Source organism: Argopecten irradians, chromosome 3 (genome assembly GCF_041381155.1).
Source record: "Argopecten irradians isolate NY chromosome 3, Ai_NY, whole genome shotgun sequence".
NCBI lineage: Eukaryota > Metazoa > Mollusca > Bivalvia > Pectinida > Pectinidae > Argopecten > Argopecten irradians.
Window position 1 is genome coordinate 67,438,424 of NC_091136.1, and position 129,852 is coordinate 67,568,275.

The following is a 129,852-nucleotide window of genomic DNA, read 5'->3' on the forward strand; positions in this document are numbered from 1 at the left end:
TGGCGCGAAAACCCGACGTTATCGTGACGTCACAATAGAAGCATTGACTTTGCAGATTGCTTTGGGAAAATAATCCCATGGAAAACTAATAGAAATTGTACGTGTAAACGTATTTTATTTATCAAGTAGTCTGGAAAATTAATTATAAGCATTATGCGGATTCACAGTTTGCAAACAAAATTTCTGTCATACCCCGATAAAGTTAAAAAATAGTGACATCAATGCTTAAATAATTAGTTTTACTTTGTTTTCATACCAAATCTGGTTTTCTGATTTGCTAATTTTTTTTTTTTTTTTTTTTTTTTTTTTCGCATACCACTATGAAAAATAAACTGAGAATGGGACGAAACCCTGACGTTAATATAACGTTAAAAATAGAGAAATTAAGTTTGCGTATTGATTCGAGGGAAAGAAGCCCTTGAAAACATACTTAATTTCATAAAATAGATTATAAAATTAATCATAAGCATTGATGTTTCTATTTCTTTTTTTTATTTATTTTATCGGGTTATGAAATTTTGCTACGCGTATCACACAGTTTACAAACAAAATTTGCTTTACGTCATTGTTCTGTAATATTCAAATCGAGCGCACTTCTCCGTGAAGGAATGCTTTATTTAGATTTCTTTAAGAGTTACTCCTCTTTCAACAAACACGATTGTTCTTCAAATATAGTATATATAAACTTCAGAGAGGAGGCATTTCAATCATCAGAAACACTGAACAGAAGACTAGTAAGGAGTACAAATGCTCAACCATTTCCTAAATGTAGCATTTTTTCTTGAAATTAGTATTCCCACTACATGCAGATGACATTATAACATTGAATATATACATTTGTATCAATTAAAACGCCTTTATATATACCATATTTGCATGATATAATCTACAACCCCCATCTGTATGACAATGTTAAAAGCGAATCGTTGTTAATGCTTTAGTAAAGTCAAATCCGGTCAAAACACGTTCCTAGTAAACATAATAGCATGGTTATTTGGTTACAGAGATATGTACCAAACCCTGTGAAATTGCTAAACTGAAATGTGCAATTGTTTGCATGTTTTGTCAAAATTTACAAGCAGCACAACAATCTACGCCTTAACAGTAATACCCAAGGTTAGGCTCGATCGCATACACACTTTTTATCAACTTAGTTATGTTCATGTATACCTATGAAGTGATACATAGACATACACAATATCACTGCTTTAAACAGGGTCTAAAACTTTAATGCTGATAAATGAATTATTCTTAAATTGTCTGTGCAAACCTTTCACTGGCAGTAGTTGATCCTAATAAAAGTGCATGGTGATTAAAGAAATTATAAGCAAAAATCTCAAAACCAAAATTTCAAATAAATGCTGATATTACAATCCACAGTCATTCTCCAAATAACAAAAAGTACAAAAAGGACTAGGTATTAAGTTGATCTTCAATAAAAATGTGTTTGTCACCAAAATATCGTGAAAAATTCTTGCCTGAAACCACATAAGCTTATAATTTTTAGTAACCGAAAAAGGGAGTTAATGAACTTTTTTTTCCATTTATCTTCGTCAAAGTCAAACTTTCTATTCCATTTTGTAGTGCCAGTAGGCCTCGGTGGTATTACTAGAATACAATTATTAAAGTATTTACACCCTCTTTTACTCTTAATAACCAAATCTAAATTTAATGGTATATAAGGAAGTGGTAATTTTTCTGTGTTTTTAACAATATTTTTAGATATTGTTTGATTGTCATTATCATTCAATATCTAAGAAATAAGAAGACTTAGAAACCTAATGAAATAAGCTGCCAAGTAAATATTAATGAATGACTGACTAGCCAACTTCCTGTTTCTCTTGATCTGTTGGCCGTAATATGACGTGGAGCCGACGGCGTGTCAGAAATCACACAGGTACTCTGTCTGGAAAGGGACTATACCTAAAAGTAGTATCCTATATTTTAACATTTTGTCATGGGTTTTATCAATAAATTCCAATCAAGATTATTCTTGTCTGACCTCTTGATGAAAACAAATATTGCAATATCACCCATTATGGTGTAGACATCTATTTCGCGTTTGACTTGAGAATTATAGGATTTATAACATTGGCTTCTACTACATTACAACTCTTCTTTCCCTCCATTTTTTTCCTACGGTATGCTTCACTGAGATAGTGAGATACAAGAATAAACCAGATCCAGATTTACAATTACCTAGAATAACACAAAACTATACGCATTTTGTGTGACATGTACCATATGATCAGGTATTCGATCGACTTTGTATGAGTAAAACACAAGAATAGCAATCCCCTGTAGTTATTCGTTGTGTTGGTTCATATCCTCTTTTGGTCAATAGTTTGTTTCTATGAAATATATGTGACTTATTGTATTTTCTTACATCATAACCATTACATATTAAACAATGTTTTCTATTCGCGAATGAACAATTTTCCACTTCCCAGTCCAAGCTTACGAATCTAAATTCATTATGTGCGTTTTATCGCTCAAAATTAACTACTGTTTGCTATAAAACGTTAATGTTGGTTAAGCTAAGTCAACAATGGCATGTGAAGACAAAATACAATACATCAGTTACACTTTCTGTACCATATGTTAAAGACCACAAAACTCACAGGATACGTTCACATGTTATTTATTTTACACCGTCAAATATACAGACAAATACAGACCAACCGTTCATAGTTAATATAGCGCGATGTCTGAAAAGAAAAAAAAAACTCAAATAAGTTTGATGAAACAGCATTGATACTACCAAACATATAATGATGTATACCAAAACTTCTTAGCTGTCAAAACTTGTCAAAAATGTTAACTGAAACTTAAAAAGAGAAAGAGAGAGGGATTGATCTGATAATTAACACACAATATAAATGAGAGTTTATTTTACGACTGAATATCTTCATTTTAATCACTTTGGCTGTGTATAGCGATTTTTTATTGTTATTATAATACTTACATCACAGAGCTGCTTGTCCAGGTAGTCATGTCCACGTCAGAAGTTTAACCAGAATTGTTGGTGTTGAAAGTGGACAACGAGAGCAGGAGAAGAGGAAGTGCCAGAACTATAACACAAGTATAAAGTCTTCTATAGTGAATAGGACAAAACATCTTTTATTTGACATTTGGTAACTAAGACCACGGAGAGAACACAAATAAAGAGTAAGTGTGTAAGTAGGACACTTTGCTCTGACCCTTTGGTGTGCTTTATAGACAGGTTTGGCTGTACTCTAGATCACTGTTTACAACTCAACCTTTCAAAGTTGATGAGACATTGTTTCATATTGCTATCTATACAACATGAAAACATATTTTGAGTTAAATACTCTTAACTTTCATTGTACTCTTAACAAATCAAATATTAAATAATACAAAAAAGTATCAAAAGTAAACCATTAACAATGTATCGGTTCACTCTGTGTCTATTTGTTTGTAAACCATTAACAATGTATCGGTTCACTCTGTGTCTATTTGTTTGTAAAATTGTAAAGTAAACCATTAACAATGTATCGGTTCACTATGTGTCCATTTGTTTGTAAAATTTGATGACTTACTCAGAAGTTCGAAAACTCCGAGTCCAAAAATGCCATTATCAGTATCCAATGGCGGAGGGGCGGCCACAGCCTGCAGGTAGGGTTGTCTGATCACAGTCTCTGAGGAGACGTGGCCTTTTCCGTGTCCTTTTCCGTAACCGTAACCACTGTATCCTTTACCGACTCCCATGGTGTATCCGCCTCCCATAGTTCCATAGGTATTGTAGCTGTTATATCCGGATCCCCACGCGCATGACACGCCTAGACAGAGGCATATAGCCATGAGAGCCACGGAGTAAGTCTTCATTGTGACTGCAATAGGTAAATATAAAGTCACGTTAGATCTGTTTAACCTGTCTTACTGGACCTGCGTTTTATGCTCTGCCTTACGAATATCTAAAATAAATAATTTGGACAGTTGCTTAGATTTCCTAAAATATTTCGATATTGAATAATGAGTATTTTGATTCTGATATGAGCAGCATTGTGACTAAGATAATATAATATAAGACAAAAACAATGGATTAGTAGGAATAGGCATGAACATGAAAATCATAACTTCGGATAAGATATAGATAAAATGCACAAAATGGAAAATAGCTTCTATAATTCTATTAGTTAATAATAATGTGATATTCTAATTAATAATCTAATGTAAATATTCTAATAGTCAACTGTCTAAAATTTCCTCTCGTGTTATTAACTTTCCTGGCAGTCAGTACTCACCTGTTGGACTTCAACTTCAATCTTCCAAACACGGGTTTTGGTCTGGGACCTATATGTCAGTCCATCCTAACTTCCTGTTCCCCCGGTCCAGTCCACGTGCTACACCTGCCGTAACATGACGGAAAGCTCGGGGCGTTACACCACTGAAAACCGTCAGGATTACACGATACTGTCAACATGAAGTAGGAATAGCCGGCTTCATTGTTCTGCTTAGTACGAATATACTTACCCGGCCTACTATACCTTTCGGCCGGTTACGATATGGTGTCTATGTGCCGTAATGTAGCATTGCCTCAGAAAATCAATCGGTACTTTTTTGTAGGTTTCCAATTATTTTAAGAGTATACATGCATTTATATATTATTTTTGTCCAAAACAAACATCTTAACCATTCTGAATATCTACTTTACTACTCATAATTAGTGAAATTCATAAGTTGTAGACTTGCAATATACTTTTCCTTGAAAAAGGTCATCATATTTATATGTGAAAAATAATAATATCTCGCTGTGAATTTGATATTTTATACGGTTCAGTTTTATTGTCTAGTAGGTATGTGATATAAAAGAAATACGATAATATGCATACAAACGTTTTAATAATGATTCGCACAATCATCTCTTTGCTCCATTAGCAATAATAGACACCAATTGTAGCTCTAAAGACGACATCATTATCTGTCCAAAAGTCTTTTGAGCTTAAATATTACAGCTATGTTCTGCTGTGTAGGATTTTTTTCAGTTTTAGTTCTATTTTGCATGGCACTCTATCATTTCAAGAAAATTATAATAACATGGTTGTGTTTAAATGCTATGAGCTGTATGGTAATGGACAGTGTTATATTTTACACATTTATATTACTTTTGATAGAATACGTTTACGGAAGTCTAAAGGTTATAATCTAATTATAAAAGCAAATTGACTACGTGGGGGTATTACAACTTTATATTAAGATTGCGTTAAATATGAAAACTTGATAACTATATGTCCCAGTACGATATTTGTGCAAGCTGATAAATAGGACCATTTATCCGATACCTATGTTATGTTACAATAGTGATACAACTTATTTCTATGAATATTTTCTGATGGTTTATATCTCACATGTTTGATACAAGATCTGGTATCACCCTACTAGCCGGAACTACTTCCAAGGGAATTCACTTTTGACACGAAACACGCATTTTAGGGAATTCCCCTCTGCAGTCGAAGCATGAAATAAAAAATATCAAGAACACGACATCTGTATTTAAAATGCATTCTTAAAATACCAAGATAATATTTTATAAGACGGTAGCATGTGTGTATCACAATAGCTTAATATAGCATTTCCCGTGAATTCTGGATATATATCAAAAAGATATGAAAAAACATTAGTTTCAGTACTTTTATTGTATTGAATTATAGCTTGACCAGCATCACATAAATGTGAAATTGATGTTTAGATACACATATTATGTTTGCATAATATAGACTAAATGAAATGTTCTCGGGAAACTTTGTTAACAACTGACAAGTAAACCTAAAGCGAAGCGGTTATAACTAAACCTTACAAAGCTCTAAACATCATTAAAACCTCATAATAATAACGGTACCCGGTATGTGATAAATGCAAAACCATCCATATACGCACATTCGTGATATTATCCTCCGCACAACAAACTAATGCGATCCGACTCGTCAGATCAACACATAAGGGTGGTATTGGTTATTTATATTCATTAATTTCACTTATAGGATTTTGTAGGTATTAAAGTAGCCACTTCTAGAGGCGACATGGAATGGACATTAACTACTACTAAACAGTCTATAGAAGTTATAATGTTTTATTCAAAGTTACCGCAGACTAGCTTATGGAGTAATATCACCCAAGCCCTGATTGCAGTCGTATTCCTTATACTCGCCACAATATCGGGGAGGCTGTATATCGCTAAATACACATATTAAGTTGTCCAACTAATAAATCCTTAACTTATTTGAAATGAAATATTAATTAATAAATTTTTCAATCGTTTTATTGTTTGAGTATATAGTATTACAATAACCACAGAATCAGTTCCCTTTCTTTGTATAGAGCACACACTACAAGGCTACCAATTAGAGGTTTTAATAACGTCAGTAATTCCCCTCTTATAAAGCGGTTTCTAGATTTAAACACATAAAACAACTTAATCTTTTTATCTGTTATTTGAAGAAAGTTAGATTTTTGAGATATAAGAGCCATTCTAACTTAATTATTACGTTATTTTTGTTAATCCTAAACTGTGTTATGTATCAATAGATATACGTCGGCCTCGAGATATCAAAACGGCTGGTAAAGTAAAATTTATCCTCGATTAGGCCCTTTTTCTGTAATATTTGACGTGATTTTTGTGACGTAACAATCACCGGTAAATGTGACTAATCGACGGTAACTTTACCCACGTCATTTTGGTCATATTACTTCTAATGTTTTAAACGTCTCAAATAACATTCACCTTTAAGTGATAAACAACATGTTGGTTCACATTTTGATAGAGAGATTTGAAGCAAGGAGCTTGTGAATATTGCTAGCAAGCTATATAGATGACAACAATGCTATTAGACACTTTCTCTATTGAAATCCATTCCGATACGATAGAAATAAGTTAATTTTATAGGTATATTTTTTCCAAAGTTCTTAAAATTATGCATCTTTTGATAGAAGATGACGCCACTGAGAACAGCAGATATGTGATCGGCTCTCATGTTATTCAGTATACTTCTTAACCTTACACATGTATACCAATTTCCACTTAAATCTGACAATATCTCAATTTCAACAAATCATGGCCCTCCATTTTGTTACCATGGCAACCAATCTTTTTGAAAGTGATACCATGTTATTCAGCATACCTCATAACCCCTATATACCCTTTTTCGCTTAAATCTGGCATTAATCTAAATTTCAGCCAATCAGAGGTCTTTATTTTGTGACCATGGGAACTATTGTGTTACCAGTTTATTTAGCATCTAAAATTATTACAAACACTAATGTTCCAATCGGACTCGGAGAAACTGGAAATTTATCGCTAGTTATTTTAATAAAAAAGTGTTCTGTTGCTGCCAGCACTCGTTATTTTCAAGACACCCAAAACCTGATTTTCCGGATATTAACATTGAAACTTACATACATATTAATAGAAATCGCCAGAGATAACTTTTAATGGAGGGTAAACTTGTGGACACACTCTTTAACAGGGTGGAATGAGATGACAAAGAGATTTTGTAACAATTATTATTTCAAACATTTTTGTTTTGTAAAAAGAAATGACTTAGATATAAAGTATACGATTTACTCTACATTGCGGTTCTGACTTCATACATCAAGCATAACTACTAAATTTCACAACAAAAATGGTTGAAGCCTGACATATGAGACAATCATACAAGCCATTAGGGAAGAATTGCTTTGATTATGGTAAAAACGGCAAAATTCACATTGTATCAATGAATGGTTACATTCACAATAATGACATCATTTACACTTAAGTATGATCAACAGTGAACGGTAGATGTGTATAATGTAACCCGAGCATGGTCAGTATTCCCCATTAACACCCCGTGTACTCTAAGATAAATTATATAATCAATTTTAGCAATAAACATTTTTTTCGTGTCAAACAAATTTGATACACTAAAACTGTCAAATTTTATAATAATAATGATATTACAATTATCTACACTTAAAACTGTTACTGGATTATTTCTTCAAAATGTTTTATGAAAATGAAAACAAAATACAAATTCTTCTTAGAATTAATTGTTTTATCCGAACATCCTCCAAGAAAGTGTGATTACTGTAATGATATAAATTTTAAATGTTTATCATAACAAAATTGGTGTCCAGTGATACCGGCCTAAGACTGGGCACGGGTAGTGTAAAACGGTGTCTTCCCACTCAGCCAAAATATCCGATTTTAAAGGGACAATTCGCTCTAAGAGTACATTAAAACTTGCACATATTTCGGAAACAAACCAGTTCTAATGGAAATTAGATTAGTTGGTTTTACTGTGATATGTCAGAAAAGCTCACTACAGTCAAGTGTATGTGAAATGTTCAATCGCCATTACACATAGCCTTGTATGCCGAACCCTGACCCTTGCCTGTGTAGTAAAGCATTTTTTGTCTTGAACTACTCAAATCGCTCTTACAGTTGTGTTAACATTATTAGATGCATGTTCTTGTTTAAAAATAATTTCATCAACTCCTCAGTTGTTATATATTGCATTTGTTTAACGTGCGTGACTTTGACTCGGTAAGGGAACAGCGTACATGTTGTATCTGCTTATTCGTATTGATCAACGATCTGGAATTTAAATGGTATTAATCAAAATACTTAACAATGTTGTGGAATGTGTCACTATTTCTTGTCTTATGTTTCATAAGGAATGTAGATCAATACATTAATGTCATATTTTGCTTCGTGGTTATGTAACGAATTAGCCTTACTGAATTGTCCCTTTAACATTAGGAGGAGGAACAATAGAGAACAATGGGGCTAATTACAGGTAAGTTATAGTCTGTTTTAGAAAATGACTTACCTGTATTTACCTGTATTTACCTGTGCTACACTTGTACCATAAGGTCACAGTAAGTACATTTTTTACTTTATGTAAAACTAACATAGACAAAGAACGTGGGCTAGGGCTTACGACAACCTAGCCCAGGGCATGTCACCTGTGTCCGGGTACGTGTTATCATGTAGTCACCGGCTCGTTAATTATTTCTCTACACTTGTCGGCATTGAATCATATTAAATCATCACTAGTTTGACCAGTTGGTGAAGGACGTGTTGATCTGAGAGTTCAAGATATTCAGAAAAACAAGTTCCGGTGGAGACTTTTGTAATTTCAGATCCCACTTAATAGAAAAAAATGTTTATTTGCTCTTTGTTTTAGCTGTTGACAATCAAATGTATCGATTTGACGTGGTATATAAACCGTTTATGATTTTAAATGGCAAATATAAAACGAAATTGATAATTTTGTACAGTTTTGTAAATTCGTTCAAATATGTAATTTAGTGATCCAATTGTTGAGTTTTAGATATCGAGTCCATCCCTGATACAATGGATAAGATATATCACTGCTACAGTTGCAATAGTAGTCATCTGAAACATGCATTAATAATGCAAATGTAAAAAAAAATGTCAATGAGGGCAATCTTAATTTTCGTGTAGAAACCATCAACTCATTATTGAAAAAAACAATTTCCTAAAGATGTGCTGAGAGATATGGAATTCACTGCATTCTTTCTGAATAGATCAAATCATCAACACAAGTAACCTTTTAACAGTCAGTTGTTATTGAGAGAACCCCAAAGAGAGCATAATGACAACATGTATTTATTGTGTATCTGATCCGTAAAGCAACTTATCTTAACGATTCTAACAGGAACCAAATACATCATAGAAGTCTACATCGCCCAATCCAATCTTCGTAAACAAATCATAGACATGAAAACGCGACATTTTATTACCTTCAATATACATGTAAGTTGGTTTACAGTAATGTAGACATATTTTTCTCATCAATCATTTACTTCCTCATAGGTTCAGCTGGATTAATTTGCACATGATGTTTACACAATGATTTATTCTATACAAGCGTCTCTGGAAATATTGTGTCCAGTTGAAATTGTTATCAAAATTTTCTGCCATATTGTTTTCTCCTCAGCGTAGTCCGATTTTTCTTATTTGATTTAGTTAAATAACAAACACATTCAGTGATTCTCATCTAGGTGAGAGAATATCTAAAATAAAACATTCAGACTTCATTTTCAGACAAGTTTTTTAATAAACATAACGATATAACAGACATACAAATAATTCCACACGGACGAACTGGTTATTGTCAATATTGCGCGATGTCTGAAACGAAAAGAAATTACAGTGTTACAAGGTATGGCAACATCAGTGTTTTCGATGTGTGAAATTAGATAAGGACTATACTTTTTGAAGACACATTACCGTTATGATATTTGGAATAATTCAAATGTCACAAATATGTTCTTTTCCTAAACACTATGCTCAGAATCATTAATTTTTATACCTTATAGCAAAATTATATCATTATATTTGAGAACTAGAACAAAAGACATTTTCAACGAAAGGTAATGGATACACTAAAAATTGCTGTTTAATACAAAGTGTTAAATATTCATGAAATGAAAAAGCTTGTATAAAAATGTTCTTACCGCTATAGAATAAAAACAATATGATCACATGAAGATATGTATATACTTACATCACAGAGTTGCTTGTATAGTACTGAGTGTCATTGTCAGGAGTTTAACCAGAGTTGGAGTTCCTCAACAGAAGGAGAAGGGGAAGTCCGAGCACTGCAAGGGAAAGGATATTATTATGGAATCGCTGTACAAAATATGTACGACATGTAGATGATGGTAGTAGAACCCCAATTAAATTATTTCGTCAAAACAATCAACTATATTGAAAGGATTAAAAAAAACTAAAAAACGTAAAAAAGTTAATGCGATGACAGATAATTGATGAAGAAACCAAGAAAAACCCAAACATTCATATCCAATGTTCAATGATTATGAAACACAAATTAAGTTGATCTATCAAAATGAGATCACTCCAAAATAATTTTTTAGATCCCGTAAGCATATGTTTACATATGAGAAAACAGGCACTCCGGTTTTGAATTTCTGATTTGAAAGACAGCTACAAATATTTGTTCATTGAGATAACTTGGTAAGCTATTACGGAATATTTAAACTTAATACTTTAGTTAGTCCTTATTCATAGATTTTATATGTATAATTCCTTATTAAGAGATTTAATATATTTTTAACAGTTTTCTATGGCAGTGGTAACTGGTGGGGACAAACGTAATCCATCCTACTTGTGATTTCAAATCATCTACTACAATACAACATAGCTTATATGACAAAGACAAATTAACTGTTACTTACACAGAAGTCCAGATCCTCCGAGTCCGAAAAGTCCATCATCCTGATCGTTCATTGGTGGAACTGGGGGAGCCATGGGTACGTAGGGTTGTCTGATGATTGTCTCGGTGGACACGTATCCCTTTCCGTATCCCTTGGAGTGCCCGTATCCACTTCCGTATCCACTTCCGTATCCGCTTCCGTATCCACTTCCGTAGCCACTTTCGTATCCCATGTTGTATCCTCCTCCGATACTACCATAGGAATCGTAGTAGTCTGAACCGTATCCGGCTCCTAGAGCGCATGACACGCCGAGACAGAGGCAAATAGCGATGAGGGCGGCTGAGGAGGACTTCATGGTGACTGTAAAATAAGAAATCATTACTAAAACAACAGCTTTACACAATTATCAAACTTCATAACAAACACGTTTGTATTCAAATGTAGGTGACATTGATATTTTAGATTAAAAAAATCCTGACTGGTAATAAACCAATAGCTAGATAGCTAACGACACAAAGTTAATCGTAAGTGTCTAGAAGAGGACTTACCAGCTGTGTGTGAGGATCCAGTCAGACCCCGGACCTTATATAGCCCCTACCCTAACGTCTCGTGACTTCCTGATCCCTAGCTTCCACGCGGCATGTGTAAGGTGACGGAGAGCAGCCGGGGGCGTGTCCAGCCGTTGACAGGCGGTACTATTTGCTTACAAGGAACACATGGTATATATTTTGATATATTGTAAAAGTGAAAACATGAATGAAAGGGTATTACAGGCGGGGAGGAATTTGGACTAATAGGTAAAACAATACGGGAGAAGTAGCTATTTCATTTAACCACGCATCACATTTCAAAACATCAGATTATTTTAGAGACAACCACGGAAGTATCTTGTAAAGTGTTAACAAATATTACGATTTCCTAAATAGATCATACGTATATACCTAATCCAGGTGACTATAGGACATAGTTTTTCAATACATTGGGTAGATTTATCATATCTGATGGTACGACAAACGATAGTTTAATAGGTGATTTTAACTGTGTGTGCTGGATAAGTCAAAAGATAGCAACTCGAACCAAAAAAGGGAATATATGGTTATCAATGCTTTAATAAGATTGATCAGAAACTTTATATTACAACACATAGGGCGAATCCTAAAACAAGTCGATATACCGTGGGCCTTCAAAGTCACGTATTGACATGGCCCTTACACACGAGAATATATCCTCGTTATTAATTAAAGCCTTTTTTTACGCGCACACCCGTAGACGACATTTTTCTATGTTTCCACACGCGTAAGTAGCGTAGCCCGGTTTGTACGTTTAGCCCCGGTGACATTGGAGAAAGTTTTATAAAAAAAACTTTTTTAAGACAGAGGGATGGGGTAATGATTAATCTGAATACAAAATGTATAGAAAATTATTTAAGTGGAATCGATGATATACTCATTGAATAAAGTTATATAAAAAGCATTTTAAAACAGAGGGATGGGGTAATGATTAATCTGAATACAAAATGTATAGAAAATTATTTAAGTGGAATCGATGATATACTCATTGAATAAAGTTATATAAAAAGCATTTTAAGACAGAGGGATGGGGTAATGATTAATCTGAATACAAAATGTATAGAAAATTATTTAAGTGGAATCGATGATATACTCATTGAATAAAGTTATATAAAAAGCATTTTAAAACAGAGGGATGGGGTAATGATTAATCTGAATACAAAATGTATAGAAAATTATTTAAGTGGAATCGATGGTATACTCATTGAATAAAGTTATATAAAAAGCCTTTTAAGACAGAGGGATGGGATAATGATTAATCTGAATAAAAAAGGAATAGAAAATAGATTTATGAATGAAGAAATTAGACAGGACTTTTAAAGGGGTAATATTTTTTATATAGGTATATATTATTCTAATAAATTAAAAAAAAAAAACGTGCATACAGAAAAACATACATTGGCTTATTTTGAAATCACAAGATCAGTCCGTCAAAGCTTCCCAATCACACGACTACCTTATATATATTACAGGCACGGCCATTAGTATGTACTATCACATCCGATAAATACAGTTACCAGGAACCATTGAAATCAATTAAACATGTTTGCTGATTATACAAAACTTCTGAATAAAAAAAAGAAAAATCTATGAAATAAACATTTAGATTTCTGAAGCATATGGGCCAAAAACAAATCATACATATTATAATTAAACAGAGGGTATCTATATATGCTTAAAAAAAACAATATAAAAAATCGACAAAAAACTGCTGTTAAACATTAAAGACGCTCCACTGCTGACAAATGGTATTTTTTCTCTATCAAAAACAGCAGCAGACGATTTAGTATTTTTCTTCAGTTACAAAGGTTACTTACTTTACACCATTGCCACCATTGAAAAGTTTGAGCTTTTAATTTTACTTCAAGTTAAAAATATGAAAAATAATTATTTGCATCCCGAATATCATTTATGCTCTGTCGGCGGTGGAGTATCGTTAAGCATCATTCATGGACACGTGATAGATAAGAATAAGATATGGAAAGAAAAAATTCTAAAGAAAAAGAACTGTCTCAAAGTATAGAATCAAGAAATCTCACTTTTTAAGGGGAAACTATAGGAGATTTCAGAAAGGTACATCCGGGCGCTCAAAGGTACAACTCTGTGTATCTACACATAAACATAGTGGGAACACAGCCGCTTGCGATGATTGTTTTTATTGTAATAAATAGTGCGACAATCCGAGAACTATTGCGTTATTATTATTATAAAAAGGGTAAATAAATATATTTAACAAAAATATTTAGAAATAAACATCTGGTATTCATATATTTTACTCTGTTTATACTCCATTTTCGACCGCCACGAGTAAAAACACGGTCGACATTAGACAAACGTATAAACATTGACAGAAGTTACAAAATTAACAGAAACTACATATTAAATTCCATGTTTCCCCAAATAATATAATGACATTTTAATAAGCGACTGCTGTTTTCTAAGTTTAACTTGGTAAAACATCTTACGATGTGTGATTATGACCAAATTACAATTTGCCTTCGTAGATTACCCCAAGCGCACGGCAGCCATTACGTACAGTACTGCCGAGATCCCGAATTTCGTCATTTTTTCAGAGTCACAAAATTATATATTCTGGTTAACTTTTTCGTCAGAAATTTTGGAATTTAGTTTATGACATTCAAATGAGTCATTTTATAGTTTCTTTTTATCATATTTTAAAACAAAACTTCGAGTATTTTAGGATTCTCGAAGCCGTGCGCAATGTATCCTGGTCGGCATTTATAGTATTACGATCTAGCTATGTTGTAATTCATAAATCTAAATGTAGTCTATCTAACATGCATTCAAATTACTTAAAAGTATTATCACCTCAATTTGGCATTTCACATAACGGCACATGGAATAAAAGTGACTAAAAATTTAAAAATAAACTCATGAAAATTGAACGATTTCACTATTTTATTTTTCGAGATATCGGCAGCAATACTGTACGTGTACGTACACGTACATCTTCATTTATGTGTAACAGTGGTTTATACCATTTATTTAAAACCAGATATACATAGGAAATAACGAAATATATATCTTTTACAAGTACTTGTTGAGATATACGTTAGTAATTACGTATAAATATTATTAATTTCCCAACTAATGGCTGTCGACCGAGGTGATCTACCGGCGAAGCCATACACGAGCGGCCGTGGTCTGACCAGGTGGTTCACATTTCGTTATATTTATATTAAATAGTGTTATGAACAGATTTTCCGTGTATTACAGAAATATGATACATTGAAATCAATTATTTATTCATAACTTTTTCACAACATGGATTTCTACGTGTGAACAAAAAGCGGGTACATGTGACGGCCCGGCACCGCTTCGCAAGCTGGCCTCAACACTATATATAAATCTACACAACTATATTTAGCAATAAGAAATTGTAAATATAAATGTCTGTAACCTCTGAAACAATAAGAAACTATTTTAATGCCAGAATTTGCAAGTATGAAAGTGTATACTTTTGTCACAGTATCGATTTTGTAGCAGTGATGTACGTATCTGTTATTGTTTTTATTAGTCGCCATATTGTGTTTGTACCTTTGAGGACCCGGATGTAAACTTTCTGTGTCGTCAAGCCATCTTTTCTGAAATCTCCTATTATCATCAAATCTTTTAATATGTCCTTAATGGAATTTGAGATAGAAGCCAGAAGTATTCCTGTAAAATATGTACAGGGAATAAAGAACTCATATGGGACTATGCATGGGATGGGAAAGTCAATCAAATTGAAGCATCGAAATGATAAATCTGACAGACTTTGTAGAAAATACCAAATTAAAGACAATCTACAAAATTCTGCAAACCAAAACTCAGACATGGAATGCTGCTGGGAAATACTACTTATAATCTTGATAATACATATATTTAAACTAATTTCCTAACTGATTTGAATGGATTAAATAATAGCAATCAAATACAATGTACCTATTCAATTGCACTCTTATTAACATATGGTCAAATATGAAATAAAAAATAGTACCTAATGGGATATCACAATTCGGAAACAAATAGAGGACCATCATTTATACCTTCCCTTTCAAAAAGTGGAATCACTAAAGTATCAGACATATGGAGTGAGAACAGGAAAAACTGTATAAACTCTAAAGAAAACTTATCTTTAAACAAAATTGGATTGCAGAGATTTCCAAAATAACGAAAAATATACCCAGAAAATATATTGCAATTATACAAGGTCAAGAACCAGAAACATATATATATGTTTGAAACGCTGACAAAGAAGTTGATTTACTTTGATTTTTTTCTCTAATCTTCCAAAATAACACATTTAGTATTAATAAAGACTGTGTTGGAAATTGCATTTTAATAAATCATCGGTGGAGTCAACTAGCAAAATTTTCTCTTCAATAATCTATGTCACATTTACGGTGTTGCCATTATTGTAAATGTTATTATGTACATGTATTATGTTTAACTTGTGTGTTGCAAATGTATAGTTAAAAAGCAAATAGGAATATAATGGTACGTAGGGTTTTCAATTTTGCAATTTTAAAATAATTAACATTAAAAACACATATCTACGGTGGCTGATTTGTGCCATTTCGTCTTTTCGTCTGTTCGCCCCGAAAAGACGAAAATTAAGAAACCTTAAATTTCGTCTTTTCTCCCCGAAAAGACGAAATTTAACAAATTAAAATATCGTCTTTTCGGTCGTCTTTTCGTACCGAAAGACGAAAAGACGAAAAGTCAAACACGAAAAGACGAAAATGATATACGCTAATTAGCGGCATTGATTCTCGTCTTTTCGCCTTCAAAAATCTCGTCTTTTCGACCCGAAAAGACGAAAATTAACAAACCTTAATTTTCGTCTTTTCTGATTTGTGACAGAAAAAAATTTGCAGTTAAAAACAAAAAACGTTACTCTTTCTAAGACCAGCATAAAAATAAAGTGCCAGTGTGCTTGATAGTTTGTCCCATTAATACACATCGTATGAATAAAACAGTGAATAGAAAAAAAATCATGTAAACTGATGAAGCATCTGGGCCAAAAATCAATTATAAGAATTATAATAAAACAGAGGGTATCTATCTAGAACTGGAAAAAATCCCACAGAACCAATGGACACAAACTGAGTATGTTATCCCTATCCCCTAAATTTTCTGATTTCTGACAGATTTAACGCCTCACACCATAAAATTGTCTGATTTCTGACAGATTTAAGGCCTCACAGAAAACGTTCTGATGATTAACGCTTGCAGTTAAAGAGAAAGAAACGTTTCTACAGTCAGCATAAAAATAGGGGTCAGTGTACATGTGCTTCATATTTTGTCCCGTTACATAATTTGTTATTTCAACAATTTCTGCTAAAAATTCAAATTACGTTAGTATCACTAAAATGTAAAAATAAAAGGCTAATAGCTTATAATTTCACTCTTAAGTGCTTAAAAACTTGATATAGATAAAATTGTCGTCGTAGAGACAATTTTAGTGAACAATGTGAAATTTTACATCTCTTCAAAGTGTAAGAAAAGCACTGTTTCAAAATGGCCACCAAATTGGACATTTTAAAAAATTTGTATATAAACAATTCTACAAACAATAGAAGTCTACTTTTTAGACAAATTTTGTGTATGGTAACTTTCTATAAATAGAGACAATTATTCACAAAAATTCTTTGATTAATTGAAACGAGACTGCAACGAGAATGAAACCTCGCCAGAGCAGAATTTAAGTTTTTGTTTATTTTGATTAGCGTTGAAATAACACCTAGATCGTTGTACAAATGTTTAGATGTGTTACTGCAGCTATGTATACAAATTTTGAGCACAATGACTGTTCAAAATGCATTCTTTATACATGATTTATTGATTTTGTTTTGGAAAGATAGAAATCGGACTTAATGTTACATATTTACATTGCCACTGCACAGAGTCTATAATTTGCTACTTAACCCTACTAAATGTTAATTTCCAACATTAGCATTTTCAGTTAGGCTCTGGCCTACTAATACCTTCATTAGAGTTCAAGAAGGTCACTAAAAGACTGGGGTTAAGTCAGCGTGAGAATTCAATGAACGAATGTTAAAATAGTATTCAAATGGATGAATTTGAAAATGTATTTTAATTACAATATTTGGAATGGATTGAAGTGTCGTATTCATCTTTATATAACTGGTATATTGATGGGACTATTACATCAACTGTTACTGTTTAGTCGGTTGTTCATGAACACACACCGGAAGCCACTGGCAGCCACTATTTCCCGCCAAATCATAGCTGTTTCATCAACTGATATTTTTCTCTGAAGAGACTAAGAAATAAGTTTTATTTTCATGCTTTATTTTTTATCTTTTTTCTTTTCAAAGCTAGTTTCGCTAACGACTGCATTTGCTTGAGCATCCAATGTGTGTTATGCATCAATGCGTGTCAAAAATATAACAACCATTGTTTACATAAAACAGTTTAGCGTTTATGCAATGCTTTATTCTATATATACAAGTGTCTCTGGAAATATTGTGTCCAGTTGGAATTGTTGTCAACATTTCCTGATATATATTGTTTTCTCCTCAGCGTAGTCCGATTTTTCTTATTTGATTCAATTAAATCTCAAACACATTCAGTGATTCTCATCTAGGTGAGAGAATATGTAAAATAAAACATTCAGACTTCATTTTCAGACAAGTTTTTTAATAAACATAACAATATAACAGACATACAAATAATTCCACACGGACGAACTGGTTATTGTCAATATTGCGCGATGTCTGAAACGAAAAGAAATTACAGTGTTACAAGGTATGGCAACATTAATGTTCTCGATGTGTGAAATTAGATAAGGACTGTACATTTTGAATACATATTACCGTTAACATATTTGGAATAATTATCATGTCGCAAAAAAATGTATAACTTCTAAACACTTAGCCCAGAGTCATTTATTTATACGTAATAGCTAAATTGTATCATTATAGTTGAGAACAAACTAGAACAAAAGAAAATTAAAACTAAAGGTAATGGATACAAATTGATGTTTGATACAAAGTGTTAAATAAGGATACTTTAATGTTCTTACCGCTATGGAATAAAAACAATATGATCACAAGAAGATATGTATATACTTACATCACAGAGTTGCTTGTATAGTACTGAGTGTCATTGTCAGGAGTTTAACCAGAGTTGGAGTTCCTCAACAGAAGGAGAAGGGGAAGTCCGAGCACTGCAAGGGAAAGGATATTATTATGGAATCGTTTTACGAAATATACACGACATGTAGATGATGGTTGTAGAACAACAAAGAAATTATATCGTCAAAACAATCAACTGAATTTATAAGATAAAAAAATAATACTAAAACAGATAAAAAAGGTAATGCGATGACAGATAATTGATGAAGAAACCAAGAAAAACTCAAACTGACAAGAAAGAAGTTCTAATATAAACTGTTATACAACTGTTCATCTCCAATGTTCAATGATTATGAAACATACATTAAGTTGATCTATCAAATAATATCATTCTAAAACAAATGATTTAGATCGCGTAGGCATACTTTTCACATGTGACAGATCACGCACTTCCGGTTTTGAATTTTTGGTTTAAGCAGCAGCTAAGCTATTCATTGTTATACTGACAAAAGTAATGTTTAACACTTAGATCATTTGGCGAGCTATTACGGAATACTTAAACTGAACATTTATGGGGAAATAATCGACCAATATACGGTTTAGTAGGCCTCCGTGTTTGTAAGTCACTGATCACTAGAGATCATGTTGTAGCTTATAATTAGTCCCTAATTATGAATTAAATTTATAATTCCTTAATTAGAGATTTCATACATTAAAGCACATAATGGACCTTTCACTGACATAGAAGTCTACTCCTGACATAAGAAAGGGAGAACGGCCAAGGGACAATATTGGCTATGATAAGTGTACAAAGGTTGTCTATGGTAACTGGTAGGGGTGGTGGTAAGACAAACAAAATCCGTCCTATTTGTGATTTTATATAATATACTACGTAATGTACAATACAACATTGCTTATATGACAAATTAACTGTTACTTACACAGAAGTCCAGATCCTCCGAGTCCGAAAAGTCCATCATCCTGATCGTTCATTGGTGGAACTGGGGGAGCCATGGGTACGTAGGGTTGTCTGATAATTGTCTCGGTGGACACGTATCCCTTTCCGTATCCCTTGGAGTGCCCGTATCCACTTCCGTATCCACTTCCGTATCCGCTTCCGTATCCACTTCCGTAGCCACTTTCGTATCCCATGTTGTATCCTCCTCCGATACTACCATAGGAATCGTAGTAGTCTGAACCGTATCCGGCTCCTAGAGCGCATGACACGCCGAGACAGAGGCAAATAGCGATGAGGGCGGCTGAGGAGGACTTCATGGTGACTGTAAAATAAAAAAATCATTACTAAAACAACAGCTTTACACAATTATTAAACTTCATAACAAACACGTTTGTATTCAAATGTAGGTGACATTGATATTTTAGAATCCGAAATATTCTGACTAGTAATAAACCAATAGCTAGATAGCTAACGACACAAAGTTAATCGTAAGTGTCTAGAAGAGGACTTACCAGCTGTGTGTGAGGATCCAGTCAGACCCCGGACCTTATATAGCCCCTACCCTAACGTCTCGTGACTTCCTGATCCCTAGCTTCCACGCGGCATGTGTAAGGTGACGGAGAGCAGCCGGGGGCGTGTCCAGCTGTTGACAGGCCGGAAGTAGGGAGAGGTAATATTGTACCAACATACCACTTATTTGCTGTCGGGATGGTATAAACTTATTAAATATTATCGATTTGAAAACTTTCTTATCCTCAGTAGTGTTTCGGGAAATATTTATTGTGGTACTTTTTAATGCAATTTGTATTCACATTTAGATATTTACTCGAATTCCAACACAAAATTCCGCTATATTTATATATGTGTGATTGCATTTATCTTGATTTCTTTCGAAAACGAATATGAACTCAATAAAATTCAACAAAGAACATTGAACAGGCAAAACTTCAATATTTCATAAATATACAAATACAATGGGGACAACCTACGTCACCGGAAGTGATATCGGGCACACAAAAACAATGGAAAAACGCCCGCTTCAAGATGAAAATCGGCTGAAATTATGACAGCAATGCATCTTCTAAACCTATCGTGCGTCAAAGACAGTGTATTGTTAGAGACTCTGGGAAATTATTAGATATCGTCAAACTAGCTCAGATTATGCAAACACCTCTTCACAATATTTTTCGACAGCAGGGATATCGGTCACATTTTAATCACTAAAACGTTATAAATTGCAAATAAATAAATTTTGCTGCCACAAAACTGTTCCGTTTACTAATTTGTATTATATGACTGTTGAAAGAAAATATTTCATTCATTATATCTGATAGTGGAGAATCATATACGATGCTTAAGTAGAAATTATGAAAGTGATATCGGTCACACTTAGAACTTTAGAGGTAACAGTCAATAAAAACACTAATAGGTGCCGCGGTGGCCGTGTTGTGTTACTGATAGCGACTACTTTGGGAATTAACATCCAACAATCCACATATGTTTATCAATACAGGATGTGTGTTGTGTTACTTATAGCGACTACTTAGGGAATTTACATTCAACAATCCACATATGTTTATCAATACAGGATGTGTGTTGTGTTACTTATAGCGACTACTTAGGGAATTAGCATCCAACAATCCACATATGTTAATCAATACAGGATGTGTGTTGTGTTACTTATAGCGACTACTTAGAGAATTTACATCCAACAATCCACATATGTTTATCAATACAGGATGTGTGTTGTGTTACTTATAGCGACTACTTAGAGAATTTACATCCAACAATCCACATATGTTTATCAATACAGGATGTGTGTTGTGTTACTTATAGCGACTACTTTGGGAATTTAAATTCAACAATCCACATATGTTTATCAATACAGGATACATGTATGTGTTGTGTTACTTATAGCGACTACTTTGGGAATTTACATTCAACAATCCACATATGTTTATCAATACAGGATGTGTGTTGTGTTACTTATAGCGACTGCTTTGGGAATTTACATTCAACAATCCACATATGTTTATCAATACAGGATGTGTGTTGTGTTACTGATAGCGACTACTTTGGGAATTTACATTCAACAATCCACATATGTTTATCAATACAGGATGTGTGTTGTGTTACTTATAGCGACTACTTAGGGAATTAACATCCAACAATCCACATATGTTTATCAATACAGGATGTGTTTGTGTTACTATAGCGACTACTTGGGAATTTACATTCAACATCACATATGTTATCATACGATGTGTGTGTACTTTAGCGAATGTACATTCCACATATGTTATCAATACAGATGTGTTTGTGTTACTTATAGCGACTACTTAGGGAATTTACATTCAACAATTCACATATGTTAATCAATACAGGATGTGTGTTGTGTTACTTATAGCGACTACTTAGGGAATTAACATCCAACAATCCACATATGTTTATCAATACAGGATGTGTGTTGTGTTACTTATAGCGACTACTTAGGGAATTTACATCCAACAATCCACATACGTTTATCAATACAGGATGTGTGTTGTGTTACTTATAGCGACTACTTTGGGAATTTACATCCAACAATCCACATACGTTTATCAATACAGGATGTGTGTTGTGTTAGTGATAATGACTACTTTGGGAATTTACATTCAACAATCCACATATGTTTATCAATACAGGATGTGTGTTGTGTTACTTATAGCGACTACTTAGGGAATTTACATTCAACAATCCACATATGTTTATCAATACAGGATGTGTGTTGTGTTACTTATAGCGACTACTTTGGGAATTTACATCCAACAATCCACATATGTTTATCAATACAGGATGTGTGTTGTGTTACTTATAGCGACTACTTTGGGAATTTACATTCAACAATCCACATATGTTTATCAATACAGGATGTGTGTTGTGTTACTTATAGCGACTGCTTTGGGAATTTACATTCAACAATCCACATATGTTTATCAATACAGGATGTGTGTTGTGTTACTGATAGCGACTACTTTGGGAATTTACATTCAACAATCCACATATGTTTATCAATACAGGATGTGTGTTGTGTTACTTATAGCGACTACTTAGGGAATTAACATCCAACAATCCACATATGTTTATCAATACAGGATGTGTGTTGTGTTACTTATAGCGACTACTTAGGGAATTTACATTCAACAATCCACATATGTTAATCAATACAGGATGTGTGTTGTGTTACTTATAGCGACTACTTAGGGAATTAACATCCAACAATCCACATATGTTTATCAATACAGGATGTGTGTTGTGTTACTTATAGCGACTACTTAGGGAATTTACATCCAACAATCCACATACGTTTATCAATACAGGATGTGTGTTGTGTTACTTATAGCGACTACTTTGGGAATTTACATCCAACAATCCACATACGTTTATCAATACAGGATGTGTGTTGTGTTAGTGATAATGACTACTTTGGGAATTTACATTCAACAATCCACATATGTTTATCAATACAGGATGTGTGTTGTGTTACTTATAGCGACTACTTAGGGAATTTACATTCAACAATCCACATATGTTAATCAATACAGGATGTGTGTTGTGTTACTTATAGCGACTACTTAGGGAATTAGCATCCAACAATCCACATATGTTAATCAATACAGGATGTGTGTTGTGTTACTTATAGCGACTACTTAGGGAATTAACATCCAACAATCCACATATGTTTATCAATACAGGATGTGTGTTGTGTTACTTATAGCGACTACTTAGGGAATTTACATCCAACAATCCACATATGTTTATCAATACAGGATGTGTGTTGTGTTACTTATAGCGACTACTTAGGGAATTAACATCCAACAATCCACATATGTTTATCAATACAGGATGTGTGTTGTGTTACTTATAGCGACTACTTAGGGAATTTACATCCACCAATCCACATATGTTTATCAATACAGGATGTGTGTTGTGTTACTTATAGCGACTACTTAGGGAATTTACATCCAACAATCCACATATGTTTATCAATACAGGATGTGTGTTGTGTTACTTATAGCGACTACTTAGGGAATTAACATCCAACAATCCACATATGTTTATCAATACAGGATGTGTGTTGTGTTACTTATAGCGACTACTTAGGGAATTAACATCCAACAATCCACATATGTTAATCAATACAGGATGTGTGTTGTGTTACTTATAGCGACTACTTAGGTAATTTACATCCAACAATCCACATATGTTTATCAATACAGGATGTGTGTTGTGTTAATGACTACTTTGGGAATATGTCGTGATATATTACGCACAATCAGACCTAGTACGGTCTACCTACCAAAAGGAGGGTCTGGGTCTTCTGACTAATTAAAAAAACACTAAAATGGCGCTAACCATCGAGATAAATACATGTATATACAATAAATATATTTGTTTTATTCGATGTGATCAGATTATATCAATTCATTCTTAAATAAATATATGAAAGAATGTGTTATGCCTTAAACTTCCAAAGTGTAACAGAAGATGACAGCATACCTACGGAACAGTAACGGTTAAGCAGTATTGTTTGTGTGTTAGAAGGTGTATGTACATATAACTATCGGAAATATAATGATGTGGTAAAAATGAGGACCGTTTTGACTTTACCCAAGATCATCAGAAACATATCGATAGCTGTTTGTTAACACACATCCAACTCCAAATTAGAAATCTGTGTTGCATTTATTATCCCCCATCCCCAACATAATCAGTAATGATAATAATGAAAAGCTCTAGATGCAGGCTAGGGTATCAAAGGTTCGCCACTCTGGTCTTACCGTATGACACAATTCTTCAGATGTCTTCAAAATTTAATAGATCATCATTTTTATCTTAAATCAAATCACTTATGAAAATAGTTGATTTCCAGAACATAAATCGATGATGTGTATTCTTCATAAATGAGTTGGGTTTTTTTTAATTTAATTTTTTTATTATTATTATTATTACTATTTTGTAGCTTTAAATCAACTGGAAAGATTATCTCGAAAAAACTTTTATCATAAGAAAATGGAATGAATAAACTGGTGTCTATTTTCAATAAATGCAAATTGAATGAGTAAATTGGTGTTTTTTCAATAAATGCAAATGGAATGGATACATTGTTTTTGCTTATCTTTTAATAAAAGCAAATAGTTTATTCTATATTGTAACCACTGTAATTTTGTATTTTTAGTTTGCAAAAAGGGAACTGTATATATATATGTGTTTTCAGATTTCGTCATCTATTTCAAACATTTCGTTGACATCTTCCTATAATTTCTTATTGTAGACATCTTTTGGTCCTTTTTAAAAATGTTTCCATAACTATCAAATATTTGGATAGATTAATCCAGTATACGGAGTATCTTGTGATATCGTGTTTACAACTGTTACTATTCCTTAATAAGTAAGAAAACTGGGGTTGATACCATAGTTTTTACAACTGTTACTATTCCTTAATAAGTAAGAAAACTGGGTTTGACACTATAGTTTTTACAACTGTTACTATTCCTTAATAAGTAAGAAAACTGGGGTTGACACCATAGTTTTTACAACTGTTACTATTCCTTAATAAGTAAGAAAACTGGGGTTGACACCATAGTTTTTACAACTGTTACTATTCCTTAATAAGTAAAAAAACTGGGTTTGACACCATATTTTTACAACTGTTACTATTCCTTAATAAGTAAAGAAAACTGGGTTTGACACCATAGTTTTTACAACTGTTACTATTCCTTAATAAGTAAAAAAACTGGGTTTGACACCATAGTTTTTACAACTGTTACTATTCCTTAATAAGTAAAAAAACTGGGTTTGACACCATAGTTTTTACAACTGTTACTATTCCTTAATAAGTAAAAAAACTGGGTTTGACACCATAGTTTTTACAACTGTTACTATTCCTTAATAAGTAAGAAAACTGGGGTTGACACCATAGTTTTTACAACTGTTACTATTCCTTAATAAGTAAGAAAACTGGGTTGACACCATAGTTTTTACAACTGTTACTATTCCTTAATAAGTAAGAAAACTGGGGTTGACACCATAGTTTTTACAACTGTTACTATTCCTTAATAAGTAAAAAAACTGGGTTTGACACCATAGTTTTTACAACTGTTACTATTCCTTAATAAGTAAGAAAACTGGGGTTGACACCATAGGTTTTACAACTGTTACTATTCCTTAATAAGTAAGAAAACTGGGGTTGACACCATAGTTTTTACAACTGTTACTATTCCTTAATACAATGTAAGTAAGAAAACTGGGACTGACACCATAGTTTTTTTAAGTATACTTGTAGTATACATGGTACAGTTATGATGCTCATTAACTATCAAAAACCTTTATAGAACCATTCTTTGTAAAATTTGATATGTTATCACCTATTTGAAATCTTGAATTATACCAAATTGGAGATTTTAAATAATGAATATCTATTACATTGTATATTTTAGACATTTTGTTTGTTTACAATTCTGTAATGTAATATTTCAACAATTATTACCACAATTGTACAGAATGTTTTTGATTACAGGTTAAATAAGATTGACATTTGTTGTAACGTATGACAACAGTTTCATTGCACTGGTATATGATTTCCCCTTCCAGCAGTTGATTATAACATCTCTATTTTCTATCGACCTTTATACACCTATAGTTCAGTGATTTAACAAGATCGTGTTGGTACTACAGTGGTATGTTCTAAATCGTGCCGTTTTTTTCACATGTTTTCCCGTGCTATGTCCATGGAAGGAAATTCTTTAAAGTTATATGTGCCAAAACTGGGTCAAATATTGGTATTTTTATTTCAATAATCTATTGAAATCCATCAGGTATAGTGAATTAAGCAGTGAAAATAATTCAATGACCTGACAAACGTATGAGTACGATGCCTTATAAACTTTAGTTACCAGAAATAATTTATTCTTGTTTTTTTTGGCTTACGTAAGTTTGGATGAAAACTTAGCAGAAATAACTTAACAATTACTGATATCACTGTAAAAATGTGAAATTGTAGACCACAACTTGTCTTGATGATCTGACCTATGTATTCAGTTTACTGCACTGTAGATGTAAATATAATGATTTTCAGCTCTTACTTGCCAAATTAAAATATATATGCATTGTTAGCATTGTACACCTTAACCATTTTGGTGGTGAATAAATTATTTAAAGCCTTTAATAAGGGGCACATTACATTTGTTATTGATATCGAAGTTGACATCTATTTTTACGGTTTTATGAAAATATTCCAGGAAAACCTCCATTCAATATGGTTCTATCAATATTTGCAAACGTTTCTTGTTGATTCTTTTAAACATTTACAGCGGTTGTATCAAAAACTTTTAGAAACCTTTAATTTTTCGAACAATACGAAAGAATTATTGATATGGTATTTATTTGCAACTAATGGCATGAGCAGGACGATAGGAGGATAACATGTTTCTCTGTCAAAATGTAACTTCGAGGAAGTATTCATTTAGAATACATCGTTTAGTATTCACTGAAAACCGCTAGGTATTAAACCGAGATTATGATGTCGGGTTGTAATATGATTTAAGACAAGCCACATAAAGTACATTTACAAATACATTTTAATCAACAAAAACCACAAGTATACAAACAAATAGCACAGACGAACTGTTAACTGCCAATATTGCGCGATGTCTGAAACAAATAGAAATAACAAAATCAGTAAACGGCAATAGTTAACAAAGCAGAAAAGCTTTCACTTGTTCTTTAAGCAAGGTAAACAATCTTAAATTATTTCCGTAATATTTTCTTAAATAATGTGTGTCCAAATTCTAGTTCTTACGCCAATCTTTACAATTGCATAAAATGAGACATCGTGCGACCATAATCAAATTTGTACTGGATTCTGAAGATGATGACAATCTTGATCAAAGTTGGACGAGTATATGTCTCAACCGCAATCAAAAAGCATTTCTAGAAACGTTTTAATACAAAATGTTAACAGTTTGAACACAGGAAGATATGTATATACAACTGTACTTACATCACAGAGTTGCTTTTATAGTACTGAGTGTCATTGTCAGAAGTTTAACCAGAGTTGGAGTTCCTCAACAGAAGGAGAAGGGGAAGTCCGAGCACTGCAAAGGAAAAAAATCATTTAGATTTCTAGATTGACTTTAAATGTTAAACTATTTTTTTTATATATATATACATTTTTTTCATTTGGTTACTATTTTCATTTAGTGCGTCCATTATAAAAAGTTAAAATATCAAATATTGATGAATGGAAGTTAAATGATATCAGAAGTATAGAAAAAGTACGTCAATAGAATACTTTAAACACTCACACAGAAGTCCAGATCCACCGCCGAGTCCGAACAGACCATCATCATTTGCAGAGACTGGTGGTGGTGGTGGGAGGGCGATCTGAGAGGGGTACGGTTGACTGATCACTGTCTCCGTGGAGACGTATCCCTTTCCGTAACCCTTTCCGTATCCCTTTCCGTAGCCACTTCCGTAGCCACTTCCGTAGCCACTGTATCCCTTTCCGAATCCCATAGTATATCCGCCTCCCATAGTTCCATAGGTGTCATAGGAGTTATATCCGGATCCGTATCCGGCTCCCAGTGCGCATGACACGCCGAGACAGAGGCAAATAGCGATGAGGGCGGTAGAAGCGGACTTCATGGTGACTGGAAAAAAAGAGTCCATCGTTAACACACATCAACAGAATCTGAGAGTGGAACCAAACGTTTAAAGAGCAAGGTCTATTAAAAGAATATACATATTAGTGTTATGTTAAACACATTCCCCCTCCATTACCAATGATGACGTTATCACTATTATTACAAGAAAACACTATATTTCTCTAAATGAGCTATCCATTAATCTTCTTTGTTACTTTATCATGCACACTACATAATCATTTATTTAAACTAATTTGTAAAAAAACATAATATCACCGCTTTTATCGGAATCGCATCCAATATCAATTTTGAATTGTATAATGTTAGGGGTGTATGTACAGAGAGAAAACAATGACGACCCTTAAACTTTTTTTTGTTGTATTGAATATCAGCAAATATAATGTGTCCTATTTGTAACGTTAAAGATGCTCCACCGCTGACAAATGGTATTTTTTCACTATCAAAAACAGGAACAGACGATTAAGTATTTTTCTTCAGTTACAAAAGTTACTTATTTTACACCATTACCACCATTGAAAAGTTTGAGCTTCTAATTTTACTTCAAGTAAAAAATATGAAAAATAATTAATTGCATCCCGAAAAAAATCCGTGTCACTATATCCTATACGGAGGAAGTACTGATTGCGCATGCACCCAAGGCGAAATAAATTATTTTATATTATTTTTTGTGTTAATTAGACATATATATACGTGATCAAACACCAATTATTGTTCAACTAATGAATATCATTTATGCTTTGTCGGCGGTGGAGCATCTTTAAATGCGAAATTTTTAAGGCTGTTAGTAGCTGTGGCTAATAAAAGTAACGAATATGTTGCAAATGATTAAATGCATACAACATACAAATTCTGACCAAAAAGAAAGACAAAAATAAAAACTTGATAAAATCTACGTCCCGTGTAGAATTAGGCACTCACCTGTCTGACGTCAACTTGATGTGACGACCATGATTGGTTCTGGCCCTTATATACCCCTAATAGCGTGACTTCCTGTTATCGAGGTTACTTCCACGTGCCTACAGATCATGACCGGACGAAGGACCCCGGGCGAGCGGGTAGGTCCGACTACCTTTTAGGGTTCTGTCGCTCCGATCGTGTGTAATGTTATGTGTATAACGGATATTTGTCGGAACTTCACATGTATTACATTTCTGATAGATTAAACTTCATTATATGGCATAACACCTTCGAAATTTCGTCATCGTTAAAATGATAATTTTGATCTACTGTTTGGAATGACGAAATTTTGTTGAACAAGTATGTATATCTTCTGGAATGCTTTTGATGTGATTTAATCCAATTGGCATCAGTTGTTTTTAAACTTTTAAATATTGAGAAAAACGAAGCTCATCTTTGCTATTTTGTTTCGATTTTATCTCCCCAGAAGACAGTATAACAGTTTATTGTACAATTTCCAATTGGATTAAAACAAATACTAGAGAGTGAGAAGGTACGTATTCGTTTTACAGCACTCTCATTGGTACAATAACGATACGACAAAAAACACTCTGCAATACAATGCTGCATTTTTTTTATAGAATTACGAAAACAAAAGGTTAGCGTTGTTCTGTGTTAATATTTTACTTGTTTAGAAGACGAATATTCTATTGATAAAATTAATAAAAAAGTGATTCGTATGTAATGTACTTTATGTTATGTAATAACCGCTTAAAGATGTTTCTAAGTGTTTCGCAAACATAGTTCATATTTTGTATTTGCCTGGGTTGTATAACCTATAAATTAATTACCGAAACTATCAAGGAACTCCTTTTTTAGGATTTTACTTATATGATCAGAATTATCTCAAATCCATAAAAATAATTAGTTGATATTTAATTTCTCAGAAAATTAAAAACAATTTCAATAAATATGTGTCCAAAATATTACCTGATATTCAAAAAGTGCTATATCTATTGGTAACTTTTTTTTATCAATTGATAAAATGTTAAAAAAACATAATTATGATAAATTTAAAAAAAAAAACGTGGAATATGCAATGACACATTTAAAACTCATAAAAAGCTAGGTAATGTAAAAAATAAGATTTGTTTTCGATATTTGAAATATACATTCAATATCTTAAATATCTGCTCTGTGTGACAAAATGGAAGATGTCTGGGGAGAACAATAGTTGTGTTAATAAAAGAGTAGATATATTGCTTCGTGTGTCTGCCTCGTGTAATGTATGAATTGTCGATAAATGAATTAGCCATTGAGGTGGATAATTAGAATAAACATATACCGTCATTAATGATGCTGTTCTTACTGTATAAGATGTAAAACCATTGCTATCACTCCACCATGTTATAGTATATACCCCTCACAAAAACACACTTTTTCTATTCTTATCATAGCTGTCGTATTCAGAAAACGCTAAAATTGTTTCTGAAATATCTTAGATAGAACTTGCTGCGCTGTGTGATGTAGCTTCCTGTGCTGTCGTTATGTGTTAGGAGTAAATAAATACGCTCTAGATAATATAAACCCGTGTCATATCTATGTCATAAAGAACACGGTGTACTCATTGCTTATTGTTCTACACATGGTGCACAAATTTCGAGGAAAAATTCATAAGATTATCTGATGAAATACATTCATGCTAAAACAATTAAAAACAAAAAAAATATATAGGAAAGGTGCACATTTTATCATATTTAAATAAGTATGTGGATAGTTGGAACAATTTACCAGAAATAGTCGTGAACGCTGAAACCACAAAAGACTTCGAAATCCTCTTAGATAACCACTTAAAGGACAACATTTATAATAATTATTGATATATGTATATATATGAGCTAACAAATACCTGTACCATTGACATAATTGTAATGTATATTTTGATGTTTTATGATATGGACATAGAGGCTTCTAGCCTACGTCCATTAACTTCAATTAAATCAATTAAATCGATTAAAAGTATTCCCTTCACAACTATATTTTCACTGTAAATGTTGTGTTCTGGTTGGTTAAAAATGAGTGAAATATCAAAGGTGAAATTTTTACTCGAGTGAAAAATACACCACATATTTTTCACTATAAAACCACATTTTTTTCTCTGAAAAATGTGATAATAAAAGACTCTTTCATAAGTGGATATGAAGGATAGTGCTATTCTACTCAAGGGTCACAAAATGTTGTAAAACCCGAGGCTTGTCGAGGATTTTGCAACATTTTGCTGTGATTCCGATGTAGAATATCTCTATCCTTCGTATATATGAAAGAGTATTTCTCTCTCATACCTCGACGGTTTTATTACAATTTTACAATGATGATATCCCGCAATTTAAAAAATAGTTCGAAGAAAACCACAACTGCAAGTAAATTCTCCGTACATGAAAGTTGCGTGATATCTTTAACACAAATCTTGTTGTTTTTGTTCTTTATAGGAAAACTAGCATTGTTTCTGAAAATATGTTAAAATTTTACCAAGAAAATAGGATTTTTGTTGACGCAAGACAAAGGTTTTGTTCGATACAAGAGTAAAACGTAGACTATATTTTCTCACATGTTATAAAAATAGAAGAAAAAAACGTATCTTTAAATTAACAATTCATGTCCATATGTCATGAATTTGTACCGTTTTGTACTGTGTGTATTTGTGGTTTTTCACTTTTTTTCTTTTTTTCTTTTGGATCTGTTGATCTGCCACTCTGCCAAAAAAGTCCACCATTTTGAAGTATGACGTCACAATTCATTATAACGAAATGTCATCATAATAATGCGTTTTCGAGGAATTTCTGTGTCAAAATTTACCGCCATGTGGTGTTTCAGTTTGACCACAGTAACACTTTGACCGAAACCGCATAGAGATGGGCGTTACACCAAAAACGCATCAAAAGGAGATTTTTTTTTAAACCTCACGTAATTGAATAAATATATATTTTCTGTTTTTTCAATTTTTAAAAATCCAGATGACCTTTGGAAATTGCCCATTGACGTAGCAATGTGTAGAAAATGTATGTGAGTACACGTGGTAAAAAGGTCATCCGAACAAGACCCTGTATGAGATGTTCTCAGATCTTCTATTTAACGGAATGGTTGTAAGAATCTGTATTTTAATCAGATTGGATTTTTCGTCTCCTTAACTGCCTCCAGTTTTTTTATGGATATAGCGTCAGTGATAGTAACCCCACTATCAAAAGTAGGAGCAGGCGATTTAGTATTTTTCTTTAGTTACAAAAGTTACTTATTTTACACCATTACCACCATTGAAAAGTTTGAGCTTCTAATTTTACTTCAAGTTAAAAATATAAAAAAAAAATAATTGCATCCCGAAAAAATTCCGTGGCACTATATCCTATATGGAATGAAGCACTGATTGCGCATGCACAAAAGCAAAATAAAATATTTGATATTATTTTTGTGTCAATTAGACATGCATATATACGATAAAACACCACTTATTGTTCAAATGATGAGTATCATTTATGCTCTGTCGGCGATGGAGCATCTTTAATCAATATGAACTAATAAATATTTTCATATCAAAGCTTCACACATCTCGCGCGTCGTTTTGGTACGTCTGGGTATTTGTTTCAGCATTTAGACTATCCTTAATCTACGATAAATACATAAATCACAATTTATTTTCAGTATATTCATTAAATTATATTCTACTTTCATTATACATTTTTCTACACAATAGCTCTCATCGCGAGAGAAACTATATCGCTAAAAAAAGTTTAACTGCATACCGTCCATCCTCTGATGTAAAGATATTATTATTTCTTATTTTATTATTCCACGCAACCCTTCTGTGACTCCACGTGGAAGGTTATACCTGTCGGACACTATCCGGGCACGAACCATTAAATTATCAGTCAAAATGTGGTTCTTTGATATATTTTAGTTACTTATACATTGTATTTCGAAATACTTGGTATTTTTTGTATTAATACAGAGTTAATAAGTTTAGGCTTTGGGAAAAAAAATCGTATTCCTTTTCTAATAAGTGAATTTGAGAGCAACTTATGCGGAAACCAAAATTTACAAAATTTATTGTAAGTCTGCAATATATGAATATGTTAACGTTTTCCTTTGCATTTCGATTACCGTCGTTTCCGCACTTAAGAAGCTATGTATCAAAATTAGATTTCGCTGGCACATAGAAATATTCCTCTGAAATGCACAACTGTTTTACTAGCTGCAATATTGTAGCCCAAAAGACTTATAGACAGAAAATGTAGCCGAAAGGTATAGTAGGCCGGGTACGTATATTCGTTCTAAACTGTTACCGGTGACAACCAAACCACTTACATGTACAGCTGCAACGCTCAACCATAGATATTTAGCACACTAGTAAGTCAAAGACCCACTATAGGCTAATATATATATATATTCTATATATTAGTCTATAGTGGGTCTTTGACTTACCAGCGTGCTAAATACCTATTGTTCAATTCTTCATATAGTTGTGGAATTGCACAAAGCATTATGAGGACGAACAATAAATGTTTTTGACTATTTTTTCATGCGAAGCTAAGTATATCACAGACCTTATCAGGATATGGGTCTTGTCTATCAAAGATGTGACGATCTTGACCTTGAAATCTGGGCTTATCTCGATATGTACTTACAACTTAACAGATACATGATAAGCATGTGAAGCGCTAAATTTTATGATTTCTAGTTGTACACACAATTGAAAGCCCTTCTTGATAACGAGGTCTACAATTTGATATTCAAATGTGTTGTTTTTTGCTATTACATGTGTATCGTAAGACAGCTATGTTTAGTTTATGTTTGATTTAGATAAATTAACACAGTACATTTGGTTTTATATGTTCAGATAATCCATAATAAAGATATTTAATAAATAATATTAAACAAGAAGCCCAAGGGCCTTAACGATAATCTGACTTCCTTGGCAAAAATCATAAAAGAAATTAATTAGATATGATGTCATGGTAGCCATCTTCGATTTGGGATCAACCAGAGATGTAACAACAATTCGTCAAGATCACATAAGGATCATTTCAGGCAAGTTTCAGCCAAATTGCACCGGTAAAACTTAAGAAGAAATTTAAAATGTGTTTTTCAAGATGGCGGCGATGGCAGCCATCTGAAATTCGGATCAAACCGAAACATAACAACACTTATCGCGACCATGTCAGGATCATTTCATGCAAGTTTTAGCCAAATCGCACTGGTAGAACTACAGAAAAAAATCTATTCTTTTAAGATGGCGGCTGTGATTGCCATCTTAGATTTTGGATCAACCCGCAAAATAACAACACTTTGCCGTGACCATGTCAGATTGCACTGGAAGCATTTGAGAAAAAGTTCAAAATGGGTTTTAAAGATGGCGGCTGTGGCGGTCATCTTGGATTTTGTATCTGCCCGAAAAAATGACAACAGTTGGTGAAGACCATGTTGGGATCATTTCATGTTAGTTTCAGCCAAATCGCACATGAAGAACTTGAGAGGAAGTTCAAAATGTGTTTTCGATATGGCGGCAATCTTGGATTTCAGATCGACCTGAAAAATAACATCAATTGGTCGGGACCATGTCATAATCATTTCAGGCCAGTTTCAGCCAAATTGCACCGGTAGACCTTGAGAAGAAGTTCAAAAAGTGTTTTCAAGATGGCGGCTATGGCGTCCATCTTGGATTTCTGTAACCAAAAAAATAGCAACACTTGGTCAGTTTTTAGGCAAATGTCAGTCAAATCGCACTGGTAGAACTTGGGAAGAAGTTCAAAATGTGTCTTTAAGATGGCGGCTGTGGCGGCCATGTTGGATTTCAGATCGACCCGAAAAATAACAACACTTTGTCGCGACCATGTCAGGATCATTTTAGGTAAGCTTCAGCCAAATAGCACCTGTAGAACTTGAAAAGAAGTTCAAAATGTATTTTAAAGAGCAACCGTCTTGGATTTCTGATCGATCTGAATGATAACAACACTTGGTCGGGACCATTTCTGGTAGAACTTCAGAAGAAGTTCAAAATGTGTTTTCAAGATGGCAGCTGTTGCGGCCATCTTGGATTTCTGATCGACCCGAAAAATAACGACACTTGGTCGGGACCATGTCAGGATCATTTCAGGTAAGTTTCAGCTGAATCGAACTGGTAGCTCTTGAGAAGAAGTTCAAAATGTGAAAAGTCAATGCAACTGTGCATGTACTGATATCGCTTGAATTTGGGTTGTGTAATTTTTTTCTCCTATATTTCATAAGATATCTGCTTTAACACAATATTTACTTCTTTACTGACATTATAGCAACAACAATGATGTTGTGACAGATTACATGATATTTAGAAGGAAAACAAGCACACATCTTCAATTTTTCTATCTTTAATGCAATAGTTATTATCACAATTCGTTAATAGCTTACTACTCACAGGTAGTTTCAAAAATATTCCTCATCAACTTCACTTTTTAGATGTGATAATTCTAAAATACGTCAAACTATCGCCTTAAAACATCTCCAAACGTACATACATCAGTACAGCCTGGCGGTCCACAGCACTCACACTCCGTTTAGGGCTGTCGATCCTGTTCCATGAACGGATGTAAAATTATCGATATAAAAGCATCATAGATGTGAATGATATTTCAGACCTTCACAAAATGCTTTAACAATATTGGTCATTTATGAGACTACAACACTATAAATATCGTCGGTAATGTACATAATCACCATCTCTTAAAACACCAACCCAAGATACAGTGATATCATGTTGGCACACAAAAAACCATAAGTAAGATTTATTTCATTCTAAATGCAAAATCATCCTTATAAATACACATAACTTTACACACACCAAACCCCATTCGGACAACAAGCAGACACATACTGTTCACTCTTCATGTTCACAAAACATACAAATAAACAAATCCAAACACACGATTTAACTTCTCAGAATCAGTGTATATCATGATGTCATGTTTAAACAAGCAAATTATATCTAGAATGTAAATGAGCACCTTCTATTCCAGTATAAGGTACCAGTACTACATCAGTTGGCCACCTAGAGACGATAAACACTCCAAGTGTATGGCTCCTAAAATCACCCCAAATATCTACACCTGTACATCCAAAGTCATAATTACCTCAGATATCTACACCTGTACATCCAAAGTCATAATCACTTCAGATATCTGCATCTGTACATCTAAAGTCATAATAACCCCAGATATCTACACCTGTAAATCTTAAGTCATAATCACCCCAGATATCTACACCTGTACATCTAAAGTCATAATCACCCTAGATATCTACACCTGTACATCCAAAGTCATAATCACTTCAGATATCTGCATCTGTACATCTAAAGTCATAATAACCCCAGATATCTACACCTGTAAATCTAAAGTCATAATCACCCCAGATATCTACACCTGTACATCCAAAGTCATAATCACCTCAGATATCAACACCTGTACATCCAAAGTCATAATCACCCCAGATATCTACACCTGTACATCCAAAGTCATAATCACCCTAGATATCTACACCTGTACATCCAAAGTCATAATCACTCCAGATATCTACACCTGTACATCCAAAGTCATAATCACCCCAGATATCTACACCTGCACATCTAAAGTCATAATTACCCCATATATCTACACCTGTAGATCTAAAGTCATAATAAATTCAGATATCTACACCTGTAAATCTAAAGTCATAATCACCCCAGATATCTACACATATACATCTAAAGTCATAATAACCTTAGATATCTACACCTGTACATCCAAAGTCATAATCACCCCAGATATCTACACCTGTGCATTAACACCTGTACATCTAAAGTCATAATAACCTCAGATATCTACACCTGTACATCCAAAGTCATAATCACCCCAGTTATCAACACCTGTACATCCAAAGTCATAATCACCTTAGATATCTACACCTGTACATCTAAAGTCATAATCACCCCAGATATCAACATCTGTACATCTAAAGTCATAATCACCCCAGATATCTACACCTGTACATCCAAAGTCATAATCACCCCAGATATCTACACCTGTACATCCAAAGTCATAATCACCCCAAATATCTACACCTGTACATCTAAAGTCATAATCACCCCAGATATCTACACCTGTACATCTAAAGTCATAATCACCCCAGATATCTACACCTGTACATCTAAAGTCATAATCACCCCAGATATCTACAACTGTACATCCAAAGTCATAATCACCCCAAATATCTACACCTGTACATCTAAAGTCATAATCACCCCAGATATCTACACCTGTACATCTAAAGTCTTAATAACCTTAGATATCTACACATGTACATCTAAAGTCATAATCACCCCAGATATCTACACCTGTACATCTAAAGTCTTAATAACCTTAGATATCTACACCTGTACATCTAAAGTCATAATCACCCCAGATATCTACACCTGTACATCTAAAGTCATAATCACCCCAGATATCTACACCTGTACATCTAAAGTCATAATTCACCCCAGATATCTACAACTGTACATCCAAAGTCATAATCACCCCAAATATCTACACCTGTACATCTAAAGTCATAATCACCCCAGATATCTACACCTGTACATCTAAAGTCTTAATAACCTTAGATATCTACACCTGTACATCTAAAGTCATAATCACCCCAGATATCTACACCTGTACATCCAAAGTCATAATCACCCCAGATATCTACACCTGTACATCCAAAGTCATAATCACCCCAGATATCTACACCTGTACATCCAAAGTCATAATCACTCCAGATAACTACACCTGTACATCTAAAGTCATAATTACCCCAGATATCTACACCTGTACATCTAAAGTCATAATCACTCCAGATATCTACACCTGTACATCTAAAGTCATAATCACCCCAGATATCTACACCTGTACATCTAAAGTCATAATCACCCCAGATATCTACACCTGTACATCTAAAGTCATAATCACCCCAGATATCTACACCTGTACATCTAAAGTCATAATCACTCCAGATATCTACACCTGTACATCTAAAGTCAAAATCACTCCAGATATCTACACATGTACATCTAAAGTCATAATCACTCCTGATATCTAACCTGTACATCTGAAGTCATAATCACTCCAGATATCTACACCTGTACATCTAAAGTCATAATCACCCCAGATATCTACACCTGTACATCTAAAGTCTTAATAACCTTAGATATCTACACCTGTACATCCAAAGTCATAATCACCCCAGATATCTACACCTGTACATCTAAAGTCATAATCACCCCAGATATCTACACCTGTACATCTAAAGTCATAATCACTCCAGATATCTACACCTGTACATCCAAAGTCATAATCACCCCAGATATCTACACCTGTACATCTAAAGTCATAATCACCCCAGATATCTACACCTGTACATCTAAAGTCATAATCATCCCAGATATCTACACCTGTACATCCAAAGTCATAATCACTCCAGATATCTACACCTGTACATCTAAAGTCATAATCACCCCAGATATCTACACCTGTACATCTAAAGTCTTAATAACCTTAGATATCTACACCTGTACATCTAAAGTCATAATCACCCCAGATATCTACACCTGTACATCTAAAGTCATAATCATCCCCCAGATATCTACACCTGTACATCCAAAGTCATAATCACTCCAGATATCTACACCTGTACATCTAAAGTCATAATCACCCCAGATATCTACACCTGTACATCTAAAGTCTTAATAACCTTAGATATCTACACCTGTACATCTAAAGTCATAATCACCCCAGATATCTACACCTGTACATCTAAAGTCATAATCACCCCAGATATGTACACCTGTACATCTAAAGTCATAATCATCCCAGATATCTACACCTGTACATCCAAAGTCATAATCATCCCAGATATCTACACCTGTACATCCAAAGTCATAATCACCCCAGATATCTACACCTGTACATCTAAAGTCATAATCACCCCAGATATCTACACCTGTACATCTAAAGTCATAATCACCCCAGATATCTACACCTGTACATCTAAAGTCATAATCACCCCAGATATCTACACCTGTACATCTAAAGTCATAATCATCCCAGATATCTACACCTGTACATCCAAAGTCATAATCATCCCAGATATCTACACCTGTACATCCAAAGTCATAATCACCCCAGATATCTACACCTGTACATCCAAAGTCATAATCATCCCAGATATCTACACCTGTACATCTAAAGTCATAATCACCCCAGATATCTACACCTGTACATCTAAAGTCATAATCACCCCAGATATCTACACCTGTACATCTAAAGTCATAATCACCCCAGATATCTACACCTGTACATCCAAAGTCATAATCACCCCAGATATCTACACACCTGTACATCCAAAGTCATAATCACCCCAGATATCTACACCTGTACATCCAAAGTCATAATCACCCTAGATATCTACACCTGTACATCCAAAGTCATAATCACCCCAGATATCTACACCTGTACATCTAAAGTCTTATTGCTGCATACGTACATCTAAAGTCTTATTGCTGCATACTAATGAAACAACCTAACGTCTAGCCTCACTAAGCCCACACTAGCATACAACAATGACAAGTAATATAAGGTATTATATATTACAGAGTCTCCTAGTCGGGTAAAATAATAAACACATTGATATACTAAGTGCTGGAGCCTCTATTTATATATATATGTACAATAGACATTTCAATATATACTTGTTTCATATTTACAGACTCATGTTGTGGCTATAATGGTAACGTGCATCACATACATTAACATACAGGTAACGTACATCACATAATTAACATACAGGTATATTGTACATCACATACATTAACATACAGGTAACATACATCACATAATTAACATACAGGTAACGTACATCACATAATTAACATACAGGTAACGTACAACACATACATTAACATACAGGTAACGTACATCACATAATTAACATACAGGTAACATACATCACATAATTAACATATCGTAATGTACTTCACATAATTAACATACAGGTATATTGTACATCACATACATTAACATACAGGTAACGTACATCACATAATTAACATACAGGTAACATACATCACATAATTAACATACAGGTAACGTACATCACATAATTAACATACAGGTAACATACATCACATAATTAACATACAGGTAACATACATCACATAATTAACATACAGGTAACGTACATCACATACATTAACATACAGGTAACGTACATCACATACATTTATATACAGGCAATTATCAAACTGAGTAGATTGATAACATCGGACACAGAGAGACAGGTAGATTAGAGACCACAATCTACTGGAATGCATTCATTAAGGTGAGGGTCTATATTAGGTGATATTATAATGCATCGGTATATCATTTTACGGTGATGGGACTTATATCTATATAACAACTGAGATAGTCAATAAGTCAATGTGAGGATATGGAAACCAAATAAAGGCACACTCCATTAGGCTATAAATTAATGTGTAGGATGATCACTTGGGACATTGGTGTACCAGCAAATGAAAATTTGGGCTCAGAAAAAATGACAGAAAATAAAGGTATCAAAACATTTAAAGTTTTCAACTCAACGAGAACTTCATTAAGATGTAAAATAGATTTATCACACGTACAGGGAGATAACTCAATTAGAATTATATTGCAAAGGGAGATAAGAATGAACAAAGGGATAAGTCTGTAACAGGTACACAATTATGAATTTCATTCACATGTAACGGAAAATAATTTGCTTAGTCATGGGGTAAAATTCTGAACAATGGGAGATAAGTCTGCTTGTTAACCATATCACGACCAAAAATAACATTTAAACAAATCTCTGACTAATGCACTTCTGAAGTATGCCTGGTTATTCTATATTGTCTATTTAGCCCAGATCTTCCTTTGTATTCTCATAAGGTGATCTGCTGATTGTCTTACCTTTATAAAACAATATGATACATATTCACAATTATATTTCCAATCAGTGGAAATATCTTTTAAACACAAACCTGTTCATGTTATTTAAAAAAATCAAGAAAATAAAGAAAATTTTGAATTTGAATTATAATGCCATTTGCAAAAGCTAGTTGTCACAAATCATCAAGTACGACTGCCAGCTTGTCTTTGTTATTACTAAAAGGTGTTTCCTGTGAGAGATCCACAACAACTTCCCTTATGATAATGGGTTTGAACTTTTATTGGAATTAATTATGGCAGAAATTAACATGACAAAATAATTGAATTATTAAATCTAAACAATAATAAAACAATATTTTGACACAAACTGACAAATACAGTTCATAAGTCAGTATACCAATCAACCATTTTGATGTCTTCATTACAATTTGTGTAAACTGCTAGAAACAACATCAACTATTTTTACTGAGAAAAAAAAATATTCCTATGTTAAGCCGACTATGGTACAAACTATTAGTCAGCTACACCAGCTGATCCTTTGATGCCAAATATAGTTTTTATAAACATTCACACTAAATGTATGCTAATTGAGTATTTTCCTCGTCCTTCATATTCAAATTAAAACAATAATTATTCAAAATCTGAAAATGATGAAAAGGTTTTTTGTTGATTTTTTTATCTGTTTATCTATCTTCCTTGCTTTATCATTAAAGTTTGGCAAATAAATTTCCTGCTTGTACTGAAAATCTATAGAAAATATGGTTTTTAATAAAATCATATTTAATCATATACCAAAAACTCATTTCTTCATTTCACTTAAAAAGAGTGATTATTTAAATTTTGTCCTTTTTATCTCTTTTTCCCCCCTTTCTTGTTTTTTTCTTCTTTTGCTATGAATTCATGCAATAAACACTTGTGTGCATACTTTTTTTTCATGTAATGAGAAAATTTACATGAATGTTTATGTATACAGCAGTTATGTGCAAAAGTCAACAATTAATTAGAAAGATAATATTCATGATTTACATGGTGAGTGTTCTATCATCTTTTGGCCTGCCCATGAATGGTGACACTAAAAGCAAACAAGAAACTAAAACGAGCAATTCCTTGAGTATTGAATCTAGTGCCTTAAATGAATTCAAGCATTGTTGCTACCTTTTATATTTCTGTACTAAGAGGAAATTTCAAACACTGAATTGGTCCGCTGATCCCTTAACATAATATTTACAGAAACTATGTAAATTACAGCCCAACAACTTGTAAAGATTTACTTATAAACGCCTCGCAGGAGTTTTACCATTTAATATACATAGTAGCTTTATTTAAGTGATACATTATTTAGATTTTTAGAAAGATTTACTTATAAACGCCTAGCAGGAGTTTTAACATTTAATATACATAGTAGCTTTATTTAAGTGATACATTATTTAGATTTTTAGAAAGATTTACTTATAAACGCCTAGCAGGAGTTTTAACATTTAATATACATAGTAGCTTTATTTAAGTGATACATTATTTAGATTTTTAGAAAGATTTACTTATAAACGCCTAGCAGGAGTTTTAACATTTAATATACATAGTAGCTTTATTTAAGTGATACATTATTTAGATTTCCAGAAAGATTACTTATAAATACCTAGCAGAAGTTTTACCATTTAATATACATGTACATAGTAGTTTTTTTTAAGTGATACATCATAAAGATTTTCAGAAAGAGAACATGTTATGAGATTTAAAGATGATGTTTGGAATCCATTAGAACCAGACCAACAGTCCTAATGTTTATGACCAAAGGATAACAGCACTGGTATGACAGACCCAGACACTATAGCCACCAGGTCAATTGGCCGGAATCCTTTCTGTTCGTGAATCACCACAGTATTGTCTGCGTTGGTATGTTTGGTGTGTTGAGTAGTCACCTCTGGAAGAACATGAACTGTGGCTACATACAGAAATGTCCCAGCACTAAATAACATCGCGATTCCTGTCATCTGGAAATCATGAAGTTTTCCAAAACTTTCCTACAATAGGTAAAAATAATGAATAATCTCATCATAAACATACAATAAGCAAGTACTTTTCATAAATTGCAATGTTATATTGAATCAAAATTAGTTTCAGTTTTAAGTCATTGAGCAAACAAGCGTAGTCTAACCTTGAGCATGAGCAAATTTTATCTCAGTAAAATTCTTAAAATTAATTGCAATCAGACAAAACAAATGAAAACATACAGAAAGTCAAACATTACTTTGTAAATGATAAAGGGCAGTAATTACCAGCAATCTAATGGTGTCTGATATGTCAGTATCTGTACATGATAAAGTAAGCCTTTATGATGTCACAGTTTAAAGGTGTTTAAAAGATCTTACCTGACTGACTGATAACCCTACATAAGTAAAAATACACGCTACTGGAGCTGATGCTGAAAATATCAACAGATGTCTTCGTATCCTGGGCCGATCAAACCCGTCATGTAGTAGAAAAGTCACCAAACCAAATGCAGCAGGTGCCTGAAAAAAAATGTGATTTTAGTCAACACGTGGCTTAGAAAATTCAGGAAATTAATGAAACAAGAGGTCCATGGGTCTAAACGGTCATCTGACTATTGACAGAGTGCAGCACAGTTACAGTATAGAGAAGGGTAAAACAACTTTGCATCAATACAAAAGGAATCAAATAGACTGAAAATGTTCCTCTGTTCTTCAACTTAATATTGTATTTGTATCCTAGAAATTCTCCAGTAGTTGTAATTTTCTGATATATTTGACAGCTGTGAACTTCAATGAAGGTCAAAGACATTTGTTTGAACAAACTTGGTAGCCCTTCATCCCAGCATGTTACAGGCCCAATATCAGGTCTCTTGGCCACTTAGTTATTGATTAGAGTTATTGACAAGAAGTTGTTAAAAGATTTTAGCCATGTTGATCACTCTGACTGTGAATGAAGGTCAAGGCCATTCATCCCAGCATGCTACAGGCTCAATATCAGGTCTCTAGGCCTCTTAGTTATTGACAAAAAGTTGTTTTAGCCTTTTTGAAACCTGTGACTGTGAATGAAGGTCAAGGTCTTGGTAGCCCTTCAGCCCAGCATGCTACAGGCCAAATATTAGTACCCTGTGCCTTTTAGTTATTGAGAAGAAGTCGTTTGAATGTAAAGTTTATACACAGCACACACTGCACGACAAAGGATGGAACATGATGGCTATATGTCATACTGTGATATCAGTATGAGTGTTTGATCCCGATGACTTACCTTGTGTAACATAATGGCTATAAAAACTATTAGAGTCAGGTGAGAACGCTGCATCATAATGGCTGCTCCCATCGCAACACCATCAGCTGAAATTATATCCACACAAGAAATCAGATGATGAGGATTATGCGAAAATGAAATACATCTAATTTGATAATTTCTTTATAATTTTCTGATAAAACTATCATGCTTGTAACAGGAATTTTAACACTCCTTCCAAATATATTTTTTTATCATGTCCCAATCTGATTAAAAGACAGATCCTTATTATCACTACGTTTGATAAGAGGATCTGAGAAAATCCCATTAGGGGTCATGTCCAGGTGACCTTTGGAAATGGCCAATCAAATTGCTACTTGCAAAATTTTGACAGTGAATTTCAGGGACGAAATAGTTTGAAAAAAACTGTCAGAATTATTTTGGTTTACGTAGTCATCTCGCACAATAAAGCTAATTGTTTATGCATACGGGGACAAAATATCGTTTTCAATGGATGTGACAGGTGTAGAAAATGTATCCTATATGAAGACCACATGGTATAAAGGTCATCTGGACAAGACCTCCTATGGGATATTGTCAGATCCTTTATATAACGGAGTGGTTATAAGGATCTGTATTTTAATCAGATTGATCATGTCCCTATTTGTAGTAATAACATATAACTGCATTGACGGATCGCCAGCTGTCAATCAAACCACAAGTGACTTTGTATTTTGTATTGTGTGTGCTACGATGTTTGCTCCGACATTGAATAGAAACACCTGCGTTTGTGAGCACGAGGCGTGGCTATATTACACCTGGCGATCGGTCAATTCCTGGTTGGCTGAAAAGGAGACCCAGTGTGCAGTAATCTTGTGTTGGGGCTGGCGGTTTGGAAGGGGAGATAACTGTTAATACACTAACCTGCAGCATGTACAACAAGACCCAGTGTGGCAGTAATCTTGTGTTGGGGCTGGTAGTTTGGAAGGGGAGATAACTGTGTATAAACTAACCTGCAGCATGTACAACAAGACCCAGTGTGGCAGTAATCTTGTGTAGGGGCTGGTGGATTGGAAGGGGATATAACTGTGTATAAACTAACCTGCAGCATGTACAACAAGACCCAGTGTGGCAGTAATCTTATGTTAGGACTGGTGGATTGGAAGGGGAGATAACTGTGTATAAACTAACCTGCAGCATGTACAACAAGACCCAGTGTGGCAGTAATCTTGTGTCGGGACTGGTGGTTTGGAAGGGGAGATAACTGTGTATAAACTAACCTGCAGCATGTACAACAAGACCCAGTGTGGCAGTAATCTTGTGTTGGGACTGGTGGTTTGGAAGGGGAGATAACTGTTGTATAAACTAACCTGCAGCATGTACAACAAGACCCAGTGTGGCAGTAATCTTGGTGTTGGAAAGGGGAGATAACTGGTGGCATTGGACCCAGTGGGAGATAACTGGTATAACGTATAAACTAACCTGCAGCATGTACAACAAGACCCAGTGTGGCAGTAATCTTATGTTGGGACTGGTGGATTGGAAGGGGAGAGATAACTGTGTATAAACTAACCTACAGCATGTACAACAAGACCCAGTGTGGCAGTAATCTTGTGTCGGGGCTGGTGGATTGGAAAGGGAGATAACTGTTGTATAAACTAACCTACAGCATGTACAACAAGACCCAGTGTGGCAGTAATCTTGTGTCGGGGCTGGTGGGTTGGAAGGGGAGATAACTGTGTATAAACTAACCTGTTGCATGTACAACAAGACCCAGTGTGGCAGTAATCTTATGTTAGGACTGGTGGATTGGAAGGGGAGATAACTGTTGTATAAACTAACCTACAGCATGTACAACAAGACCCAGTGTGGCAGTAATCTTGTGTCGGGGCTGGTGGATTGGAAGGGGAGATAACTGTGTATAAACTAACCTACAGCATGTACACAACAAGACCCAGTGTGGCAGTTAATCTTGTGTCGGGGCTGGTGGATTGGAAGGGGAGATAACTGTTGTATAAACTAACCTACAGCATGTACAACAAGACCCAGTGTGGCAGTAATCTTGTGTCGGGGCTGGTGGGTTGGAAGGGGAGATAACTGTTGTATAAACTAACCTACAGCATGTACAACAAGACCCAGTGTGGCAGTAATCTTGTGTCGGGGCTGGTGGATTGGAAGGGGAGATAACTGTTGTATAAACTAACCTACAGCATGTACAACAAGACCCAGTGTGGCAGTAATCTTGTGTCGGGGCTGGTGGATTGGAAGGGGAGATAACTGTGTATAAACTAACCTACAGCATGTACAACAAGACCCAGTGTGGCAGTAATCTTGTGTCGGGGCTGGTGGATTGGAAGGGGAGATAACTGTGTATAAACTAACCTCAGCATGTACAACAAGACCCAGTGTGGCAGTAATCTTGTGTGGACTGGTGGATTGGAAGGGGAGATAACTGTGTATAAACTAACCTGCAGCATGTACAACAAGACCCAGTGTGGCAGTAATCTTGTGTCGGGGCTGGTGGATTGGAAGGGGAGATAACTGTGTATAAACTAACCTACAGCATGTACAACAAGACCCAGTGTGGCAGTAATCTTGTGTTAGGACTGGTGGATTGGAAGGGGAGATAACTGTTGTATAAACTAACCTACAGCATGTACAACAAGACCCAGTGTGGCAGTAATCTTGTGTTGGGGCTGGTGGATTGGAAGGGGAGATAACTGTGTATAAACTAACCTACAGCATGTACAACAAGACCCAGTGTGGCAGTAATCTTGTGTCGGGGCTGGTGGATTGGAAGGGGAGATAACTGTGTATAAACTAACCTACGCATGTACAACAAGACCCAGTGTCAATCAATGACCTGGTGGATTGGAAGGGAGATAAACTAATGCATGTACAACAAGACCCAGTGTGGCAGTAATCTTGTGTCGGGGCTGGTGGATTGGAAGGGGAGATAACTGTGTATAAACTAACCTACAGCATGTACAACAAGACCCAGTGTGGCAGTAATCTTGTGTCGGGCTGGTGGATTGGAAGGGAGATAACTGTGTATAAACTAACCTACAGCATGTACAACAAGACCCAGTGTGGCAGTAATCTTGTGTCGGGGCTGGTGGATTGGAAGGGGAGATAACTGTTGTATAAACTAACCTACAGCATTGTACAACAAGACCCAGTGTGGCAGTAATCTTGTGTCGGGGCTGGTGGATTGGAAGGGGAGATAACTGTGTATAAACTAACCTACAGCATGTACAACAAGACCCAGTGTGGCAGTAATCTTATGTTGGGACTGGTGGATTGGAAGGGGAGATAACTGTTGTATAAACTAACCTACAGCATGTACAACAAGACCCAGTGTGGCAGTAATCTTGTGTCGGGGCTGGTGGATTGGAAGGGGAGATAACTGTGTATAAACTAACCTACAGCATGTACAACAAGACCCAGTGTGGCAGTAATCTTGTGTCGGGGCTGGTGGATTGGAAAGGGAGATAACTGTTGTATAAACTAACCTACAGCATGTACAACAAGACCCAGTGTGGCAGTAATCTTGTGTTGGGGCTGGTGGATTGGAAGGGGAGATAACTGTGTATAAACTAACCTACAGCATGTACAACAAGACCCAGTGTGGCAGTAATCTTGTGTTGGGGCTGGTGGATTGGAAGGGGAGATAACTGTGTATAAACTAACCTGCAGCATGTACAACAAGACCCAGTGTGGCAGTAATCTTGTGTCGGGGCTGGTGGATTGGAAGGGGAGATAACTGTGTATAAACTAACCTACAGCATGTACAACAAGACCCAGTGTGGCAGTAATCTTGTGTCGGGGCTGGTGGATTGGAAAGGGAGATAACTGTTGTATAAACTAACCTACAGCATGTACAACAAGACCCAGTGTGGCAGTAATCTTGTGTCGGGGCTGGTGGATTGGAAGGGGAGATAACTGTGTATAAACTAACCTGCAGCATGTACAACAAGACCCAGTGTGGCAGTAATCTTGTGTTGGGACTGGTGGTTTGGAAGGGGAGATAACTGTGTATAAACTAACCTGCAGCATGTACAACAAGACCCAGTGTGGCAGTAATCTTATGTTAGGACTGGTGGATTGGAAGGGGAGATAACTGTGTATAAACTAACCTGCAGCATGTACAACAAGACCCAGTGTGGCAGTAATCTTGTGTCGGGGCTGGTGGTTTGGAAGGGGAGATAACTGTGTATAAACTAACCTGCAGCATGTAACAAGACCCAGTGTGGCAGTAATCTTGTGTTGGGCTGGCGGTTTGGAAGGGGAGATAACTGTGTATAAACTAACCTACAGCATGTACAACAAGACCCAGTGTGGCAGTAATCTTGTGTCAGGGCTGGCGGTATGGAAGGGGAGATAACTGTGTATAAACTAACCTGCAGCATGTACGACGAGACCCAGTGTGGCAGTAATCTTGTGTCGGTTTTGTTGGATGGTAGAACCAGAACCATTAGATTCAGCATCTACAAACAGAAAAGTTTTACTGGAGTAAATAAATCAAACAAAATGTAGGTATTGTGTATTTTTTATATTACAGAGTTATCTGGCCTGTGCAGATAGGTATCGATAATGTCATATTTTTAAAGGTGTAATTTTATAACTTTCATAGAAACTGGCACAAAATACACTGTAATATGCAAAGACAGAATATCAAATATAATGTTTCTTTTACAAACCGCAATTTCTGTGATTATATAGATATATAAACACCTCGCATTAAGAAATTTTGACAATACCTGACAGGACAGAGCAGAAATGACTTCTAGATAACACTAAATGCCCTAAATGAAATTAAGAGGAAAAGAAAGAGTTCTGCAAATGACTTGATATACAGTTAAAAAGAAATCATTGCTGAAAGTGACCTGCAGCCATCCAATCTGATTTCCACAAGCCATCACTTAATCATTCCAGTATGCATGAGGTACAGCAATATACAGAGCAATGGTATACAGAATTGTTCCCCCCCCCCTCTTTTTTCTTCAAATGCTTTTTACAATATATATGAATTGTATACATCTCCCTTCAGACTTACAGTTAAAAGGTTATTTTTGGTTCAATGTATAACATACTGGTATATTTCTCTATGTTTGAACAAAGTTGCTGACAACTGTCTCAGGGCTGGTATATATATATGAATATATATAATACATGTAGGAATCAATCAAGCAAAATCGTGTTAGTTGTGAATACAATGTCTGATTGAATTTCCACAGTCAAGATTATGTCACATTTATAGGTAAACTTTGTTAAGATGTGGGGCCTTAACAGTCATCTACCTTGGCAATAATCGTTTAGGAAATTAATTAGATGTAGTGTCATGATAGCCATGATCAATTTGGTATCAACCAGAGATGTAGCAACACTTTGTTGGGACCATGTCAGGAATCATTTCAGCCAAGTTTCAGCTAAATCGCACTGATAGAACTTGAGAAGAAGTTCAAAATATGAAAAGCTAACGGATGGCCCACAGCGGACGGCAGAAGTTGCACGGCAGACAGCGCACGGCGGACAACGACGGACGAAACATTATGACTATATATAGGTCATCCTGACCCTTTAGGTCAGATGACCTAAAAACTAGTTCAATTTCTAGAAACATGTTAATATTAAGCAGCACAGACAAAAACAACCATAATAAGAGTATATCTGATTATGTACCTATACATGGATTAAATGTTGTTACTAAATAATAAAATAAATATAATTAGTTTACCCACAAAATCCAAAGCACAGTATATAATTAATTATGATAAAATTTGATAAAGCAGAAAACATTATACTTAACCTTTTTCTGAGGAAAAAATAAATGAATATATTGTCAGTGCTAGGTTTACTATCCAAAACACTTTTCCTATATATTTCAAATAAAACAGACTGATTGATAAATATATTGTCAGTGCTAGATTTACTATCCAAAACACTTTTCCTGTACATCACAAATAAAACAGACTGATTGCCTTAAATCCTTTACACAACCATTCCACAGCTATTTACAATAATCAATTAACAAACATGACATGACCAAATTAATCCTTATTTGAAACTCGTCAGTCCAATATCTTGCTTATAGATCATCATAACTTTTAATCCATACGACAAACTAGAAATTGTCATCTAGAAAAGAATTCTGGTCAAGGGTCATTCACATTAACATATACAAATTTTTAGGCATTAATGTCAGCATGTTACATTAGGTCTCTAATTAAGCCTTCTAGATCTCAAGATCTCAAGATCACAAGAAGTCATTTGAAGATTTTAGGATATTTGGTCCAAGTGACCTTAAATGAAGGTCAAGGTCATTCATATTTTCAAACATGCTAGGCATTTATATCAACATTATGTCAATATGCTTCACGCTTAATATTAGGTCTCTGGGCCTTTCAGTAGTTGAAAAGAATATTTTTTTAATGACTTTGTCGAAAAATTGTACTTTTGAATTTTGACCCCCAACCAAAAGTTTACGTTTTACAGAAATGTGGGATTGAAGTTAATTGTTCCATTTTTGACTCTACATAACTTATCCAACAAGAGATCCCAGAGGAATCTAGGCGCCCACCAAAGAATGATCTACATCTGACAACTGAAAGACATACATATCTTTCCTCTGCTTTTCAAACTTTTACTACATATTACTACATACAAAATTTGAGAAAGATCTGAATATAGGATATGCACAACTAAACTCCAACGGGAACCTGCACATGAAATTTATAACATCTTGTTGACCGATCTGTTACAAATTGCAACATGAACAACTAGGGCCCTAGGGGAACCTAGATATGAAATTTGAGAAAGATCCCTTAAGCCCTTTCTGAGAAATAGCGGTTACAAGAAATGTTAACGGACAGACGGACGGACGGATGGACGGACGGACAGACGGACGGAAGGAAGGACGGACAGAAGGACAGTTAGACGACGAACCACGGATGAAAGGCGATTTGAATATGAAAATGAAGCCTGCAACCAGCGTGACACCACACTTACCTTTAGCTACATGTGTGTGTCCCCCGCCAATCTGGTCGACCAATAACATAAAGATGAAGCCTGCCACCGGCGTTACACCACACTTACCTGTAGCTACATGTGTGTGTCCCCCGCCAATCTGGTCGACTAATAACATAAAGATGAAGCCTGCCACCGGCGTTACACCACACTTACCTGTAGCTACATGTGTGTGTCCCCCGCCAATCTGGTCGACTAATAACATAAAGATGAAGCCTGCAACCAGCGTGACACCACACTTACCTGTAGCTACATGTGTGTGTCCCCCGCCAATCTGGTCGACCAATAACATAAAGATGAAGCCTGCAACCAGCGTGACACCACACTTACCTGTAGCTACATGTGTGTGTCCCCCGCCAATCTGGTCGACTAATAACATAAAGATGAAGCCTGCAACCAGCGTGACACCACACTTACCTGTAGCTACATGTGTGTGTCCCCCACCAATCTGGTCGACTAATAACATAAAGATGAAGCCTGCAACCAGCGTGACACCACACTTACCTGTAGCTACATGTGTGTGTCCCCGCCAATCTGGTCGACTAATAACATAAAGATGAAGCCTGCAACCAGCGTGACACCACACTTACCTGTAGCTACATGTGTGTGTCCCCCGCCAATCTGGTCGACTAATAACATAAAGATGAAGCCTGCCACCGGCGTTACACCACACTTACCTGTAGCTACATGTGTGTGTCCCCCGCCAATCTGGTCGACTAATAACATAAAGATGAAGCCTGCAACCAGCGTGACACCACACTTACCTGTAGCTACATGTGTGTGTCCCCCGCCAATCTGGTCGACCAATAACATAAAGATGAAGCCTGCAACCAGCGTGACACCACACTTACCTGTAGCTACATGTGTGTGTCCCCCACCAATCTGGTCGACTAATAACATAAAGATGAAGCCTGCAACCAGCGTGACACCACACTTACCTGTAGCTACATGTGTGTGTCCCCCGCCAATCTGGTCGACTAATAACATAAAGATGAAGCCTGCAACCAGCGTGACACCACACTTACCTGTAGCTACATGTGTGGCCCCCCGCCAATCTGGTCGGCTAATAACATAAAGATGGAGCCTGCCACCGGCATTACACCACACTTACCTGTAGCTACATGTGTGTGTCCCCGCCAATCTGGTCGACTAATAACATAAAGATGGAGCCTGCCACCGGCGTTACACCACACTTACCTGTAGCTACATGTGTGTGTCCCCCGCCAATCTGGTCGACCAATAACATAAAGATGAAGCCTGCCACCAGCGTGACACCAATGATGGTGTGGTTATCAGATACACTGTGGGAGTGGCCGTGGGCGTGGTCGTCTCCCGTGTGTGCAGCATCCACCTTGTCTGGTACCTCATTATGTACAGCTTCATGGCTGTGAGCCTCTGTGGAAAAATACAATACACAGGTACTAGAGATATATTTCTTTGTTAACTTTTGGTTACTGTATGTACAATACATAGAGGATTTTTAATGAGTGTTCATTCCATGAGAGCTTTTATTTTGGCAAGCTAAGCTTAACCAACACAAATCTAAAACTAACTACAATGTAGTAAGATTGGTTTTATTTTATGAATAACACAAAATTAATCTTTATATATTGTGGAGTGCTTAAGTACTTTTACAAAACTCTAGGAGGCAGCCAATGCAATGTATCATATCGTTCTTGATTTGACCCTGATACGCAGGCAAATTATTCTCATTCAAATCATGACATCACAAAGGAATCCTTGTGCAGAATTCGTTGTACATGATTTATTGTTGGTTTTTTTTTTTACTAATGTTTACCAGCGTTAGATTCACTCATGGCATGGATGCCCTCTGGGATGATAACGGCCAGAGCTGTCCCGACTAGGAGACCCGCCCCAAACACTGTGATTATCTTTAACTTTTCCTGTAACAAAAGAAAGGTAGTTACATACTAATACATTGTTATTAATAAACATATGAAAAATTAACAAGACATCTCAGAGGGATCTTGGCGCCCACCAAAGAATGATCTAAGTCTGAAAATGGGAAGAGGGATCTTTTCTCTGCTTTTCAAACTTTTACTACATACTTTATATTAATTTTGGGACAGACCGCTTTAGTACATTCTGAGATATATATATGGCGGTAAAAAACTTCAAGTATCAAAATCCAAGATAGCATTCTGTCAGCCATCTTCTTGACTGATCAGTCCCGAAACGCAATATGCACAACAAGGTCGCTTGGGGAACCTACATGTGAAATTTGAGACAGATGTCCCTTCAGTACTTTCTGAGAAATAGAGGTAACAAGAAATGTTAACGGGCGGAAGGACGGACCACAGACGAAAAGCGATTTGAATAGCCCACCATCGGCTTCCTGGTGGCCATAATTGTTTTTCTGATCAGTTTCAAAATCAGCATGACAATCCTAGTGTCCTAGGGGAACCTATAGCTACATATGAGATTTTGAGACAGATCTCTTCAGTACTTTCTGAGAAATAGCGGTAACAAACATCAAAAAGTTGCAAAAATCCAAGATGGCTGTCTGGCTGCCATATTGTTTTTCCGATCAGTCTGAAAATCAGCATGACACCCCTAGGGACTAAGCTATATAAGGGAACCATGCATGTAAAATTTGAGAAATATTTGTTCAGTACTTGTCAAGAAATAGCAGTAACATACATTGTTTACGGATGGACCATGGACCATGGACGAACGGCGATTTGATGATTTTGGTTTGGTTTGGTTTGATTAACGTCCTATTAACAGTTACGGTCATGTAAGGACAGCCTCCCATGTATAACGTCCTATTAACAGTTATGGCCATGTAAGGACAGCCTCCCATGTATAACGTCATATTAACAGCCAGGGTCATGTAATATAAGGACGACCTCCCATGTATGCTGTGTGTTTCATATATATTGTGGGTGGTGCATGTTTTGGGAAACTGCAGTATATTTATGTTGTGTCTTCTTGTATAGTGGAACTGTTGCCCTTTTTTATAGTGCTATATCACTGAAGCATGTCGCAGAAGACACCAAGCAACACACTCCACCTGGTCACATTAATGATTATACTGACAACAGGTGAACCAGTCGTCCCACTCCTTGTTGTGCTGTTCATGAGCACTAAGCAGGAGCAGAAACTACCACTTTTATAGACTTTGGTGTGCCTCAGCCAGGGGACAGAACCCAGAGTCTTCCTCACAGGGGCGAACGCTCAACTCAAGGCCAAAAGTGAGGTGGTGCCAAGAGAGGCATTAGGAAAGATAAAGTCAGTTAGGAAGAAGGAAAAGTTAGATTCTAAATTTAGTTGCCTTTTACGATCATGCAATAGGGGCAGCAGGTACAATTATAAAGCCCTAGTTGCAGGGCATCTATCTGATGATGGTTGGCTAAAAATTGCAAAAACATATATATCAAGCTTACTTTTTTAAGTTTTTAAATGACGATATATACATACAAGATCTACATATGACCTGTTCAAGTCTATATATGTGTGTTGTACAGGATACTATTTACATATTGGACAGTTACACTGATATAACCATCAACTTAAAAAACCTTGACACACATCTCGTCTTATGCCATTCATAGTTTGTTATCAAATGTAGATAAGAAGTTAACATTTTCTGATCAACTTGAGACTTAAAGGTCAAAACATGTAACAGTTATATATATCCCCCTATATAGCTAGTGACTGATTATCTGACTATATATAGTATACAAGCTACTGTGTCTACAGCATTTTACATTTAGATCATAAGATACTGTATTCAGTACTGCATTAGTCTAAAAGTTGTAGCGATTAGGATTTGTCAGAAAGAAATTTGCCAAAATTAAATCATCAATATCAGTTAACAACTTAACATTGTAGAGGTTCTGAATCAGTTCTATTGCTGACAAAATAAATATGACAACACTATTTTAGGTCACATATCAAATATACATAAATAGCATCTTTATTATATTTACAGTATATTTACACTTGTCAAAATTCAAAATTGTCAAATTTCAAAATACCCCACGGAATCTCCCACACTTGCTAAATCTCTCGGAATCTCCTGTTTTTTCCCCATAATAAGAAGAAAATCCAATATTCCGTTAAATAATTCCCTTTCAGATCCCCAGGTTATGCTATCAGACCATGGTCAGGACTATGCGATTAATTAGGCGAAATAAAAAAACCATTCTTGTTTCAGGTATCATCATTTAATAATTAAGGGTCGGTAGGTAGGGATTTTTTTTAAATACTTTTTTTCTTCATCCCACTTTCTTGCAGTGAAAAACTGAAATAGACTTTATTCAACCTTATATATATATACCATGGATTTGATTCCCAGGGGATTATTGGTGTCTTAATTTACAGAATTTGTACCAAAATTCCTGATTTTGTGCAAAACCAAACAAAATTTAGGTTGTGATTTGTTTGCTTGAATATAAAAATGATAAAAAAAATTGAGTAGGCATTGATTTTATAGGGTCGGAAACACAAATTTTTTTTATGGCCTTAGTGTCACCTCAGTCGATCATTATCGCAAGCGGCAACAGGGACTCGCCTAAAAATCACACATGTCTGTCTTACCTGTGTTATGGTCCAGGTGTTACCTGAGCCACTTTATCGTAACAAGAATTTCTACATATATATAATAAATTATGATATACTTGACAAAATTTATTTAAGAGCTAGACAACAGTTAGCATTAATTTTTCAAGTGGACAATGTTTGTCAATATGAAAAAAGATTTATACAAATGCTATTGGACTCACATTACCCAAATGGTTCATGAATACAGGTGGAAATCAGTCTACATGATATCTGATAAACATATATTTTCATGAAAAGGCTCTAGGCATATCATATTATTAAAATTTACAAATATTTTGCAACACCTAGACCTAGTGAAATACAATCCTAGCAGTTTTGTTGTTGAGTTAAAAGTTGTATTATGCTAGACAATTATTATATCCTATACTTCTATAGTTTAAATACGTCCTTTTATTTTTAAATTATGTCTTCTACTTGAAATGGAAAATAAAATAAAAAAAAAAGTAGTACTAGAGCTTCGCTCTTCCCATGCCGTGAATGATTCATATTATGCATGTTCTTTAATCTGCGGTGAACTTATGGTGAGGTTTTGTTTTAGGAAATCTAGTGTCCTGTTTGCATTTGCGGTGATGTTATTAATGTGTTTGTCCCACATTGAAGGTTGTTTTGTAATGTGAGGCCTAGGTACGTATAATTTAATGTATTTGACGAGTTCAAATGAGTGGTTATGGAGGGTGTAGTTACTGAAGGCTTCCATACAAAACATATATACTTAATGATATGTTTCTGAGAATACAGAACAATCGCAACAATGCTGGACTGATGGCATCATTAAGTCACACAGACTTTCAACATATTGTTTTGACAACTCGATATCACAGCTGGGAACAACTTACGACAAACAAACGACAACAAACGACAAGAAACGACAACAAACGACAACACGTTAAATATAAGGAAAAGTTAGTGACAACACAAGATATGTCATTCAGTACATTTAAAATGAATATTTCTACCAAGTTTTATGAAGATTGGAGCAAAAATGAAGGAATTAGAGCGATTTTAATATTCTGAAATCGGCCGCTGGTCAACGATAAATCGAGTGACAAGAGGTTTGCCGTGACGGTATTACCGACAACACGTTTGAAACATCGAAAATGTTTTAAAAACCTAACGACAACAGAAGATATTTTATTTGTCATACTATATTGCATATATGTACAAAATTTCATTAAGATTGGAAAAAAAAATGAAGACTTTATACCTGTTTTAATGTTACGAGATCGGCGACTGGTCAGGTTTACTACCGACAACAGATCGACGACTCACACACGCCTGTACACGCGTGTGTGTACGAGTGCATAGGGTCTCGATACTGTTTGTCTAAGCCATTATTGTGTAAACATCATTATAGTCGGTGTAGAACTCTAGGCCATACTCAATACACGAACACTTTTGAAGATAATTGTAAAAAAATTCTTACATGTGGTTGAATCCAGATTTTTTTTCTTAACATTCCACAAATAGATGCTTTTATTAATAATTTCATGATTTGTTTACTTGTCAGCCCTGTGTTTCAGCAGATTTGAGTACCCAAAATGGAACACCTCCTAAATAATTAAAGTTTGATTAATAAATGTCCAGGCATGAAAAAAATGTTTGAATTCATTTAAAGAAAGTTCAAAACATATTTTAGTTTATTCAGGGCACATGTCTTTCAAAAATATTCCATTCAGCATTTATTTTCTCATTTTAAAATATATGGTGTTTTTAGGGGTGTCGCACGACGTCGTTTCCCGGAGTTTTTCAAAATTTCATTATTTTTAAACACAGATAATAAGCAACTGGAAAGAAAATTGTCACAAAATAGTCAGCACCTTAGTTTTTGTTCAGGACTGTTATTGTTAGTTTAGATTGCAAACTGAAAATTCTGTATCACATATTTTAAAAGTGTTTCATATTGGGTAGCGTTCCAAATTGGGGTAGCGTCACGTTAGTTTTGTGTGTGTGTGTATTTTTAGCTGCGTAAATATTTTTATATTAATTCACTTTTTTTTATTAACGCGGTAACTTTTATTTAATACGTTTTATTTGAAAGATTAAGTTTAAATATCTTTAATCCCGTCTCGCGGGCACACAAGATTTCGCTTGCGTATCGTAAGTTTTAATAATTTCGGGAAGCTTACAAATATTACGTTTATTTAACACTTTTTATTACTGAACTTACACATTTTATTTATTGAATGATTTTTACTGACACATACATACGTGTAATTCATTTGAAAAGTATTAGAAGGTCAACGAATTTTAACTGTTACAACATCTTGAATCTCGTCTTGCGGGCACACAAGAGATATTTCGCAAACATATCGTAAAATGTCCAACTGATAATTTCGCAAACTTATCGTTTAATGTCTAACTGTTTAAGAGAAACACAATCCTTAAATATCTTGAACCCCGTCCTGCGGGCACACAAGATTTCGCTAAGACATTTTTTCTGTTTAGACGGACCGTGCGATTCTGTTCATTTCCACGTACACGTTTTCGTGTATCCGGTTTTTTCGCGATGGCTGATGTTTTTGTAATAGTTAGCATTCCATTAGTGGAAGATATAAGTTCCTTTTTCTGCTTCACAAGTTTCAAAAACTTGTGCACGTTCCGTTGTCGTTGTCTTTGTCTTTGGCAGTGTTCTCCAAAATACTGAACTTATTTTTAAATGTTGCGCATGCGGAGCTAATTCGTACTCTCCTATTCCGTGACGCGATCTGCGCACGTGGTTGTACTTCGTGTTTTGTATGTGCTCTAATCGTTTTTCGAAATTTTCCAGTCACCAACAAGCTTTATGATGTCATTCATTGATTCGCAATTGTTGTTTTTCCAGCCTTTGGGTATATGGGGGCATCGTACTCGGGCCTCAACCACCATGCGCCGGATAGTTGGTAAAGTTTTTTCAGACCAATATGTACCCATACGTTCACCATACATATTGTCGATTTTGCTTGATACTGAATCAAATTCTTTGATAGTATCCAAATTGATCAGTCCATCCTCGCCAAAGATAGACGACATTATCGGCGCTTTTTCTTTGTCGTTCATTCATGCTCCCGAAAATATACGCAAATATTTTATACAAAAATGTACAATAAAAAAAACACCATATAATAATGTATTTCTTAAGATAACATATGGGAAGTATATATACACACCATATGTTTACATAACAATAAATACAATCGCGAACTGTAATCACTCTGATAATGTATACCGTATGCAAGCCGTCGTATATAGACGTTTCAATGACCATTACTCATTCAAATCTTCATCAATAGTCATTACAATTGACATGAATTACTTTCTTTAGATATAGGTTACATATATTATTATTTGCTGCGGTAACATTACTGCGTAATTTCGTAAAATAATTTGTGTTGTCGGTCGGATCTAGATCTCTACATGTAAGCTTGGCTTACACACATGTATACACTCTGCGTCTCTTCATATTTGAAATCGTCATTACTCCGGTATTTTTACTCCAATCTTAATGAATTTTTGTACATAGATGCATTATAGTATGACAAATAACACATCTTCTGTTGTCGTTAGGTTTTTAAAACATTTTCGATGTTACAACGTGTTGTCGGTATACCGTCACGGCAAACCTCTTGTCACTCGATTTATCGTTGACCAGCGGCCGATTTCAGAATATTAAAATCGCTCTAATTCCTTCATTTTTGCACCAATCTTCATAAAACTTGGTAGAAATATTCATTTTAATGTACTGAATAACATATCTTGTGTTGTCACTAACTTTTCCTTGTATTTAACGTGTTGTCGTTTGTTGTCGTTTCTTGTCGCTTGTTGTCGTTTGTTGTCGTTATTAAGTGTGACCGGTTTTGACAACTCGATATCACAGCTGGGAACAACTTACCTCTGAAAAAGTTATCGCTATCGGGATCATACCGGCAAGGTAACATCCCACAAGCATGGCAAATGATAACAAGATGAGAGTAAACACGTCGTCCATTTTTGTTTGTCTTCTTTTTCTGGACTAGAATATAAAAACGAACCGTTCTTCAGCTGTTGCGAGTTTTGCCTACATGGCTATCGAATTTTGGAGTCACTGAAACGCTTAATTTGACGAGTATTTTGAAGCTCGTGAACGATCCTGATTTTTCGTTACTGCGAAGTGTTTGCTACTTTCTTTATTTACATAGGCAGGATAAATATATTTTATATGAATATTATCTTTTTATAAATAACAGCAAATATTACAGAAGGACAAAAATTATATACTTAGGCTGAAAAATATTTCGGAACATTTTGTTTTCTTTCGGAATATCTCGGAACTAAAAATCAATTTCTATGTAAATAGAATAGAGATCCGAAAGGCATATACCGCAGTAAATACGAAGAAATTTTCACGAAAATCCGTTTCAAGTTAAAAATGGTAAAAAATGCTGTTTTTCATCACAATATTCTCCTAGATCATTTGTAACGATTTAATCGATTTTATTTGTTTCTGAAGATAAACTCTATACAAGTGGTATAACCGAATTGTAAACTTTGTGTGCATGCTATTGAATCGCGTTTAGGATTAGGCCTACCATGCACGTTTTGCAGCCTTTGGCTTTGCCATGCATGTGGAGTAAACAATTGCTGGATGATGCTTCATCAGCGTAACGAGCCGGTTAAAGTTTCGCGCGCAGTGTCTTTAGGAAGTTGCGGCAAATCTTAACTTTCATCAATGATATCCGTTACTTAAAAGATCATCCCTTCAGCTATATTGTGTATTTGATATTATTAGCGTCCACGTGCACACTGTTAAAAAATCAATACACGATACTTCAATTTTCTAATGAGATTCATCATCTAGACGAATTGAGTGGCCATAATACAATACGAAAAGTCAACCATTAATTAAACTTATCTCAAAAGTGTAAATACCTTAAAGTGTTGCAACAACAAATTCAATTACATCTTCCAAAATTTCTAGCATTCATTTACTGTAACAAAATAACAACAATTTATGTTGAATTTTTAGGGTTATACCAAATGAAATTTCTGTTGCAAGATATGTTAGTTGGTTCAAGTGAAATAGAAAATGACATGAGTAATCGGTTTCCATATCAATGCGGTCATGATAATGATGTCTAGGACAATGGACTTCTGCCCCACTCAGATGCTTTATGATACGCTTCAATAAAGATCTGACAACTTTCTGTTCACCTCAGCATGACCCAATGGCTAGATAGCATGTCCCCTATGAAATTTTTAAATTTTTCTCTTGGTGAGGTGATCAGAACCCCAAACTTAACAGAAAGTTGTTAAATTTTGTATTGGAGAGTATCATAGTGGAGCGGAATTACAATTCTTACTCTAGATTGGGAATGTCATGTACCAGTAGCTTAAAATATATATATATATATATTTTTTAAATCAAATATTTCTCACATTGATAATTTCTTAAACTACCTTCATGTCTAAAGTATGCACATTTTACTTAGTTTTATTAGTTCTTAATATAACAATTCCAACAAATCCTGTTATATGAGGTAAACTGTTTTCTGTTAGAGATTAATCATGGAATGTCCTCAGAAGTAAGACATGAAAACAATTTGATTGAATCAGATAGCGAAATCTAAATTTGTATCATGGCCGCTTATTTACCAACATATATATATGATAAATTAAATTTGTATCAGATTATGACTAGTTTATTTTTTATCAACATTGTTTGATATTTATATTATTGATATAATCAATAATTTTCTGCAACATCGCAGCGCGTGGATCGATACATTGTTTAACAGTTGAATGGCTGTGTGAGGCATCAGAAGCATTAGTGAAGCAGATGACAATCAAAATGGTAAAGAACATTATTGCAAAGAAATTAAATTTGCTTATATACAAAAACAAGATTACTATTTTATCAAATGCAACAATTGTTACAGTAATGTTAATTGTGTGATAGAATTGAAATCACGGCTTATGTGTATTCAATACAAGAATCCTTATCAAATTTCTTAATGCATTGTAACATTTCAATATGTCCAATAAAAAGCATATCCAGGTTTTAAACTGCTTTTCAGTCCTGGTTACAGAGTTGTTTAATTTTTTTTCAGGCACACACTATACTGCTTGTACAGGCAACACGTAAACCAGAAACAAGGACATACTCTGATTATGAATCAGTGAATGACTGTATGGAAGGTACATATTATTGTATGTCAGTGGGACACCAGGTCCTCGTTAGATGTTTTTTATACTCTTTTTAGTTCAGATGAAACTAAATGTTGTTTTGCTTATGATTTTGATGTTACCTACTGAAAGAAAATTAAACAGCTATTAATAGCCTATCAAGTCAGAGGGTAAACTTATACAGAATTACACAAGGATGTCTCTTGATACAGTTCTGTTTAGGTACCCATTCTGTTTTCATTTAAAAGTTTTTCATAGCATGAGTCAAAGGTATTGTAGTTGAATGAAAAGGCTTTGAACTTTTGAAGTGTTTTTAATGTTACGAAAATCTCTCAGATTCACATATATCATACACACTATGTTTGCTTGTTTTCATAGGTATTTGTAAGATATTTGAAGAACATTTAAAGAAGATGAATTCAGATTGCCCTTCTATTACATATGACATCAGTCAATTATTTGACTTCATGGACCAGCTAGAAGATCTCAGCTGTCTCGTGTAAGTTACTTATCTATATTAATAAGGTCCTGTATGAGTTACTTATCTATATCATCTAATTAAGGTCCCATATGAGTTATTTATCGATTGAACTTTGGTCTCTTGTGAAATTAAATAGAAATCTTTCAACACATTATACACTTTGTTTACATGTTTGTTTAACTGATATGTTTCATTGGTTTGTAGATTCCAGAGACACTCCAAGTCGTACACACCACACAACAAAGATTGGGTGAAGGAAAAGATCTACATCATGCTGAGAAGACAAGCCTCAAAATGAGATCTAGACCAGTTAATAAGGACTATTCAAAAGTGATGTTTTGTTAAGATGTCGTTCTTTATGAAGTCTTTTTGTTGATACAACTTTGACAGTCTTCATCAAAACATTGAAATTAGAACTGTTAGTTCGTACTCATTCAGCATTGCCAAATTGGGAAAATGTTTCTAAAACTAGTACATAACCCTCGCCCTGTTATCTTGAACTGCAGATTCCAAAGACATATACAATATATGTGCTTAAGATATGGTAAATACCAAAACAACATGTTTCAAAACACTACGTTAACTCGGTGATTTTATTACATGTAAGCTCCTGAAGTTTTAACATTAAATGTCATACTCAGTGTAATCATCACAAGGTTCTTTGACTTGTTAAATACTACTAAAAATGATTTTGGTTGGTATATTACTGAGACATGATCAGGAACAGAGTGAGAGATTAGTAGGATCTATAATGTGTCTTATAAAATGTAATCTCTATCCATATACTTGTATGTAAACCTGTAAAACTCTTGATGGTTGTGACAGCCACATAAAATAAAGATAAGTAGTAATATATTTATCTCTATGTATTCATATAAAAGAATCATAATCGACTATAAATGACGATTCATTGTACTATACTATCAAATTGTTGCCAAGTACTATAAAACTTGCCTTCAGTGAGATTAAAAATACTTTTCTATTTTCACCTATTCCAATTGTCAAGAACTATGGTCAATGAAACTGATTCAAAATAAGATATATCGCCTTCTTATGTTTTATGTTATATGTATATCATTAACTAACAGCTCTGTAGATTATTTTGTGATTTTTTGTGTGGATGCTTGCGTTTTTTAATAGGATTGTCTGCCTTTAGCCAATACATAATTACATTTCACTCATTTTAGTTAAGACACTTAACTTGATTAAAAAAGACTTGAGTTTTTAGCCCACCATCATCAGATGGTGGGCTATTCAAATCGCCTTTTGTCTGTGTTTGTCAATTGTCAATTCTTGTTACCGCTATTCCTCAGAAAGTGCTGAAAGGATCTTTCTCAAATTTCATATGTAGGTTCCCCTAGGACCCTAGTTGTGCATATTGCATTTTGGGACCGATCGGTCAACAAGATGGCCGAGAGTCGGCCATCTTGGATTTTGATAGTTGAAGTTTGTTACCGCTATTTCTCAAAAAGTGCAGAAGGGATTTCTCTCAAATTCCATATACAGGTTCCCCTAGGACCCTAGTTGTGCATATTGCATTTTGGGACCAATCGGTGAACAAGATGGTCGACAGGCGGCCATCTTGGATTTTGATAGTTATAAGTTTGTTACCGCTATTTCTCAAAATGTGTAGAAGGGATCTTTCTCAAATTTCATATACAGGTTCCCCTAGGACCCTTGTTGTGCATATTGCATTTTGGGACCAATCGGTCAACAAGATGGCCGACAGGCAGCCATCTTGGATTTTGATAGTTGAAGTTTGTTACCGCTATTTCTCAAAAAGTGCTGAAGGGATCTTTCTCAAATTTCCTATACAGGTTCCCCTAGGACCCTAGTTGTGCATATTGCATTTTGGGACCGATCGGTGAACAAGATGGCCGACAGGCGGCCATCTTGGATTTTGATAGTTGAAGTTTGTTACCGCTATTTCTCAAAAAGTGCTGAAGGGATCTTTCTCAAATTTCATATACAGGTTCCCCTAGGACCCTTGTTGTGCATATTGCATTTTGGGACCAATCGGTGAACAAGATGGCCGACAGGAGGCCATCTTGGATTTTGATAGTTGAAGTTTGTTACCGCTATTTCTCAAAAAGTACTGAAGGGATCTTTCTCAAATTTCATATACAGGTTCCTTCTAGGACCCTTGTTGTGCATATTGCATTTTGGGACCGATCGGTGAACAAGATGGCCGATAGGTGGCCATCTTGGATTTTGATACTTAAAGTTTGTTATCGCTATTTCTTAGAAAGTACTATAGCGATCTGTCTCAAATTTTATATATAGTGTGTTTGAAAAAGTTTGAAAAGCAGGGAAAAGATCCCTCTTTCCATTGTCAGACCCAGATCATTCTTTGGTGGGCGCCAAGATCCTCCTGGGATCTCTTGTTATACATTGACCTTGTTTCATTTAAAAGACATTAGAAGAAAGACAATTAAGTTTATTGTTAAGCCTAGACATTAGAAGAAAGACAATTAAACATATAGTTAAGCCTTTAAAGGCCCACTACCTTTCTGAAACAAAAACAAAATCAAAAGTTTCTTAAAAACAAAGATAGCCTACAAATATTTATATTGATGGCCTAAGATGGTTAGAACACCAAACAAATGCAGTTTCTCTGCGTAATCTAAGACTGTTAACAGTGATGAAGATTCATTTCACTGTTTTGCCATCTGGTGCAGTGATGGTCAACTAATAACGCAGTAAAAAGGACGACAGCGGGAAACATAAAACGACCTGCATTATAAAAATTAACATTAAATTTATATTTTACTTTTCAATTAAATTATTCAGAAGGTGATGATAAGTGTGACGTTAAGGTAATAATTTGTATGACTACAAAATTATCAATCTGGTTTTAGAAAGGTAGTGGCCTTTAAAAGAGATCAAACATTCTAGAATTTTGTGTGTGGAATATGTCTTTCACAAGTAGAAGTAGAGAGAAATGTGGATTGTTTTTATAATGACAACCTTTGTTTGAAATTGCATGTTAAGAAATGTGTTTATTCCATATATATCATTTTCTTAATATTAAAGTCGGAAATTTTGTGTCAGATACAGGATATCTCTTTTATGCAGTAGAATTTATATGACGTGCACTAATAAGAAATGAACTTGTATGCATGGATATTTGTCATGCCAAGTTCATAAGCATATTATTTGTTCTTTATGTATCTTTTCATAAGACATTTTTCTAAACAAAGAAATACATATTTTTGTTAGAGTTAGATGATTTGTAAATGGTGTCTGTACAAGGATTATACGTTAGTCTAGGGTATATCATGTATAAGATGATAGATATGTACATTGTGTCTAGCGTCTATGTTAGTATAAGGTGATAGACATGTAGGCCTACATTGTGCTCTTCATTGTCAAAACATCTATTAAACAAATAAAACTTATCTAAAAAAAGGTTTGGTCTAGTTGTTTTTCTGCTGATGTATTATCAGCCGTACATAATTACATCCATATTTTATCATCAAAAATTAACTGTAGTAAAATTGTGACTTTGTAAGAATTTTGTATTTTGTGATTATTTGGCTTAAAGTATTATTTCGGATAATGTGTATCCACATAAGTTTACTTACTTACCCTAAGTATTTTAAAATACATGTAGTTATTGTATTTGGGTAATGTAGGCATTGAAATACCATCTAGAATTATAATCAATTTGTCTGACATTCCAAAATAATAATAATAATAGACATCCTATATAAGAGAATTGCTGTAAATAAGACCGGTTTTGTTGTGTTACAGGCTCACTCTATCCTCCTTGTCCAGGCCTCACAGAAACCAGAGACCAGAACATACTCAGACTTCGAATCAATCAATGAGTGTGCATGGAAGGTAGTGATTACAAATTATATCTCTGTGTTTGTTAACTATACTACTAAATACATGTCAGTGGCTGTTAACAAATTCATAATTGGATGACATTATGCGTTAGCCAAGGAAATTGCAGCTTGCCAAATTTATTAAGTGACATTAGTTTATGACGCTGTCTTGGCATCTAATGTCAATGACTAGTGTATTAGAGTAGTTTATGATGCTGTCCCTAATGACTAGTGTATGAGAGTAGTTTATGATGCTGTCCCTAATATACTAGTGTATGAGAGTAGTTTATGATGCTGTCCCTAATGTCAATGTCTAGTGTATGAGAGTAGTTTATGATGCTGTCCCTAATGACTAGTGTATGAGAGTACTTTATGATGCTGTCCCTAATGACTAGTGTATGAGAGTAGTATGAGTCCCTAATGTAGTTTATGAGAGATGCTGTCCCTAATGTCAATGTCTAGTGTATGAGAGTAGTTTATGATGCTGTCCCTAATGTCAATGTCTAGTGTATGAGAGTAGTTTATGATGCTGTCCCTAATGTCAATGTCTAGTGTATGAGAGTAGTTTATGATGCTGTCCCTAATGTCAATGACTATGTATGAGAGTAGTTTATGATGCTGATCCCTAATGTCAATGATGCTGTCCCTAAGCTGTCCCTAATGTCAATGACTAGTGTATGAGAGTAGTTTATGATGCTGTCCCTAATGTCAATGACTAGTGTATGAGAGTAGTTTATGATGCTGTCCCTAATGTCAATGACTAGTGTATGAGAGTAGTTTATGATGCTGTCCCTAATGTCAATGACTAGTGTATGAGAGTATTTTGATGCTATTATTTATGATGCTGTCCCTAATGTCAATGACTAGTGTATGAGAGTAGTTTATGATGCTGTCCCTAATGTCAATGACTAGTGTTTATGAGAGAGTAGTTTATGATGCTGTCCCTAATGTCAATGACTAGTGTATGAGAGTAGTTTATGATGCTGTCCCTAATGTCAATGACTAGTGTATGAGAGTAGTTTATGATGCTGTCCCTAATGTCAATGACTAGTGTATGAGAGTAGTTTATGATGCTGTCCCTAATGTCAATGACTAGTGTATGAGAGTAGTTTATGATGCTGTCCCTAATGTCAATGACTAGTGTATGAGAGTAGTTTATGATGCTGTCCCCTAATGACTAGTGTATGAGAGTAGTTTATGATGCTGTCCCTAATGTCAATGACTAGTGTATGAGAGTAGTTTATGATGCTGTCCCTCAATGACTAGTGTATGAGAGTAGTTTATGATGCTGTCCCTAATGTCAATGACTAGTGTATGAGAGTAGTTTATGATGCTGTCCCTAATGTCAATGACTAGTGTATGAGAGTAGTTTATGATGCTGTCCCTAATGTCAATGTCTAGTGTATGAGAGTAGTTTATGATGCTGTCCCTAATGTCAACTAGTGTATGAGAGTAGTTTATGATGCTGTCCCTAATGTCAATGTCTAGTGTATGAGAGTAGTTTTATGATGCTGTCCCTAATGACTAGTGTATGAGAGTAGTTTATGATGCTGTCCCTAATGTCAATGTCTAGTGTATGAGAGTAGTTTATGATGCTGTCCCTAATGTCAATGACTAGTGTATGAGAGTAGTTTATGATGCTGTCCCTAATGTCAATGTCTAGTGTATGAGAGTAGTTTATGATGCTGTCCCTAATGTCAATGACTAGTGTATGAGAGTAGTAGTTTATGATGCTGTCCCTAATGTCAATGACTAGTGTATGAGAGTAGTTTATGATGCTGTCCCTAATGTCAATGACTAGTGTATGAGAGTAGTTTATGATGCTGTCCCTAATGTCAATGTCTAGTGTATGAGAGTAGTTTATGATGCTGTCCCTAATGTCAATGACTAGTGTATGAGAGTAGTTTATGATGCTGTCCCTAATGTCAATGACTAGTGTATGAGAGTAGTTTATGATGCTGTCCCTAATGTCAATGACTAGTGTATGAGAGTAGTTTATGATGCTGTCCCTAATGTCAATGACTAGTGTATGAGAGTACTTTATGATGCTGTCCCTAATGTCAATGACTAGTGTATGAGAGTAGTTTATGATGCTGTCCCTAATGTCAATGACTAGTGTATGAGAGTAGTTTATGATGCTGTCCCTAATGTCAATGACTAGTGTATGAGAGTAGTTTATGATGCTGTCCCTAATGTCAATGACTAGTGTATGAGAGTAGTTTATGATGCTGTCCCTAATGTCAATGACTAGTGTATGAGAGTAGTTTATGATGCTGTCCCTAATGTCAATGACTAGTGTATGAGAGTAGTTTATGATGCTGTCCCTAATGTCAATGACTAGTGTATGAGAGTAGTTTATGATGCTGTCCCTAATGTCAATGACTAGTGTATGAGAGTAGTTTATGATGCTGTCCCTAATGTCAATGACTAGTGTATGAGAGTAGTTTATGATGCTGTCCCTAATGTCAATGTCTAGTGTATGAGAGTAGTTTATGATGCTGTCCCTAATGTCAATGACTAGTGTATGAGAGTAGTTTATGATGCTGTCCCTAATGTCAATGACTAGTGTATGAGAGTAGTTTATGATGCTGTCCCTAATGACTAGTGTATGAGAGTAGTTTATGATGCTGTCCCTAATGTCAATGACTAGTGTATGAGAGTAGTTTATGATGCTGTCCCTAATGACTAGTGTATGAGAGTAGTTTATGATGCTGTCCCTAATGTCAATGTCTAGTGTATGAGAGTAGTTTATGATGCTGTCCCTAATGTCAATGACTAGTGTATGAGAGTAGTTTATGATGCTGTCCCTAATGTCAATGACTAGTGTATGAGAGTAGTTTATGATGCTGTCCCTAATGTCAATGACTAGTGTATGAGAGTAGTTTATGATGCTGTCCCTAATGTCAATGACTAGTGTATGAGAGTAGTTTATGATGCTGTCCCTAATGACTAGTCCCTAATGACTAGTGTATGAGAGTAGTTTATGATGCTGTCCCTAATGTCAATGACTAGTGTATGAGAGTAGTTTATGATGCTGTCCCTAATGTCAATGACTAGTGTATGAGAGTAGTTTATGATGCTGTCCCTAATGTCAATGACTAGTGTATGAGAGTAGTTTATGATGATGCTGTCCCTAATGTCAATGACTAGTGTATGAGAGTAGTTTATGATGCTGTCCCTAATGTCAATGACTAGTGTATGAGAGTAGTTTATGATGCTGTCCCTAATGTCAATGACTAGTGTATGAGAGTAGTTTATGATGCTGTCCCTAATGTCAATGACTAGTGTATGAGAGTAGTTTATGATGCTGTCCCTACTGTCAATGACTAGTGTATGAGAGTAGTTTATGATGCTGTCCCTAATGTCAATGACTAGTGTATGAGAGTAGTTTATGATGCTGTCCCTAATGTCAATGACTAGTGTATGAGAGTAGTTTATGATGCTGTCCCTAATGACTAGTGTATGAGAGTAGTTTATGATGCTGTCCCTAATGTCAATGACTAGTGTATGAGAGTAGTTTATGATGCTGTCCCTAATGACTAGTGTATGAGAGTAGTTTATGATGCTGTCCCTAATGACTAGTGTATGAGAGTAGTTTATGATGCTGTCCCTAATGTCAATGTCTAGTGTATGAGAGTAGTTTATGATGCTGTCCCTAATGACTAGTGTATGAGAGTAGTTTATGATGCTGTCCCTAATGTCAATGTCTAGTGTATGAGAGTAGTTTATGATGCTGTCCCTAATGTCAATGACTAGTGTATGAGAGTAGTTTATGATGCTGTCCCTAATGTCAATGACTAGTGTATGAGAGTAGTTTATGATGCTGTCCCTAATGACTAGTGTATGAGAGTAGTTTATGATGCTGTCCCTAATGTCAATGACTAGTGTATGAGAGTAGTTTATGATGCTGTCCCTAATGTCAATGACTAGTGTATGAGAGTAGTTTATGATGCTGTCCCTAATGTCAATGACTAGTGTATGAGAGTAGTTTATGATGCTGTCCCTAATGTCAATGACTAGTGTATGAGAGTAGTTTATGATGCTGTCCCTAATGTCAATGACTAGTGTATGAGAGTAGTTTATGATGCTGTCCCTAATGTCAATGACTAGTGTATGAGAGTAGTTTATGATGCTGTCCCTAATGTCAATGACTAGTGTATGAGAGTAGTTTATGATGCTGTCCTAATGTCAATGACTAGTGTATGAGAGTAGTTTATGATGCTGTCCCTAATGTCAATGACTAGTGTATGAGAGTAGTTTATGATGCTGTCCCTAATGTCAATGTCTAGTGTATGAGAGTAGTTTATGATGCTGTCCCTAATGTCAATGACTAGTGTATGAGAGTAGTTTATGATGCTGTCCCTAATGTCAATGACTAGTGTATGAGAGTAGTTTATGATGCTGTCCCTAATGACTAGTGTATGAGAGTAGTTTATGATGCTGTCCCTAATGTCAATGACTAGTGTATGAGAGTAGTTTATGATGCTGTCCCTAATGTCAATGACTAGTGTATGAGAGTAGTTTATGATGCTGTCCCTAATGACTAGTGTATGAGAGTAGTTTATGATGCTGTCCCTAATGTCAATGACTAGTGTATGAGAGTAGTTTATGATGCTGTCCCTAATGTCAATGACTAGTGTATGAGAGTAGTTTATGATGCTGTCCCTAATGACTAGTGTATGAGAGTAGTTTATGATGCTGTCCCTAATGACTAGTGTATGAGAGTAGTTTATGATGCTGTCCCTAATGACTAGTGTATGAGAGTAGTTTATGATGCTGTCCCTAATGTCAATGACTAGTGTATGAGAGTAGTTTATGATGCTGTCCCTAATGTCAATGACTAGTGTATGAGAGTAGTTTATGATGCTGTCCCTAATGTCAATGACTAGTGTATGAGAGTAGTTTATGATGCTGTCCCTAATGTCAATGTCTAGTGTATGAGAGTAGTTTATGATGCTGTCCCTAATGTCAATGACTAGTGTATGAGAGTAGTTTATGATGCTGTCCCTAATGTCAATGTCTAGTGTATGAGAGTAGTTTATGATGCTGTCCCTAATGTCAATGTCTAGTGTATGAGAGTAGTTTATGATGCTGTCCCTAATGTCAATGTCTAGTGTATGAGAGTAGTTTATGATGCTGTCCCTAATGTCAATGACTAGTGTATGAGAGTAGTTTATGATGCTGTCCCTAATGTCAATGTCTAGTGTATGAGAGTAGTTTATGATGCTGTCCCTAATGTCAATGACTAGTGTATGAGAGTAGTTTATGATGCTGTCCCTAATGTCAATGACTAGTGTATGAGAGTAGTTTATGATGCTGTCCCTAATGTCAATGACTAGTGTATGAGAGTGTTATGTCCTATGCATGACTAGTGTATGAGAGTAGTTTATGATGCTGTCCCTAATGTCAATGACTAGTGTATGAGAGTAGTTTATGATGCTGTCCCTAATGTCAATGACTAGTGTATGAGAGTAGTTTATGATGCTGTCCCTAATGTCAATGACTAGTGTATGAGAGTAGTTTATGATGCTGTCCCTAATGTCAATGACTAGTGTATGAGAGTAGTTTATGATGCTGTCCCTAATGTCAATGTCTAGTGTATGAGAGTAGTTTATGATGCTGTCCCTAATGTCATGTCTAGTGTATGAGAGTAGTTTATGATGCTGTCCCTAATGTCAATGCTAGTGTATGAGAGTAGTTTATGATGCTGTCCCTAATGTCAATGACTAGTGTATGAGAGTAGTTTATGATGCTGTCCCTAATGTCAATGACTAGTGTATGAGAGTAGTTTATGATGCTGTCCCTAATGTCAATGTCTAGTGTATGAGAGTAGTTTATGATGCTGTCCCTAATGTCAATGACTAGTGTATGAGAGTAGTTTATGATGCTGTCCCTAATGTCAATGACTAGTGTATGAGAGTAGTTTATGATGCTGTCCCTAATGACTAGTGTATGAGAGTAGTTTATGATGCTGTCCCTAATGACTAGTGTATGAGAGTACTTTATGATGCTGTCCCTAATGACTAGTGTATAGTGTATGAGAGTAGTTTATGATGCTGTCCCTAATGTCAATGACTAGTGTATGTATGAGAGTAGTTTATGATGCTGTCCCTAATGTCAATGTCTAGTGTATGAGAGTAGTTTATGATGCTGTCCCTAATGTCAATGTCTAGTGTATGAGAGTAGTTTATGATGCTGTCCCTAATGTCAATGACTAGTGTATGAGAGTAGTTTATGATGCTGTCCCTAATGTCAATGACTAGTGTATGAGAGTAGTTTATGATGCTGTCCCTAATGTCAATGACTAGTGTATGAGAGTAGTTTATGATGCTGTCCCTAATGATGAGAGTACTTTATGATGCTGTCCCTAATGACTAGTGTATGAGAGTACTTTATGATGCTGTCCCTAATGTCTAGTGTATGAGAGTAGTTTATGATGCTGTCCCTAATGTCAATGACTAGTGTATGAGAGTAGTTTATGATGCTGTCCCTAATGTCAATGTCTAGTGTATGAGAGTAGTTTATGATGCTGTCCCTAATGTCAATGACTAGTGTATGAGAGTAGTTTATGATGCTGTCCCTAATGTCAATGACTAGTGTATGAGAGTAGTTTATGATGCTGTCCCTAATGTCAATGACTAGTGTATGAGTAGTTTATGATGCTGTCCCTAATACTGTATGAGAGTAGTTTATGATGCTGTCCCTAATGTCAATGTCTAGTGTATGAGAGTAGTTTATGATGCTGTCCCTAATGTCAATGTCTAGTGTATGAGAGTAGTTTATGATGCTGTCCCTAATGTCAATGACTAGTGTATGAGAGTAGTTTATGATGCTGTCCCTAATGTCAATGACTAGTGTATGAGAGTAGTTTATGATGCTGTCCCTAATGTCAATGACTAGTGTATGAGAGTAGTTTATGATGCTGTCCCTAATGTCAATGACTAGTGTATGAGAGTAGTTTATGATGCTGTCCCTAATGTCAATGACTAGTGTATGAGAGTAGTTTATGATGCTGTCCCTAATGTCAATGACTAGTGTATGAGAGTAGTTTATGATGCTGTCCCTAATGTCAATGACTAGTGTATGAGAGTAGTTTATGATGCTGTCCCTAATGTCAATGACTAGTGTATGAGAGTAGTTTATGATGCTGTCCCTAATGACTAGTGTATGAGAGTAGTTTATGATGCTGTCCCTAATGTCAATGACTAGTGTATGAGAGTAGTTTATGATGCTGTCCCTAATGTCAATGACTAGTGTATGAGAGTAGTTTATGATGCTGTCCCTAATGTCAATGACTAGTGTATGAGAGTAGTTTATGATGCTGTCCCTAATGTCAATGTCTAGTGTATGAGAGTAGTTTATGATGCTGTCCCTAATGTCAATGACTAGTGTATGAGAGTAGTTTATGATGCTGTCCCTAATGTCAATGACTAGTGTATGAGAGTAGTTTATGATGCTGTCCCTAATGTCAATGACTAGTGTATGAGAGTAGTTTATGATGCTGTCCCTAATGTCAATGACTAGTGTATGAGAGTAGTTTATGATGCTGTCCCTAATGTCAATGTCTAGTGTATGAGAGTAGTTTATGATGCTGTCCCTAATGTCAATGACTAGTGTATGAGAGTAGTTTATGATGCTGTCCCTAATGTCAATGACTAGTGTATGAGAGTAGTTTATGATGCTGTCCCTAATGTCAATGACTAGTGTATGATGAGAGTAGTTTATGATGCTGTCCCTAATGTCAATGACTAGTGTATGAGAGTAGTTTTATGATGCTGTCCCTAATGTCAATGACTAGTGTATGAGAGTAGTTTATGATGCTGTCCCTAATGTCAATGTCTAGTGTATGAGAGTAGTTTATGATGCTGTCCCTAATGTCAATGACTAGTGTATGAGAGTAGTTTATGATGCTGTCCCTAATGTCAATGACTAGTGTATGAGAGTAGTTTATGATGCTGTCCCTAATGTCAATGACTAGTGTATGAGAGTAGTTTATGATGCTGTCCCTAATGTCAATGACTAGTGTATGAGAGTAGTTTATGATGCTGTCCCTAATGTCAATGTCTAGTGTATGAGAGTAGTTTATGATGCTGTCCCTATGTCAATGTCCCTAATGTCTAGTGTATGAGAGTAGTTTATGATGCTGTCCCTAATGTCAATGTCTAGTGTATGAGAGTAGTTTATGATGCTGTCCCTAATGTCAATGACTAGTGTATGAGAGTAGTTTATGATGCTGTCCCTAATGTCAATGACTAGTGTATGAGAGTAGTTTATGATGCTGTCCCTAATGTCAATGACTAGTGTATAGTGTATGAGAGTAGTTTATGATGCTGTCCCTAATGTCTAGTGTATGAGAGTAGTTTATGATGCTGTCCCTAATGACTAGTGTATGAGAGTAGTTTATGATGCTGTCCCTAATGTCAATGTCTAGTGTATGAGAGTAGTTTATGATGCTGTCCCTAATGTCAATGACTAGTGTATGAGAGTAGTTTATGATGCTGTCCCTAATGTCAATGACTAGTGTATGAGAGTAGTTTATGATGCTGTCCCTAATGTCAATGTCTAGTGTATGAGAGTAGTTTATGATGCTGTCCCTAATGTCAATGACTAGTGTATGAGAGTAGTTTATGATGCTGTCCCTAATGTCAATGTCTAGTGTATGAGAGTAGTTTATGATGCTGTCCCTAATGTCAATGTCTAGTGTATGAGAGTAGTTTATGATGCTGTCCCTAATGTCAATGACTAGTGTATGAGAGTAGTTTATGATGCTGTCCCTAATGACTAGTGTATGATGAGAGTAGTTTATGATGCTGTCCCTAATGTCTAATGTCTAGTGTATGAGAGTAGTTTATGATGCTGTCCCTAATGTCAATGTCTAGTGTATGAGAGTAGTTTATGATGCTGTCCCTAATGTCAATGACTAGTGTATGAGAGTAGTTTATGATGCTGTCCCTAATGTCAATGTCTAGTGTAGTGAGAGTAGTTTATGATGCTGTCCCTAATGTCAATGACTAGTGTATGAGAGTAGTTTATGATGCTGTCCCTAATGTCAAAATGACTAGTGTATGAGAGTAGTTTATGATGCTGTCCCTAATGTCAATGTCTAGTGTATGAGAGTAGTTTATGATGCTGTATGTCCCTAATGTCAATGACTAGTGTATGAGAGTAGTTTATGATGCTGTCCCTAATGTCAATGTACTAGTGTATGAGAGTAGTTTATGATGCTAGTCTTATAATGTCAATGTCTAGTGTATGAGAGTAGTTTATGATGCTGTCCCTAATCGTCAATGACTAGTGTATGAGAGTAGTTTATGATGCTGTCCCTAATGTCAATGACTAGTGTATGAGAGTACTTTATGATGCTGTCCCTAATGTCAATGACTAGTGTATGAGAGTAGTTTATGATGCTGTCCCTAATGTCAATGACTAGTGTATGAGAGTAGTTTATGATGCTGTCCCTAATGACTAGTGTATGAGAGTAGTTTATGATGCTGTCCCTAATGTCAATGTCTAGTGTATGAGAGTAGTTTATGATGCTGTCCCTAATGTCAATGTCTAGTGTATGAGAGTAGTTTATGATGCTGTCCCTAATGTCAATGTCTAGTGTATGAGAGTAGTTTATGATGCTGTCCCTAATGACTAGTGTATGAGAGTAGTTTATGATGCTGTCCCTAATGACTAGTGTATGAGAGTAGTTTATGATGCTGTCCCTAATGACTAGTGTATGAGAGTAGTTTATGATGCTGTCCCTAATGACTAGTGTATGAGAGTAGTTTATGATGCTGTCCCTAATGACTAGTGTATGAGAGTAGTTTATGATGCTGTCCCTAATGTCAATGACTAGTGTATGAGAGTAGTTTATGATGCTGTCCCTAATGTCAATGTCTAGTGTATGAGAGTAGTTTATGATGCTGTCCCTAATGTCAATGACTAGTGTATGAGATTAGTTTATGATGCTGTCCCTAATGTCTAGTGTAGTGATGAGAGTAGTTTTATTATGCTGTCCCCTAATGTCAAGACAAGAGTATTAGAACTTTGATGATGCTGTCCCTAATGACTAGTGTATGATAGTAGAGTTATGATGCTGTCCCTAATGACTAGTGTATGAGAGTACTTAATGAAGCTGTCCCTAATGTCAATGAATAGTGTATGTGAGTAGTTTATGATGCTGTCCCTAATGTCAATGACTAGTGTATGAGAGTAGTTTATGATGCTGTCCCTAATGTTGTCAATGACTAGTGTATGATGCTGAGTAGTTTTTAGATGCTGTCCCCCTAGTGTAGATGAGGAGTAATGTCCCTAATGTCAATGACTAGTGTATGAGAGTAGTTTATGATGCTGCCCCTAATGACAATGTTCCTTTCAATTACAGTAAACAAAGATAATTGTTTCAACAAATCTTTTTTTTTTGGTGTCTTTTCATGTGTAATATTTGTCATCAAATCATGAGTCAATAAATTGTTATTGAAATAGTATGAATGCCTACAAGTTATTACATTTCATTGTCCACAGTTACAACAGACTTTCAGACGCCCTTTTCAAATTATATGACAGATTCAATTTCAGGATATGTTTAATAGTGATCAAACATCACTGGGACATATAGAGCTCACCTAATCTGAAGGACCAAGGTGAGCCTATGCCATACTACATACAAGCCGGCGTCCAGTCATCCACAATCAACTTTTTCTCCATAACCGCTGGTTGGAACCTAAACTTTGTAATTACCAATTCAAAAATTTGTGTCTTAAGCCACCGTGTCACTTTGTGTGTAGTACATTTGTTTTCTCTGTGTTGATTAGTCAATTAATTTTAGAGAACCAATCACCGCTGAGAAAACAAGTACTACACGAATACTGACAGGGCGGCCTGCGTTGAGCAAATTGATGATATTTAGGCATAAACTATCATACCAATCAGTTTGTTTTATATCTAACCTATGAAGCTGAAGTGTTGACATGCAGTGATTTTCGAGTTACCCATTAGAGCCCTGACATGTTAACCGGAGGACGTCATGGTGTCTGAGGAGTTGATATCTGGCTGTTTTCTGATGGTTCTAGATACCCAGTGACATATCTAAACTACAGCATCATATATGGAATATTTTTAGTGATGTTCTGACCTATAGCCGTCATGTTTCGTCCGTCGTTCGTCCGTGCGCCGTCCGCCGTGCGTTAACATTTCACATTTTGAACTTCTTCTCAAGTTCTACCGGTGCAATTTGGCTGAAACTTGCATGAAATGATCCTGACATGATCCCGACAAAGTGTTGTTATTTTTCGGGTCGATCTGAAATCAAACTTATTCTCTAGTTCTACCGGTGCGATTTGGCTGAAACTTGCAAGAAATGATTCTGACATTGTTCCCCAACAAAGTGTTGTTATTATTCGGGTCGATCCGAAATCCAAGATGGCCGCCACAGCCGCCATCTTGAAAACACATTTTGAACTTCTTCTCAAGTTCTACCAGTGCGATTTGGCTGAAACTTGCATGAAACGATCCTGACATGGTCCCAACAAAGTGTTGTTATTTTTCGGGTCGATCTGAAATCCAAGATGGCCGCCACAGCCGCCATCTTGAAAACACATTTTGAACTTCTTCTCAAGTTCTACCAGTGCGATTTGGCTTAAACTTGCATGAAATGATCCTGACATAGTCCCGACAAAGTGTTGTTATTTTTCGGGTCGATCCGAAATCCAAGATGGCCGCCACAGCCGCCATCTTGAAAACACATTTTGAACTTCTTCTCAAGTTCTACTGGTGCGATTTGGCTGAAACTTGCATGAAATGATCCTGACATGGTCCCGACAAAGTGTTGTTATTTTTCGGGTCGATCCGAAATCCAAGATGGCCGCCACAGCCGCCATCTTGAAAACACATTTTGAACTTTTTCTCAAGTTCTACCGGTGCGATTTGGCTGAAACTTGCATGAAATGATCCTGACATGGTCCCGACAAAGTGTTGTTACATATCTGGTTGATCCCAAATCGAAGATGGCTACCATGACACTATATCTAATTAATTTCCTATATGTTAAGGCCCTTGGGCCTCTTGTTTGAAATACAATTTGTTGAAAGAATTTGAAAATGATCCTGACATGGTCCTGACAAAATGACACCATATATAATTAATTTTACTATTGCCAAGTTATTCAGATGACCGTTAAGGCCCTTTTGGCCTCTTGTTTCATCTCTGGCTACTCCAGTTTTCCTCCACCATCAATCCTTATATAACATTACCCTGGCTGTTAATAGGACTGTTAACAAATTATGTTTTAACTTTGATTATTACCATAGGCCTTGGTTGCTCATTTTGCATTTTTAATGTTAATTAAGGCTTACATTACATTTAGAAGATGAAAAATGATGCCAATAAATATAATGTATACTTTTATTTAAATGCTTTTTATCATCTTTTTTAAATATACATTTTGTCTACTTTTATTTCACTTTTTTATACATACTGGACTCATTCTCTTTTGATTTATATAAGAAAAAAAATACAATTACTAAAATCCTGATTTTTTTTTTACCAATCCGGCTCCTCTATTAGAATCACCCCATTCCAAAATGGCGGCCAGTACGATTGCACTGCTTAGGCCTATGACTTTCATCACACACTATACGCCTATTTTACATTAAAAACGTGAGTAATTCATTTCAATTATAAGCAGTGTTTATTTTTGAAATGATGCTTACTAGTTTCAAACACAAAATTTATTGAAAGGCCAGATGATTGTTTCCTTACGGTAGGCCTACATAATACACATCGTTACACTCGGACACATGAAAATAAGTGACACCACCGGTACCAAGCCAAGATGGAACTAGCCCCAGGCTGCTAATTAGCACCAGTGGGTGTTGGCCAGGGAGTGTTCACACCTTTGTTTACTTAATTATCAAGCCAGTCCCCCTACTCTGTCTGGTATGCATTTTGAAGCCGCCAAGGCAGCCCAACCGACTATAAAAATTTCAGAAATCGGAAGTAAAAAATTAAGAAGATATTTTTCAGAAATCGGAATATTTGCATATTAAAGCGGTAGGCGGAACATTAGCCTCAAAAGCGGTAGACTTCCGCCTGAATCGGTAGGGTTAACATGTCTGGACATAAAACTAAACCAAGTTCTCTTAACCTTTCGTAGTGTCTTAAAAATGCTCCAGCTCCGATAGAGCATAAACAATACTCATTTTAATAATAATTGGTGTTTGCTCATGTAAATTTAACACAGACAATGATATAAAACTATTTGTTTTGCTTATGATGGATGCTTTTGATCAGTGCATTCCATATAGGGCATAGTGACATGGTATTTTTCGGGGTCCAAATAAGAGGGGGTGGCTTATGAAATCTCTCTATAGGAGGAGGGGGGGGGTGGCTTATGAAATCACTCTGTCGTCGGCGTTGGAAATCACATGTTAAGGTTTTGGTGTAAGTGTTGAAAAACTTATCTGTAGCAACTGACATTTATTTCTTCATTAAGATTATAAGTGTTGTGATGGGTATGAACTATCATTTGAAGGACGAAAATGCTGGATTTTGAGAATTTCAAGAGGCCCAAAGGCCCAAAATCACCAGGTAAAGGTTTTGTTGTGAAGGGAGACGTTAGGAAGAATAAAGTAAGTTAGAAAGGAGAGAAAATATCAGATCCTACATTTAGTCGCCTTTCCATGCAATAGGGGCAGCAGGTACAATGCTAACACCCAACCTGCAGAGCCAAGAAAGATTGATCAAACTCGTTTTCAGTTAGTGAACTGAAGTAAAGGAAGCACAAGGGTCACCAGGCCATCTTGTTGACCGATCGATCTCAAAATGCAATATGAACAATTAGGGTCCTATAGGGGAATCTACATATGAAATTGACAGATCCCTTTAGTACTTTTTGAAAACTACCAAAATCAAAGATGGCTGCCGGTCGGCCATTTTGTTGACTTATCGGTATGCACAACTAGGGCTATACAGTACTTAACGGATGGACGGACCATGGAAGAAAGGCTTAAAGTCTAATATATAGACAGGTTTAGTGGACAAATTAATAACATATAAATTATGTAACCGGGCGGGATGTTTAATCTCTTATTTTGGAGAGTTTCACTTCACGACGCTAATTAGCAAAGCAGATATTAGCAAATAAAGTTCAATGCGATAAAAGCGATTGTTTTGTGGCTACTGACAACGTTTTTGTTGGAACTACTGACAAAATTGTATGTTGACAATGCACATGTGATATATACACCGGAACTCTCGTCAGTCACCCGTCAGGAGACACACCGAAAACGAAAGTAGACAGTTGGTTTTCCCAAACAAGATACGTTATTACAGGTAAGTTTTAGTAATATTATTTTTAAGAAGATGTCTTTTATAGACCACCAAATATGACTCTGTAAAACATCTCATATATCTAGATGTACAATAAATTTAATGTTCGTATGTTACGTAATATCAGCCCTGACTATGTCATAGCAAAACCGAAGGATCCGCGTGCGCCTGTGGATGGGTCGGGTATAGCTTGATCCCTTGATGTGCATCACAATAATTGAATAATGGTACACTGAGGCTGACTCTACGTCTTTAAAGTTGGGCGTTGTTCTCTACAATCTTCAAAGGAAGATTGTGTTGGCCAGTGATTGGTCAAATGTTTTCTCCTGAAATGCATTCAATATAGCAACCCCTCGAATACCAAGGATGCATTCAATATAGCAACCCCTCGAATACCAAGGATATATCGATGAGAAGAAAAAACTACATGTTAGATTTTACTTGAAACATCATAAATGACCTTTTAAAACACTAGGGAGAGAGTTTCCTCTATTATTTGAGGATTCTCCTCCCTGCGCTGACAGGACCAATCGCATTTCCGTTAAACATTAACTTCGCTATATATATTATATGAGCGTTAGTAATGTATTTTATGGTCTAGGGGAAATAATCTAACTCTGGTTGTAACATACACTTGCAATTGTGTAGGAGTTATTTCCCTTTACTGTAAAGTGGTTGTAACATACGCATGTATAGGAGTTATTTCCCTTTACTGTAAAGCACTGGTCTAGTCACCCTACGCGAAAAATGGCCAAACCTCAAAGCAATTGCAACAGAAACAATTCAAGTGTTTTTAGTTACTATTATATGAAATAATTAACATATCAAATATCGACCGTTATCAGATAAGGGGGAAATGTGGATTTGCAGGTCATCCTGACCCTTCGGTAGTCGTCATTTTTCGTCCGTCGTCGTCCGCCGTCCGCCGTGCGTTAACTTTTCACATTTTGAACTTCTTCTCAAGTTCTACCGGCGCGATTTGGCTGAAACTTGCATAAAATGATCCTGACCTGGTCCCGACAAAGTGTTGTTATTTTTCGTGTCGATCTGAAATCCAAGATGGCCGCCACAGCCGCCATCTTGAAAACACATTTTGAACTTCTCCTCAAGTTCTACCAGTGTGATTTTGCTGAAACTTGCATGAAATGATCCTGACATGGTCCCGACAAAGTGTTGTTATTTTTTGTGTCGATGCGAAATCCAAGATGGCCGCCACAGCCGCCATCTTGAAAACATATTTTGAACTTCTTCTCAAGTTCTACCATTGCGATTTGGCTGAAACTTGCATCAAATGATCCTGACATGATCCCGACAAAGTGTTGTTATTTTTTGGGTCGATCCAAAATCCAAGATGGCCGCCACAGCCGCCATCTTGAAAACCACATTTTGAACTTCTTCTCAAATTCTACCAGCGTGATATGGCTGAAACTTGCATGAAATGATCCTATCATGATCCCAACAAAGTGTTGTTATTTAAGGATCGATCCGAAATCCAAGATGGCCGCCAAAGCCGCCATCTTGAAAACACATTTTTAACTCAAGTTCTACCGATGCGATTTGGCTGAAACTTGCATGAAATGATCCTGACATGTTCCTGACAAAGTATTGTTACATCTCTAGTTGATCCCAAATCGAAGATGGCTACCATGACACGATATCTAATTAATTTCCTATATGTTAAGGCCCTTGGGCCTCTTGTTTAATTAATGGTGCCATACCTGTGATTCTTACCCATCGTAAGGAATTATGGGTAGGATCGTCAGGCTATACCTCAAACTGCTCTAACTTACTCTTAATCTGCTGAACAACGGTTGGGATAGCCGCCATTTTCCTGACAAGGTCAAAACAGACTCTATGTGTATATCTCTGTAAAATGTACATTTTTTCCAAAATATACAAACAACACAACAATCTACGGGTCAACAGTAACAGTACCTCTTTCTATTCAAGTTACTATTGTGCAAGCCTTCCTAATTTTTTTCCAACATATCTCTCTTCAGTACTTGATACATTTGATATATTGTGTACGTTGTTTGAAATACGGCAGCTTGGTTGACGATTGTACGGAAAAATTGATTGATGAGTTGAGAAACGCAGCTTTTTAAGTCAAATATTTCTTTCTAAAATGAAACGATACGCAATGTAGAATCATATATATAAACTGCCTAATTAAAACAAAAAATAATATAAAATAATTTTATTTCGTTTACTTTTCAATGGTGGTAATGGTGTAAAGTAAGTACTTTAAACGATTTTTCATAGTGAAAATATACCACTTGTCAGCGGTGGAGCATCTTTAAACATTATCTTTTATCAAAGACAAGTCCACTATGACATTCAATCAGGTGGCAGGTAGCCATGTACGTATCGAAATTTTTTTAGTAAAAACTTTCTCGACTCATATGGGCACTTATGCGTAAACGGATAATATCAGAACCGGAAAGGAATGAACAAAGCCTACTATTCCATTGGAAGGATAAACGAAAACTTTACATGGGAAGGATTGTTTAATATTCTTAAACAATGCTTCTTCTTTTTAGTGAAAATGTCTTAACTATAATTTATGATAATATATAAATGAAGGCCTCTGTCACATTCTTTTCATATACCTGCACCTTCTTACATCCTATCTTTACCCTTCCCTTATCCACACTTCCACAAAAAATACTATTTTATTGTTAATGTCATCTTGTATAATTTTGTATGTGTTACCTAATATTGTATGGAAAGGGCTTAATATAAGTTGGAAAACTTGTGCCCAATCCTTTTGTACATATTTGATACAATAAAATATGTTTAAACTAAAAACAGTAACAAGATGTACCTGAAGATGGCCAAGAGGCCAAATATTTATGAAAGAGAAATTTCTGTTTGAATTATGTATATTTATTCTCCCTCTGAGGACTAGTATTTGAAAATATTTACATTTCCGTTTTCTCTTTGCTATATAACCTTACCAACTGCGAAATCGTTTACACTTGCGTAAACGCAGCACTTGGTTGATAAGCAAGAATACACACAATGGAACACTGCATAATGCATGTATGAATGTAATGTAAATCTTAAATTATATATCAGAAAATGAAATATTTAACAAATATTGTATAAATGGGATGAAAAAAAAAATCAAGTTAATGTGGAACTATACTTTGTGTACTCTCTGAATTTGACTCCATTTCCCGCCAAATCAAAGCCAGCTGTTCCGGGATTCCATCAATCGACCGGCTGTTCCAACAATCTTATAACATTGAAAAAACAGAGTTTTATTTTATTTGAACACTTAGTTTAAATGAAATGGTTGGTCGAAATGTTAATATAACGAATGATTTTTATTTTTTGTTGCTTACTGGTGTGTAAACTGCATTTTTTGTACAGATATTTCAAACGCGCGTCATTTAAAATATATGTACAAACAAGAGATCCCAGAGGGATCTTGGCGCCCACCTAAGAATGATCTTTGTCTGACAAAGGAAAGAGGGATCTTTTCTCTGCTTTTCAAGCTTTTACTACATATTACTACACATGAAATTTGAGAAAGATCCCTTGACTACTTTCTGAGATATATAACAGTAACAAACTTCAATAATCAAAATTCAAGATGGCTACCTGTCGACCATCTTGTTCACCGATCGGTCCTAAAATGCAATATGCACAACTAGGACCCTAAGGGAACCTTTACATGAAATTTGAGAAAGATCCCTTCAGTACATTCTGAGAAATTGCGGAAAAAAACTTCAATTGTCAAAATCCAAGATGGCGTCCTGTTGGCTACCTGTCGGCCATCTTGTTCACCGATCGGTCCTAAAATGCAATATGCACAACTAGACCCCTAGAAGAACCTGCACATACAATTTGAGACAGATCCCTTCAGTACAGTCTTAGACATAGCGGAAAAAAACTTCAATTGTCAAAATCCAAGATGGCGTCCTATTGGCAATCTTGTTCATCGATCAGTACCAAAATGCAATTTGCATAACCAGGGACCTAGGGGAACCTGCACATGAAATTTGAGACAGATCGCTTCTGTACTTTCTAAGAAATAGTGGTAACAAACTTCAACTATCAAAATCCAAGATGGCGTCCTGTCGGCCATCTTGTTCACTGATCTGTCCAAAAATGCAATATGCACAACTAGACCCCTAGGGGAACCTGCACATGCAGTTTGATACAGATCCCTGGAGTACTTTCTGAGAAATAGTGGTAACAAGCTTTAACAATCAAAATCCAAGATGGCGGCCTGTCGGCCATCTTGTTCATCAATCGGTCCCAAAATGCAATATGCACAACTAGGTCCCTAGGGGAACCTGCACATGCAATTTGAGAAAGATCCCTTCTGTACTTTCTAAGAAATAGCTGTAACAAACTTCAATTGTCAAAATCCAAGATGGCGGCCTGTCGGCCATCTTGTTCATCGATCGGTCCCAAAATGCAATATGCACAACTAGGGCCCTAAGGGAACCTGTACATGAAATTTGAGAAGAATTCTTTTGGTACTTTTTGAGAAATAGCGGTAACAAACTTTAAACAATCAAAATCCAAGATGGCGGCCTGTCGGCCATCTTGGTAACCGATTGGTCCCAAAATGCAATATGCACAACAAGGCCCCTAGGGGAACTTACATGTGAAATTTGAGAAAGATCCCTTCAGTATATTCTGAGAAATAGCGGTAACAAACTTTAACTATCAAAATCCAAGATGGCTGCCTGGCGGCCATTTTGTTGACCGATTGGTCCCAAAATACAATATGCACAACTAGGGCCCTAGGGGAATCTACATATGAAATTTGAGAAACATCCCTATAGAACTTTCTGATTAAAAGCGGTAACAAGAATTGTTAACGGACGGAAGGACGGACGACGGACCACGGACAAAAAGCGATTTGAATAGCCCACTATCTGTTGATGGTGGGCTAAAAATGTAGTTTAAACACCAGTAAACAACAAAAAATAAGACCATTCTTTAAAGAGTGATATCTAAGGTTAGGACGGATGCATAGACACTTTCTATCAACTAAATTATGTTCAAGTACACCTAAGAAGTGATATATAGACATACAAAAAATCACTAGTTTAAACAGGGTCTTCCTGGTGCATATTGCAATTTTGGAGCCATCGGACAACAAGATGGCTGAAAGGTAGCTAATATTGATTTTGATAGTAGGATTTTGTTACGGCTATTTCTTCTCAATGGGTCTCTGAAATGTCATTTGTCTATAGATTGGCAATTGCATTTTGGACATGACGAATACACTGTTGATTTATGTAATCAGCAAGGATTAAAGACTACCAGCAAAAGAGATCGACATGTGAAGTTTCCCTAAATGTGCATTCAGTATTTGAAAAGGTCAGGGAAATGGAAAAGCAGTGAAAAGATCCCTCTTTCCACACTCAGACATAAATTGTTCATTCCTGGTTTACATTGTTGATATAAAAATCCATTGACAACTTTATTTATGAAGTTTAAGGGTTTAACGTACTTTCACGAATAATATAACTTCGTTTACGGGCACGAGTTTTATTTTGATTTGTTTGTGTCTATTTATAGTACAACAGAATGGAGACTAACTGGCAGGACAACCTTTCGTTACTGGAGAGTTTGAACTACATTATGACCAATGGGGTGGACTGTGACATATCCTTTAAGGTCGGGAAGGCGGGGTCAGAGGTCGTCTCCGCCCACAAGTTGATATTAGCCAGTAGGAGTTCAGTTTTCAGGGCTATATTGTACGGCCCCCTGGCGGAGAAAGGCCAAACTGTTGACATACCGGGTGTAGAAAGTGACATCTTCAAGTGTTTTCTCAGGTAACAATATTAACAAAAGTATTATAAATCGACCATAACTTATATTTATATATAGTTATTATAAACCGATAGTAACTTATATATCTATATATAGTTATTATAAACCGACAGTAACTTATATTTATATATAGTTATTATAAACCGACAGTAACTTATTTTTATATATAGTTATTATAAACCGACAGTAACTTATATTTATATATAGTTATTATAAACCGTCAGTAACTTATATTTATATATAGTTATTATAAACCGACAGTAACTTATATTTATATATAGTTATTATAAACCGACAGTAACTTATATTTATATATAGTTATTATAAACCGACAGTAACTTATATTTATATATAGTTATTATAAACCGTCAGTAACTTATATTTATATATAGTTATTATAAACCGTCAGTAACTTATATTTATATATAGTTATTATAAACCGACAGTAACTTATATTTATATATAGTTATTATAAACCGACAGTAACTTATATCTATATATAGTTATTATAAACCGACAGTAACTTATATTTATATATAGTTATTATAAACCGACAGTAACTTATATTTATATATAGCTATTATAAACCGAGAATAACTTATATTTATATATAGTTATTATAAACCGACAGTAACTTATATCTATATATAGTTATTATAAACCGACAGTAACTTATATTTATATATAGTTATTATAAACCGACAGTAACTTATATTTATATATAGTTATTATAAACCGACAGTAACTTATATTTATATATAGTTATTATAAACCGACAGTAACTTATTTTTATATATAGTTATTATAAACCGACAGTAACTTATATTTATATATAGTTATTATAAACCGTCAGTAACTTATATTTATATATAGTTATTATAAACCGACAGTAACTTATATTTATATATAGTTATTATAAACCGACAGTAACTTATTTTTATATATAGTTATTATAAACCGACAGTAACTGATATTTATATATAGTTATCATAAACCGACAGTAACTTATATTTATATATAGTAATTATAAACCGACAGTAACTTATATTTATATATAGTTATTATAAACCGACAGTAACTGATATTTATATATAGTTATTATAAACCGACAGTAACTGATATTTATATATAGTTATTATAAACCGACAGTAACTGATATTTATATATAGTTAATATACCCCGACAGTAACTGATATTTATATTTATTATACCTTTGCTTCCTTTTCACTATATAAAGAGTAGAAAATAGAAATACTATTCAAATCCAATCGTAATCCAGTCGTTTAAAACCGCTTTTTGTCGGGTAAATAGTCATTCGAACTATTTACCTGAAAATGAGCTATTTACCTGCATTCAAATTTTCGCGGAATTTTGCTTAATCATGAATTTGATTGGATAACGCATTGGGAGTACTTCATTCGGAACCTCTTTGACTGTATCCCATTTCCAACGAAAAAACACAAAGCGCTTAGGTGATCTAGATTTGAAGCTGCAGACGACAACTTGTTTACAACATTCGACAACCTATACTAGACTAGGAATCTCTCGAAAAATTGTTGACCGATAGGGACAGTGGAAATACACAGCAAGTTGTTAAAGGACTACGTACGAGAAAAATCACTGGGCACTATCGATGATATGGAATGTCACGGTGAAACAAGTGAAAATATCAACGGGTTATATGTTATAGCATTTTTCTCAACGGTATATTCGGGAAATATCACTTTCATTGTCCCCCTTGACACAACTATTTCCCTCGGCTTCGCCTCGGGAAATAGTTTATGTCTCGGGGGACAATAAAAGTGCTATTTCCCTCATACCCATTCAATAACTGTATAATATAGTTATTATAAACCGACAGTAACTGATATTTATATATAGTTATTATAAACCGACAGTAACTTATATTTATATATAGTTATTATAAACCGACAGTAACTTATATTTATATGTAGTTATTACATGTATACACCGACAGTAACTTATATTTATATAAAGTTATTATAAACCGACAGTAACTTATATTTATATATAGTTATTATAAACCGACAGTAACTTATATTTATATATAGTTATTATAAACCGACAGTAACTTATTTTTATATATAGTTATTATAAACCGACAGTAACTTATATTTATATATAGTTATTATAAACCGACAGTAACTGATATTTATATATAGTTATTATACACCGACAGTAACTTATATTTATATATAGTTATTATAAACCGACAGTAACTTATATTTATATGTAGTTATTACATGTATACACCGACAGTAACTTATATTTATATATAGTTATTATAAACCGACAGTAACTTATATTTATATATAGTTATTATAAACCGACGGTGACTTATATTTATATATAGTTATTATAAACCGACAGTAACTTATATTTATATATAGTTATTATAAACCGACAGTAACTTATATTTATATATAGTTATTATAAACCGACAGTAACTTATATTTATATATAGTTATTATAAACCGACAGTAACTTATATTTATATATAGTTATTATAAACCGACAGTAACTGATATTTATATATAGTTATCATAAACCGACAGTAACTTATATTTATATATAGTAATTATAAACCGACAGTAACTTATATTTATATATAGTTATTATAAACCGACAGTAACTGATATTTATATATAGTTATTATAAACCGACAGTAACTGATATTTATATATAGTTATTATAAACCGACAGTAACTGATATTTATATATAGTTAATATACCCCGACAGTAACTGATATTTATATTTATTATACCTTTGCTTCCTTTTCACTATATAAAGAGTAGAAAATAGAAATACTATTCAAATCCAATCGTAATCCAGTCGTTTAAAACCGCTTTTTGTCGGGTAAATAGTCATTCGAACTATTTACCTGAAAATGAGCTATTTACCTGCATTCAAATTTTCGCGGAATTTTGCTTAATCATGAATTTGATTGGATAACGCATTGGGAGTACTTCATTCGGAACCTCTTTGACTGTATCCCATTTCCAACGAAAAAACACAAAGCGCTTAGGTGATCTAGATTTGAAGCTGCAGACGACAACTTGTTTACAACATTCGACAACCTATACTAGACTAGGAATCTCTCGAAAAATTGTTGACCGATAGGGACAGTGGAAATACACAGCAAGTTGTTAAAGGACTACGTACGAGAAAAATCACTGGGCACTATCGATGATATGGAATGTCACGGTGAAACAAGTGAAAATATCAACGGGTTATATGTTATAGCATTTTTCTCAACGGTATATTCGGGAAATATCACTTTCATTGTCCCCCTTGACACAACTATTTCCCTCGGCTTCGCCTCGGGAAATAGTTTATGTCTCGGGGGACAATAAAAGTGCTATTTCCCTCATACCCATTCAATAACTGTATAATATAGTTATTATAAACCGACAGTAACTGATATTTATATATAGTTATTATAAACCGACAGTAACTTATATTTATATATAGTTATTATAAACCGACAGTAACTTATATTTATATGTAGTTATTACATGTATACACCGACAGTAACTTATATTTATATAAAGTTATTATAAACCGACAGTAAACTTATATTTATATATAGTTATTATAAACCGACAGTAACTTATATTTATATATAGTTATTATAAACCGACAGTAACTTATTTTTATATATAGTTATTATAAACCGACAGTAACTTATATTTATATATAGTTATTATAAACCGACAGTAACTGATATTTATATATAGTTATTATACACCGACAGTAACTTATATTTATATATAGTTATTATAAACCGACAGTAACTTATATTTATATGTAGTTATTACATGTATACACCGACAGTAACTTATATTTATATATAGTTATTATAAACCGACAGTAACTTATATTTATATATAGTTATTATAAACCGACGGTGACTTATATTTATATATAGTTATTATAAACCGACAGTAACTTATATTTATATATAGTTATTATAAACCGACAGTAACTTATATTTATATATAGTTATTATAAACCGACCGCAACTTATATTTATATATAGTTATTATAAACCGACAGTAACTTGTATTTATATATAGTTATTATAAACCGACTGTAACTTATATTTATATATAGTTATTATAAACCGACAGTAACTGATATTTATATATAGTTATTATAAACCGACTGTAACTTATATTTATATATAGTTATTATAAACCGACAGTAACTTATATTTATATATAGTTATTATAAACCGACAGTAACTTATATTTATATATAGTTATTATAAACCGACAGTAACTTATATTTATATATAGTTATTATAAACCGACAGTAACTTATATTTATATATAGTTATTATAAACCGACAGCAACTTATATTTATATATAGTTATTATAAACCGACAGTAACTAATATTTCACCATTGACTTTAATAAATAATAAATTTTAATTCTTTACAATCACCGAAATCAAAAGGTAATTAGTTATATCACTTGATTAGGGAAAGCCTTAATATGTGGCTATATCTTTTCTAAAATGGCTGAATAAAAGAATACTTTAGAATTTCAGAAAATAATGTCAAGTTTGTTTGTCAAGAAAGTATTTCATATTGATTTGAATATTGTTATTAAATTTAGACTAGCCTGATAATCTTTTGAACAACTCATTAGAAATATGACAAGATAGTATCTTTATATAACTTAAACTATTTTAAATTCATTCCTGTGAATTTACTATGAATATTTGGATCACTCTTGTCAGCTAAAATATTTCCTTACATGTTCGAAGCTTGTTTAAACTTCTATAGTTTTTCTACCAGTAGGTTTCAGTATAATTGCGGAAAGCTTAACGTCACCACAAAAACGAAATCAATACATTTTACTGACAAAAATAAAATAAGACTAAATTCAGATGAATATATACTCATTTATTCTCGGGTTCGCTAAACCTAAAATGCATTATTTCATATACAAAATTGTAGTTAAATAAATTATCGTACATGTCATTTTAAACATTAAACATTGTAGGTATGTGCACACAGACCAATGTTCTATAACACTGGACAACGTGACCGGTCTGATGTACACAGCCCACAAGTACAGCGTCCGACGTCTGGTCAAAGAGTGTGCTCAGTTCATGATTGACAACATGTCCCAGCCAATGTATGTACGGTAATGGAAAACGCACATTTGTTTTCCGATCCGGAATTACATCAGAAAAGTTTGGAATTTATAGAGAACCACAGTGAAGATATAATGCAATCCAAGCTCCTCAAAGATTTAGGTCCGGAATGTCTTGGTGAAGTACTCAGGTCAGACAAACTTGCCGCCAGTGAAGAGGACATCTTTGCTGCCGTTCTGTCGTGGGCTGACTGTCGATGTACAGAAAAGGGTCTAGAAGTGAACGGCCCTAACATACGTCAGGTCCTTGGGGATCTACTCTACCTGGTTAGATTTCCGCTGATGCCCCCGGATGGCTTCGTGGCTATATCTGAACAGAATGTAGGTCTTTTCACATCAAACGAGGAAATCAAATTACTGAGAGGACAAATAAAAAATGAATTTTCAAAGACTCAATTTCCTTCTAGAAAACGTCAAGGTACTCTACTCCAAGATGTTTGTTACAGGTTCAATGACAATAACATAAGTCATGGATGGTCGTACTCCAAACCAGACACATTGCAGTTTACGGTCTCAAAAGCTGTAGACGTAGTTGGCGTTGTTCTCTTTGGGAATCCGAGTTCCACATACAATGTCCATGTAGGCATCATAGAATTGAACCAAACTGTCTATAGAACGGTGACAGTGGAATCAACAGAGAAGACATTCAAGGTACTGTTCAGTAAACCTGTTCCTGTCAAAGCTGGTTCATATTATACTCTAAAAGCAGATCTACAAAATGGTCCATCAGGTTACAAAGAAAACAACGGATTGACGAGTGTAACATGTAAATCCACAGTGTTTACTTTCCAAACTGCTCCAGGCACTAATAACTATACGGCCACCCCAAGACAGATATATGGAATTATTTTCAGCACATAATAATGGGATTTTCCATGGATATTTTCACACAAAACAATGATATTAAAGACCAAGAAAATGTATGAAGCTTCAAATGGTTTTAAGGAAATGAGATCAAGTGTTCTTTCGACAAGTGACATACACCATTAATTAAATACATACGATGCGAAGAAGATTACAGAGAGTGAAACGTGGGATATATCTGAAATTAATCCTCCGTTCAAGACATTTTCTGACAAAAAACATGATGTCGATTCTATGACTAGTATTCGAACCTCATGGTCTTGTTAGCTGCTAGAAATAATCATCTAGATTAGTGACTTCATTTGACCATTAGCAAAACGTGGTGGGAATCTGTTGTGGGTATTTAAATATCATTATGTGAAGAAAACAAAAGTTTTGAAAATGCATTAAAAACCTGTTATAAATCGAGTAATATTTGTGAAGGATCGATGCGATAAAGGCTGAACTTCGGCTCAGTGGGTATAAGGTTAAGATCTGGGACGCGCTTGTGTGTAATCAAAAGTGTGTTGTTTATTTGGTGTCGTAGATCTTCCTCGGGTGAGTATAAATGTATGTAGTCTCTATAAGTATGATATACGATGAACAAACACAGGCCAGATGTATTTGTCGTAATAAACTACATTTGGTTTCCAACACACACGTATGTCTATATTGATACAGTACAAATATCAGTTCAGAAGTGGATTTCGTAACGCGCCATATGTTTTATTTGTACGGTTGAGTGGATGATAGTGTGCCTGTATAAATACGAAAACAAGACCTGCTACACATAACTTTATACATGTACATCTCCATAGTCGGTCTACTTCTTGCAATAACCGAAAAGAAAGGTCGTCCATAGTTGTCAAATCACACAACGTTTTAATCACATATGCCTGATATCAGCTAGTATAGTTGTAGTGTGCCAGAGGTGTCCAGTATCAAGGTGTGTCATTTTAAACAACAAGGGTTAGTTATCATATACTCAATATAACGGTAAACAGTGTTTTACATTAACAGGGCGGGGAAAACCACCAACTTAAATAGAAACTACAGTATAATACCCCAATTGGAGTATGGATTTGTTACTATAATATAATAAAGCGGGGTACAAATTATTGTTTCAGATATACATTTGATTTTACATACATCACGAAAATATACAATGAAATAAAGAATGTCGATCTGCAACCAGAAAATATGCAAAATCACACTTTTTGACCCCAAAATTGTTTCAGAAGAATTAATACGGGTGTTTGATTATTTTATATAGAAAAATGGTCACTGTAAATGTGTGCTACTGGGCGATTTCTAATAACATCGACATCTGGCTGATCTTACCTTTACCAGTAAGAAGTAAGGTATCGTCTTCCAGTTCTCGTTCTGTAATGATTTGTTCTATGAGAAATGCCTTTCATGATTATATCTCATTATGTTGATAAAAAAATTAATGGCCAAATAAATTGACTTTTATACCAGGAATCTCCCATCTTAGGTCCATTTCTACTTTCACTTTCGACGCCCTGTCAGTTTATAAACATTGATTTTGAATGTCCCATCCACAGCCGGTGTATGGATGAAGTACTGACCTGATGGACGACCTGATGAACAAGAAAGTGTTGTCATGAGGGATACTGGGTAACAACGTCGGTACAAGATGGAGACATCCGACTTCTCAGGCAAACAACTGACTGAGGAACCGCACTACTCGGCCCCAAAGGATGAAGGGAAAGCTAATGAGACATTTGAGGCATGCGAAGTTTCCGACGAAAAATCGTATCTGATTTCCAAGCCTAAAAATGGAGACGTGTTGGGGAAATCAAGTGATTTTGAGAATGTGGTCAAGGTTCCTCTCCGGTTCTTCATACTAGGCCCAATGCTATTTATAATGATATTTTGTTTTGCTACTAATTCGCTTATCATTACACAATATGTTTACGATGTCATTGAGAAAGAAGAGTTTCCAGAAAAACACTTCAACAAAAGTGAGGATGTAGTCGTCTGTTATGAGAATAAGACTTCACAGGACTATTTAGACCAACAGGTGGTCCAGAGACAAGCGTCCACTTACAATATATACGTGGCTCTGTGTGCCGGTATCCCAGGGATGTTCTCCAACCTTGTCCTCGCCTCCCTAAGTGACAGGTACGGCCGGAAACCCTTTATCTGTGTCAGTATTACTGGCATGTTTGTAGCTACATCCATGCTGGCCGTGGGGGTATACCTGGAGTGGAATATTTATGCATTACTTGCCTTTCAATTTGTTGGAGGATCCACTGGAGGTTGGATAGCTGCTCTTTCGATTGGTTTTGCTGCCGTGGCGGATATTACCAGAGCAGGACGATCGAGAGCCTTTGCCATTGTGTTGATAGAAATAGCAGTGGGGATGGGTGCCCTTGTCGGATCAGCCTTGTCTGGCTATCTCATTGATGGTGTCGGCTATTACACGGCATTGGTCATCAGCGCATCTGTCGCCTGTACTGCCCTTATGCTTTCTCTCATTTTCCCAGAAACACTCAAAAAGGAACATTCCAGGAAACATAACGTTTTACAAACTTTCAAGAATATATTTCTGTTTTACTCCGGTGACATTTCTGTTGTTGGGAGAAGATGGAAGTTCTTGGCATGTTTGACGGCTTTGTTCTTCACTTTTCTCTCCAATTTTGGGAAGCTGGGAATTGAGACGTTGTACCAGTTAAACTCGCCGTTCTGCTGGAGCCCAGTAAAGGTGGGCTGGTACACAACGCTCCGGGCAGGACTGCCTCTCGTGATCGGGATGGGACTTATCAAGCCCTTCCAGGCCTGCATAGACGAACACGTGATTGGTATCCTAGGTACCATATCCTATATAGCAGGCTACGTGTTAGAGGCACTGGCCACCAACGACCTCATGATGTTCATAGGTATTGTATCTATGTTTTATTCTATTTCTTACACCGATAATATCAACCATATGGATATGTTGAAACTTCATTTTGATTGAGCAGCCAATTTGTATCCTATATCAAGAACAAAACACATTTATGAAAAATTATGCTCAAAAGCTAAAACGTGTTATATGTTTCAGTTGCCTTCATAAGTTTTATGGGTGCTTTGCCTGTACCCATCCTCAGAGCCATCATGTCACACATGACACCTCCGGAACAACAAGGCAAGTATTGTTTAGTCACATGACACCTCCGGAACAACAAGGTAAGTAATGCTATTCACGTAACACCTCCGGAACAACAAGGTAAGTAATGCTAGTCACATGACACCTCCGGCACAACAAGGTAAGTAACGATAGTCACGTGACACCACCGGAACAACAAGGTAAGTAATGTTAGTCACATGACACCTCCGGAACAACAAGGTAAGTAACGATAGTCACATGACACCTCCGGAACAACAAGGTAAGTAATGCTAGTCACGTGACACCACCGGAACAACAAGGTAAGTAATGCTTTTCACGTGACACCTCCGGAACAACAAGGTAAGTAATGCTAGTCACATGACACCTCCGGAACAACAAGGTAAGTAACGATAGTCACGTGACACCTCCGGAACAACAAGGTAAGTAATGCTAGTCACATGACACCTCCGGAACAACAAGGTAAGTAATGCTAGTCACATGACACCTGGTCACACGGTCATGTGACAGAAAGACAGGTATTAGTGATCGCATAGTATATTTTTACAAATCAAAGAAACCAATTGATTCACATGACAAGTGACACAATAAATATTTATAGTTACCGGGACTTGATGCTTCTAGAATTTAAGATACACATGACAAATGCCATATTTTATAATTTGATATAAACATCACATGTCTTATAAGGATTTGGAAACAACAACGCTTGAAAAGATGTAGATAATTATATCAAATATCTTGATATTATTATCCAACATCATAACGGGAATCGGCCACATACCCCTTTATATAGACGTAAACAGAAAGTAATGCGTCTTCCTTTTTAGGTTCCCTTTTTGCTGGAGTGGCAGCAGTGGAGACGGTCTGTACTGTTGTGGGAAGCGTGACTGGTAACGCCATCTACGCCGCTACGGTTGATTGGTTCCGAGGATTCACATTTCTTCTGTTTGCTGGTTATACGGGGATAACAGGTGTGCTCATCTTGTAGGTATATTAATATAATTATAATACTATTGTGACGAGAAATGTTGTTATGCATTATGTAAATACACATTATGAAAGGTTCGTATTTATCAGTTATATTAACTACAAACATGTACCTATGAGAACACAATAATCTAAATCTTGATATGATACGTGTATTTATTTTGAATATTAACAGCTCGTGACCAAGTCAAATTTTAAGAACAAGACATAAACTGGGTTTCTCTCCACACTGTTCTGTATTGATATATTGAATGTAAAATATCTGTCGTAATAACTGTTTATGAACGTTCTATAGGCCAAACAATAGGTCTATACTTAAACGTCTCACCACACAAACTCTACGTGGTGGTATACAGTACCCAGGACATAACTCTCACCCACAAACTCTACGTGGTGGTAATACAGTACCCAGGACAGTACTCACCCACAAACTCTACGTGGTGGTATACAGTACCCAGGACAGTACTCACCCACAAACTCTACGTGGTGGTATACAGTACCCAGGACAGTACTCACCCACAAACTCTACGTGGTGGTATACAGTACCCAGGACATAATTCACCCACAAACTCTACGTGGTGGTATACAGTACCCAGGACAGTACTCACCCACAAACTCTACGTGGTGGTATACAGTACCCAGGACATAATTCACCCACAAACTCTACGTGGTGGTATACAGTACCCAGGACAGTACTCACCCACAAACTCTACGTGGTGGTATATACAGTACCCAGGGACACGTGGTGTATACAGTACCCAGGACATACTCACCCACAAACTCTACGTGGTGGTATACAGTACCCAGGACAGTACTCACCCACAAACTCTACGTGGTGGTATATAGTACCCAGGACAGTACTCACCCACAAACTCTACGTGGTGGTATACAGTACCCAGGACAGTACTCACCCACAAACTCTACGTGGTGGTATACAGTACCCAGGACAGTACTCACCCACAAACTCTACGTGGTGGTATACAGTACCCAGGACATTACTCACCACAAACTCTACGTGGTGGTATACAGTACCCAGGACAGTACTCACCCACAAACTCTACGTGGTGGTATACAGTACCCAGGACAGTACTCACCCACAAACTCTACGTGGTGGTATACAGTACCCAGGACAGTACTCACCCACAAACTCTACGTGGTGGTATACAGTACCCAGGACAGTACTCACCCACAAACTCTACGTGGTGGTATACAGTACCCAGGACAGTACTCACCCACAAACTCTACGTGGTGGTATACAGTACCCAGGACAGTACTCACCCACAAACTCTACTGGTGGTATACAGTACCCAGGACATACTCACCCACAAACTCTACGTGGTGGTATACAGTACCCAGACAGTACTCACCCACAAACTCTACGTGGTGGTATACAGTACCCAGGACAGTACTCACCCACAAACTCTACGTGGTGGTATACAGTACCCAGGACAGTACTCACCCACAAACTCTACGTGGTGGTATACAGTACCCAGGACAGTACTCACCCACAAACTCTACGTGGTGGTATACAGTACCCAGGACAGTACTCACCCACACAACTCTACGTGGTGGTATACAGTACCCAGGACAGTATCACCACAAACTCTACGTGGTGGTATACAGTACCCAGGACAGTACTCACCCACAAACTCTACGTGGTGGTATACAGTACCCAGGACATAATTCACCCACAAACTCTACGTGGTGGTATACAGTACCCAGGACAGTACTCACCCACAAACTCTACGTGGTGGTATACAGTACCCAGGACAGTACTCACCCACAAACTCTACGTGGTGGTATACAGTACCCAGGACAGTACTCACCCACAAACTCTACGTGGTGGTATACAGTACCCAGGACAGTACTCACCCACAAACTCTACGTGGTGGTATACAGTACCCAGGACAGTACTCACCCACAAACTCTACGTGGTGGTATACAGTACCCAGGACAGTACTCACCCACAAACTCTACGTGGTGGTATACAGTACCCAGGACAGTACTCACCCACAAACTCTACGTGGTGGTATACAGTACCCAGGACAGTACTCACCCACAAACTCTACGTGGTGGTATACAGTACCCAGGACAGTACTCACCCACAAACTCTACGTGGTGGTATACAGTACCCAGGACAGTACTCACCCACAAACTCTACGTGGTGGTATACAGTACCCAGGACAGTACTCACCCACAAACTCTACGTGGTGGTTACATACCAGTACCCAGGACAGTACTCACCCACAAACTCTACGTGGTGGTATACAGTACCCAGGACAGTACTCACCCACAAACTCTACGTGGTGGTATACAGTACCCAGGACATAATTCACCCACAAACTCTACGTGGTGGTATACAGTACCCAGGACAGTACTCACCCACAAACTCTACGTGGTGGTATACAGTACCCAGGACAGTACTCACCCACAAACTCTACGTGGTGGTATACAGTACCCAGGACATAATTCACCCACAAACTCTACGTGGTGGTATACAGTACCCAGGACAGTACTCACCCACAAACTCTACGTGGTGGTATACAGTACCCAGGACAGTACTCACCCACAAACTCTACGTGGTGGTATACAGTACCCAGGACAGTACTCACCCACAAACTCTACGTGGTGGTATACAGTACCCAGGACAGATAACTCACCCACAAACTCTACGTGGTGGTATACAGTACCCAGGACAGTACTCACCCACAAACTCTACGTGGTGGTATACAGTACCCAGGACAGTACTCACCCACAAACTCTACGTGGTGGTATACAGTACCCAGGACAGTACTCACCCACAAACTCTACGTGGTGGTATACAGTACCCAGGACATAATTCACCCACGTGTACTCACCCCACAAACTCTACGTGGTGGTATACAGTACCCAGGACAGTACTCACCCACAAACTCTACGTGGTGGTATACAGTACCCAGGACAGACTCACCCACAAACTCTACGTGGTGGTATACAATACCCAGGACAGTACTCACCCACAAACTCTACGTGGTGGTATACAGTACCCAGGACAGTACTCACCCACAAACTCTACGTGGTGGTATACAGTACCCAGGACAGTACTCACTCCACAAACTCTACGTGGTGGTATACAGTACCCAGGACAGTACTCACCCACAAACTCTACGTGGTGGTATACAGTACCCAGGACAGTACTCACCCACAAACTCTACGTGGTGGTATACAGTACCCAGGACAGTACTCACCCACAAACTCTACGTGGTGGTATACAGTACCCAGGACAGTACTCACCCACAAACTCTACGTGGTGGTATACAGTACCCAGGACATAATTCACCCACAAACTCTACGTGGTGGTATACAGTACCCAGGACAGTACTCACCCACAAACTCTACGTGGTGGTATACAGTACCCAGGACAGTACTCACCCACAAACTCTACGTGGTGGTATACAGTACCCAGGACAGTACTCACCCACAAACTCTACGTGGTGGTATACAGTACCCAGGACAGTACTCACCCACAAACTCTACGTGGTGGTATACAGTACCCAGGACAGTACTCACCCACAAACTCTACGTGGTGGTATACAGTACCCAGGACAGTACTCACCCACAAACTCTACGTGGTGGTATACAGTACCCAGGACATAATTCACCCACAAACTCTACGTGGTGGTATACAGTACCCAGGACATAATTCACCCACAAACTCTACGTGGTGGTATACAGTACCCAGGACAGTACTCACCCACAAACTCTACGTGGTGGTATACAGTACCCAGGACAGTACTCACCCACAAACTCTACGTGGTGGTATACAGTACCCAGGACAGTACTCACCCACAAACTCTACGTGGTGGTATACAGTACCCAGGACAGTACTCACCCACAAACTCTACGTGGTGGTATACAGTACCCAGGACATAATTCACCCACAAACTCTACGTGGTGGTATACAGTACCCAGGACAGTACTCACCCACAAACTCTATACAGTACCCAGGACAGTACTCACCCACAAACTCTACGTGGTGGTATACAGTACCCAGGACAGTACTCACCCACAAACTCTACGTGGTGGTATACAGTACCCAGGACAGTACTCACCCACAAACTCTACGTGGTGGTATACAGTACCCAGGACAGTACTCACCCACAAACTCTACGTGGTGGTATACAGTACCCAGGACATAATTCACCCACAAACTCTACGTGGTGGTATACAGTACCCAGGACAGTACTCACCCACAAACTCTACGTGGTGGTATACAGTACCCAGGACAGTACTCACCCACAAACTCTACGTGGTGGTATACAGTACCCAGGACAGTACTCACCCACAAACTCTACGTGGTGGTATACAGTACCCAGGACAGTACTCACCCACAAACTCTACGTGGTGGTATACAGTACCCAGGACAGTACTCACCCACAAACTCTACGTGGTGGTATACAGTACCCAGGACAGTAATCACCCACAAACTCTACGTGGTGGTATACAGTACCCAGGACAGTACTCACCCACAAACTCTACGTGGTGGTATACAGTACCCAGGACAGTACTCACCCACAAACTCTACGTGGTGGTATACAGTACCCAGGACAGTACTCACCCACAAACTCTACGTGGTGGTATACAGTACCCAGGACAGTACTCACCCACAAACTCTACGTGGTGGTATACAGTACCCAGGACAGTACTCACCCACAAACTCTACGTGGTGGTATACAGTACCCAGGACAGTACTCACCCACAAACTCTACGTGGTGGTATACAGTACCCAGGACAGTACTCACCCACAAACTCTACGTGGTGGTATACAGTACCCAGGACAGTACTCACCCACAAACTCTACGTGGTGGTATACAGTACCCAGGACAGTACTCACCCACAAACTCTACGTGGTGGTATACAGTACCCAGGACATAATTCACCCACAAACTCTACGTGGTGGTATACAGTACCCAGGACAGTATTCACCCACAAACTCTACGTGGTGGTATACAGTACCCAGGACAGTACTCACCCACAAACTCTACGTGGTGGTATACAGTACCCAGGACAGTACTCACCCACAAACTCTACGTGGTGGTATACAGTACCCAGGACAGTACTCACCCACAAACTCTACGTGGTGGTATATACAGTACCCAGGACATAATTCACCCACAAACTCTACGTGGTGGTATACAGTACCCAGGACATAATTCACCCACAAACTCTACGTGGTGGTATACAGTACCCAGGACATAATTCACCCACAAACTCTACGTGGTGGTATACAGTACCCAGGACATAATTCACCCACAAACTCTACGTGGTGGTATACAGTACCCAGGACAGTACTCACCCACAAACTCAAAAAAATTTCAATGTAAAAAAAACTACATACATAATTATGAATCAAACAAGTTACAAAATACTTGAATCTAGTAACAGTTTTAGTAAAAATTAAGATGGCAAAATAACGCTATACAAAGAGCAATTTGCACGTGACTAAATAAAAAAAAAATAATGTGTGGGAACTATATTTTCTCTATTTCTGTTAAGTGTTTATATCTTAAATTTCATTATTTAAGAAAATTTTCTTTGAGGAGGCCTTACGCTTTGAAAAAAACACTATTATAGTACAAATAGTAATTGTCGCACGGCCACATTTCTAGGGATTAACACGTTTCAGACAGAGTTATAAATTTCAAAGTTATCTTTCAGAGAAAATAACATAGAAATAGTCACATAAAACAAAGCGTAATTATCAATAAATGATGCATCTTTGGTATCACCACTGAGAAATGAGGTAAATTTTAACAACACAAATGTTTTAGGTATTTTTTCAATTAGGGTATCAATTTGGGTACAATATCAATTTGGGTACAATGACGTTACCGAACATAATTATTTATACATTTGTCGTAATGTAGTCAAGATATCGGAATACATTCTAATGTATATATAGAGAATACATGGTTAGTATCTTACAACACAAGGTTTATTTTGGTGCGAGACTTAGGAAAGCCGAGATGACGAGGCTTTGCCGAGTCGTCTCGGCATTCCATGTCGAGCACCAAAATAAAACTTGTATTGTAAGATACTAACCGTGTATTCGGTTTATCCTGCAACCATTATGGCATTCAAAACGAAAGCAAATTGACAGTTCCTTACTTTGTTTCGCTCGAAGCGAGACGCTTCTTTGATGCGGAATGAGAGTGTACTCCTTTTTAATACTGCCGTGGGAAATAAATAAGCGCATTCACTAACAGTAACCGTAATTCTATTCAGTGTGATATATCACTGAAAGGAAATGAAAATACTCAAATAACAATAAATGGTCTACCCATTAAAGAATTACTTAACAATACATACCTTTGTCATGAGCCAAGAAAAAGACGACACCGTCATACGAGATTTTCGATATCGTAAAAATGACGTCATTTCGGTGAATGTGACGTCACGTTTTAGCGGGACTGAATGACGTTTAATTCACCGGAAGGTTCAAGTTCTGGGTCAAGTTAGAAAAAGGTCCGTCAGATATGGAACAAATTCACGTGATCGTATTGAGGGATAAAGCATTTCGTATTGACAGATAAAGCACAAGTTTACCCGGCAGTAGTTATCGGTCAGTATGTGGGACAGTTGCAGGATAAAACTATTATACATGTGTCGTAATGTAGTCAAGATATCGGAATACATTCTAATGTACATAATTATTATAGATTCTTATGTACACATTAAAGTGCAGAATGAATACATTTTAATACATTTATTTATATATGTGGCGTAGTTTAATATTAATTTCTAATGCACACGCCTTTATCTTTCAGGATATTGTTCCTCGATCCAGAATGAAGAAAAAGGCAGAAACGTATACGTATACCAAGCTATACACATGAAGACATGGATATATAACCAGATGCTTGTCCAGATTAAAAAAAACTAAAATGGAGGAAACCTACGACAGAAATAAAGATAATATTGCATAAAATGCAATAATGAATTCAACAAAATTTTGGTAAAACCAAAGGAAATTTTGCACCAAAATATGAAATAGAGAGATCTCTCTACACACATCTCTGAAAAGAAAATGAAATGATATTTGCTGTACAAATCAGTATTAAATCACTACAATTAGAATATGGTGTGTATCTGAAAAATCTTAATTCATGAAATTAATGTACGAATGATTATTTATTATGTCTATGTAAATGTGCAATTGATTTTACAACCATCCATGACATTGATTAGTAACAATTTAATTAATTGATGTTTGAGTTTTATGTTGGTAAATTGTTACATATTGTATATCAACCATGTAGACAAACACGTTGTGTTAGTTTGGACTGAAGAAGGCCCTATAGTGACTGAATATATATTCCATACAAATGAATTTTGATTTTACTTTGAATTTGTTTTTGCCTTTTATTTCGGATTATTAATATACTAGCTTTATACCGTTTTTATCTCATTACCTATATCAACCGGCTTGTTTTTATTTTCATTCCGTAAATACACGTATGAACATGCACGATCGGTATGATCATTTCGTAGCATCCCAACCGCTGTTAATTATGTGTGGAAAGAAATTACTCTCCCATGGTGTAGTTTGTTATATTTACGTCCTATTAACAGCCAGGGTCATTTAAGGACGCCCTCCAATGCCCATTTTAGTGCTTTATCACTAGAAGAATGGCGTCAAAGAGAGCAAATACTGACAACGGACGAACCAGTCATACCACTCCCTAACGGGGCCTTAGACTATGGTGTATCTTGACCAAAGGACTGAACGTAGCGCCAGAGCGCTCAGCTGAAGGCCAAAGTGAGGCGGTGTGGAGGAGAAAAATCAGTTAGGAAGATCAGAAAAGATTTAGTCAGCCTTTTGTACAGCAGGTACAATTCTATCTGCAGGAGTATTTTACTACATTTACTATCCACATACAACTAACGCTAAATCATTTACAATTAGTGAAGGGATAACTCTTCACACACTGGGTATTAACTTTACGATACTTAAAAGTTGAGGAACTCCGTATATATATGTATACATGATATTGCTCAATGAAAGACTACCCAGTGGGCACACAACATCCGGAGGACGTTTTTATTAGGTCCGATCGCAACGTTGCATTTACACTGTAGGTTGCAAAAAGGTTGCAAATGAAAGTTTGGGGAACGTTTTTTGACAACGTCCGCCGAATGTTTTCATATAATGTTTTCACAACGTTTGTATGTTACGTTGTTTATTTTCATTATTCTAGTATTTTGAAGTACAATAACAACAAAATATAGTGTTTATATAATATTTTAATGTCTTCTGCTCATCCTGCATGAAATAGGTGCAACAACTTCCACCTAGACTGTTTGTGTAGGAGCCATTTCACGTACTTCCGTGTGTACTTATATAAGCATTCGCATCTGTAAAAGAAAACAGAATAAAACATTAAGCACCTATATAATGATTTAGACGATATATTTTTCATGTGCCGGTACGTTATTACATAAATAAAAACACAAATAGGATACAGGCACATCAGGGAATTTGTATAAGTTAATGTATATGTGTATACAAACTCAAAATACTGACTACACATATAGATAAAATAACTTACCGCGATATAATATAATAAAACACATTCTTTTAAAAACAAGTTTGTATACGAATCAACAAAGACTTACCTTGAAATATCTGTCGATATCTGGAAGTTATATATCCTGTTTGGATGCTGAAGTGAAAATAACCGCGCAAACACCAACAAATCTTTACGAGTTTCCACTCCTAGTTTCTGTAGTGTGCGGGAAAAATATGTAAAATGTCATATAAATAAAATCACAATTTATTGGTATAAAAAGACGCTTTATTCTAATGATTTTAATTTTTTGTTTTAAATAGTTAATACCGACCCCTAGCGGATAAACTTTAAAATGAAAGGGAGGTAACACAACTCTTTTATCATAACTCGGTAGTTTACATATTTGACGTAATAATCGGTATGTAAACTTGGTATTTATAATTATACATTTTGTTTTGTTTTTATCTATTCAATTAATACCTATAGTATCTGTAATTAAAAAAATAAAACTATTTAAAAGTACAAAAAATGATTAATTATTTTTTTATTAGTTAATAATTATTGAAAAAAAATATAAGGCCTACTTGTATGTATCATTATTTGAATAGATTCATTCGCTTCCTTCAAAAGTTGTTTCCAACAATAATACTTTTTGAAATATATTAAATTATTGTCAAAGTTTTTTTCCTAACCATATAAAAACATTCTCAGGACGTCAAGTGCTAATGTCGTGAGGACGTTTGGAGAAAAACGTTCTCACAACATTGTCAGAATGTCCCCGACGTCGCAACCTAAATAAAACGTTGCCAAAATGTTGTCCGGACGTTATGTGCCCACTGGGTATAGTTGGTTTGGTTTTTTAGGTTTAAGATGCTCCGCCGCTGAAGAATGGTATTTCTTCTCTATCAAAAACATGAGCAGACGAATTAGTAGTTTTCTTCGGTTACAAGAGTTACTTATTTTACACATTTGCCACCATTGGAAAGTTTGAGCTTCTATTATTTTCAAGATAAAGATATTAAGAATAGTCAATTGCATAAAAAAATCCACAACACTATGCCTTATTTAGAATGAATTACTGATTGCGCGTATACTAAAAGTAAAATGAATACACGATTAAATATGAGTTATTGTTCAAATTATGGGTATCGTTTTAAGGCTCTATTAAAATCCATACATCAATGATATTTTTACTGTCTTAATGTGTCTCATAAGCCAACTTTACTGGCTGGGTGTTGATCATTGTGTTGTGTACATTTTTATTGTATTTTATGTTGATCAATACGTGACACTTTAATAAACTAATTTTTATTATTTTTTTATCTATTTCTTAAAATTATTTTTTAAGGACGACAGCCCATGTGTGCAATGTGCTGTGATATGTGAATGTCTGTATGTTTGGGAGGCTGCGGTATATTGGTGTCGTGATGTGTGAATGTCTGTATGTTTGGGAGGCTGCGGTATATTGGTGTCGTGATATGTGAATGTCTGTATGTTTGGGAGGCTGCGGTATATTGGTGTCGTGATGTGTGAATGTCTGTATGTTTGGGAGGCTGCGGTATATTGGTGTCGTGATGTGTGAATGTCTGTATGTTTGGGAGGCTGTGGTATATTGGTGTCGTGATGTGTGAATGTCTGTATGTTTGGGAGGCTGTGGTATATTGGTGTCGTGATGTGTGAATGTCTGTATGTTTGGGAGGCTGCGGTATATTGCGGTATTGGTGTCGTGATGTGTGAATGTCTGTATGTTTGGGAGGCTGCGGTATATTGGTGTCGTGATGTGTGAATGTCTGTATGTTTGGGAGGCTGCGGTATATTGGTGTCGTGATGTGTGAATGTCTGTATGTTTGGGAGGCTGTGGTATATTGGTGTCGTGATGTGTGAATGTCTGTATGTTTGGGAGGCTGCGGTATATTGGTGTCGTGATGTGTGAATGTCTGTATGTTTGGGAGGCTGCGTATATTGGTGGTATGTGTGAATGTCTGTATGTTTGGGAGGCTGTGGTACATTGGTGTTATGATATGTGAATGTCTGTATGTTTGGGAGGCTGCGGTATATTGGTGTTGTGATGTGTGAATGTCTGTATGTTTGGGAGACTGCGGTATATTGGTGTTGTGATGTGTGAATGTCTGTATGTTTGGGAGGCTGTGGTATATTGGTGTTGTGATGTGTGAATGTCTGTATGTTTGGGAGGCTGCGGTATATTGGTGTTGTGATGTGTGAATGTCTGTATGTTTGGGAGGCTGCGGTATATTGGTGTTGTGATGTGTGAATGTCTGTATGTTTGGGAGGCTGTGGTATATTGGTGTTGTGATGTGTGAATGTCTGTACGTTTGGGAGGCTGCGGTATATTGGTGTTGTGATGTGTGAATGTCTATATGTTTGGGAGGCTGCGGTATATTGGTGTGTGTGTGTGATGTGTGTGAATGTCTGTATGGTTTGGGAGGCTGTGGTATATTGGTGTTGTGATGTGTGAATGTCTGTATGTTTGGGAGGCTGCGGTATATTTGTGTTGTGATGTGTGAATGTCTGTATGTTTGGGAGGCTGTGGTATATTGGTGTCGTGATGTGTGAATGTCTGTATGCTTGGGAGGCTTGTGGTATGTTTGAGTTGTGGGTCCTTATAATAAAGGAATTCAGTCTTGCCCTTTCTATAGTGCTATATCACTTATTCTTTCATACCTACACGTGTAATACTGGCTGGTCCAGGGCAATACACTCATGTCGCCTGAGGCTGTATTGCATGGCTACCCATGCAATAAAGCCTCGTGACGTCACGGCGTCAACAAAATATCTATTACCTCGGTAAAATTTGAACAAATTTTTTTCACAAATATATGACTGGTTTTACTTTAAAAGATGCAAGCAACGGAATTGGTGTTGAAAGTATTACGTAATTTTTCTTGTATGGAAAATTGACTTCCAGTCGTGGATTTCTTCGAATTTATTTCAAAATGGCGGGATATTATAGTTGTAAAATTGCAATAAAACGTCCAGGTATGAAAGAAAAATACTCTTTCATAAGTGGATATGAAGGATAGGGATATTCTACCCTCGGGATCACAAAATGTTGCAAAACCCTCGGCAAGCCTCGGGTTTTACTGCATTTTGTGACCCTCGGGTAGAATATCCCTATCCTTCATATCCACATATGAAAGAGTCTTATAAGCATGTATGCCGCGAACACCGAAAAATTATACTGACAACGGACAAATAAGTCGCCCAGTCCCACTAAACTATAGCTTAGTGTGAGGAGGCGAGGGGACAGAACCCCGAGCCTTGCTCACGGGGCCGAGGGGACAGAACCCCGAGCCTTGCTCACAGGGGCGAGGGCACAGAACCCCGAGCCTTGCTCACAGGGGTGAGCATTCAACAGAAGGTTAAATCTTAGACACTATCAAAGGGGACGTTAGGAAGAAAAGAACTGGTAAGATCTCAAATTTAGTTATGTAATAGGGGTTGAACGAATATACGTATCCGGCCTACTATATATCGTTTGGCCAAAAGTCTTTTGAACTACAATATTGCCGCTAGGGCAGTAGGTACAATTCTACTACTTAAAAGTTAAATAAACTGAACAAGGTTAAATGTGCGGAATTTTACTTAGCCTTTCTGTATTTTAACAAAAATAGTTTTGCTTATGAGTGCTGAACCATAAATATGTATGATGATACGTCAAAACCAGTTCACATTATACGTATGTATGTTACGGATGAATTGTGTTTTAAAGAGTATTCGAATAAAATCATTATCCTTATCATTTATTATTCATGTGGTAATTTGTAGTTTCACATGAATGAACATGGGTCTACACCACGTGACTACAGCTATAACGTTATACTTCTACGCCACGTGATTAATATTCTACATTTAATTATTACCAATGTATAACATAATATATATATTATCTAAAATATGACGAGGGATCAGTGAAAGTATGTGTAATAATTACATACAGACCCTGTATAATGGCATACACTGGGGACAGTTGTACAACCATCTGGTGAAGTCTTTACAGCTGCGCTCACTGGTCCCTGTAGGGGAATGTAGACAAGTTAACCAAACATATACCAGGTAAACTATTCTGTAAACCTCACTCTAAACAAGTCCGGCTACACCTTACGATTTTTAATTCATCAAATAGTATAAATCGAGAGGTTGACATACACGTTATTTCTTTTAACCACTACAAATGGGGCCGTGTTATAAAGTTGTTTATTTATATTATTCCGGTTGGTCATTGAATTAAGAGAATTAATGTTAAATTTTCTCATGAAGTTGTGTTTATCACTGAAAATCTTTAAGGGTTGACTTGAATAGATTGTATATGTTATTGAGATACACTAGGAGTACACTATGATTTTTTGTGTTATTGCTCCATACCATGAACACATTTAGTATGAGTATACAGTAAAATACGGTTATCACGAACATCTAGGGATCATCTTAATCACTTCGTTATAAACATAGTTCGTTATATACTTATTACAGACATCTTATAGAAAACGTGACGGGGAATGAAAATCACTATGTGATAATTACGAATTCGTTATAACCGTGTTTAACTGTACTATGATTGTTCGTATTATAGCCCCATAACATAAAAAAAATCTATTCAAATTAATCAGTACATTTTGCTTAAGGTAATACCTTCAAAATTTGAAATTCATTTAGGTACTGAAAAGCCAATGAAAAGTGACGTTACAAACGACAACTTCATTATTTACTATATCGAGTTGAAAGGATCAATTTGAATATATTATATATGTTATAAATCTATAACTTTAAGTCTGTGATAAGATTAGTGGGTTTTTTAATGTTTTGTGTTTATTGATTATAATGATTACAGTGCTATTGCTTTTTACCAGATTAAATATGAAATAAATTTTACTATATTGCTACTTCATTTATAATTTTCTATATACTCCGTCTTGTGCCAGGTCTGTATTTGTAGTTGTGTTTATCAGCAGGTAGGAACCAGGGCCTGCCTTTGTCTAGTCTACCGGATTTATGACTGATAGATCTATAGGAAAATGGAGACTTCTGATTTCTCAGAGAATCAAAAAGATTCAGCAGAGGATTTGACATGTACTAACGGGAGGAGTGTGGTGGCAAGTCGTGAGAGTTTTGAAGTTTACGATGAGTTATCCCTGCTACTTTCTGCACCCATGACAACATCTGTAGATGGGGAACCGAGTAGAAGTGAAAACGTCACGCCTTTCTCACGGAAAGTCTACATACTCGGACCTATACTGTTCTTAATGTCCTTTGGTTACGTCGCAAATACACTCATCTTTACACAGCGTGTCTATGATATAACGAAACAAATCATATTTCCAGGCTCGGGTTTGCACACAAGTTTGGATGAGCCAGTGTGTTTCAGAAACCAGAATTCCCCGAATTATATAGGAGAGGAAGACATACAGAAAATCACATCTATGTACAATATGTACGCCTCTCTTTGTTATGGAATCCCTGGGGTTCTGTCTAACCTCGTCTTTCTGGCACTGAGTGATATATATGGTCGGAAACTGTTTATATTTATAACTGTTACAGGACAGTTTATCGCCACAGGATTGCTCGCCATTGGGATGTACTCTGACTGGAATATTTACGACTTGCTTGCTATCCAGTTATTGATAGGATTTACTGGTGGTTGGATCACTTCTTTCTCCTTAGGTTTGGCTGCAATAGCTGATGTGACGGGAGCAGGGCGGCCAAGAGCCTTGGCCATAGTACTGATAGAGATAGCTGTGGGCCTGGGGTCGTTGGTGGGATCGGCTGTATCTGGCTACCTCATACATCTCCTCCACTACCGTATGGCCATGGTAGTCAGCACCGCTGTCGCGTGTGCAGGAGTCGTTTCCTCGCTTGTACTGCCAGAAACTTTGCGCGTGGAACATATGAGGAAACTCAGTGTGTTACAGGCATTCAAAAACATTTTCATAATTTACACAGGAGATACATCATCTGTTGGGAGACGATGGAAGTTCTGGATGTGTTTGACGGCTTTGTTTTTCACTTTTCTCTCCAATTTCGGGAAGCTCGGAATCGAGACGTTGTACCAGTTGAACTCGCCGTTCTGCTGGAGCCCAGTAAATGTGGGCTGGTACACAACGCTCCGGACAGGACTGCCTCTCGTGATCGGAATGGGACTTATCAAGCCCTTCCAGGCCTGCATGGACGAACACGTGATTGGTATCTTAGGTACCATATCCTACATAGCAGGCTACGTGTTAGAGGCACTGGCCACCAACGACCTCATGATGTTCATAGGTATTGTATCTATGTTTAACTCTATTTCTCAGCTTGTACAATATCCATTTATAAAATAAACCATTTGGATGTTTTGAAAACTCATTTTATTTGAGCAGTCAACATGACGACAGAATACATATTGATATAAATTAGTATCCTACATCATTAACAAAACATATATCTGAAAGTTAATGCTCAAGAATTAAAAGTATTATATGTTTCAGTTGCCTTCATCAGTTTTATGGGTGCTTTGCCTGTACCCATCCTCAGAGCCATCATGTCACACATGACACCTCCGGAACAACAAGGCAAGTATTGTTTAGTCACGTGACACAACAAGATTTTATTTTCAAAGTCACACTTCTAAATCAGAAAGACATCTACCGAAAGTAGTCTGACACATCCTGTGTTACATTATCATTACGATAAAAAAAACCAATAATTATCTTACTTGATATATAGAGGATAAACAAACTATTCTTTCTTCGCATATTACAGAGTTAGCTCCCTTGCGGGAATATGTGTCGATTGTTACGTCATTAATTTGTGAGCGCAATTCACGTCGTTTTCTCCGAAACGTATGACGTTACGCTCGCAAACACATGATGTCACAATCAATACCTACTCTCAAGGGAAGATAACTCTGTAATATGCAAATACGGATTAGACAGTCATAACAGAAATAAAGGTGATGGTTGACATTTTACATGATATTAAACAAACTGCCCATATCCTTCTGGTCCCACTTACACAGGCTCCCTTTTTGCTGGAGTAGCAGCAGTGGAGACGGTCTGTACTGTTGTGGGAAGTGTGACTGGTAACGCCATCTATGCCGCTACGGTTGATTGGTTCCGAGGATTCACATTTCTTCTGTTCGCTGGTTATACGGGGATAACAGGTGTGCTTATCCTGTAGGTATATTAATATAATTATAATGGATAGTATGCTTAGGAATGTCGTTGTTACATAAATTGGTAGCGTGTCAACTATGTTAATTTCAATTGCTATTATCAAAGTTCAGACTTTTTGTCGTATACACTGCCTAGGTAGGAAACTGGATTATACAGTAATGCGCAAAGATTAAGATAAAACTTCGAATTATCCAACAAAGAATTTAGTAAAACGTAATTAATCGCTTCCATTCGTACAGAGAATCCAGAGTTTTTAGTCTGTTTTCTATCTTTCAGTGTATTACTTATCGAGTCAAGGATGAGGAAAGTTAAACAGGTATCTTCTGTTCCTTATGTCGTCACGTGATAGGTCAGAGCAGTCGTCACGTGGTAGGTCAGAGTGCAGTCGTCACGTGATAGGTCAGAGCAGTCGTCACGTGATAGTCAGAGCAGTCGTAGTTTTAAGTTTTTAATGTGTGGATGACTTTGTTAATTATCCATTAACATTATAACGTTTGGTGTTATAGAAAACAACTTTTTGTATACATCTACACCAGACGAGTGAATGTCTATGATGCTGGTGATGATGATGATGATGATGATGATGAATGATGATGATGATGATGATGATGATGATGATGATGATGATGATGATGATAATGATGACCACGACGACCACTACGATAATTGATGATGATGATGTTGATGATGATATGATGATATGATAATGATGATGATGATGATGATGATGATGATGATTGATAATGCACGACGACCACTACGATAATGATGATGTTCATGATGATGCTGTGATGATGATGATGATGATGCTATGATGATGATAATGATGATGATGATGATGATGATGATGATGATGATGATGCTATGATGATGATGATGATGATGATGGTGATAATGCTATGATGATGATAATGATGATGATGCATGATGATGATGATGATGATGATGATGATGACCAACGGGACGGACCACTACGATAATGATGATGTTCATGATGATCGCTGATGATGAATGCCATAGAGTTCTGAATGGGTGTAAGAGACATAAAAATTTGCCACAAACATCCTTGGGGGACTGGGGAACAGAATTGAAAAAATTTTGGTAAATCCTTTAAATCGACTTTGACACCATGGCCACAAACATCCAGGGGGAACTTGTATAAATTTTGGCTCTGACCCCCCAGTCGGGGCCCAATAGGGGAAAAAGGTAAATATTAAATCGCTACTTGTCATAGAGAAATTGAATGGATTGTAACAAAATTTGGCCACAAACATCCTTGGGGGAAGGGCTGACCTACTAAAATTTTGGCTATGTGGGGCAGGACCTCTAATTTAGGGGAAATTTTTCTTTAAATCCTTTAAATCGCTACTTGTCCGATACAGTTTACATGGAATGTAACAAATCACTTGATGACGATTTAATTTGGTGAAAGATACAAGAACTTGGATATTATATATAGTCACGTGATTATCTCAGTGCGGTGAAACACAGGCATGTATGTTTATTTACGTAATGTCTGATTGCTGAAAGTAAACAAATACACACAAACTGCTGGGCTTACAACCGATGTTGACCATGCTTATATTTTGATACACTGGAGAACATAGACTTCATGAGGACAGCAGAATAGTTCTTCTGTACATCGATGTGTACAGTATATGGCTGTGTTTACGACCGGTAGGCCTAAAAGGTACACATCTACACATGGCAAACTCGGAATGTAACTTATTGTAAGTAATAATGAAACAATAGATACGGGACACATGGGTAGATAGATACCTTGTAATAACGAAACTATAACATAAGGGTATTTTCTAATCTTCGTCGAGCCTCGATGTAGTTTGTTGGATTTTACACTTTGAATGAAGATAAACAAAAACCAACAATCTTGCTAATTTAGGGTCTCGGCTATTATTTTGATTGCCTCAGCCTACCATTAATGGGATGTTATTGACCATCATCTCACATGTCAATTCGCCAACATATTTTACGATAAAATCTAGACGTTATAGTCGAAGGATTTCTCACCTCCACCATTCACTCTGTGACCGGTTATATAACACAGTGGTTTTGTTTCTTAAGCATAGATTAGAAGCAACGTATTTTTAAAGATGTTTTAACGTTTATTTGATGATATAGAAAATTTAATAAACATTCCAAATATAATACTTTCTAAATAAGATAATTACATTCATAAGCAGCAGAATATTTAATTCACAATCAGGCACTTGTCTATAAAGTGCAAAACAAATTCTAATATAAGCACTATCAATAAGTGCAAGCAAATTCAATAAGGGACTATCAATAAGTGCAAGCAATGCTCAATAATCACATATCATGTTAAGTGCAAGCTAATTGTGTGTGTCTCAGAGTAAGCTACTATCAATAAGTGCAAGCAATGCTATATAAGCTACTATCAATAAGTGCCCACAGCAATGTCAATAAGTGCACATATCAATAAGTTCAAGCAAGCAATGTCAAAAGAGAGACTTAGAGGAGAGTGAACCAGCCAAAGTGAACCTGTTGGAGGCATGTAATTACAAATGTCATGCCAGGAAGGTTTCACTGTCCACTAAGGTGTGACAGTGTATTCAAACGTTACAAACGAAGCGTTTTTTTCGTGTGCCTAATTGTTTATAAGCTAAATGTATCTTCAAGTGTCCGTGTGAAGTGCCTGCCCTCATACCATGAGTTAAGGACAAAAAATTTCTCAATCGGCACCTTGAAATGCGTAGATCAGTGATCAAAAACGTTGTTGTTACCAAAATGTCACTTAAAGTAGCACCCCATCAGGTAAACACATTTCTGGATTAGTGTCAAAGAAATATCTGGAATAAGTTAGATAACAACCACCAAGTATGTGATGTACTATGATCAGCAGATTAACCCTATAGCTCTGACAGCAGCCGATTATTAACCCTAAAAAACCTAGCTCTGTTTCTGTAATGGCTGTATGGGACAGCAGCCGATAGAAACCTATAAACCTAGCTCTGTTTCTGTAATGCAGTATGGACAGGGAGCATTAACCCGATACTTACCCTATGGACAAGCCCGTGAAACCCCTAGGCTCTGTTTTCTTTAATGCTGTGCATGAACAGCAGCCGATATGTAACCCTAAACCTAGCTCTGTTTCTGTTAATGCGGTACTATGGACAGCAGCGATTAATCCACTAAACTTAGCTCTGTTTCTGTAATTGCTGTATGGACAGCAGCCGATTAACCATAAAACCTAGCTCTGTTTCTGTAATTGCTGTATGGACAGCAGCAGCGATTAACCTAAACCTAGCTCTGTTTCTGATTAATCTGCTGTATGGACAGCAGCCGATTAACACTAATCCCTAACCTAGCTCTGTTTCTGTAATGCGGGCTAGTGATGGACAGCAGACCCGATTTACTCCTAAACCTAGCTCTGTTTCTGTAATGCTGTGTATGGACAGCAGGCCGATTAACCCTAAACCTAGCTCTGTTTTCTGTAATGCTGTATGGACAGCAGCCGATTAACCCTAAACCTAGCTCGTTTCAGTTAATGCAGTTACTGGACAGCAGCCGAATTAACCCTAAACCTGAGCTCTGTTTCTGTATGCATGTATTCTATGGACAGCAGCCGTATGATGGTTCAGAGCCGATTTACCCTAAACCTAGCTCTGTTTCTGTAAATGCAGTATGGACAGCAGCCGATTAAACCTTAAACCTAGCTCTGTTTCTGTAATATGCAGTATGGACAGCAGCCGATTAACCCTAAACCTAGCTCTGTTTCTGTAATGCTGTATGGATCAGCAGCACCGATTAACCACTAAACCTAGCTCTGTTTCTGTAATGCAGTATGGGACTGCAGCAGCCGATTAACCTAAACCTAGCTCTGTTTCTGTAATGCAGTATGGACAGCAGCCGATTAACCCTAAACCTAGCTCTGTTTCTGTAATGCTGTATGGACAGCAGCCCGATTAACCCTAAAACCTAGCTCTGTTTCTGTTTAATGCTGTATGGACAGCAGCGATTAACCCTAAACCTAGCTCTGTTTCTGTAATGCTGTATGGACAAGCAGCCGATTAACCCTAAACCTAGCTCTGTTTCTGTAATTGCTATTTGTATGGACAGCAGCGATTAACCCTAAAACCTCAGCAGTCTGTGTTTGCCTAGTAATGCTGTATGGACAGCAGCCGATATTAACCCTAAACCTAGCTCTGTTTCTGTAATGCTGTTATGGACAGCAGCCGATTAACCCCTAAACTAGCTCTGTTTCTGTAATGCTGTATGGATACAGTAGCGATTACCCTAAACACTAGCTCTGTTTTCTGTAATGCTGTATGGACAGCAGCCGATTAACCCTAAACTAAGCTCATGTTTCTGTAATGCTGTATGGACAGCAGACGATTAACCCTAAACCTAGCTCTGTTTCTGTATAATTGCATGTATGGACAGCAGCCGATTTAACCCTAAACCTAGCTCTGTTTCTGTTTAATGCTGTATGGACAGCAGCCGATGTTGTAACCCTAAACCTAGCTCTGTTTCTGTAATGCTGTAAATATGGACAGCAGCCGATTAACCCTAAACCTAGCTCTGTTTCTGTTTAGCTATGCTGTATGGACAGCAGCCGACCCTTAACCTAGCTCTGTTTCTGTAATGCATAAGAGACCCTTAAACCTAGCTCTGTTTCTGCTGTAATGCTGTATGGACAGCAGCCGATTAACCCTAAACCTAGCTCTGTTTCTGTAATGCTGTATGGACAGCAGCCGATTAACCCTAAACCTAGCTCTGTTTCTGTAATGCTGTATGGACAGCGGCCGATTAACCCTAAACCTAGCTCTGTTTCTGTAATGCTGTATGGACAGCAGCCGATTAACCCCTAAACCTAGCTCTGTTTCTGTAATGCTGTATGGACAGCAGTCCGATTAACCCTAAACCTAGCTCTGTTTATGTAATGCAGTATGGACAGCAGCCGCGATACCGATTAACCCTAAACCTAGCTCTGTTTCTGTAATGCTTTATGGACAGCAGACCAGATTAACCCTAAACCTAGCTCTGTTTCTGTAATGCCGTAATGGACAAAGCAGCCGATTAACCCTAAACCTAGCTCTGTTTCTGTAATGCTGTATGGACAGCAGCCGATTAACCCTAAACCTAGCTCTGTTTCTGTAAATGCTGTATGGACAGACAGCCGATTAACCCTAAACCACCTAGCTCTGTTTCTGTAATGCTGTAATGGGACAGTAGCCGACTTAACCCTAAAACCTAGCCTCTGTTTCTGTAATGCTGTATGGACAGCCAGCGATTAACCCTAAACTCTAGCTCTGTTTCTGTAATGCTGTATGGACAGCAGCCGAGCATTAACTCCTAAAACCTAGCTCTGTTTCTGTGTAATGCCTGTATGGACACAGCAGCCGATTTACTCTAAACCTAGCTCTGTTTCTGTAATGCTGTATGAACAGCAGCCGATTATGAACTCTAAACCTAGCTCTGTTTCTGTAATGCTGTATGGACAGCAGCCCGATAAAACCCTAAACCTAGCTCTGTTTCTGTAATGCAGTATGGACAGCAAGCCGATTAACCCTAAACCTAGCTCTCTGTTTCTGTAATGCTGTTTGGACAGCAGCCGATTAAACCCTAAACCTAGCTCTGTTTCTGTAATGCAGTAGCATGGGTACAGCAAGCCGATTAACCCTAAACCTAGCTATGTTTCTGTTATGCATGTATGGACAGCAGCCGATTAACCCTAAACCTAGCTCTGTTTCTGTTTTATAATGCAGTATGGACAGCAGCCGATTAAAAAAACCCTAAACCTAGCTCTGTTTCAGTAATGCCGTATGGCCAGCAGCCGATTAACAACCCTAAACCTAGCTCTGTTTTCTGTAATGCAGTACATGGACAGTAGTAGCCGATTAACCCTAAAACCTAGCTCTATTTCTGTAATGCTGTATGGACAGCCAGCCGATTAACCCTAAACCTAGCTCTGTTTCTGTAATGCTGTATGGACAGCAGCCGAGTTAACTCTAAACCTAGCTCGTGTTTCTGTAATGCTGTATGGAAAGAAATGTCTCGGTAAGTTAGATAGCAACCACCAAGTTTCTGTAATGCAGTATGGACAGCAGCCGATTAACCCTAAACCCAGCTCTGTCTCTGTCATCAAACTCAAATTCTCCAGTTATAACGGGGTCATATTTGTGATAACAACGTGTGAGGCAACAAATCTTTATAAATTTCAATGTGTGTATGTCCTATATTACGACCTTTAAAACATGTTTTAGTGGGTTATCTTGTACAAATATTATCATCAACACACGACAACGACCTACCAAATGGAGACAGGCACGTGGCAGAGTGCTGTCACTGGATAATACATAACCGACAATGGGTGATATCACATCCAAACACCCTTCATCCGCCAGTATGTCGTATCATATGAGGATATCATATGATAATCATGTATTAATCTTTAAAAAAATCTTCGCACATCCATGTCACCACTGCGAAACACAGTAACATGCAATTTAACAAAAACACATTGGACGGTCCTTTTAAACTTTACACAAATCATTTCTCTCTGTAGAACAATCTGGGATATAATAACGGCTAAAATCTAAACTTTTTTAAATATCAATTCTTAATGAATGTGCGAGATACAATATATATTATGTTGGTAACTATCTAGTTTGTATGGAGACGTATTGAGGTTATGGCCAGATTTTGTCAGCTGTGATATCTTAATTGTCACAGCGCAGTTCATGTTTGGTTTGTGATGTCGATTCTCCTCCAATTGTGTTCTTGTCTTTTTGTTTTTACCTATGTCCCATTTCTAATCTTCTTAACTTCTGGTTCTTACTTTTTTATTCGTTATATTTAAATAGAAAAGATCACATACGTTGTATCAAAATTTCTTATTATCTATATACACTGTCCTCCAAAATTTGTGTTACACCTGCAGTTTTACAAAATATATTAAGTACAAAAATATTAAAATCTTATCAATACGTGCATCAGTATCAATTATTTATCAACTTAGTAATCTTTCCTTACTCATCAATTGCTTTCCTGAGAGTTTTCTTGGAGACAAATTGTCAGGAAATTTTACCATATATAATAGAACTTGTGAAGGGAAGTGTATGCTATATCTCTGTTCACTTATACAATGAATACCAATCAACCGGACGGATATTAGCTGACATCCCTACACGTATTTGTATAATACGTTTCACCAAATTATCAAGATAGCAATCATATAGCCTATGGAATCACTATCGTTTTTAATCAATAATCACTTCATTCCGATTCTCTTGAATGTAGTGTTAGATTTTAATCAATCTGGAGTCTTCACCTATTGAACTTGACCTAATGAAGTATATAATGTTCTATATTATGACTTTTTACACCAAAACATGGGGTAAGTTGTTATCTTCTGGGACCTTACAGGACTTTTACCTCTTGTGCAAATAATCGGGATAGTAGTATGGTTCACATAACGAGTCACAAACTACCCCACAGTAATTATATGGATATTCCCCAGTTTTTTTAAGCGTATAAAAGACTAACCAATGACTATATTTAAATCTAAAAGACCTATCTATCTATATTCAGATCTTAAAGACAAAGCAATGATTATATTTAATTCTTATACAATTCTAGTCACCACAGAACAAACGACACTTTCGCTTAATATTTCCCATGTTCATGTAGATATGACAAATGTAGATTTTCACAAAATGTAAAAACAAATGTAGACTCACAAAATGTTGTAAACTACGGCTATTTTATGTACGTTGCTTTTTTGACAAATTCTTATAAAGAAATCTTAAATTTCCAGTAATTAATGAAGTTTGTAGTTGGCAGACAGTGTTCCAATAGGACTGCAACAACATGGATAGCAATGAGATGATGAAAGAAGGGCTTGGTGCTTACAGTAGACTCTTGTGAAATTCACTTTTCCATCGGGCCATTAAAAAATTCTATCACTACAGACAAATTGGCAGAGAGATAATATAACAGAATTTTATTTTTTTTCTCTGTTATAAAATTTATTAATCGATTATTGGCTTTCTAATATGAGAAGACAAACTGACTTGTATTTAGCTGTTCTCACGTAACCCAACATCTAATATGGGGAGACAAACAGACTTGTATTTAGCTGTTCTCACGTAACCCAACATCTAATATGGGGAGACAAACTGACTTGTATTTAGCTGTTCTCACGGAACCCAACATCTAATATGGGAAGACAAACTGACTTGTATTTAGCTGTTCTCACGAAACCCAACATCTAATATGGGGAGACAAACTGACTTGTATTTAGCTGTTCTCACGGAACCCACCATCTAATATGGGGAGACAGACAAACTTGTATTTAGCTGTTCTCACGCAACCCAACATCTAATATGGGGAAGACAAACTGACTTGTATTTAGCTGTTCTCACGGAACCCAACATCTAAATGGGAAGACAAACTGACTTGTATTTAGCTGTTCTCACGGAACCCAACATCTAATATGGGAAGACAAACTGACTTGTATTTAGCTGTTCTCACGGAACCCAACCATCTAATATGGGGAGACAAACTGACTTGTATTTAGCTGTTCTCACGGAACCCACCATCTAATATGGGAAGACAAACTAACTTGTATTTAGTTCTCACGGAACCCACCATCTAATATGGGAAGACAAACTGACTTGTATTTAGCTGTTCTCACGGAAATCCCACACATCTAATATGGGAGACAAACTGACTTGTTTTTAGCTGACGACCCAACATTCTACTATGGGGAGGACAAACTGACTTGTATTTAGCTGTTCTCACGGAAACCCAACCATCTAATAATGGGCTAGAACAAACTGAACTTGTATTTAGCTGTTTCATGGAACCAACATCTAATATGGGGAGACAAACTGACTTGTATTTAGCTGTTCTCACGGAACCCACCATCTAATATGGGAAGACAAACTGACTTGTATTTAGCTGTTCTCACGCAACCCAACATCTAATATGGGAAGACAAACTGACTTGTATTTAGCTGTTCTCACGGAACCCAACATCTAATATGGGAAGACAAACTGACTTGTATTTAGCTGTTCTCACGGAACCCACCATCTAATATGGGAAGACAAACTGACTTGTATTTAGCTGTTCTCACGGAACCCACCATCTAATATGGGGAGACAAACTGACTTGTATTTAGCTGTTCTCACGGAACCCACCATCTAATATGGGAAGACAAAGACTGACTTGTATTTAGCTGTTCTCACGGGAACCCAACATCTAATATGGGGAAGACAAACTGACTTGTATTTAGCTGTTCTCACGGAACCCACCATCTAATATGGGAAGACAAACTAACTTGTATTTAGCTGTTCTCACGGAACCCAACATCTAATATGGGAAGGGACAAACTGACTTGTATTTAGCTGTTCTCACGGAACCCCACATCTAAACATTGGGGGGAGACAAAACTGACTTGTATTTTAGCTGTTTCTCACGGAACCCAACATCTAATATGGGAAGACAAACTGACTTGTATTTAGCTGTTCTCACGGAACCCAACATCTAATTATGGGGAGACAAACTGACTTGTAATTTAGCTGTTCTCACGGAACCCAACATCTAATATGGGGGGAAGACAAACTGACTTGTATTTAGCTGGTTTCTCACGAAAAAAACCCGAAACATCTAATATGGGAAGACAAACTGACTTGTATTTAGCTGTTCTCACGGAACCCACCATCTAATATGGGAAGACAAACTGACTTGTATTTAGCTGTTCTCACGGAACCCAACATCTAATATGGGAAGACAAACTGACTTGTATTTAGCTGTTCTCACGGAACCCACCATTCTAATATGGGAAGACAAACTGACTTGTATTTACTTTCTCACGGAACCCACATCTTATATGGGAGACAAACTGACTTGTATTATAGCTGTTCTCACGGAAACCCAACATCTAATATGGGAAGACAAACTGACTTGTATTTAGCTGTTTCTCACGGAACCCAACATCTAATATGGGGAGACAAACTGACTTGTATTTAGCTGTTCTCACGGAACCCAACATCTAATATGGGAAGACAAACTGACTTGTATTTAGCTGTTCTCACGGAACCCACCATCTAATATGGGGAGACAAACTGACTTGTATTTAGCTGTTCTCACGGAACCCAACATCTAATATGGGAAGACAAACTGACTTGTATTTAGCTGTTCTCACGGAACCCACCATCTAATATGGGAAGACAAACTGACTTGTATTTAGCTGTTCTCACGGAACCCACCATCTAATATGGGAAGACAAACTGACTTGTATTTAGCTGTTCTCACGGAACCCAACATCTAATATGGGAAGACAAACTGACTTGTATTTAGCTGTTCTCACGGAACCCAACATCTAAAATGGGGAGACAAACTGACTTGTATTTAGCTGTTCTCACGGAACCCAACATCTAATATGGGAAGACAAACTGACTTGTCATTTAGCTGTATCTCACGGAACCCAACATCTAATATGGGAAGACAAACTGACTTGTAATTAGCTGTTCTCACGGAACCCACAATCTAATATGGAAAAGATCTAATAAGGACTGGAAGCGGTTCTCACGGACACCCAACCATCTAATATGGGGGGGAACGGGACAGACTGAACAAACAACTTGTATTTAGCTGTTTCTCCACGGAACCCACATCTAAAAAGGAAAGACCTGTAATTTAACTGTTCTCACAGAACCCACCATCTAACTATGTAAGACAAACTGACTTGTATTTTCACTGTTTCTCACGGAACCCCACCATCTAATATGGTAAGACAAACTGAACTTGTAATTAGCTGTTCTCACGGAACTCCCACCATCTAATATGGGGAAGACAAACCTGACTTGTATTTAGCTGTTCTCACGGAACCCAACTCATCTAATATGGGGAAGACAAAACTGACTTGTATTTAGCTGTTCTCACGGAAACCCACCATCTCTAATATGGGAAGACAAACTGACCTTGTATTTAGCTGTTCTCTACGGAACCGACCTCTATTATTGGAACGACACAACTGGAATTGGTAGCTGTTCTCACGGAACCCACCATCTAATAAGGGGAAGACAAACTGACTGGTATTTAGCTGTTCTCACGGAACCCAACATCTAATATGGGAAGACAAACTGACTTGTAATATTTAGCTGTTCTCACGTGGAACCAACATCTAATATGGGAAGACAAACTGACTTGTATTTAGCTGTTCTCACGGAAACCCAACATCTAATGATGGGCATGACAAACTGACTTGTATCTTAGCTGTTCTCACGGAACCCAACATCTAATATGGGGAGACAAAACTGACTGGGAAGAGACGAATGACTATGTATTTAGCTGTTCTCACGGAACCTCAACATACTCCCTAATATGGGAAAGACAACTGACTTGTATTTAGCTGTTCCTCACGGAACCCAACATCTAATATGGGAAGACAAACTGACTTGTATTTAGCTGTTCTCATGATACGGAACCACCATCTAATATGGGAAGACAAACTGACTTGTATTTAAGCTGATTCTCCACGCGAACCCACCATCTAATATGGGAAGACAAACTGAACTTGTATTTAGCTGTTCTCACGAAACCCAACATCTCTAATATGGGAAGACAAACTGACTTGTATTTAGCTGTTCTCACGGAAACCCAACATCTAATATGGGGAGACAAACTGACTTGTATATTAGCTGTTCTCACGGGACCCACCATCTAATATAGGGAGGACAAAACTGACTTGTATTTAGCTGTTCTCACGGAACCCACATCTAATATGGGAAGACAAATTGACTTGTATTTAGCTTGTTTCTCACGAAACCCACCATCTAATATGGGTATTATAGGACACACGGAAACATGACTGTTGTATTTAGCTGTTTCTCACGGAACCCAACCATCTAATATGGGCCTAAGACAAACTGACTTGTATTTAGCTGTGCTCATCTAATATCAGATTCTCATGAACCCACCATCTAATATAATATAGCCGGGAACCAACACTGATTAAGACAAACTGACTTGTATTTAGCTGTTCTCACAGAACCCAACATCTAATATGGGGAGACAAACTGACTGACTTGTAGTCTTAGCTGTATGGGGAGACAAAATGACTCATAGCTGTATTCACGGAGCCCACCATACTAATCTTGGGAAGACAAACTGACTTGTATTTAGCTGTTCTCACGGAACCCACCATCTAATAATGGGAGACAAACTGGTATTTATACTGTTCTCAACGGAAACCCTCCATCCATCCTTGACTTGTATTTAGCTTGTTCTCCACGGAACCCACCACTCTAATATGGGAAGACAAACTGACATTGTACTTTAGCTGTTCTCACGGAACCCAACATCTAATTTGGTGGAGACAAACTGACTTGTATTTAGCTGTTCTCACGGAACCCAAACATCTAAGATGGGGAACACAGACTAACTTGTATTTAGCAGTTCTCATGGAACCGCAACATCTAATCAGGGGGAACAAGCTGAACATGTAATTTAGCAGTACTCTACGGAACCCAACATCTAATCTGGGATGAAAACAACTGACTTGTATTTAGACAGTTCTCACTGAACTCTAACATCCTAAAATTGGAAGGACAAACTGACTTGTATTTAGACCGTTCTCATCGAAACCCAATATCTAATATGGGAGACAATATACATTGTCTTTAGCTGTTTTCACGGAACCCACCATCAAATATGGGAACACATAACTGACTTGTATTTAGCTGTTCTCACGCAGAACCCAACAATCTCTCTAATATGAGTAGACACTCAGAATGACTAGTAATTTAGCTTTTTCTCATGGAATCCCAATATCTACTATGGTAGAGACAGACTAACATTTATTTAGCACTGTTCTACATCACGAAAACCGAACAGCTAATATGGGAAGAAGACAAACCTGACTTGTATTTAGCTGTTCTCAAGAACACCAAACATCTAATATTGTGAAGACAAACTGACCTTTATTTAGTGTTCCTCACGGAACCCAACATCCATCTATGGGAAATCAAACTGACTTGTAATATAGCCTGTTCACACGAACCCACCATCTTATAATGGGGAGACAAACATACTATGTACTTTGCTGTTCATACACGGGAACCCACCAATCTATATGGGGAGACAAACTGACTTTTGTATTTAGACTTTTCACGAACCGGAACCCCTCCATCTAATATGGGAAGACAAATTTGACTTGTATTTAGCTGTTCTCCACGGACCCACCATCTAATATGGGAAGACAAACTGAACTTGTATTTAGCTGTTCTCAACGGAACCCACCATCTAATATGGGGGAAGACCTAATATGACTTGTATTTAGCATATTCTACACGGAAACCACCATTAATATGGGAAGACAAATAGACTTGTATTTAGTGTTCTCACGGAAACGAACATCTAATATGGGGAGACAAAATTGACTTGTATTTAGCTGTTCTCACGGAACCCGACCCTTCTTATATGGGGAGGACAAATTGATCTTGTATTAGCTGTTCTACGGAACCCTACCGAACTTAGTTATGTTAGGTTACAGCTTTCATAATTATAGCAATAGTAACACCCACAGACTCATAGGATCTATCGTCTGGCCCCTGTTCTGGCCTCCGTGCGGACATAACTAAAAAGATAAAGGTGATGTTGTCGGTACATCAGTAGTACAACGGGACCACCACTGGACCACGGTATGTATCCATCTTGTATAATCTTTATGTTATCGAGAACTAAGGTAATTTTTCTCAGTTACTCCAGAAAAAGCCCCATCTAGCCTGTTTATTCGGTACAGTAGAGTCCGTTACCTGTTTAGTAAAGACAGGAAAGTCTTGTATAGGCTTCATCAGCGCTCCAATGGCGTTTTGAAGTAAAAAATGAATCGTGATATTTTCATGGATTAATTTATTTGATTTTGAGGATTATCAAACAGTTCGAGATTTCATATTAATGTCAAGAAATAAAATATGGGATCGACCTAATAATGCCGTGTGTACGGCTAGGTCATTATTATGGTCTATGATCGTATGATCCGGCTGTTCGGTATGTCGTTTTTTATAGAATGATCTAGGTCGTTATATATAGAGTGACCTAATTGATGTCGTTATTATAGGAGGTAGGTAAAATACAGTAGCGTCGTTATTATAGAGTGACCTAATTGATGTAACAGTGATTTAATTGATGCCACGGTAGGTCGTTATTATAGAGTGACCTAATTGATGCCACGGTAGGTCGTTATTATAGAGTGACCTAATTGATGCCACGGTAGGTCGTTATTATAGAGTGACCTAATTGATGCCACGGTAGGTCGTTATTATAGAGTGACCTAATTGATGCCACGGTAGGTCGTTATTATAGAGTGACCTAATTGATGCCATGGTAGGTCGTTATTATAGAGTGACCTAATTGATGCCATGGTAGGTCGTTATTATAGAGTGACCTAATTGATGCCACGGTAGGTCGTTATTATAGAGTGACCTAATTGATGCCATGGTAGGTCGTTATTATAGAGTGACCTAATTGATGCCACGGTAGGTCGTTATTATAGAGTGACCTAATTGATGCCACGGTAGGTCGTTATTATAGAGTGACCTAATTGATGCCACGGTAGGTCGTTATTATAGAGTGACCTAATTGATGCCACGGTAGGTCGTTATTATAGAGTGACCTAATTGATGCCACGGTAGGTCGTTATAATAGAGTGACCTAATTGATGCCACGGTAGGTCGTTATTATAGAGTGACCTTATTGATGCCACGGTAGGTCGTTATTATAGAGTGACCTTATTGATGCCATGGTAGGTCGTTATTATAGAGTGACCTAATTGATGCCACGGTAGGTCGTTATTATAGAGTGACCTAATTGATGCCATGGTAGGTCGTTATTATAGAGTGACCTAATTGATGCCACGGTAGGTCGTTATTATAGAGTGACCTTATTGATGCCATGGTAGGTCGTTATTATAGAGTGACCTTATTGATGCCACGGTAGGTCGTTATTATAGAGTGACCTAATTGATGCCGTATAACAGTAGGTCGTTATTATAGAGTGACCTAATTGATGCCATGGTAGGTCGTTATTATAGAGTGACCTAATTGATGCCACGGTAGGTCGTTATTATAGAGTGACCTAATTGATGCCACGGTAGGTCGTTATAATAGAGTGACCTAATTGATGTAATGGTAGGTCGTTATTATAGAGTGACCTAATTGATGCCACGGTAGGTCGTTATTATAGAGTGACCTAATTGATGTAACGGTAGGTCGTTATTATAGAGTGACCTAATTGATGCCACGGTAGGTCGTTATTATAGAGTGACCTAATTGATGCCACGGTAGGTCGTTATTATAGAGTGTTATAATAGAGTGACCTAATTGATGCCATGGTAGGTCGTTATTATAGAGTGACCTAATTGATGCCACGGTAGGTCGTTATTATAGAGTGACCTAATTGATGCCACGGTAGGTCGTTATTATAGAGTGACCTAATTGATGCCACGGTAGGTCGTTATTATAGAGTGACCTAATTGATGCCACGGTAGGTCGTTATTATAGAGTGACCTAATTGATGCCACGGTAGGTCGTTATTATAGAGTGACCTAATTGATGCCATGGTAGGTCGTTATTATAGAGTGACCTAATTGATGCCACGGTAGGTCGTTATTATAGAGTGACCTTATTGATGCCACAGTAGGTCGTTATAATAGAGTGACCTAATTGATGCCATGGTAGGTCGTTATTATAGAGTGACCTAATTGATGCCACGGTAGGTCGTTATTATAGAGTGACCTAATTGATGCCACGGTAGGTCGTTATTATAGAGTGACCTAATTGATGCCATGGTAGGTCGTTATTATAGAGTGACCTAATTGATGCCACGGTAGGTCGTTATTATAGAGTGACCTTAATTGATGCCACGGTAGGTCGTTATTATAGAGTGACTTAATTGATGCCACGGTAGGTCGTTATTATAGAGTGACCTAATTGATGCCATGGTAGGTCGTTATTATATAGAGTGAACCTTATTGATGCCATCGGTAGGTCGTTATTATAGAGTGACCTAATTGATGCCACGGTAGGTCGTTATTATAGAGTGACCTAATTGATGCCATGGTAGGGTAGGTCGTTATTATAGAGTGACCTAATTGATGCCTTATTGATGTAACAGTAGGTCGTTATATAGAGTGACCTAATTGATGCCATGGTAGGTCGTTATTATAGAGTGACCTAATTGATGCCATGGGTAGCATTGGTAGGTCGTATTATAGAATAAAGGACCTAATTTTTGATGCCAAAAATGCGTTTAACACCAGTAGTCAAAAAATTATTATAGATTGACCTATTGATGCCACGGTAGGTCGTTATTATAGAGTGACCTAATTGATGCCACGGTAGGTCGTTATTATAGAGTGACCTAATTGATGCCACGGTAGGTCGTTTTTATAGAGTGACCTAATTGATGCCACGGTAGGTCGTTATTATGAGAGTGACCTCTAATTGATGCCACGGTAGGTCGTTATTATAGAGTGACCTTTATTGATGCCACGGTAGGTCGTTATTATAGAGTGACCTAATTGATGCCACGGTAGGTCGTTATTATAGAGTGACCTAATTGATGCCACGGTAGGTCGTTATTATAGAGTGACCTAATTGATGCCACGGTAGGTCGTTATTATAGAGTGACCTAATTGATGTAACGGTAGGTCGTTATTATAGAGTGACCTTATTGATGCCACGGTAGGTCGTTATTATAGAGTGACCTAATTGATGGTAGGTCGTTATTATAGAGTGACCTTATTGATGCCACGGTAGGTCGTTATTATAGAGTGACCTTATTGATGCCATGCGTAGGTCGTTATTATAGAGTGACCTAATTGATGTAACGGTAGGTCGTTATTATAGAGTGACCTAATTGATGCCACGGTAGGTCGTTATTATAGAGTGACCTTATTGATGCCATGGTAGGTCGTTATTATAGAGTGACCTAATTGATGCCACGGTAGGTCGTTATATATAGAGTGACCTAATTGATGCCACGGTAGGTCGTTATTATAGAGTGACCTTATTGATGCCACAGTAGGTCGTTATAATAGTGACCTAATTGATGCCATGGTAGGTCGTTATTATAGAGTGACCTAATTGATGCCATGGTAGG

General features: G+C 36.3%; 10 protein-coding genes across 21 annotated transcripts; 6 read left to right on the forward strand and 4 right to left on the reverse strand.

The window, feature by feature from the left end:
* Window positions 1-10,075: 10,075 nt before the first annotated feature.
* On the reverse strand, window positions 10,076-11,557 carry LOC138320121 (sulfur globule protein CV1-like). The gene is made up of 3 exons (XM_069263184.1): window positions 11,224-11,557; window positions 10,533-10,626; window positions 10,076-10,156 (listed from the first exon to the last, which is right to left on the reverse strand). The coding sequence occupies exons 1-2, from the start codon at window positions 11,555-11,557 to the stop codon at window positions 10,577-10,579; spliced, it is 384 nt and encodes a 127-aa protein (XP_069119285.1). The 3' UTR covers window positions 10,076-10,156; window positions 10,533-10,576.
* Window positions 11,558-18,273: 6,716 nt separating this feature from the next.
* LOC138320122 (sulfur globule protein CV1-like) lies at window positions 18,274-20,149 on the reverse strand. The gene is made up of 3 exons (XM_069263185.1): window positions 19,816-20,149; window positions 18,873-18,966; window positions 18,274-18,514 (listed from the first exon to the last, which is right to left on the reverse strand). Exons 1-2 carry the CDS (start codon window positions 20,147-20,149, stop codon window positions 18,917-18,919), a joined length of 384 nt encoding a protein of 127 aa, XP_069119286.1. The 3' UTR covers window positions 18,274-18,514; window positions 18,873-18,916.
* Window positions 20,150-27,433: 7,284 nt separating this feature from the next.
* LOC138320123 (sulfur globule protein CV2-like) lies at window positions 27,434-29,077 on the reverse strand. The gene is made up of 3 exons (XM_069263187.1): window positions 28,178-29,077; window positions 27,874-27,967; window positions 27,434-27,524 (listed from the first exon to the last, which is right to left on the reverse strand). Exons 1-2 carry the CDS (start codon window positions 28,539-28,541, stop codon window positions 27,918-27,920), a joined length of 414 nt encoding a protein of 137 aa, XP_069119288.1. The 5' UTR covers window positions 28,542-29,077; the 3' UTR covers window positions 27,434-27,524; window positions 27,874-27,917.
* A 7,380-nt stretch (window positions 29,078-36,457) lies between these two features.
* On the forward strand, window positions 36,458-39,881 carry LOC138319814 (uncharacterized). Its single transcript, XM_069262945.1, has 5 exons — window positions 36,458-36,686; window positions 37,313-37,948; window positions 38,094-38,534; window positions 38,678-39,001; window positions 39,109-39,881. The coding sequence occupies exons 1-5, from the start codon at window positions 36,458-36,460 to the stop codon at window positions 39,879-39,881; spliced, it is 2,403 nt and encodes an 800-aa protein (XP_069119046.1).
* Window positions 39,882-41,692: 1,811 nt separating this feature from the next.
* On the reverse strand, window positions 41,693-60,345 carry LOC138319400 (zinc transporter ZIP9-A-like). 2 transcript variants are annotated; one of them, XM_069262503.1, is made up of 7 exons: window positions 60,143-60,345; window positions 53,486-53,591; window positions 52,885-53,082; window positions 49,062-49,148; window positions 44,683-44,768; window positions 43,800-43,940; window positions 41,693-43,451 (listed from the first exon to the last, which is right to left on the reverse strand). In XM_069262503.1, exons 1-7 carry the CDS (start codon window positions 60,236-60,238, stop codon window positions 43,206-43,208), a joined length of 960 nt encoding a protein of 319 aa, XP_069118604.1. In that variant the 5' UTR covers window positions 60,239-60,345; the 3' UTR covers window positions 41,693-43,205. The 2 variants fall into 2 exon arrangements, with proteins under 2 accessions (XP_069118604.1, XP_069118605.1); XM_069262504.1 differs by lacking the exons at window positions 52,885-53,082; window positions 53,486-53,591; window positions 60,143-60,345 and adding an exon at window positions 51,931-52,827.
* Window positions 60,346-60,574: 229 nt separating this feature from the next.
* LOC138319401 (enhancer of rudimentary homolog) lies at window positions 60,575-66,301 on the forward strand. 2 transcript variants are annotated; one of them, XM_069262505.1, is made up of 5 exons: window positions 60,601-60,661; window positions 61,998-62,080; window positions 62,337-62,424; window positions 62,791-62,911; window positions 63,098-66,301. In XM_069262505.1, exons 2-5 carry the CDS (start codon window positions 62,066-62,068, stop codon window positions 63,189-63,191), a joined length of 318 nt encoding a protein of 105 aa, XP_069118606.1. In that variant the 5' UTR covers window positions 60,601-60,661; window positions 61,998-62,065; the 3' UTR covers window positions 63,192-66,301. The 2 variants fall into 2 exon arrangements, with proteins under 2 accessions (XP_069118607.1, XP_069118606.1); XM_069262506.1 differs by lacking the exon at window positions 61,998-62,080 and having other exon boundaries at window positions 60,575-60,661.
* Window positions 66,302-86,592: 20,291 nt separating this feature from the next.
* On the forward strand, window positions 86,593-92,018 carry LOC138319815 (BTB/POZ domain-containing protein 6-like). The gene is made up of 2 exons (XM_069262946.1): window positions 86,593-86,840; window positions 91,871-92,018. The coding sequence occupies exons 1-2, from the start codon at window positions 86,593-86,595 to the stop codon at window positions 92,016-92,018; spliced, it is 396 nt and encodes a 131-aa protein (XP_069119047.1).
* LOC138319402 (lysosomal proton-coupled steroid conjugate and bile acid symporter SLC46A3-like) lies at window positions 86,721-104,373 on the forward strand. Of its 9 annotated transcripts, none has more exons than XM_069262511.1 (6): window positions 92,882-93,424; window positions 94,140-94,227; window positions 94,432-95,769; window positions 95,934-96,017; window positions 96,827-96,970; window positions 103,793-104,373. In XM_069262511.1, exons 3-6 carry the CDS (start codon window positions 94,524-94,526, stop codon window positions 103,906-103,908), a joined length of 1,590 nt encoding a protein of 529 aa, XP_069118612.1. In that variant the 5' UTR covers window positions 92,882-93,424; window positions 94,140-94,227; window positions 94,432-94,523; the 3' UTR covers window positions 103,909-104,373. The 9 variants fall into 9 exon arrangements, with proteins under 9 accessions (XP_069118614.1, XP_069118612.1, XP_069118613.1 ...); XM_069262512.1 differs by having other exon boundaries at window positions 94,140-94,222; XM_069262513.1 differs by lacking the exons at window positions 92,882-93,424; window positions 94,140-94,227 and adding an exon at window positions 86,721-86,840.
* On the forward strand, window positions 92,018-92,884 carry LOC138319816 (BTB/POZ domain-containing protein 6-like). The gene has a single exon (XM_069262947.1). It carries the CDS (start codon window positions 92,018-92,020, stop codon window positions 92,882-92,884), a length of 867 nt encoding a protein of 288 aa, XP_069119048.1.
* A 6,180-nt stretch (window positions 104,374-110,553) lies between the features above and the next one.
* LOC138319404 (lysosomal proton-coupled steroid conjugate and bile acid symporter SLC46A3-like) lies at window positions 110,554-113,121 on the forward strand. Of its 2 annotated transcripts, none has more exons than XM_069262517.1 (4): window positions 110,554-111,811; window positions 112,018-112,101; window positions 112,548-112,704; window positions 112,981-113,121. In XM_069262517.1, the coding sequence occupies exons 1-4, from the start codon at window positions 110,569-110,571 to the stop codon at window positions 113,048-113,050; spliced, it is 1,554 nt and encodes a 517-aa protein (XP_069118618.1). In that variant the 5' UTR covers window positions 110,554-110,568; the 3' UTR covers window positions 113,051-113,121. The 2 variants fall into 2 exon arrangements, with proteins under 2 accessions (XP_069118618.1, XP_069118619.1); XM_069262518.1 differs by having other exon boundaries at window positions 112,548-112,691.
* The last annotated feature ends 16,731 nt before the right edge of the window (window positions 113,122-129,852 follow it).

Excerpts from the sequence above, each read along its gene's own strand:
- LOC138320121 (XM_069263184.1), bottom strand. The coding sequence starts at position 11,557 with ATGAAGTCCTCCTCAGCCGCCCTCATCGCTATTTGCCTCTGTCTCGGC. Across the intron at positions 10,627-11,223 it reads CGGAGGATCTGGACTTCTGT|TGCTCGGACTTCCCCTTCTC; the intron begins GTAAGTAACAGT and ends TTTCCCTTGCAG.
- LOC138320122 (XM_069263185.1), bottom strand. The coding sequence starts at position 20,149 with ATGAAGTCCTCCTCAGCCGCCCTCATCGCTATTTGCCTCTGTCTCGGC. Across the intron at positions 18,967-19,815 it reads CGGAGGATCTGGACTTCTGT|TGCTCGGACTTCCCCTTCTC; the intron begins GTAAGTAACAGT and ends TTTCCCTTGCAG.
- LOC138320123 (XM_069263187.1), bottom strand. The coding sequence starts at position 28,541 with ATGGACTCTTTTTTTCCAGTCACCATGAAGTCCGCTTCTACCGCCCTC. Across the intron at positions 27,968-28,177 it reads CGGTGGATCTGGACTTCTGT|TGCTCGGACTTCCCCTTCTC; the intron begins GTGAGTGTTTAA and ends TTTCCTTTGCAG.
- LOC138319814 (XM_069262945.1), top strand. The coding sequence starts at position 36,458 with ATGAGCACCTTCTATTCCAGTATAAGGTACCAGTACTACATCAGTTGG. Across the intron at positions 37,949-38,093 it reads CACCCCAGATATCTACACCT|ATATCTACACCTGTACATCT; the intron begins GTACATCTAAAG and ends TAATAACCTTAG. Across the intron at positions 39,002-39,108 it reads CACCCCAGATATCTACACCT|ATATCTACACCTGTACATCC; the intron begins GTACATCTAAAG and ends ATCATCCCCCAG.
- LOC138319400 (XM_069262503.1), bottom strand. The coding sequence starts at position 60,238 with ATGGACGACGTGTTTACTCTCATCTTGTTATCATTTGCCATGCTTGTG. Across the intron at positions 53,592-60,142 it reads TAGCGATAACTTTTTCAGAG|GAAAAGTTAAAGATAATCAC; the intron begins GTAAGTTGTTCC and ends CTTTTGTTACAG. Across the intron at positions 43,941-44,682 it reads TAGCCATTATGTTACACAAG|GCACCTGCTGCATTTGGTTT; the intron begins GTAAGTCATCGG and ends ATTTTTTTTCAG.
- LOC138319401 (XM_069262505.1), top strand. Across the intron at positions 62,425-62,790 it reads AGTGAATGACTGTATGGAAG|GTATTTGTAAGATATTTGAA; the intron begins GTACATATTATT and ends TTGTTTTCATAG. Across the intron at positions 62,912-63,097 it reads GAAGATCTCAGCTGTCTCGT|ATTCCAGAGACACTCCAAGT; the intron begins GTAAGTTACTTA and ends ATTGGTTTGTAG.
- LOC138319815 (XM_069262946.1), top strand. The coding sequence starts at position 86,593 with ATGGAGACTAACTGGCAGGACAACCTTTCGTTACTGGAGAGTTTGAAC. Across the intron at positions 86,841-91,870 it reads ATCTTCAAGTGTTTTCTCAG|GTATGTGCACACAGACCAAT; the intron begins GTAACAATATTA and ends TAAACATTGTAG.
- LOC138319816 (XM_069262947.1), top strand. The coding sequence starts at position 92,018 with ATGGAAAACGCACATTTGTTTTCCGATCCGGAATTACATCAGAAAAGT.
- LOC138319402 (XM_069262513.1), top strand. The coding sequence starts at position 94,524 with ATGGAGACATCCGACTTCTCAGGCAAACAACTGACTGAGGAACCGCAC. Across the intron at positions 95,770-95,933 it reads CGACCTCATGATGTTCATAG|TTGCCTTCATAAGTTTTATG; the intron begins GTATTGTATCTA and ends TATATGTTTCAG. Across the intron at positions 96,018-96,826 it reads GACACCTCCGGAACAACAAG|GTTCCCTTTTTGCTGGAGTG; the intron begins GCAAGTATTGTT and ends CTTCCTTTTTAG.
- LOC138319404 (XM_069262517.1), top strand. The coding sequence starts at position 110,569 with ATGGAGACTTCTGATTTCTCAGAGAATCAAAAAGATTCAGCAGAGGAT. Across the intron at positions 112,102-112,547 it reads GACACCTCCGGAACAACAAG|GCTCCCTTTTTGCTGGAGTA; the intron begins GCAAGTATTGTT and ends CCACTTACACAG. Across the intron at positions 112,705-112,980 it reads ATAACAGGTGTGCTTATCCT|TGTATTACTTATCGAGTCAA; the intron begins GTAGGTATATTA and ends TCTATCTTTCAG.